This window comes from Marmota monax, unplaced genomic scaffold (genome assembly GCF_021218885.2).
Source record: "Marmota monax isolate L192 unplaced genomic scaffold, Marmota_monax_Labrador192_F-V1.1 WCK01_AAM20220418_F8-fsc01042, whole genome shotgun sequence".
Taxonomy (NCBI): Eukaryota; Metazoa; Chordata; class Mammalia; order Rodentia; family Sciuridae; genus Marmota; species Marmota monax.
Genome location: NW_026694754.1, coordinates 1 through 105,098, shown reverse-complemented (window position 1 = coordinate 105,098; position 105,098 = coordinate 1). Strand labels below are relative to the sequence as shown.

At 34.9% G+C, this 105,098-nt stretch overlaps 1 protein-coding gene across 3 annotated transcripts; it reads right to left on the bottom strand.

Annotated features, from left to right (window-relative positions):
• Positions 1 to 6,468: 6,468 nt before the first annotated feature.
• LOC124079394 (ankyrin repeat domain-containing protein 26) lies at positions 6,469 to 102,370 on the bottom strand. 3 transcript variants are annotated; one of them, XM_058572770.1, is made up of 23 exons: positions 102,110 to 102,367; positions 99,709 to 99,767; positions 97,168 to 97,201; positions 94,006 to 94,072; positions 90,578 to 90,635; positions 90,337 to 90,482; positions 51,532 to 51,613; positions 45,665 to 45,735; positions 42,235 to 42,337; positions 39,521 to 39,543; positions 39,354 to 39,426; positions 35,223 to 35,293; positions 32,511 to 32,680; positions 28,095 to 28,128; positions 27,657 to 27,795; positions 22,597 to 22,819; positions 20,285 to 20,468; positions 16,907 to 17,893; positions 15,214 to 15,366; positions 14,067 to 14,339; positions 13,218 to 13,342; positions 9,331 to 9,377; positions 6,469 to 8,245 (listed from the first exon to the last, which is right to left on the bottom strand). In XM_058572770.1, exons 1-22 carry the CDS (start codon positions 102,235 to 102,237, stop codon positions 9,374 to 9,376), a joined length of 3,207 nt encoding a protein of 1,068 aa, XP_058428753.1. In that variant the 5' UTR covers positions 102,238 to 102,367; the 3' UTR covers positions 6,469 to 8,245; positions 9,331 to 9,373. The 3 variants fall into 3 exon arrangements, with proteins under 3 accessions (XP_058428753.1, XP_058428755.1, XP_058428754.1); XM_058572772.1 differs by lacking the exons at positions 13,218 to 13,342; positions 14,067 to 14,339 and having other exon boundaries at positions 45,665 to 45,738; positions 102,110 to 102,370; XM_058572771.1 differs by lacking the exons at positions 97,168 to 97,201; positions 102,110 to 102,367 and having other exon boundaries at positions 45,665 to 45,738; positions 99,709 to 101,509.
• Positions 102,371 to 105,098: the final 2,728 nt, after the last annotated feature.

The window sequence follows — 105,098 nt, the reverse complement described above, 5'->3', positions numbered from 1 at the left end:
AATGCTTTGATTTATGGATGTGGATTTTATATCCTGTACCTTGCTGAATTCAATTACTAGTTCTAGAAGTTTTCTGGTGAAGTTTTTTGGGTCTTCTAGGTATAGAATCATATTGGCAACAGATAGTGCTAATTTAAGTTCTTCTTTTCCTACACATATTCCTTTGATTTCTTTCTTCTGTCTAATTGCTCTGGCCAGTGTTTCAAGAACTATGTTGAATAGAAGTGGTGAAAGAGGGCATCTCTGTCTTTTTCCAGTTTTTAGAGGGAATGCCTTCAATTTTCTCCATTTAGAATGATGTTGGTCTGAGGCTTAACATAGATAGCCTTTGCAATGTTGAGATATGTTCCTGTTATCCCTAGTTTTTCCAGTGTTTTGAACATAAAGGGGTGCTGTATTTTGTCAAATGCCTTTTCTGTGTCTATTGAATTTATCATATGATTCTTATCTTTAAGTCTATTGATGTGATGAGTTACATTTATTGATTTTGTTATGTTGAACCAACCTTGCATCCCTGGGATGAATCCCACTTGATCATGGGGCACAATCATTTTGATGTGTTTTTGTATTCGATTTTCCAGAAATTTATTGAGAAGTTTTGCATTACATTCATTAGAGATATTGGTCTGAAGTTTTCTTTCTTTGATGTGTTTTTGCCTGGTTTTGGTATCAGGGTGATGTTGGCCTCGTGGAATGAGTTTGGAATAACTGCCTCTTTTTCTATCTCCTGAAATAAATTGAAGAGTGTTGGTATTAGTTCTTCATTAAAGGTCTTGTAGAACTCAGCTGTGTATCCATCCAGGCTTGGCCTTTTCTTGGTTGGTGGTCTTTTCATGGCTCCTTGTATTTTCTCACTTGATGTTGGTCTGTTTAAATTGTGTATATCTTTCTGACTTAATCTGGGCAAACTGTATAATATAAGAAATTTGTCAATGCCTTCAATGTCTTCTATTGGAGTATAAGATTTCAAAATAATTTATAATTATCCTCTGTATTTCTGTAGTGTCTGTTGTGATATTACCTTTTTCATCACATATGCTAGTAATTTGAGTTCTCTCTCTCTCCTTATCTTCATTGGCGTGGCTAAGGGTCTGTCAATTTTATTTTTTCAAAAAAATAACTTTTTGATTTGTCAATTTTTTCAATTGTTTTTTGTTTTGTTTCAATTTCATTGATTTCAGCTCTAATTTTTATTATTACTTGCCTTCTACTGCTTTTGCTTCTGGTTTGTTCTTTTTCTAGGACTTGGAGATGTAGTGTGAGGTCATTTATTTGTTGACTTTTTCTTCTTTTAAGGAGTGAACTCCATACAATGAATTTTCCTCGTAGTACTGCTTTCATAGTGGCCCAGAGATTTTGATATGTTGTGTCTATGTTCTCATTTTCCTCTAAGTATTTTTTAATCTCCTCATTGATGTCTTCTGTGACCCATTGTTCATTCAGTAGCATATTTAGTCTCCAGGTGATGGAGAAATTTTTATTTTTTATTTTGTCATTGATTTCCAATTTCATTCCATTATGATCTGATAAAATGCGTGGTAGTGTCTTTACTTTTTTGTATTTACTAACAGTTGCTTTGTGGAATAGTATATGATCTATTTTAGAGAAGGATCCATGTGCTGCTGAGAAGAAAGTGTATCTGCTTCATGCAGGTTGAAATATTCTATATATGTCAGTTAAGTCTAAGTTATTGATTGTGTTATTGAGTTCTATAGTTTCTTTATTCATCTTTTCTTTGGAAGATGTATCCAGTGGTGATAGAGGTGTGTTAAAGTCACCCAAGATTATTGTGTCCTGGTCAATTTGACTCTTGAACTTGAGAAGAGTTTGTTTGATGAACGTAGTTGCACCATTGTTTGGGGCATATATATTAATGATTGGTATGTCTTGTTGGTGTATGGTTCCCTTGAGCAGTATATAATGTCCATCTTTATCCCTTTTGATAATCGTGGCTTGAAGTCTATTTTATTTGATATGAGTATGGAAATCCCTGCTTGCTTCCACAGTCCATGAGAGTGGTATGATTTTTCCCAACCTTTTACCTTCAGTCTGTATAAGTCTTTTCCTATCAGATGAGTCTCCTGAAGGGAGCATATTTTTGGATCTTTTTTAAAATCCAATCTGCTGTCTTATGTCTTTTGATTGGTGAGTTTAATCCATTAATATTTAGGGTTACTGTTGAGACAGGGTTTGTATTTCCAGCCATATTTGTTTATTTTTTTAAATTTTACTTGAATTGGTTTTCCTCTTTGATTAGTTTTTCCTTCAGTGTACTACCTCCCTCTACTGATTTTCATTGCTATTTTTCATTTCCTCTTAATGAAATATTTTGCCAAGGATGTTTTGTAGTGCCTGTTTTTTAGCTATAAATTCTTCCAAATTTGTTTGTCATGGAAGGTTTTTATTTCATCTTCAAATCTGAAGCTTAATTTTTCTGGATACAAGATTCTTGGTTGGTGCCCATTATCTTTCAGAGCTTGATATATGTTGTTTCAGGGTCTGTGTTGAAAAATTTGCTGTTATCCTAATTGGCTTTCCCTTATATGTAATCTGATTCCTTTCTCTTGTGGCTTTTAAAATTCTCTTCTTATTCTGTATGTTGGGCATTTTCATTATAATGTGCCTTGGTGTGGGTCTGTTATGATTTTGTACATTTGGCGTCCTGCAGGCTTCTTGAATTTGGATTTTTTTTTTAGTAGGTGTTTCTGTTAAGCAGCTTGTGAGCTGTGCATGACCTAGGACTGCAGCAGGCTTTGGGTCCAGAGTCTGGAGATTTACTCGAGCCCAGAAGCTCTCATTTCTTCACATTTTTTCTTCCTTCCTTCCTTCCTTCCTTTGTTTCTTCCTTCCTTCCTTCCTTCCTTCCTTCCTTCCTTCCTTCCTTGGTGCTGGGGATTGAACTCAGGGCCTTGTGGATGCAAAGTAAGCACTCTACCATCTGAGCTATATCCTCACCCTTTACACCACATTTTCTTTAACCGTTCATTTGTTTATGGACACCTAGGCTGGTCCATGTTTGCCTATTGTGAATCAAGCTTCTATAAACATGGGCATGCATGCATCACCATAGTATAATGATTGTTCTTTAGGATAAATACCAGGGAGTGATAAAGTTGGGTGATATGGTGGTTTCATGCCTAGTCTTTTAAGGGGCCTCCATACTGATTTCCATAGTGGTCATACTAATTTATAATCCCACAAGAGTGCAAAAGCCTTCCTTTTATTCACATTCTCTCTAGCATTTGTTATTGTTTATAGGTGACTTCCATTCTGACCAGTGTGAGATGGAATCTGAGTGTTTGCATTTCCTTACTTGCTAATGACGGTGAACATTTTTCATATATTTGTTGGCCATTTGTATTTCTACTTTTGAGAAATTTAATTCATTTTTCCATTTATAAATTGGGTTATTTGAGTTTTTAATTTGTTCTAATTAGTTATACATGGCAGCAGAATATAATATGGCTAGGAATATAATATACACATACAAATATATGTGTATGACCTGTCATCCATCATCAAAACATATGCTAATCTCTATTTGCCTATAGGTTTAAATTTAATGATTCAATATACAATGTGATCTAATTTAAATTATACAATTAGAAGATGAATAGGATTATCATCATTTAATATTTTAGTGAACACTTTTAAATAAAGCTGGATCATGAAAATAATAATATTCAATGTCAAAGAATCATTGTATTATTGTTTTACATTTTAAAATATTTTAGTTAAATATTATTTTTTCAACTAAAACATTAAAGAATACAATACTGCTTAAAAGAGGAAGTCTTTCCCCACTGCTTATATTTTCCATGTTATTTATTTTTTATAAATAAGATAATTATTACCAGGTTCCCATTTAACTCTCAAGGTGTCTGGAATGTGTCTTGTCTTGGGATTTTGTCTTATTGTTGTGGTGCTAAGTATTTTTTTAGAATAGGATTTGTATAATGAGGGTTAACATTCATGGAACAGCAGAGCTCTCTCATCATGTGCAATAACTTCTGGCCTTATAAAACAAAAAAAGCTTTCACTATTTAAAAAGAAAATATCATCTATGATAGAATGAATGATGTCCTTGTATGATTATGCTCTTAACCATCTTTCAGGTGATTTATTTATTCATTAATTCATTTATCATATAACACTTAGAGCATCTGAGTCTTTTAGTTACCAGGCACTGTTTAGATGCTAGGAGAGGCATCAAAACAACATATAAAATCCCTTACTTTTGTAGTCTCCAGATTTCTAAATCACAAATAAGATCCCTAACTCTAGATTCTGCAAGGATGCCTTGTATACTCAACTCAAGCTCTGATGCCCCACAACATGCTGCCCCCACCAGTGTCTGGCATCTCACACTGAGTTATGATGTCCTTTTCCATATGGATACTGTCAAGGAAAGGCAGTGCAAGTCAAATGAAAGTTAAAATCTTACTTAGGGGCTGGGGATGTGGCTCAAGCGGTAGTGCACTCGCCTGGCATGCGTGCGGCCCGGGTTCGATCCTCAGCACCACATACAAACAAAGATGTTGTGTCCGCCGAAAACTAAAAATAAATATTAAAAATTCTCTCTTTTTTTTTAAAAAAAAAATCTTATGTAGCTGGTGTATATCAGGAAAGACTTGAAGATCAAGTAACTCCTCTCACAAAGCAGGATAGGAGTTTTAGGGTGCAAGGGAAGGAGAGGTGTATTGTACTTGTGAGTCTAGCCCAGCTTGAGGTAATCTTCATCTTTAACTTCTGCCTAACTTCCAGGCAAGTTGATTGGAGATTGTCCTCACTTTTATGCTTCTTGCTTGGGATGGACCTTAAAAAAATTCTATCCCTCCTGACAACTGTCAGAACACTGCTTTCAAGAGCTTTTTTTTTTTTTTTTAATCTTTGCTGTTTTTCAAGGTTGGTTGGGCAGCAAGGAGATAGCTAAACAGTGGAGGAAGGAAAAAGGAAAAGAGGAAGAGAAAACAGCAGATGAGGTTGAAGCAAGCAAAGCAGGGGTCTGTTTTTATTCTCTTACCAGCTCTCTTCACCCTGGTGAAGATACAGTTTGGAATATTACTCAACAATAAAAGAGAATAAAACCATGTCATTTGCAGTTAAATGGATGGAGTTAGAGAAGTTAATGTAAGTGAAGTTAGCCAATCTCAAAAAATCAAATGCTGAATGAATGTTTTCCCTAATATAAGGAGGCTGATTCATAGTAGGGTATGGAGAAGTAGCATGGGAGGAATAGACGAACTCTAGATAGGGCAGAGGGGTAGGAGAGGAAGGAAGGAGGCATGGGGTTAGAAATGATGGTGGAATGTGATGGACATTATTACCCAAAGTACATGTATAAAGACACGAATTGGTGTGAATATACTATGTATATATCCAGAGATATGAAAAGTTGTGCTGTATATGTGTAATAAGAATTGTAATGCATTCCACTGTCATATATAAATAAAAAGTTTATTAAAAATGTGATTGTAACAAAACACATGTATGAAACCTTTTTATATATGAAACCCAATTTTTATATTTAAATAACAACTTCTTTCTTAAAAAAAAATCACAGAAAGAAGAATAGTTTTAAGGACAGCATTTGGTAAGTAGCTGTCCTGTAATTCTAGGACATTTTAGACTTTTCTCATATTGAAATGTTGAATGTAATAACTACCAAGTGGGGATAAATTTAGAAGATGATCTTAATTTATAAACAAATATTGTGAATTTCATAGGACATCCCTCTATAAAAATGGTGTAGTGCACAGTAAAATATATTTTCTATGAAAAGGTCAATGACATGCCAACAGTGTACCACTGAAGAGGAATTGTATCAGGGGCACCTTGGATCATTGAAGGATCATTGAATTAGTACCCAGAACAAAAATACAACTAATAGCCTGTTTTTGTCAATAGTGTGGCTGTTTTTGTTTTGCAGTGCTGGGGTTGAACCCCAGGCTTCATTAATGCTAAGTGAGCACTCTACCACTGAGCACTCTACCACTATCCCCTGGCAGATAGCGCTTAACAAGAGAATCAAAGTCAGTATCAGCCAAGCATGGAATCAAGTAATAATATACACTTCATATCTGTGTGCCTGAGGCCCCCAGTTTTGCTCACTCTTGGCTGGAGGTTAACTCTAGGTCTTAGGGAAAGAGCCTGCCTTCCTAGAGGCTGTTCACCCAGTTCTTAGTCTGTGGACTTCCTCCATGTCAAGCCAGGAGGGTCTGTCAGTGCAGCTGAAATCTACTGCATTGGAAGAACTCAGTATCATATACATGACTTTCCTGCCAATGGCATATCCTGCACCCAGTCATGAGGCAACATCACCTGATCCCAAACTGAAGACAAAGCTACAAAACTGACATGTACCATTCAACAACTTAAATGTCAGCAACAAGTTAGAAGCACAGCAAGACTCAGGAACTGTCCCAGACTAGAGGAGACTAAAGAAACAGGACCACTGGACACAATGAATTATGGATTTAAAAACAGCCCCAAGCTAGGTTTTATTTTGGTTATAAAGGGCATTGTTGAAATAATTAGCAAATTATGAATAAGTTTTGTAGATTACATATTAACATTTAACACAATTTGATGTTTTTGATTTTGGTCTTTATGCTATAGTTACATAAGGTAATTTTGTTTTTAGGAAATACAAGCATTTTGTCATAAAGAGGTATCATGTCTCCAACTCACAAATGGTTGAGAGAAAATTATCTTTGTTATATACTTATATTTATCTAGAAAGACAGGAGGACAAGGGTTAAAGCAAAGCTAGTAAAATGTTAACATTTTGGGAATGTTTTCTAGGAATTCTTTGTACTAACATTACAAAACATTTAAGAAGTTTGAAATTATCAAAATAGAATATTTCTAAGAGAAACATAAAATTTTAAAATCAACAAGTAACATTACACTCAATAAAATAAGCCATAGATCTATATAGATACTATTAATTGAATATAGGGAAAGTTGGATGAGGCATAGGGATATATGTAACTGTCTCAAATTATCTTCATATAAAATGCTAAATAACTACAAAGAGTGAAGGCAACATTACAGAACAGAAACCCTACCACCTTTAGGGATCAATGCTAACATCATCAGTAATGGGATTCAAGGGGAAAGTCATAGAAGCATTTCGGCAATACTCTTGCCAAATAACATGTAATCTGGTTCCAGTCATAAAAATACAGAAAAGTATATCTGAGGCACATTATATGAGCATTCTTCCTTATCAGATTCACGATCATGAAGGTCAAGGAAGAGACTGAGGAATGTTTGACCCTGAAGGAGTCAACAAAATGCGACAACTGGGTACATTTCATGAATCTGAATGGTACACTGTTGTTATGAAGCACATTATTAGGAAAGTAGCAAAACTGGAAAGAATCTGATGATGGTAGAATATATTATAATAGAATGTATTAGTATTAATGTATCATTTATGAAAGCTGTATTGCATTTTTGTAGCATATTCTGAATTGTAGGAAATACTAAAGTAATCATGAATGGTGGTGTATGTCAGCAATTTAATTCCAAATGGTTCAGGGTGGAAATGGTTCTTATACTAGAGCCTGGAACTTTTCTTGAATATTAAGAGTATTTACAAAACATCAAAATTGTATAAATGAACAAAGAGAAAAGGTGAAAAGCCCTAAGCGCATTTTGTTTCTCACCAGGAAAGGGATATAAGTTAATGCATAAACCATTAAAAGTATGTAAGTTTGATGACAGTATAATAATTGTAATACTTTAAAGTAGTACTGGCCCACCAAAATGCTGTCTGTCTAAATCTCTAGGTCCATATGTGGTGATACAATTTGTATCATATGAATAATTCATCATTAATATTATATTTAGATACATGGAGGTAATATTGATCCCTTGATTGTTTAGGTGCCTTTTAAATATCTGGCATTTAGACAGTTTGATGACATTAATATCTGAGATACTAGTTCACACTTGTACTTCAAATTTAGTGATAGGTGCAAAGAAATTTCAAATATTGTATGAATTCCCTCATATATCTGTGTGACAAACATATTTTCCTTCAATAAATTTTCCACATCACACATTTAGTGGGAAACAATTAAAATGCCAATGGTCTGACAGATATGATGCTATCATTAATATCAAATATTTTCCCCTTAAAACTTCTGTGTATTCCTGTGATGCTTCCCAAAGTAGATCTTTTCTTGGCTTATCAGTAGATCTTAAGGCAGAAGTTCTAGTGGGTCAAGAACAAATTCTGTAGCAAGTGGAAAGAAAAATAATTATATTCTTCATCTCAAACACTTCATAGTTAACTAAGCAAGAATTAGTAAACAAAAACTTAATAACTTTTCCATGTTAGTATAGTGAAAACCATGTGTGCATGACTACAAGGTAACTCTGAAATATAATTTGCCCAGAGTTGCCCACTGATTTATCAATGTGGCTGAGGATCAGAGCTTCAGGTTTTCCACCCTGCATTCAGGAATTCAACAGCCTTATATGTTAAAGCATTTGGCAAGCTCTGAGTGACAAGATGAAGATGATGAAAGCCATCATCATCTTCATCTTGTCACCAATCAGACCCCCTAAGTTTAAAAACACAAGGACAGGATACTTCCTTAGAGTGGTGGGTGCTATGAGAGGTATAAAACAAGGGTATACTATTGGAACACAGAAGTGACTTCTGTCCCCATTTTAGGTCAATAGTACAGGTTGTGGGTTGAGGTGACACCTGAAGGATAAAAAGGAAGTATGACAGAGAGAGAGAAGAGGTGCCTGCAAAGAGTGAGAGGTGAGGAATACAAGTATCACAGCGTGACTTGAAGCTAGAGCAGAGGGGCAGAGTAGGGTGTGTGCAAGAGATAAGCTGAATGACCTGATGGAATTCAATTGATTTGGATATCTGAATTCCTTGCTAGGAAAGCTGGAACTTTTCTTGAGAGCAAAACCAATGACAAAGTCAATGTCAGGGCATTTGAAATGCTTGACCAAGTGTTCCTAGATGAGTCTGGGCTTTTGGCCACAACCAGATAGAAGTGGGTGATGCCTTTGTTTTCATAGTGGTGGCAGAAGTGAAAAAAAAAGTCAATCCAGAAAAAGGTATGTACAGACAGTCTGAGCCTTTACAGGCCATGAATGTGAGTAAATGATAAATGAGTTTGTTCTTCATTGGTATTTTTTTTTCCAAAATTTTCATTTGATGTTTGTTTTTAAGAAAAACAATTGAATTCACGTAGAAATCTATTCACCAATCCAAGGAAAGCCATGCCATCTGCTGTGTATTGTGTTTTTCAGAAATCAACTAATAAATCCAAATTCAACCATAGTTTGGCAACATACCTGCTCTAGCTTTTCTAGATAAAGCCTCTGGCCAACTTCTCATTCATCTGAAATAAGGCAATTATTATTTACATTGCTTAGTTTAAACAGAGATTATCATGAATATGATACATTACTTAGAAAATGTAGCTTTTTCAAAAGAACTTTAAGGGACTAGAACTAACTTGAAGATGGATTAAAATAATCACACAAACAAAATAAAAGTCCACTTATTTTAAGTTTATATAGAGAATAAGTATGTACAATGCTGTTAAACTTCCGAATCCCCACTGGTCTATTAAATGTAAGTCATTTCAGATGGTGCTGCTTTAGCTAACTAACGGGCAACAATTGGACTCCTATTTTTAGATGGCAATAGAGTGTGATTCTTAGCAAAACTCTGCCCTTTAGAAACTTCTTATCAAATTTTTCACTTCAATGTCATTTTCCTTAAAATAAATTTTCCATTATCTACTTTCAGAAAATTAAACATTTAACATCTTCTCAATGCTATCAAATTTTCAGCCCATTAAATTAAATACATATGTGAAGAAAGAGGTATTATCATAGCCTCATGTGAAAATCTGGTCAAAGTTTCAAAATATTGTTATGTGGAATATGACAAACCATCTTTTATTAACATGGTACACAAAGATTCCAGAAAATTCTATTGAGAGACAGAATAATGCCATGTGCTATATGGCACATGCCTGTAATTCCCAGTGACCCAGGAGGCTGAAGCAGGAGGATGGCAAGTTTGAGGCCAGCCACAAAACAAAAATTATAAAGGAGTAGGGATGTTGCTGGGGGTGGGGTAGAGCATCCCTGAGTTCAGTCACTATAAACACATACACATACACGCACAAGCAGTATAAATATTACTTAGAGCCAGTTTAAACTTATGTTTCTTTGATTTGTGACTTTACAGATTTGTAAACAATATGTAGCTGTTTAACTGTAACTGATTTCTTCCCTGGATTTGGGACCAAAGTTTTTGAAACATTTTTGCTAATTACACTTATGTGTTTACAAACATGTGGAAAAGCTTCAAACTGTACCCCATCTAGACTGTTCTTCATAAAAACCGTATTCTCTTACTGATTCCTCAAACAAGGTCCAAAAAGTAAGAGAATACTGAACATACTAAGTACTTTGAGGTGATAAAAATACTGTGATGTCCAAAGCCTTTATACAGTTTAAATGTGAAGGTAAGTAATTGGACTGACAGGGTTCTCAGGCTTTTCTTCTCTTTTTCAAAATGAAATGACTTGAGTACTAACTTTGGGTGAATTATAGTCATAGATATTAGTGGAATGTATAATGACATAGTCAAACATGCAGATAAAATAATTTGATCAACCTTCTTCCTCAGTATCTTTCTTTTCCCTCTCCTCCCTTCCCCATTGAAGGCATTCTGCAGGGATGACAGAGACCTGACTTTGCAGCTTGATAGAACAGTGCTTTTTTACTCCTGTTAAAGTCGGCCTGCTTTGGCAAACTAATGCTCTGCAAGGATATCTAGAGGAAGTACTAGAGTAACTTTCAAGTATTCTTCAACCTATTTATAAGCACTAAAAAATAAACATGTCTTTCTCCCAGAAAAATTAATGGAAAATGTTCCCCTCCCCCAAAAATATTCCTTTGCATTGTGTCTCCATTTACACATTCATTCATCAATGTCTTATTAAATGATACACTGCCTGATATTTTCTGGTATGAATGAATGAGAACATCTTGTATTCATATCATCTTTAACAATTTACAGAAATATTTCACAATTTTTTTTGGTGCATAATATTCTAATTTCATGGTTGAGAGAGACTTCAATCCTGGGCCTTTCAGTTTTGTTTTTTTTTTTTTCAGAAAAATATGCATGTAAGCCAACAAGCTGATGGACAAAAAATATCAGCTAGCTAGGATCTTATAATTACATACTAAAAGTTATGTAATTTGTTCCCCATTTCAGCACCTTTTACTACATGGATTTTTATAAATCTTAGATTTGCTCTTCTCTTGATTTCACTAGAATGCAAAGGCAAAAGAAAACATCATATTGAGGCCTGACTTAACATAGACCTGCACTATTTTTCTGTGAGTTAAGAAGATCATGAAAACTCCTTCAGAGCCCTAAACCAAGGTTTATTAATTTCAAATATTCAATTCAATCAAAAAATCTACTTTAAGTTAAAGGACAGTTAAAAATATCATTTAACTTGAATAAAGTTAACAAGTGTCTTTTAAAAATAAGACCTCCAGATACTTTATAAAAATTGAAAATCTGTTTGTAATTCATTATAGTTACAGATTATCATGACCTTCAGTTAATATTCATAAGTCAACTAAACAACTCAGTATTTCAACAAAGTCAAAACAAGACAAATCAGAAATCTGAAACCCAAAAGATAAACAAAGCATAACTCACCTCAGCCAGATAGTCCTCAAGGGTTTGACATGAAGGCTGTGGGTTGGAAGTAGCACCTGCTATGTTTTCTCCCAGGTTAATAACCTCCTGAAGCCTCTTACTGATTCTGTGAGGATTTCAAAAGGCAAATTCTTGGTATTTCATTTTTTTTTCCTCCACTTGCATTAAAAAAAAAATGCCATAGGAATAAATAGAATTTCTCAGTGAAAAGAATCTTAACATTGAAAATCCATCAAAATAGAGTAGGGCATATAATTACAGGTTTTAAAGAGTTTTGAAGATATATCCATATTTCTTGGGGCCTCCTAACAAGAAATTCAAACAATACATGTGGAGAGTAATGGCAGGCAGAGATGTGTGACTTAAAGGGTAACACTTTTGCCTTCTTGAAAGGCTCTCCTTCAGGGTTTCTTGAGGACACCATTAGAAATACTGGTATTTAAACAGTAACCGTGTGAGATGATGGATACCTTAGTTTATTTGACTACAAAGACATTTCACTCTGCTAAATTGTATTAAAGCATCATGTACTCCTTAAACATATACAACTAGAAAATAAGAGTGAAGCTAAACTAGAAATACTTGTATTATTAGACCAATTGAAGAATTTAAAAACCATCCCTTAAAGAGATTTTCAAGCATTTGCTCTCACCATCTACATATTCTAACTATCACCTGGAGAAATCAAGCATTGGGCACTGAGAAATAATTCACAGCAACAACCACAGGGGCAGAACAAGATAGATGAGTTGATGATTAAGAATTCAAGACAATCAGCTCATAATTTTGTTACTGAGATATCAGAGGTGGGACCTGTCAATTCTCATTTTAATTGCCCCCAACACTGACCATGGAATTATTTTTAACCACATTGCAAAGTAAACTTCCTTTGAGCCCTGTGATATTCTTTCCCTGTATCAAAAGAAGACCTTACGTAGAGAGGAAACACTGCAAAGGTCATTTTGTCTCTAGGTAACATCTGGGGTAATATCAAGTATCACAATAAAAAATGGTTAATTTACCGAGTATCAGAATGTGCTAAGAGGGTAGAACTAGCAATCCAATACCCTTAGGGTTTAAGTTGAACACTTTCAACCAATAATTAAATTTTTACTATTCTATGTAAAGAAAGGCCTGTAAGTAACTTGGTCACAATATAACTGTCTGAATTATAAAGCTTCAAAAGTGCTGAGGTGAAAGTCTGGTAGAAATAGAAAATAGGAGAGAAAGCCATACAGACACAAAAAAGTGTGAGGGATATAAACTTCCTGGACCAATATTTCAAAAGTAAGTTCATTTAATAAAATTACTTCTGAAAATTGTATTGTCTGATTAGATTTTGCATCCTACTAATCTCATATTTTTTTCTCACTAAAAGTTATGCATTGGAGACAAATTAAGGAGATTAAGCTATTTTTTGTTGGTGTACATGTGGACATACTTCTGGATTTTGTGTTCTTCTACACAGAGTTCATTATATTCTTACCTTGGTGTTTTATCAGAAATTTCATTTTTAATTTCAGACACTTGAGATTCTAGCTTTTCAATTCTGAATTGCATCAACTTCATTAATGAAACCTTATTATTTTCATTTGAAGCTCTATCAAATGTCTAAAGGAAATTGAAAGAACATATTTAAAAAGATATTTTTATAGTAGATGAACACAATATCTTTATTTTAATTTTATGTTGTGCTGAGGATCGAACCCTGTGCCTCACATGTGCTAGGTACTCCAGCCATAAATGACATATTTTTAAAAATAATTATTACCCAAATAATTATTTGTATATTTTGTTACTTTAATTTAGAATCAGTAACTCAGAGAGCAATTTTAAACATGTGGACAAAAGATGGTGGAGTTTTATCATCAAAGTCAATTGCTTTTTTTTTTTTCTCTATTCTTTAGGGTTGGAACCCAGGGCCTTGCAAAGGCTACACAAACTACCACTGAAGTAGGACCTCAGCCATGAATCATTCTCATGTTAGCATCAGTAATGTGAAAAATAAAAAAGTATAAAATCATTTAATAATTGAAAAAAATCAAGAGAATGGTACACTCTGACTTCACGTTTTTTTTTGTTTCCTGCTAATTGTCTTATTAATACAACTACCCTTAAATATTGAATGATTCTCTGATAAAGTCATTTTTTCTGAAAGATGAAGTCAGTTTTTACAATGATGGGAAAATGAGATATTTAAAAATGACATCTTACTCTGAAAAATCTATAAAAGAAGTTTTCTCAAGGAATGTAGATGACCCACATAAAATGGAAATTTCCAAAATAAAATTTTCAGTGAAATTAATTAAAACACATTACAGATAAATAAAATAACCTCTGAAAATGGAGATGCTTGTTTTTGGTTTTCCTCTAAAATCTCTCTTGTTCTTTGTTCAATCTCCCATCTATGAGGCTCTCCTTGACCATTTTTTATTTTATTGTCCTGCACATAAATTTTGAGGTTTGCTACATCTTCTTCCAACTTCTTTTGATTGTTCTGTACTTTTTCACATGTATATTGTAGGCTTTCCAAAGCAAGTTCAAATTGTTCATCCAAATGTGAATATTTTGAAGCTGTAGCTTCTAGTTTTATATTGAGATTATCGACCTGCATGAATAAAACAACAGTGTTTCATAAAAAAAGAAGCATCTTGAGAATATTTGAGCACAAATTTGTCCAACAAATCCCAGTAAGTTTGCCTTTTCAAAGATCTACACTCTCTGCTTTGGATAGAGGTACCAGACATGATCGAAACATTTGCATGCTTTTATAATCTGTTTAAATTTTAAAAAAACACTGAGTTTTCCCATTATTTTAAAATTAACCTGAAATTTGAGAAAAGCATAATAGCCTTTCTGTGCAAGTTTTCTAGAAATTCATTTAACAATTACACATAGATTCTGTATCCAATCATAGAAATGAAGGTATGAAATAACTCAATTCCCTGGAACATTCCATGAAATGGTATTCTCTGATTTAATCTGCCTTGCTACACCATGGCAATGGAGGTAGCACTAAAAAAATCATAGTTAACGGAAAAAAAAAATCAACATATGTGAGGATTGATGTACAATTCTCAGCATTCCTGAGGGTAGTTAAGTAGTTTTTTTTTTTTTTTAAAACCACTGATTGAACCCAGGAGTGCTTAACCACTAAGCTATATCCCCACTTCTTTTTGAGACAGGGACTTGCTAAGTTGCTTAGGGCCTTACTAAGTTGCTGAGACTGGCCTTAAACTTGTGATCTTCCTGCCTTTATCTTCCAAGTCACTGGATTGCAAGTGAGAAAACATGCATGATATTACAAAAAATGTAAAAATAAAACTCAGAATTTATAAAAAAATGCACTATAAAGAAAGTGTAATAAAATTAATTATAATAAAAATACAAATAACACTGTCCACTGACGTTTTTATCCTTAAACATTTAACATAATTGAAACAGGTGCAGAGCAATGGTTGACAAATACAATTAATACGTACTTTACAATTGATTTGATCTAGTTTCTTCTTCAAACCCTGTGCCTCATATTCTACTTCAAGGTGATTACTGGATGAATGTTCTAGTGAAGCCTCTGACATAGGTTGCTCTGTCAGGTTATCAGCCAGTTCTTGTGGAAGTTGTCTCACAACTACCTGAGGAGATATGTCTGTTAAAGATTTTGTAAATAACTTCACTTTTTGTTAATAATGTTTAAAACTGAAATGTTATCATTAATTCATCTTCTTTTCCTCATGTGTAAATTCTGTTTATTTCTGAATTCTAACAAGGACACGGAAGGTGCTTTCTTGCCTAGTTACCATCATATCCCTTAGACAATAGATTCAGCCCTGTATCGACTTCACATTTGATGAAATGCATCACAACCTACCAAATTCTCAAACAGAAATGGTTATGCAGGTCTGCTAGGAGTAGTGAAAACTGTACAGAAAATCATCCCTTTTTTAACAGAGACTCAACTAAAAAACTGAGCTCTAACTATATTCAATCCTCTGTGTGAATCCAATAGATTCCCACCTCCTAAAAAAGTGAGGTCCCACTCAACCTGACCTTTACCTTCTTCACTCTCTTCAACTCCTTCAACTCTCTCCCCTCCTCACCCCATTCTCACTGTACAAAAATCTACTTGTTTAAATTGGAATTTAAATTACTTTGTTGAAAATGGGAATTTAATGCCAAATTAATGAATCAGGGAGCTGCAATTATCTTTGTACTAGAATAGTTCCTATCTGTTACATGATAGCAATTGAACCTTGAAATGAAAAGTATTAGCAAGTTATCTGTGAAGATAGGCAATAAATTCCAGAGTCAGCAGGAAAATTAAATCCACATCAGTTTTGCTGCAATGCATTGCATTTGTCCCAAATTATATTAATGATAGTAGATTTTTTTATAGTGTTGGTAGGAGATGAGAAAAAAAAATTGAGCCAGTTATTTTCAGAATTAAGTCAAACTTATGTGAATAAAATCAAATTATCAGTTAGAAATGTATAAAATGCTAGTGAAGGAAGTCTATTAAAAACTATATTATCTACATTTCACTTCAGCTTGGAAACTTGGAATGGATTATTAAAGTAATCCACTTAATTTAATCTACATATGAGCATTCCCATTTATCTGTTTCATCATGGTCTTAAAAAGTATGGCAACATGAAGACTTTCAAGTTAGTATTGAGGGCTGGAGTGTAGGCCTGGTGTTAGAACATGGGCATAGATTGCACAAGACCATGGATTCCATCCCCAACAGCAAAAACAGATATTGTTTCAGCAATGTTAATTCTGTATTATTAATATCAGCATATCTCTACTAAAAATCTATGACTTATTCTCTTGAAACTTCATTCCTATGTAAAGAAATAATTCCTGGTAAATACACAATGTCTTTACTCAAAATAAAGCATCTGCAGTTCTAAAGCTTTAAATGTTTCTTCCATTTTTAAATGTTAAAATCAGTTTCACATAAGGCGAAACTTTTTCCTTTTAATTGGCCCACATTTTACTATTCATCAGATAGGGTGTGTTACTCTAAAACATGTATACAATGTGTAACCATCATTGGCAGATTTATTACTTCAAACATGAATCATTTCATTGTGTTGGAAATCAGGTTTGCCATCATCAAATTTCACTGAATTCTCCTTCAAACACAATCCATATATTTTGCTTAATACTTACTTTTCTCTCAGAGTTCTTTTTATATTTATCTGATTTTTCTTTTAAGTGACAATTTCTATTCATTAACTCCATATGTCTGTTTTGTAGCTTGTGACTGGAGTTTTCATCCTCATCCTGACTTAGTTTTATGGTATCCCATTGCTCTTGGGTATAAACAGGCAAGCCTTCTGTATCATCAGCTTTGTTGTTAAAGTCATGGAACTGCTGTCTTAGAAATATAATTTCACTTTCCATTTGAGATAATCTCTCATCTATAGGTTCCAGTTCTTTGTAGTTTTGACTCTGTTCATTTTGATACATGTGCTTCATTTCATTCATTTTGTAGTTTTGACTCTGTTCATTTTGATACATGTGCTTCATTTCATTCATTTGGCACTGGTTTTGTTTTAGGTCTCTTTGTACCTGGTTCAATACCATAGTCACTTTTCTAAGATCATGCTTTGTTTGAATACAGAGGCCTTTTTCTTGGTCTCTGAATTTTATTCCAGGCTTGGAAAACTTTGGGGACTGAATCAGCCTCCTAACATTTTGTTTTGATATTTTGAAATTACTCTTGTCCTCTAAATCAGGGCACCCATCTCTTGCTGTCTGGGAAAGAAGTTCTTGTTCTCTTTGTGATGTCTGACTTTCATCACAAGGGTGTGGAGCAACAGCCTGACTGGCAGGGTATGATTTGGCTTCTGTTTCCTGTCTATCGGTGTTTTGTTCTTTATTTTTCAGCTTAATATTTAGCTTTGTAATCTCAGTTTTCAGAGAATTAATCTGTTTATTATATTGCAATGTTGTTTTCCTAAATGTTTCCTCCATTAATTTGATTCTCCTATGAAGGTCATGACACTCTGCTCTTGAAATATCAAGATATTTCTTTTTGTTTTCCTCATTCTGACATTTCATTTGGTTCATTTCCAGACTCAGCATATCACATTTATCCTTCAACATGTGGAATTCATGCAAGGGCACTTTCTCTGTTTCATTCCTGGTAGAAACCTAAGGAAAATCAAGGAGACCTTTAGCTAGCACTCAATGAAATTAGATGTCACTATACCTCTGAAACTAAAGTTTGAACATGTACATTTATGCAATGAAAGGGTTGCAATACATGGATATCCAAGTGGAGAAAAATTAGATGTGAATTTCAGAGGTTAGAGAAGCAAAACTTTCTAAGAGTTCACAAGGTGTATTGAAGAAAATTAATCTATGAGTGTAAAAAATGATTATAGAATTTCAAAACTGAAGAAGCCTTTTTCTAAATTACAACAGATTGAAGACATCAGGTAAGTGATTAGGAACTTTGACCATGTTAAAGCATGAAGTTTGTGGGCTGGGTTTGTGGATCAATAGTAGAGTGCTTGCCTTGCATGTGTGAGGCACTAGGCTCAATCCTAGGCACCACACATAAATAAATGAATAAAATAAAGGTCCTTCAACAACTAAAATAAATAAATTAATAAAGTTTGCACTCTGATACTGATACCTCATGTATACAGCCAGCCAATCCATAATAAGGGCCTTAGCTCTACACACATTTGGACAGATGAAATTTCCCAAAGTTCTTTAAGTTCCCTATTTCTGAAAATATTCTATATGTATTCTATTTTTTCAACATTTTTGCAATCAATTCTTATAATTGTAGCTATTGGTAAATGATAAATCCAGGCACTGTACTTAATTAAGCATTTTACATACACCAATTAACTTTTTATCACAATCTGAAACAAGGAATAATATAAATGTAAGCAAGCTGCTTCTAGTGCTCTTTCATCAAACTAGTCATTTCTCTGCTGTAAAAATAAAAACACAAAAGAAGGTTTGTGTTTTATAATATTAATCATAAATAAGATCCGATTTGGTGTGTTCTCAGAAAATCATGAGATTGCTGCTCATTAAGATTTGTTTCTTTTTTTGTAAAGTCTGGAACACGAGTAAATGTGAAATAAAGGAAATGAACTTATCTCATTTATCAGGGATGACATCCTTATCAATTACTAAGTAAAATATTATGAAATATCATAGTCTCCAAAAGTTTTTTTGTACTGAAATAGGAGATTACTTGGAGAAAACTGTTTCTCTTCTCCTACATGAGGAAATGCTATCTTAACTAGGGTCTCTGCTGGCTGTGCTTTGCCTGCTTACTGAATGGTGGGAATAATAAACTAACCTCCATATTAATATACCAAGAGGGTGAAATCACTGCCCCAAACTAGAACTTTATGTTAGTAACAAGGGTTTTGAGATTATGAAAGTCATCAATTCCTATGAAAATTATTATGGAAATTATTATTGGATGTGGCCAATGTGAAAGTCACTATTGGACTGCTGCTGACAAATGGAGTTGAATTAAGAGCATTAATTAGGCCAATGCGACCAAAATGCCACCCTCAACCCCAGAATAGATACATTAAAAATATACATATATGGCTTTAAAATTATCTATACTTTTCCACGATGGATCTAGATACTGTTCTATGTATGTTCACAGATGCATGCAACACATTCACACAAAGAGACAAGCACTTGAAAACAACACAAAATAGTTTAAGAAAAAAAATTTCTTTTTATTTTTTGCCATGCCTCTCTCCTTTTATTTGCAAAGATGATTTGACAGAATTCTATCTTATAAATTCTGACATTATATTCTTAAGAATATATTGCCTCTGGGAGTCCTTAAGTTTGGCTAACACCTAAAGATTCATTTCAGTAAGGTATTGGTCTCATATTAGCAGTGGGGAGAAAGTCTAAAATCTTAATCAAGAGCAGTATCTGCAAATTTAAAAAAAACTACTAAAAACAAATTAAACTATACAGACCTTTATCTCAAATAAATTACTCAAATTTTAACTGTAAAAATGACAGGTAAATTTGTCACATAGAAAAAATTGTCTTTAAAACATAAAACAGAATTATAAAAAACAATTTTTTAAAAACTCAGTTAACTTGTCCCATGATATTTTCAAAGCCTTTATCCTGTATCTGAACATAAAATTCCCTAAGTTAACATTTATGCTACTGATTGAACTCAACTCACCTTTTCAAAACATATGCTGAGCATCTATATGATGCCAAGATAAGCAATAAATGAATTTAGCTATAAATGTTATGATTTCATCTTAGGGAGAGACGACATTTTGGTTTAAACCCAAATAATAGAGAGTCACATACTGTGTAACAACAGCATATTTCAATAGTGGTCCCAGAAGTTTGTGGAAGATATAGGCATTTTGTATAAGCACATGCCTACAATGATTGCATAATGAATGCCAACAACACATTTCTCAGATCATGTCCCCATAATTAAGTGAAACATGACCACACATATTATGTTAAAGGGATATTATGAATAGAGTAAGAAATATGAAGCTATACTGAAGACTAATTTACCTGATTTGAGTTACTTCTTACAGTCTTTAATTCTGTTTTTAATGTCCCAGAAGACAGTTGAAATTCTTTGTTCAATTCAATTTTTTTATTATGTTCCTCATCTTTTTCTCTTAACTGGTTATTCATTTTTTCAAAAAGCTGGTCAAAATCTCTTAACTTCTTCTCTTTTCCTTTTAAATCATGCCTGCAGTTCAATATGGTTATCTTAAAATTCATTTTATCAGAAAACAAATGTGCATTTTGTGTTCTGGTTCTTCATAGGTTGATTCATTAGGCTAATAAAAATTCTATGTTCTAAGATTCTTTTCCTTTCTAGCTCACCTTTTTAAATTTCTCCTTCAAACTTTTAAAAAACATATAAGTTAATAATGAAAGATCTTTCTGTCAGTTGGGAAATGGCTGCTACTAGTAACTCCAGTAGATACTATGGAAAGGGACTTTTGATATGGATCCATAAATTGAGTGTTTGAAATGATTTGGGGTGGGGAATCTGGGATGTGGATCAATGGCAGAGTGCTTGCCTGCTGGGGGCCCTGTGTTTCATCCCCAGCATTGCCAAAACAAACAAACAAACAAACAAACAAAACAAAGATCATTTTTGCACTTCCTTAGGCAAAAGAGTTTTAAAGACTAATTCACTAGTACTTAGCCTTTATATTCTTGAAATAAAACAGCAAGCACTGCAATTGAATGCCATTGTAACATGCCACTTTCAGAAGTTGTTCACATAGCATATGTCTGCATATTAGCAAGACCAATTTAAAGAGTCCAGTTCCTGTTGTTACAACTTTTAATGTTTCTTTTAGATAACACTTTCAATTTAGCTTGTTTATCATTATGTATTTTATAAACAATTCAAAATCCCCTTTGGAATAAGGCACAACCTAATATTTAGTCCAATGATAACGAATATATGTCCTTTCAACATAGAAATTTGACCAAATTTTGTTTACATATGAGGGAGAAATTTTAAAAAAATAATAATTATTTTCCATTTCACATTTGGTTTAATGGATGTTAGGATTCAAACCATAACCCAGGGTGTAATTCCACAGGAGCATACTTACTTAGTTGCACTAACCCTTGGGTTTGATCCCAAGCACCAGAAAAAAGGAAAAAAAAAAACCCTGCATAAATATTTAAAAACACATTTTGGGGTGCACAAAAATGGCTATTTTATAGGACAAACCCCCAAGACAAAAGGCCAAATGTTTTCTCTGTTAAGTGGATGTTATTCCATAATGGGGGATGGATGTGTGGGGAAGAATGAAGGGACTTTAGATTGTATAGAAGTAAGTGAAAAAAGGAGAGGGTTTGTGGGGTTGGGAATAATGGTGGAATCAGATGGACTTTCTTACTCCATATACATGTATGATTACATTACTGGCATGACTCTATACCATGTTCAGCCATAGGAAGAACTTGTGCTCCATTTGTGTATAATGTGTCAAAATGCATTCTATTGTCATGTATAACTTAGAACAAATTTTTTAAAAATGGCCATTTTATCCTCTTTGGTGGAATTATAAATCAATATAAACTGTCTTGAGAACATTTAGAAATATTGATGAAATGTCTTTTCATGAAGTTACTCTTCTTTAAACAAATAATTCTATATTGACAAAATTATTCAAACTAAGCAGAAATATAAATTAATTTCCATGAAATTATGTCATTTGCAGGAAATGGATGGAAACTGAGCAATATTTTAATCAAAATAAGTCACATTTGTAAGGTTAAGTTTCATATGTTTTCTCTCATGTGGAAACTAGAAAGGCAAAGGAAAAGAAAGGTGTGGGGCAGTCTCAGGGAGATCAAAGGAACTCATTGGAGTAGAGGGAGAAGGGGAGGGAAAGAAAAAAAGGGAATAATACAGACCAAATTATATTATTATATAGTGTGTACACATGAATATGTAATAAAATCCCTCCATTTAAACAAGTATAATGCATCAATAAAAATGTGGAATAATTTTTGTAAATGAGGTTCTGTGAAGTATTGATTGTAATACCAAAAAAAATGAATGAAAAATAATCCCAAATTCCACTTGTTAAATCAATAGTGTGATCCTTCTGATAGTGAGATTTCTATATAGCCATTGAAATTATGATTGAAAATAACGTGAATTTAGTTATTAGAAAGAATCATAGTTTGCATATGTTTCCTTTTTGTAAGGATTTCAGATTCTACAAGTATAAGTAGTTTTCTCCCTTGCAAAATACCAGCAGGTAAGTCAGCAATTAAAAAATTCCCTATGTATCTTCAGTGTGAAGAAAAGAGTTCAAACCTTCTTTCAATCTAGGATATCATACCTCAAGTGGCAGAGTTCTTGTTTCCATTTTATTTCTCTCTGCTCTAACTTAGAGTTTGCATTTTCCATTTCTGATAACTTCTCTTTCATTCCACAAAGTTTATTTTCCAGTTTTGCTACTTCTTGTGTATGTAATAAACACTGTGAACAGTGACTTTTTTCAAGTTCTATTATTCTTTGACATGAATCAACTGCATTTTGGATTTTTGGTAGGCTATGAGAATCTGCATCATAGAGAAAACAAGATAGAAATAAAATATTTGAGTATTTTCATCCGTGAAGGATTCTACATTTTTCCATGTACTCCCTCACACACTGAACAAATGTGTAAAGAGTACCTATGACATGGAAGCCATTATACTAAGTTCTACAGATAAAACACATGAGAACTCTGCTCTCCTTTAGTTTAAAGTCTAGTAGAGATGACTTACAGTGGAAGATTCAGCCTAGACAGATGACCTAATAAAGCATTAAAACAAGATCAAGGGTCAAGCTGTTTATATGTAGCCTAACTGAATTACAAAACATAATGAAAAAGCAGAAGAGGCCTGAAAGATATTTTTCAAAACAAATTACACTTTTAGGAGGCAAACTGAAAGTAACCAAAGAGCATGGTGACCCTTTCATTCACAGGTTTGAACTCTGTGGGTTGTCACATAGAAGAGCAATCAACTACTGGAAGTCAAGACAAAATAAAACATAGCAAAGAAAAAGGCAGAAAGTAGCAAACCTTTAACCATAACTCCAGATGTAAATATTCTCAACTCCCCAGTTAAAAGACACTTATTGGTAGAATGGATTCAAAAACAAGATCCAACTGATGTTGTTTTTGAGAAACTCATCTCATATGCAAAGCTACTGTATTAGTTTGCTTTTCTGCTGCTCTGACTAAATGACCTGACCGGCACAACTGTAGAGGAGGAAGAGTTTATTGAAGGGCTTACAGATTTGGAAATTTTAGACCATAGAAGGCCAGATCCATTCCTTGGGGCTTGGGGCAAGGCTGAATATCATGGTGGGAGAATGTGTTGAAGAGAATCAGCTCAAGTTATGATCAGGAAGCAGAAAGAGTCCACTTGTTGATTGCCAATATATACCCAAAGCCACTCCCCAATTCTCATGTCCTCCACCCTACCAGTTTTCAGTTACCACACAGTTAATCCCAATCAGGGGATTAAATCATGGATTGTGTTAAGACTCTTAAACTCAATCTTGTCTTCTGAACCTTCTTGCCCTGTATCACACATGAGCTTGTGGGAGACACCTCATATTGAAACCATGACAGACACTCATAGACTGAATGTAAACTACTGGAAAATTTTTCCATTCTTAAATTCCTAAAAGAAGCAGGAGTAGCTATTCTCATCTGACAAAGCAGATTTGGAGCAAAATTCATAAAAGACAAGGAATGCTTTACATACTACTAAAATTTCAATTCAACAAGAAAATATAACAATAGAAAGTATGTATACCCCAAATGATAGTGAACCTAATTACATAAAACAATGCTTCTTTAAATCAGCAGAGTATAGTAAAGCAGCCACATCAATATTTATAGCAACTCAATTCACAATAGCTTAACTATGGCACCAACCTAGATAGATGAATGTATAAAGAAATTGTGGTATACATACACAATAGAATATTACTCCTCATTAAAAGAGAATAAAATTATGGCATTTGCAGGTAAATGGATGGAGTTGGAGAATACCATGCTAAGCAAAGTAAGCCAATCCTAAAAAACCAAAGGCTGAATGTTCTCTCTGATAAGTGAATGCTGATCCTTAATGGGGGGTGGGGAGGTGTATGGGAAAAATGGAGGAATTTTGGGCAAATGGGAGGGAGGGAAGGTGAGGGGGCATGGGATAATGAGATGGACATCGTCACCCTAGGTACATGTATGACTGCACCTATGTTGCGATGCTACATCATGTACAACCAGAGAAATGAAAAGTCATACTTCGATTGTGTACAATGAATTAAAATGCATTCTGTTGTCATATATACCTAAATAAATAAATAATGCTTCTTGACATTAAATATCAGATAGACCCCAATAACACTAGGGAATTTCAAAACATCTTTGTCACCAATAGATAGGACATACAAGGGTAAAAATAGACATTTTGACATAAATAATAGTATAATTGAAATGTACCTAATAACTACAGAATATTTCACCACAAAATAGCTGAATTTCACTATCTTCCCAGAAGTGCATGGAATCTTTCAATGAATCTTTGTAATTCATTGCAAATATATAAAATCCTCATATAATTCTATGCATTCTATGAGATCACAATGAAATGAAACAATAGCAAGAAAAATAAGAGAAATCACATAAATAGAACAAATACTCTTTTAAAAGAGGAGTAGATTATAAAAGAAAAGAAAGAATAAACAAAGAAATATTTGGAAACAAATCAGAATAGAAATACAACATATCAAAATCTCTGGGACATCATGAAGTTGGTTTTGAAAAAATTCATAGTACTGAGTGCCTTCACTAACAAAATAGAAAGTTTCCAAATAAATAATCTAATATTCCAACTTTCAAGGTCTTAGAAAAGGAAGAACAAACTAATTCCCAAGTAAGTAGCATATAGGAAATAATCAAGATTAGACTAAGATTAATTGAGAATAAAAAAGACATAGGACCAATGAAACAAAGTCAGCTTTTTCAAAAGATAAATAAGGCCAATAAACCATTAGCCAAACTGACAAAAAAAGGAGACAAATCAACAAAATTGTAGATGAAAAATGAGATACCATTAGCAATATTTCTGAAACCCAGAGGATCATTAGGAACTATTTTTAAAGTTTGTACTGTAATAAACTGGAAGATCTAGAAACCTTGACAAATTTCTAGACATATATGAGCTGCCAAAATTACACCAGGAAGACATCAGAACCCAAAACAGATCAATATAAAGTAATTAAATTGAAACAGCAATGAATAGCCTTCCAACAAAGAAAAACCCAGGACCAGATAGAATCCTGGCTGAGTTCTAACAGAACTTTAGTGAAGAACTAACACCAATCTTTGTCAGCCTCTTCTACAAAACTTAAAGGGGAAGGGAATACTCCCAAATATCTTTGGAGCCAGTATAATCCTGACATATTCAGGAAAGAAAATTACAGAACAATATCCCTGATGAAAATACATGTAAAAATTCTTAATGAAATATTAGCAAACAACATTCAAAAACACATCAAGAAGTTAACATACCATGAAAAATTTGCTTTTATCCCAGGAATGTAAGGTTGGTTCAACATAGGAAATCAATAAATGTAATTCGTCACATAAATAGAATGAAGGATAAGAATCATATGAATATCTCAACAGATGCAGAAAAGGCTTTGATAAAATTTAGCACCTATTCATATTAAAAATGTTAGAGAAACTAGGCATAGAGAAAACTTACTACAACATTATAAAGGTCATAAATCACAAAACCAAAGCCAACATTATACTGTAGAAAAAAATGGAAAGCATTTTCTCTAAAATCAGGATCAAAGAAACTATGTCTAATTTTATCAATCCTATTCTATATACTTTTTGAAACTAAGGCAGAAAATCAGGCAAGAGAAGGACATTACAGGGCTATTAATAGGAAAAGAAGAATTCAAATTATCTTTTTGCTATTGACATCATCCTATATCTAGAAAACCCCAAAAAACTCCACCAGAGGACTTCTAGAACTGGTAACAAGATCAACAATCATTAATCAACAGCTTTCCTGTACATGAAACGTAATTCTGCTAAGAAAGAAATCATGAAAACTATCCCATTAAAATTAAAAAAATTAAAATGCCTGGGAATTGTTTTACTTAGCTTTTCTCACTGTGACACAAAGTGACCTGAACAATGCAGAGAAGGGAAAATGCATTTGGAGCTCAGGGTTTCAGAAGTCACAGTCCATACCCAGCTGACTCCACAGCTCTGGGCCCAAGGTGAGGCAGAACATCATGGCAGAAAGACTTGGTAAAGGAAAGTAGTTCAGAACATGGCCACCCACCAGGAAGCGGTGAGAGCGCCACTCAACAGGGAGTCCCCAAGTGACCTACCTTCTCCAAGCACACCCTACTTGACTATGATTACCACCCCACTAATCCATGTTGATGAGCATGGAAATGGTACAAATATGTTGAAAAATAATTTGGCAGTATCTTATTAAGGGCATATAAAGGGACATGTGAAGACTTTTACAGGATTTCTTAACTATCTGGATTATGGTGATTCAACATGTGTTTAATATATAGGTCAAAACTTGTCAAGTTGCACATTTTTATATGTGCAGTTTACCTTATGTCAATAATGCCTCATTAAATCTTTTGAAAACAAAAATCTGTATTGTAAGAGGAAACACTTTAGTGATTGGGATCCAGACACAGGAGAAAGCTAGAGGCTTGAGGTCTTTAATCTTATAGCAAAGAGAAGTAGTACTTGGGTTTTAAGAAAGGGGTAAGCAATATCAGAACTGAATTTTTAAAAAGTATGATTTGGTTGCAGAGAAGAACACAGTTTTAGGAAGTGTGTAGCAGGGAAAGGAGATCTAAGGTTACTACAGAACTCAGGGAGAGATAATGGTAAGCTGATCTGATCATCCTCCAGGCACCAGGGAACAACGGAGCCAAAAAAGGAGTGGGGTGCCATTCACAAAGAAAAGTGCAGTGGGGATGATCCAGGGGTGTACTTGAGAGTGTATCACACTTCTCATTTTATATATATATATATATATATATATATATATATATATATATTTTTTTTTTTTTTACAGCAGGAGTGGGAGCCGTTTATTGTAGGAAAGGAGTGGTATATATACATTCCACACAGCTTATCTAATTAACATAAACTCGATACAGCAGTCAACCAATAAGGAATCGCCACACTTAATGGCTCTCTGGCATTACTTCACAAACCACTCCCTCTGGCAAAATGCCAGGCGCCATCCCCTTTCTGAAATGAACAATACTGGAACACATCAGTGTTCTATGGTTCAGTGCTAAGTAATGTGTGCATCTATTACTATAGTATACATCATTATGCAAAGGTTCTACCTTCATATGACCTGCTTGGTTTTTCAACATATGCCCAAATATCCTTATAATTAGGGCCCGTCACTTGAAAAGCTGTTGAGGCTATTACAGTTGGCTGTGGTTCATCAAGGTCTTCCATAGCATTTATTTCTTTTTTGACCTATAAAACAATAATCCAATATCAAAATTTACACCAAATACATATAACATATACTCAATACATACAGGTGACAATTATCTACCACATGTAGTTTTTCAAAGAACTGATTTCTGACAAAAGAAAACCTTTATCAAAGTTTATTTTGTCTCACTCATTTTCAAAGTCTGTACATAACAAAAAAATGTTCTATTCTTTCACTTTATCTTTTACAATATATTTTTAATTTATATTTTCATATTGTATCACTTAATAATGCACTTTATCAATAAAATATTATCTCGTGTTATTTGTAACAATACCTTGCTCTTTTCATTAGATGTTTTCTCTGTGTGCCTAAATGAGAAAAAGAAAGAATGAAACACATAATATTCTTTCAAACACCAAATATGTAAAATGCAATAAGACTATTATTTTTTTAATACACAAAATCTCTATATTTTTAATTTACTTCATGTACCCATAAATTTTATGATCAGTTTCCACAATGGGTATTCAAGTGTAAACAAAAAGAACAGCATTAGTAAATCAAGAACACTACTACTAATAGTCTCAAAACAAATAATTAAATTTAGATCACACCTTCTGACAGTAAAAGCAAAATGAATAATAGCACTTGCCTTATTTGATAGAAATGTGATAGTGTTTTGTTATTGTCATTTTCAAAAAAATAAAACTCATATAACTTACTAAACCCCATTTGTAAAAGATGATTTAAATCCTTGTAGGAGGGGAACCCTGTTGCAAAAATTATAGGTTCTTATTTCAGGACATACAGTGAAATGACTGTACATAATTCTAAGCAATGTACATAAGCCAAACTTGGTATAATTCTCATTCTCCCAACAATTCTCTGAGGTAGATAACATTAGGTATTTTATAAAAAAGAAACTAGTCAAAGAAAGGCCAAATAACTTCCCCAAATCCATGCATCTGGTTAGTGGAAAATTATGAAAGCAATATTCCTCATCAAGTGTTTGAAAGAAATAATAAAAGACAATCTATATTATCACATATATATCATATAGATAATCTATATTATCTATATAAATAAAATGACTATATACCTTGGCAATTTTGGAAATCTAGTTTCAATAAATTAAAGGTTTATTTTTTCTTCATCAAATTCATCATCATGCATCATGCATCATTCATCTATTCAATGATTTACTCAAGCATGCAACCAAGAGAGCACATAATGCACATTCAATTGTGTTGTTGGAACAGGGAAACAAGGTTCTGATACTTTAAAACTTCATAATCCAAAAGGAATAATCTGAACTCTTTGGTCAATATTTTACTTTTGTATTGTACACAAACACAGCACACAGATTCTAAGTACTTACTATTTTGATACCCATGATATTTTAGAGTACTATAAAAAATCATAGCAATGCCTGATGATACTGTCAAGGCAGAAGGCATGATTACACTTTCTTGAGTATGACCTATATTTCCTATATATCTATATTTGGATGTTTTCTACTACATAAGTTTTTAAAACTCTATGATAGTTGAAATTTTGGGTCATCATTTGCATGTTCAATTACATTAGGATATCCAATATTGAACCAAAACTCAATGAATAACCACCCTTATTATAGAAAATGTACAAGTAAATAGAAATTCTAAGGACCATTAGAATTTACAATTTTATAGTTGAATTGTATAGATAATTCATAGATATTTGTAAGACAATTTACTATAAATCTTCAATGGAACCCTATGAAGCTTTCTAATATTGGATATGCAAACTCAGTTAACTGAATAAGCCTGTCCTCTAATGAATCATTTCTAAGGGCATATGAAATACATTGAAATCTTGTAATTTTTTTTAACTCTCTAATTCGACTTCTTCTTTAGTCATTGTTCACTTTTCCATTTTTTTCTAGAAAAATTATCTAAGGAGTTTCCTACAATTATCATTTGAAGTCCGGGTTTCATGGTGACTATGTATTGAAACTATTCCATGTTAAAGTCACTTGTTTTCATCTTTGTCAAACTGTTAGCAGCACTGATATTCAGAGCATTCCCTTTCTTTGTCCTAAACTACATTATTCTCTCTTCTTTACACAAGAAGTATTGACTGACTGAGAGCATGATGAGAAGTGGAGCCCAGTAAGCTCCTGAGCCCTCTGGGCTCCTCAGGCACCAAGACAGAGGATGCTGGGGGCCCCATTGGGACAAGCCTCTGTCTCTACCTGGCAGACACCTGGAGCTCCCACAGCGACTTCCCACTGGCTCACCCAGGATGTGAGGGACCAAGCACCCGCCTCTCTCCATGCCTGGATGACCTGATGGTGGGCGGCACCCGTCCTGGCTCAATCCTATCTGTCCTAGTCAAAGATACTGCAGAAGATGGCAGTGGGCTTGTTGTGGTGATAAGAATGACATATCTGGTACATATTAGGAAGAGTTTTTACATGGATTCCAAGTGAAATGGGGGCCTCTAAAATGCTGTGAGCAGAGAAATCACAATCTAACTTGGTCTAACTAGTCCACTGTGATAAGAATCAATGGAAAGAGGATTTACAAAGAGACAAGGAGACCCATTAGCTGAGTATTTAGAGAAACAAATAAACAGACTAGGCTGGAGGGTCACAAAAGGTGGGAGAAAACCCAGGGGGATGAGTCACATCCTGAAAGGTGAAAAAAGTGTGCTAGAGGAGGTTTCCAAGGGGTCCAATATTGCTAATAGGGTAAATAAGATTGTATGGAAGAAATTGTTTCTAGATATATGCAAGTGAAAATTGGAGGGAAAATTGGGAAAAACAATTTTGGAGGAAAGGCTGGGTGAAAATATTGGAGTTCAAACACGAATGGAGGTCTGGGGATGTAGCACAACGGTAGAGGGCTTGCCTAGTATGCTCAAAGTCCTGGGCTCTATTCCTGGAATTACAGAGAACAAATAATATAGAAAAAAATAAACAAAGGGAAAAGGAAAGTAGCTCAGTGAGTTCAGATACTTCTTTCTATAACCTACTAGCTAGGTGGCATAGTTGGCTATGAACTATTTAATTTAAGTGCATTTTTCAATCCTCACATAATGATTTCATAGTATGTTTGTGACTCATTAATTTTTTTCATTTACGTATGTGCCATCAAAACACACTGTTATTAAATCATTAGTTCATAAAACTATAAACTAAACTAAAATAACCCTTAATATATTTTAGAAATATATTATATAAGCTGATTACCATTTGCTCATACAGATAGATAATCACCACAGAAAAAGACAAAATATTTCAAGGGCACTAATTCTTGCTTAAAGCAAATCTATTTCTAGGATATTTTGTAGTATGCAAATACAAAGTTATTATGTATATTATACATATTTAATATAAAGTAATAAAATATAAGTAATAAAAAGATAGCAAAATTTAATGTATAAACTCAAACATTTTAAGTTGTATGTTAAGTCTCTGTTGAAAAATGTGGTGGGATGCATGCTCCAATATATTATCTTTAAAAAAGATAATGGCATAGATGCAATTGACCTTTACAAGGAAGATTCACTTCATTAGCTAATCTTGAATTTAGCACAAAAGTCAACAAATTAGTGCCTGTGGGCCCAATCCATCATTTTGCATATTTTTCTAAAGAAAGTTCTGTTGTTTTGTTTTTGTTTTTGTGGTGCTGGGAATAAAACCCAGAGTCAAGGGCATGCTGAACAAATACTTCCCATAGACATATTTCCATTCTCTTATTAAAAAAAAATTAGTGAAATGCACTCCATACCCATCCAGATGTGACTATAATGTGTTTCAGACTATAGTCACAAAGATGCTCTTGTCCACGAAGACTAAAATATTTACTGTCTCTTTGCAGAAAAAGTTTGCCAACTCCTACTTCAGTATATTGAAGATTTGATAGAAGTTTTAATAGATTTTACCCAATATAATAAAGTATTGATGAAACATTGACCCCCATGTGCAATGCATTCACAATATTCAGATTAATCTGATGATTCATTATTTGAGCACTTGGGCATTGGGAACAGGTACCCCAAATCTACTGGTGAGTAGCACTACTGTAACAAGGCAGAGTGCCAGTGCAGCAGGCAGCTTCTTTTTGTAACTCAAAGTGAGTACAAAAACAAAATTAGGATTAAGAAGTGTCATTAAAATAACTGCCTTAAATATACTTTACTTGTGAAATAAACAGTACACTAGAGAGCTAGTCTCATTTTAAGTGCTTTATGGTTCATTATTTTATAGATATGACAATTTAACTGTTTCATTATTGAAGACAATTTAAACTAACCCCTATTTGATATGACAATGCCACACTGAATGCTCTTAATACACATTTAATATATACTGTTTCCATAAATGTTCTCAGCATATGCATTGCATGTCTTCAATGGACACGTTGCATATATCAGATACATTCACCTTTGTACATTTTGTATGATATAGAATTCATATCTTCAACAAATGTGTTCATGTACATTGGTAAATCATGTTTTCTTGTTCCAGAAAGATAAGTAACAGAAGTGAAGCTGGTAGATTTATGGAATAATATTTGAAATTTTGGTGCATGTAAATAAATCACCCTTGCAAAAGTACTGACAAATTTCATTTATCAACAGGACAGAAGAATGTATTTACCCTCATAATTGCCAAACTTGGTTATCATTTTAAAATAAATGTGTCAATATATATATGAAAAATGGCATCTAATGGCTTAATTACTACTGGGAGTATTTGCCTTACCCATCATGTTCTTCATTTTTCTTAAGAAAATACCTTTGGTGATCAGCATTTCTGTTCTTTCTTTGTTCAATGAATTCATCACCATTGTTATCAGTGTCCTCCTCACTATGATGCAGGATTTGTGACACTTCCATCTGATTAATTTTATACTTCTTCCTTGTTATTTCCACCTTTAATGAAAGACCAAGGATAATAGTTACTTTTTAGTAAGAAGAATTAAGATTTTGTTCTCATCACTGATTTCATTAATCAATTTAGTTTGGTCGTCATGACATTAGTTCTTAATAATCTTTTTGGTTTTTAATTTTATACAACATCATTGAATTTTTGTCATTTCTGTTTGAGTTGAACAAACAACTTTTTTCAAAACTACAAAAAGAACAATTCTTCATTCTGTCCACTCTTTGCTACCTAATATTTGCATACCCTACATGACTGGAAGAAATTAATAAAAGTTGACACAAGATGTGCTCTGTTCAATATTTACTCCTTGGATTTTATATTAAACAGCCAGGATTAGGGATGTGGCATTCTTGGCCTCAGTAACAGTAGGAAGATTTCCCCTTGTTGCATTGAGCACTTTCTCCCTCATTGTCATTGGATGTTCTTTTCTCATTTGGATCCTGGGATATCAAGAGTGAAGGAGCTCACTCAAATACAGATTTCACTTTCCATAACTATAGCAGGATATATTAGCAATTAGCCCCATTATCTACGTGGGAGTAAAACTAATGTATACATGGGAAATTGGAAAGTCTCTTCCACTTTGATTTTTCCCCCACACTTTTTATTGGTGTACTATAGTTGTATATAATGATGGGATTTGTTACACAATCATACATATGTCAAATATAACAATATAATTTGATCAGTATTGCTCCCCAGCACTTCTCCTCTCCCTCCTCACCTACCTTTTTCCTCTAAGGATCTTTCTTTAATTTCCATGAGATTTTCCCCTCACTTTTCTTTTCCTTTTTTCTCTCTAGCTTTCATACATGAGAGCAAAAATATACCCCTTGATTTTCTGAGAGTAACTTATTTCACTTAACATAATGGTCACTAGCTTGTTAATTTTCCTGCAAATGACATGATTTTATTTGTCTTTATGGCTGAATCAAATGCCATTGTGTATGTGCACCACATTCTCTTCACCCATTCATCCACTGATGGAAACCTAGGCTGGTTCCATACTTTGATTATTATGAATTGTGTTGCTATAAACATGGCATGTATGCATCACTGTAGTGTGGTGATTTTAATTCTTTAGAAAAAATACCGAGGAGTAGTATAGCAGTGTCACATGGTGGCTCCAGGCCTAGTCTTTTGAAGAGCCTCCATACATAATTAATTTTTGTAGTATGTGTGTGTGGCAGATAGCTATGCTGTTTCCAAAGTGTGAACCATTGCGACTTGTGCTCATCAGTACAGTATGATATTTTGGTTCCTTTAGGACATAAACCTAGGAATGGTATAGCTTTGTTATGTGGTGATTATATTCCTATTCTTTGGAGAAGCTTCCATACTGATTTTATAAAGATTGTAGTAATTTACAATCCCCCCCCCAAAAAAAAATAAAGTGTTCCTTTTCTCCACATCCTCTCCAGCACTTATTATTATTTATATTATTGACAGCTGCCATTCTGACTGGTATGAAATAAAATCTCAGTGTAGTTTTGATTTGCATTTCCCTTATTACTATGTTGGACATTTGTTCATATATTTGTCAGCCATTTTATTTCTTCTTTTGAGAAGTGTCTGTTTAATTCATTGGCCATTTATTAATTGGGCTCTTCTAATTTTGTGGAGTAAATTCTTTTTGAGTTTTTTTTTTCTATATTCTAGGTATTAATCCTCTGTCAGAAGAGTAGCTAGCAAAGATTTTCTCCCATTCTGTAGGTTTTCTTTCACATTCCTCATTGTTTTCTTTGCTGTGCAGAATCTTTTTAATTTGAGGCCATCCCCTTGATTAATTCTGGGCATTATTTTATGAGCTTTAGGGGTCCTAGTGAGAAAGCAGTTGCCTGTGCCTAAATCTTGGAGTGTTGACCTGATGTTTTCTTTCAGAAGTTACATAGGTTTTGTTCTAATTCCTAGGTCTTTGATCCACTATTGAGTTGATCTGGGGGAGAGGCTGTGAGACAAGTTTCTAGTCACATTCTTCTAAGCTTGGAAAAACAATTTTCCCAGCACCTTTTGTTTAAAAGGCTGTCTTTTCTCAGAGGTTGTAGTAATTTACAACCTCTGAGATGCAGGATCAGATGCCTGCATGGGTGTGGGTTTATCTGTGTCTTCTCTTCTGTACCATTCATCTATGTGTCTTTTTTATGCCAATATGATTATTTTTTGTTAACTATAGCTCTGTAGTGTAATTTGAAGTCAGGTATTGTGATGCCTCCAGCATTGCTTTTTTAACTTGGAATTGCTTTGGCCATTTTGAGTCCTTTTTTCTTCCAAATGAATTTTAGAACTGTTTTTTCTAATTCTGTGAAAAACATGATTGGTGTTTTGATTGGTATCACATTGAATTGTATTGAATTTTTGACAGTATGGCTAACTTAAGAATCAATTTCTTTTTTTAATATTCTAGAGTTTTCATTCACCTTAGGATACTAAAAGACTATTCTGAAAGACAATTTCATTTGGATTCATCTAAATTGTTGAAGCAAGGAAAATAGCATGAAAAATTGGTTTGAAGTTTACATGATTGCATACCTTTGGCTGCTTATTTTCAGGGTCATCAAGCACGCTTTTCTTTTCTTCTGTTTTCACTATTAAAGATGGTTCTGCCAACAAATGTATTAGTCTATTTACACTACTTTAAATAGTTAGAAGAACAATCATAGAGTAAAATGAAAATGCCTAGTACTAATAATAACAATAACATTTATTTTATCAATTAGAAATTGAATTTAAACATTACCTGCATAATTATTATTTATAATGTGGTGCTTTGTACTAAAATCAATGACTTGTGCATACTTTTTTTTGACAGGCAAATTGATTTTAGTATTATTATATAATCATATGGGCTATATCTTATTCTAATCAGGATGCCATTTTTGTGGATGTACACAATGGTGAGATTCACCATGGTGTTTTCACATATATGCACAGGAAAACTATGTCACATTTATTCCACTGCATTCTTAGCACACTCTCAACTGCTGAGAGTAATTTTGATTTTCTTTTGAGATGGGGTCTCATTAAGGTGCCCAGAATAGCCTGACACCAATTGTCCACCAAGCCTCAGCCACCTGAACACCTAGGCTATACAGGTATGTTCTGCTGACTTCTTTAGAAAATACTTCTACTGACCCAAACAAACCACTTGGGGAGAATTGGATGTTGTTAGCTTCAATGCAAACAAATACCCCAAAAATTCATCTACAAATTCACCCACTGAACATAAAATGACAAATCCTCAGAAAAAAGAAAACAACTTTTCAATACCATAGAAACATAAAAATCCACACACTACATTATTCTCTACTTCCTAATAGTAAGTTTCAATCAGGCCCTGTGCATCTTTAATGGTTTCCAAAGTTCCTGTTACTTTACTCCTTTACAATGAACACTCTGCCCCTTTTGTTTGTCCACACTTCTGACAAATTTCTTTTCTACTCTAAAGATGTGGTGTTCTCTGAATTGTTCCTTGATTTGGGCTGTTGGTGTCTTAATAAAAATAAATAAATAAAAGTTTCTTTCCTTAGGGCACACTTCAGCGTGTTTCTACACCTTTATGGCTTAAATTGTAAATTATTTCTCTACATGTAAATTTCTTTTACTTGTGAACAGGAGAAAATCTTTTTAGTCATCTTTGTGTACCCAGTCTTTATTTCTTTGACCCCATAATTATATTTTGAGTCCCTGGTAAGTGCTAATGTAGATAAATGGTGTGGGGGATGATTTTGCTTGAATTAGTCCTAAGCTGAGAGTTAAAGCATACTAGCCAGAGAGAAATAAAGGAAGAGAACATGAAAGCCGTTACAAGAGAGGGTGGCACCTCTTAAGTAGGGTCTGTGTTTGTCAAAAATATTGGGATTGTGAGGAGGAATGGCAGAGGACAGGGAAAAATGAAGAAAAGGATAAAAATAGTTGAACAGAACTCATTCTATCAATGTTTTCTAGGTGAGTTTAAGGTGATTGACATGAGTATTCTCAAGAGTGGTGGTTCATAGGTATACATGCATCAAAACAAAATCACTCTAATGTTGTGGGCAGGATGGAAATGAGGGGTATAAGCATAAATGGAGGGAGTATAAGACAATAGAGCAAAATAAAGATGACAGGGGCCTAAATGGAGGGAACATCCTCAGGATCACACAGGATCCTACATTTTCAGCCCCCAGGAAGATTATGTTTCACTAAATTATTAAAAGTACAAATCAAAGTCTGTGGAAAATGAGACTCTACTCATGACTATTAATAGAGCTGGGAATGAAATGCCCTTTGACCTGGCCCAGGGTTCCCTTATTATGGTGACATTGTGTTGTGTGCATACCCCACAAGCCCAGGGAGCAGGCTACATTTGTGTTGTGATCCCCTGGCTCTGAATGGCTTCTCAGGATGAACCCCATCAGTGGCCAGGCCTAGAAGTCCTTTTGTGGTGGTGACTCATGGAGTCAGCTCATCCCCAAAGAGGGAGGGACACATGCTCCACTCCAGCAGTCTTGGGGTCCTGGTGGATGAGGTTTTGTGAACACAGGAAGCCAGCCCAGTGCTCCCCAGTTGTGTATATATATCACATTTCCTTAACATTCATCTCTTGAAGGTTACCTTGGTTTATTCCCCATAGCTTGGCTATTACAAACTTGGCTATTATACTGTGAGCCTATTTCCCTATGGTGTGCTGAATTTAGATCTTTTGGATATATTCCAAAGTGTGGGAAGCTGGATCATATGCCATTCATAGTGTTTTTTGAGAAACCTTCATAGTTTCATGAGAGGCTGTGCTAATTTGCAATTCCAACAACAGTGTTTGAGTGTACCTCCCCCCCACATATTCTTCCCCAAACTTATTATTATTTGTATGCTTGATGATGTCAATTTTAACAGAAGTGAGATGAAATCTCAGTGTAATTTTGACTTGCATCTCCCTTATTGCTAGAGATGTTGAGCATGTGTTCATATATTTGTTGGCCACTTAAATGTCTTCATTTGAGAAGTATATGTTTAGATCTTTTGCCCATTAGCTGATTGGGTTATTCCTAAAGAAAATGTAGTAACTAAACATAACAGAGTATTAGTAAGCCATAAAGAACAACAAAATTATGGCATTTTCTGGTAAGTGGACGGAACTGGAGACTATCATGTTAGGTGAAATAAACTAGGTTTGAAAAGTCAAAGGTCAAAAGTTTTCTCTGACATGTGAAAGCTAGTCCAAAATAATAGGGAAAAAAAGGGAAAGTGAGAAAGAAAGGAAAAAGGTGTGTGTGTGGGGGGGGGGGAGGAGGATTCCATTAAAGTAGAAGAAAGACCCATGGATTAGATGAAGGGGGCTAGGGGTAAGGGAGAAGAGATAGGATAAGGGAAGAAAAGCAGAATGAATCTGACATAAGTTTCTCACATCCATATATGAATATACCACAGGGAATCTCTCCATTATGTATATTCGCAAGACTCTAATACAAACAAACAAACAAACAAACAAACATAATCAGGTGTGTTAGTGCATGCCTGTCATCCCAATGGCTCAGGAATAGGAAGTGGAAGGATGGCACTTTTGAAACCAGCCTGAGCAACTTAGTGAGAGTATAAGCAACCTAGTGAGATCCTGTCTCAAAATAAAAAATAAAAAATGCTGGGAATGTGGCAATCCCTAGTACCACAAATAAATAAATAGACAAGATAAACACAAATACACAAAATAATAGAATAGAGGGGAAAAAGAAGACCTAGTAACAGGGGAAGAAAGTCAAGAAGGAAAAGTCAAATACTGGGATCCGAACTAGAGCAACAAATATTCCATAATTTCATAATTATGTCCAAATGAATCCTAATTTATGAAAAAATAAAACCAGCCAATTAAAAAAAAGGATAGAAGACTGGTGGTGAATCTTAGTGGCAAAGAGCTGTTTAGTTTGAAAAATAAATGGGATTCAATCCCCACCATAGAAATAAAACAAAACAAAACAAAGGAATAGTGACAAAAATGAGAGGAAAAACATCAGTGGTACACATAAGTAACTTTGAATTTATCACTTGTGGTCACTATTCAATGACGTGAATGATTGTTCTCTATAAAATACAATACAATTCTAAAGGTCTGAGAAAATTAAATAGATAGAAAATCAAACAATATATTTGATTTTCTAAGTGCAGTCCTGATCACATGAGTGTTGTGGGCATCACATAAAGTGTGACACAATATACAACATTTTCAGTGCAATTTCTCAATAGGCTGGATGTCATAATGGAAATAAAATGAATTATTTGAAGAAATGAGTTTTCCTATTTCCCAGACTGGCATTGAAATCCTGCCTCAATCTCATAAGAAGCTGGAATTATACAAGGTCTCACTGCCTACCTCACTGCAGTAAAAATATTTCAATATTGGGGAAAAATTATGGCCCAATAATCCACCTCTGTGAAGCCCTAAAAAGTGTAGTGACTCCAATAGCAGAGCTTAAAACAGAAATATTTGAGATAAATGTTACAACTTAAAAATCTTTCTTATTAATATATACTTTTAATCATGGGTGCCAAGATTGACACTGGCCATGATTGTGCAAAATCATCATTTCAAATGAAGGGAAAAAAGAATTAGGAATAGGAAGAGCATACTAATTCACAAGTTTTAATATAATATAATTCATTTTAGAGAATTTGTACTGTGAAATTTACCAGGTTTGAGTGTCCTTATGGCCTTGATCCCTCCTGCTTCATTTGGAAAAGAATCTTTCATGGTAGTGGTAGGCTGGATGTATTTGGAAAAGAAAATAAATATTACATTTTTCATACCATGTGCAATCACTAATTCAAGATACAAATAAAAATCAAATGACTTTTACCTTAGGAAATTTCTCTTGAGACACTGAAAAGCAAAAGGGACATATATCATTAACCATTAAAATAGGACAAAAACCACTCATCCATTCCTGCTGAATTAGTATGGAGCTGAATCACTGTGCTTAGCTTTGATAATGATTATTATACTTTTGGGTGTGTCTCCTTTTTGTGGTTGGTAGAGTCACATGACCAAAATGTACTGAAGAACACCAGGAATATGTAGTTATGTTTCCAAAATGAGATTATGTTTCCAATGACCAAAATAAATTAGGAATGTGTGTTTACAATCCTAAACATGCAGACTGATGGAGAAAAATGTGACCTCTAATCAGAGGACAAAAGCAGGACCTTGACAGGCTAAATGTGAAAGTTGATTTCAGAATGTAACAGTGTGTATCTTTAATATAATTAAAAAATATTTAATCCATCACATTATATTTGTGTGTCATATCCCTCCATTTCTTCTACAAGTTTAATAGTACAAAGCTGTCATAAGGGCCCAGATAATTGTACAATTTGTTGCTCATTAAAAGAAGTTCTCTGCACTGGTCAGCTCAGACATACTTTTAGAATGACAGCTAATGAAAATATTCTTGTTTTTCCATACCTATGGGAGACATAGGTACACTGATAATTCTTATTTCCTCTGGTTTAGCCATGTTATCATTTCTTGATCCACTCATGAGAGAAGACATAGGAAGCTAAGGAGAGCAACTAAGAACAGAATAGGGAGGAAGAGCATGAGAAGAAGATCACCATTAAACAGGGACAAGAGGGGGGAGGGAAAGAGAGAGAGAAGGGGAATTGCATGGTAAAGGAAGGAGACCCTCATTGTTATACAAAATTACATATAAGAGGAAGTGAGGGGAAAGGGGAAAAAACAAGAGAGAGAAATGAACTACAGTAGATGGGGTAGAGAGAGAAGATGGGAGGAGAGGGGAGGGAAGGGGAGGGGGGATAGTAGAGGATAGGAAGGGCAGCAGAATACAACAGACACTAGTATGGCAGTATGTAAAAAAGTGGATGTGGAACCGATGTGAATCTGCAATATGTATACGGGGTAAAAATGGGAGTTCATAATCTGCTTGAATCAAATGTATAAAATATGATATGTCAATAGCTTTGTAATGTTTTGAACAACTAATAATAAAAAAATAAAAGTAAAAAAATTACTAAAATGTGGTAATCACAAAGAAGAAAGCATGTGTCAGAGTTATCACATATCAAGAACAATTATAATTCAAAATAATTATATTTAAAATAAAAATTATTGTGTTCAAGGAATTAACTCTACAAAGTCTTCTGCTTAAAAAACTAAACTCTTTTGATATATCATGTTAGTCTTTAAAGGATCTTATCAGAAAATTAGCTATCTAAGAATGAGACTGTCACTCACAAAAGAGTATAACCATAGCAGGCCCAAGACCATGGGGTCAATTCATAGTACCATCACTCCCCTAAATGAAAAAATTTTAGAAACTTTAATAAGATATCCAAAGTTTCTAAAATGATATATATCTCAGGTGAACAAATACATGATGCAACACCCATTCCCAATGCCTGGTTGTTGTTAAGGATAGGAGAAATGAGTAGCTGTAGATTACACAATATTAGCAGCCCTACATCTTCCAATAAACTCAGGACCAAGAAAATCTCATTTTTTACTAAGATAACCAAAGTTTCTAAAATGATATATATCTCATGTGAACAAATACATGATGCAACACCCATTCCCAATGCCTGGTTGTTGTTAAGGAGAGGAGAAATGAGTAGCTGTAGATTACACAATATTAGCAGCCCTACATCTTCCAATAAACTCAGGATCAAGAAAATATCATTTTTTACTGATGCAAATATACTGAAGCCAAATGAAATTCATCCTCTCAGTTTCTTAATTTCTGCTTCCTTCTTACCTGTCAAGAGACATACTCAAATTATAAACAAGAGTGATGTTTCCCTATGATCTAGTTATAGCCTGAACTATGATCCAATGGTCTTCACTGACATTTCTCTCAATACTTTTTCTATAGAGAGGTTTGTTCCCTTGCTACCCAGTATGTGGTCTAGGGAGCAGGAACATTGGAATCACCTTTGATTTTATTAGAAAGGTAGAATCAAAGAACTGCTGAATTTGAATGTGCATTCTGGACATTAGAATGACTGATGACTCATCAAATGTTGAGATTCTTGGGCTATACTGATTCATTTCTAAGTTCTCTACCTCAACTTCCTATTTGGAGTTAGCCCCAGACTCCTCCTGTTCACATCCCTGTTGTAAGCTGTATACAAATCACACTTTTCAGTAGACATCTGAACAAATGACGACTTTGCATTCACCCAAAAAGCAATCTGTTTTTTCTCTTTCGCATTTTGTTTCTCTCTGCTATTTTCTGTCCTAGGAAGTAGTAACATTTTAGATGATGATGTTAAATCATATACATACATAGCGGACTATATGGGTTTATATGTAGTTATGGTAAACAAAACAGTGCTCTGTGTGATCAGAATCAATTCAATGGGTTTGCAACAGTAAGAGACAGTGAAAGTATCGAAAACCCTCCTACCTGCCAGGCAAATTGATGCTATAAAACTTAACTTCTGTTTTTTTCCTCAATACAATTTCAATAGTACATTTATTCAACTATTAGAATATACTGGTGGTCAGGTTGAAAATAAACATCTCATATCATGAATTATTTTCATATATAATTCTTACCTTCTATATGTTCTTTTACTTTGTGTTTTTCTCTTTGATTTGCATCATCATCATTTTCAGATGAATGAATATGAAACATCTTCAGAAGCCTCCCAAAACAACCCTGGTAAAGTGAATATCAATAATGAGTGGCATAAAGATTTCTAATCACAATCTAATAAGACATCGAAATTTATAGTTTTGAGATCAATGAGTAAAAATTAGACAAGTGCCTAATGAAAATCGAAATATTTCAAACCAGAACCTCATATACACTCTCCAGATTAAGCTGCACTTTTATCTCCATATGGAAACTGACACTGTAAAACCAAAACGAAGCACAAAGAGACATATTTACTGACAAAACAATAGATGATGTGCATATTCCCACAAGGAACAAACTTCAGTGTACCTGATCCAACACTTCATTTCCCACCAAAAGAGGATATTTAATAAAAACTGATTTTAAAAAAATTCTTACAAATACACATGCTGTTATTCAGCATTGGATATTGAATTCATTCCAGTGACTGACTTATTTTAGTGTATGAATAAGAAACTGGTTTTGATAAAAGAGTCTGGATTATGTCATATTAAAAAGAAATAATATAGTATTGATGTTGCTTCTTTTAGATCAGCAAGAATTTACAAAGTCTAATTATCTTTTGTTAAAATTTTTCCTGATAAAAAATTATTTGAAAAAATGGCATAGTACTAAGAAATAGGTTTCTATCTATTCCCTTTAACCAACAGTGCATAACCATCAGGTTGAGCATGAAATGATTTCCAGTTAAGGAAGAACAACAAAACATTTACCAAGGAGGTCTGGGGTTGTGGCTCAGTGATAGAGCACTTGCCTGGCACATGTGAGGTACTGGGTTAGATTCTCAGTACCATGTAAAAATAAATAAATAAATAAAATAAAGGTATTGTGTCCATCTAAAACTAAAAAATATTTTTAAAAAAAGTTCCCCAAGGAAGGAAAGAGGTACACAGACAGACACAAAACTGACTGATACCTGAGTGGTGTGCAGCTATGCCAAGATATAGTGTGGCTATGGGATAACCAGAGTGCAATTAGAGGGAACCAGTGAATAACAAAGGCATTCCTAAGACAAATGGACTGCAGCAGTGCCAGGCAAAACCTGGCTGAGTTGAAGAGGAAAGCTGCACTCTGGTGATCTCAATGGGAGAATCCCAGCAATCCTAACCAAAGCGAAGTCCAGTACAGTCAACCAATCATTTTCAGCAAAGGAGAGACTTGGATTCTGCCTGATGTGTCAAGGGAAGATAAGTGTACTGGGATTCTTTCCTGCAGCTTCTCAGAGTGCCTGCCTGGGAGACTTCATTCACTAGGGCTCCTATTCTCAGATTTCTTCATGAGAGATCAGAAATCACAAACTTTTTATTTTGACTTCAAGGCTCAACTCTGACATTAATTCACTGTGTCATGAGGTATTCACAAGAGTCATGCTGGGTTATAGGAGAGAAACCTAAGGTGCACATGTGCTGGGAGCTCTGAGCAGCTGAAGAAATGCACCTATAGTCTACCCAAGGAAAATAAAGACGGACTTTCATTTCAATGTGATGTTTGTAGCTATGGATAGACCATCGTCTGGTAAGAATCACTGTTCACACAGGTGAGCAGATATCCCAATTATGGACATACTTAAATTTCAGAGGCACCTGGGGGGATTGCCCTCATTTCCACCACTGACATTGGTTCAGGGATGTCCTTGGGGTCTCTGATGGATCCCAGAGAGGGAAACCTAGTTAGAAATGCTCTTTAGCTGAGTCTGTCTGTGTCAGAGGTCAAGAACACTTGCATCTCCAACACAAAGCGGCCATCTCTATGACATTAGAAGAGAGAATGACTGGGGTGTAAGGACAGTAAGAGTTTTGGTAAGCTATTTGGCCAGTCTATGGAGTGCAGAGCAGTTGGGCCACGGCCCATTGCAAATTGGTGCTTTCAGTTTAGTGACAGGGAAAACAGCTTTCTGTGCTTTCAAGAGGGAGAAGATTCCAAGAGTGCTGAGACAGGGTCTGGTGGAAAGCTTCATTCCTGCAGTACGCTACCCAAGCACAGATGTGCAAGGAAGCCAACTTTGTCCTAATCAGAGAGAGAGAGGGAGGAAATCCTACAGGGACTTGAGAATTGCATACTCCTGAGCACATTTGCTAAAAGGATTCCAGAAGTGGCGATTGCAATACAGATCAGTCCCCAGGATCCGTGTTGTGGCAGGGTTTTTCAGGCAGTTCCAGTTTTTCCCAGACTCACATCCCTGGGTATAAAACAAGTATGACTATTCCTCTGTAAATGAAAACTTTCCCTCAGCACCCCTTGAGAGTGAGAGAGATCTGTCTTCATACTTCACCACCAGGATTGTTCTATCTGGACTTGAGCTCAGGAGAACAAGCAGAACTACATTTCCTTACAAGAATCCCCTAAAGTTATTGGATTCTAAAATTATAATTCCTAGGCAGAGACACATTTATGTGAATTGCATCAGCACATTGAAATCTAAAATAGTTTTTCTCTTCTGTTACTTGAGGCATGGAGATCATTTTGTAAAGTATTTCATTGGTAGTTGATTTTTTTTCTAAGTTGTAGTTGTTGCTGGTAATTATTCTCTACTTTGAACAGATGTTGATGGGTAAACCTAGCACTTTGGTCAATCTCAGTGGGGCTCTGACACTGAGATGATATAACCCCTGCCAAGGTCAATTTCTCCACAGAGAAATTGCTTCAGTAAAATGACCCAACATATATCTTGGAAGAGAAATCAATCCAAATTCATACACAAACCTCATCATAGCAATACAGCTTATGAGAGAAAACAGGGCAATAACATACCTAAAAAATTTCAGAGTTGCCCCCAAACTACATGGTATACTTCCATTCACTAAGAGGTTGAAGTAGACTCCTTCATAATTATTACTGATTTTCTACATGGAAAGGAAATGAGCTGGGAAGTTATTATAAGTTCCCTAACAGCAAAGTCCAATCTGGAATGTAATATCCATGATGGAAGTTGTGTTTCTATAAGGAGCCTCTGCCCTACCTTGACACTGACACTAAAGTCAAGGTTCAATGAAATCATTGAGTCACTGGGAATTAAAAGCCTTTCACATGGTAGTGCTCAGTGACCGTGGCTGTTATATTTGTTCAAAATTTCAACCGTTGTTAATAAGTTTTATATTTAATGTTATTTCATTGATAATATAAGGAGATTATCCAAAAGGAAGCACAGTAACCATCAGAAATAAAACTTTCTATTATAATGGTTTCTTATAGTATTTGTAAATTCATAACCAATTAAATGCTTAAGTTCAGACTTAAGTATCAGATTCTAAGGCTCTTCTGAAAACTAATTTCATTTAGCCAACTCTTCATTATCAAAGCAAGGAACACTATAGGAAACAAGGAATTTAAAGTCACAGGTTTACATACCTTTGCCTTTTTCTTCTCTTTACCATCAAGACTTTTTTGACCTTTCTCTGGTGGCACATCTAAGTGTGGTTCTGCTGACAAATGTATAGATTTATGTAAACTACTAGACCACTTTTTTTAAAGAGAGTATTCTATCAAAATTAAATAAATACCTCTAATAATAACTTAACTTATATTTTCCCAAATATGCATTTAAATTAAGCTTAAATTTTAGCTGCATGTTTAGATTGTAATTTATTTTATTTTATTTTATTTTTAAATTTTTTTTATTGGTTGTTCAAAACATTATAAAGCTCTTGACATATCATATTTCATACATTAGATTCAAGTTGGTTATGAACTCCCAATTTTACCCCAAATACAGATTGCAGAATCACATCGGTTACACATCCACATTTTTACATAATGCCCTATTAGTAACTGTTGTATTCTGCTACCTTTCCTATCCTCTACCATCCCCCCTCCCTCCCCTCCCATCTTCTCTCTCTACCCCATCCACTGTAATTCATATCTCTCCTTGTTTATTTTCCCATTCCACTCACAACCTCTTATATGTAATTTTGTATAACAATGAGGGTCTCCCTCCATTACCATGCAATTTCTCTTTTCTCTCCCTTTCCATCCCACCTCATGTATCTGTCTAATGTTAATCTTTTCTTCCTGCTCTTCCTCCCTGCTCTGTTCTTAGTTGCTCTCATTATATCAAAGAAGACATTTGGTATTTGTTTTTTAGGGATTGGCTAGCTTCACTAAGCATAATCTGCTCTAGTGCCATCCATTTCCCTGCAAATTCCATGATTTTGTCATTTTTTAGTGCTGTGTAATACTCCATGGTGTATAAATGCCACATTTTTTTTATCCATTCATCTATTGAAGGGCATCTGGGTTGGTTCCACAGTCTAGCAATTGTGAATTGTGCTGCTATGAACATCGATGTAGCAGTATCCCTGTAGTACGCTCTTTTAAGGTCTTCAGGGAAAAGTCCAAGAAGGGCAATAGCTGGGTCAAATGGTGGTTCCATTCCCAGCTTTCCCAGGAATCTCCATACTGCTTTCCAGATTGGCCGCACCAGTTTGCAGTCCCACCAGCAATGTACAAGAGTACCCTTTTCCCCACATCCTCTCCAGCACTTGTTGTTGTTTGACTTCATAATGGCTGCCAATCTTACTGGAGTGAGATGGTATCTTAGGGTGGTTTTGATTTGCATTTCTCTGACTGCTAGAGATGGTGAGCATTTTTTCATGTACTTGTTGATTGATTGTATGTCCTCCTCTGTGAAGTGTCTGTTCAGGTCTTTGGCCCATTTGTTGATCGGGTTATTTGTTTTCTTATTTTTTAATTTTTTGAGTTCTTTGTATACTCTGGATATTAGGGCTCTATCTGAAGTGTGAGGAGTAAAAATTTGTTCCCATGATGTAGGCTCCCTATTTACCTCTTTTATTGTTTCTCTTGCTGAGAGAAAACTTTTCAGTTTAAGTAAGTCCCATTTGTTGATTTTTGTTATCAACTTTTGTGCTATGGGTGTCCTATTAAGGAATTTGGAGACCGACCCTACAATATGTAGATCGGAGCCAACTTTTTCTTCTATCAGACGCAGAGTCTCTGATTTGATATCTAGCTCCTTGATCCACTTTGAGTTAACTTTTGTGCATGGCAAGAGGAGGGGATTCAGTTTCATTTTGTTGCATATGGATTTCCAGTTTTCCCAGCACCATTTGTTGAAGATGCTATCCTCCCTCCATTGCATGCTTTTAGCTCCTTTATCAAATATAAGATAGTTGTAGCTTTGTGGATTAGTCTCTGTGTCCTCTATTCTGTACCATTGGTCCACCCACCTGTTTTGGTACCAGTACCATGCTGTTTTTGTTACTATTGCTCTGTAATATAGTTTTAAGTCTGGTATCGCTATACCGCCTGATTCGCACTTCCTGCTTAGAATTGCTTTTGCTATTCTGGGTCTTTTATTTTTCCATATGAATTTCATGATTGCTTTATCCATTTCTACAAGAAATGCCGTTGGGATTTTGATTGGCATTGCATTAAACCTATAGAGAACTTTTGGTAATATCGCCATTTTGATGATGTTAGTTCTGCCTATCCATGAACAGGGTATATTTTTCCATCTTCTAAGATCTTCTTCTACTTCTCTTTTTAGGGTTTTGTAATTTTCATTATATAAATCTTTCACCTCTTTTGTTAGGTTGATTCCCAAGTATTTTATTTTTTTTGAGGATATTGTGAATGGAGTGTTTTTCCTCATTTCCGTTTCAGAAGTTTTGTCGCTGATATACAGAAATGCCTTTGATTTATGCGTGTTGATTTTATATCCTGCCACTTTGCTGAATTCATTTATTAGTTCTAGTAGTTTTTTTGTAGACCCTTTTGGGTCTTCTAGGTATAGAATCATGTCATCTGCAAATAGTGATAATTTAAGTTCTTCCTTTCCTATTTTTATGCCTTTAATTTCTTTCGTCTGTCTAATTGCTCTGGCCAGTGTTTCGAGAACTATATTGAATAGAAGTGGTGATAGAGGGCATCCTGTCTTGTTCCAGATTTTAGGGGGAATGCCTTCAATTTTTCTCCATTGAGAATGATGCTAGCCTGAGGCTTAGCATAGATAGCTTTTACAATGTCGAGGTAAGTTCCTGTTATCCCTAGTTTTTCTAATGTTTTGAACATAAAGGGATGCTGTACTTTGTCGAATGCTTTTTCTGCGTCTATTGAGATGATCATATGGTTCTTATTTTTAAGTCTATTGATGTGATGAATAACATTTATTGATTTCCGTATATTGAACCATCCTTGCATCCCAGGGATGAATCCTACTTGATCATGGTGCACAATTTTTTGATGTGCCTTTGTATCCGATTCACCAGAATTTTATTGAGGATTTTTGCATATAGGTTCATCAGAGATATTGGTCTGTAGTTTTCTTTCTTTGAGGTGTCTTTGTCTGGTTTCGGAATCAGGGTGATGTTGGCCTCATAGAATGAATTTGGCAGAGCTCCTTCTTTTTCTATTTCCTGAAATAACTTGAAAAGTATTGGTATTAATTCTTCCTTAAAGGTTTTGTAAAACTCCGCTGTATACCCATCCGGTCCTGGGCTTTTCTTGGTTGGAAGTCTTTTGATTGCTTCTTCTATTTCATCTATTGTTATTGGTCTGTTTAAGTTGTGAGTATCCTCCTGACTCAGTCTGGGCAAATCATATGACTTAAGGAATTTATCGATGTCTTCACTATCTTCTATTTTATTGGAATATAGGTTTTCAAAATAATTTCTAATTGTCTTCTGTATTTCTGTAGTGTCTGTTGTGATATTGCCTTTTTCATCCTGTATGTTAGTGATTTGAGTTCTCTCTCTTCTTCTCTTCGTTAGCATGGCTAAGGGTCTGTCGATCTTATTTATTTTTTCAAAGAACCAACTTTTAGTTTTGTTAATTTTTTCAATAGTTTCTTTTGTTTCAATTTTGTTGATTTCCACTCTGATTTTAATTATTTCTTGCCTTCTGCTACATTTGCTGTTGTTTTGCTCTTCCTTTTCTAGGGCTTTGAGATGAAGTGTGAGCTCATTTATTTGTTGGTTTTTCCTTTTTTTGAGGAATGACCTCCAAGCGATGAATTTCCCTCTTAAAACTGCTTTCATTGTGTCCCATAGATTCCGATATGTTGTGTCTGTATTTTCATTTATCTCTAAGAATTTTTTGATTTCTTCCTTTATGTCTTCTGTAACCCATTGATCATTCAGTAACATATTGTTCATTTTCCATGTGATGTAGGATTTTTCCTTCCGTCTTTTATCATTGATTTCCAGTTTCATTCCATTATGATCAGATAAAATGCATGGTATTATCTCCACCCCTGTATATTTACTGAGGGTTGCCCTATGGCATAATATATGGTCTACTTTTGAGGAGGATCCATGTGCTGCTGAGAAAAAAGTATATCCACTTGATGATGGTTGATATATTCTATATATGTCAGTTAAGTCTAGGTTGTTGATTGTGATATTGAGTTCTATAGTTTCTTTATTCAGCTTTTGTTTGGAGGATCTGTCCAATTGTGAGAGAGGTGTGTTGAAGTCACCCATAATTATTGTGTTGTGGTCTATTTGATTCTTGAACTTGAGGAGAATTTGTGGGAAGGTCCATGAAAAATAAGTCTTTGGATACTCAAAGTATGAGCTCTACAAAGTCTTCTGCTCCCACCGAGTCTGCTTTCCTATATCTTGGTCATCTTTCAAGGATTTCCATGAAATGACTCTCTCACAAAATGAGCTCTGAATAGGGTCAGGTGTCACTCAGCACTAGAGCACATTTGTAGCTTGCTAAAAGCTCTGGATTCCATCGCACTATGTCCCCCTCCCCAGAATAGGGAAGGAGATGAGAGCTGTCTTTTTGAAAAAATCCAGTGCTTCTACAATCATAGAGATCCCCTCTGAACCACTGACATCACTGCAAAATGCAGGCTCCAGGCCTGCAAGTGCGGCACACGGAAATGACTTGCTCAAGTTTGACTCCATGTACCATTCTCCTCTACTTTGAATAATCTACGGACAGACAGTACTCCCAGTTTTCATTTGAAGGCAGACATACTGAAGACAGCTGAGATGCATTCCCTGCTTCCTCATCACCGTCTCCAAATGTACCTAGCTAACTTCATGCTTGCCTTCCTCCTTTCCCTTACCCTTCTGCTTTTCAGAAAGAACCTCGACCACGGTGGTCTCCATCTTGATTGTCCACTTGATTGCCTTTGTATGGATTTCTCCCACTCACTCTTTTTCTCAAATAACCTTACAAGGACCTTCCCCCTTGTCAAGTGCCATGCTCAGAGATGAAAGCAAAACCTTGGCCTTCCATTCGTCTCCTTTGGTCCTCAGCTATCTCCCCATGGCTCTTCACTGAGGCTTCATTAAGGAGAAGCCCATTCCCTGACTCCTCAGAATGTGCTCTGAGGGCCAGGAGCATTGGAATCACCTTAGAACCCATTACAGATGCAGAATTCAAGACCTGCCGAATTGCAATGCGTATCTTGAACCTGGTCCCCAACAGATGACCCATGGGAGTGGAGAGATGCAGTCTGTGGGAGTCCAACCCTAAATTTTTCAACTTCAACTGCCTATTTGGAATCGAGCCACAGTCTCCTCTCTGCCAGGTCCCCCAAATCAAAGATGTATAAGGAGTCAATTTTTCCAGTGGACCTTCGGTCAGGCTGGCGCCTTGGTGATCAATCCATAACCAACCCTACACTTCCCAAGTCCAGAGGGTACTCCAAAAAATACCAGCGTTTCTTAGGATGTTCAATTCTGTTTGTGGCTGTGGGAACATGTCAGTTTACGGGTGGTCCATCAAGGTAGCTCTGCATGACCTGGGACTGAGTTCCTGAACGCCTTTCTCACCAGGAGGAAGACAGGAAGATTGGAACAACTGGCACTACATCTCATGCCAAGTTTGGTCCCTGAAGCTCACAAGGCTTTCTGGCATCTCTAATATGCTTCTCTCCCTCTCTCTCTCTTTCTCTCTCTGTAGCCAGTCATCTGAGTTTCCCCCCTTCACGGTGCACACCTGCTTGCTTCTTTTCTCTCCATTGACTCCCTGTACTCTGTTTTGCGCCTTCTTCAATCCACCTTCTACTGTCCCCTCCAGTGTTTCCCAACCTTAGTCTGCTCAGGTTTTGAATCATTGGTTCCAATCACCTCATGACACTCTGGATGTTACCTGTCCCTCAAAAGGCAGGAGATGTACCCATTGTTACCTTCCACTACTCAGTAGATTCCTGTCTTCCACTATTCAAATAGACTGCTGCTTAGGATTGAAATAAATATGCTGTCCACTGTAATTTTTTATATGAAAAATATAAAGGCTCTTACCTTCCAGAGTATGTGCTTCCTTTTCAATCGTATCCTCAGAGGAACCATCCAAGCTCTCTCCTGAGCAAATCTCAGAGACTCTCTGGTAAAATTAATATCAAAATTGATATCATTTAAAATTAATATCAATAACCGATTCTGAATCAACATTTTAAAGCAGACATGTCACTTGGGCTGTGCACGTCAGGAAGGATTAACAAACTAGACAAGTCTAATCTTCCAAAATTGAACGATTGAAAAGAGATCTCCATATATCCTCCCCCATGAAGACCAACATTAATCTTCACATGGCTACTGACTCTGAAAGGAGAACGCCACCACAGAAGAAACACATTCTCCCAAAACATAGGATCTGATGCGCGAAACTGCGCAGACATACTACTCCTGTAACACCTAACCCGACTCAACGTTTTCTACCATAAAGGAGAGAATGATATTTAAAATATACTGGAACACATTCTGACAAATTCGGATATCAGCCAGCATTACACACTGGCAACATCCTGATGACAGGACATTTGTGATAGAATCACATAGGTTTGTAAGACAATTGGAATTATGCCATGCTGAAGGGAAACAGAAGAGTGTTACCTGGGCCTCCTTAGCTGAACAAAAACTTTAGCAATCTAAATCACCTTTGGGGAAATTTTTACTGAGAGGAAGACCCATCCATCTCATATGATGATAGAATTAGGGAGAGAAAGGTTTCTCCATTTTGCATTTACCTAACTTGGGCTTAATGATGTGGTTGTGTAGGCAGCACTTTTTAGTCAAAAAGAAAACAGTGACAGAAAAGGGTACCAAGGCATAAAAGTGATTTTGAGTACACATTTTCAAGACCCCCTGGTACATGAAAATTGAATATGCCAGGAGACAGGCACAAAAAGAGTGTGGAAGAATGTAGCAGGGCAACTCAGAATATCATGGGAATGAAAATGGCTTTCCTGATTGCATAGTCCGAACATTCACTGTGGGTCTGTGGGAAAGCACAGGTTTCTTTCTTTTCTTACTTTCTTTCTCTTTTTTTCTTTCTTTCTTTTTAAATATTCATTTTCTATCCTGCTCCTTTTGTCATTTTTTTTTATTACTTCTGCAAGCGTTTTGGGGAGTTTCTTGGTTCTTCGAATTGCAAGATCCTATTCTTGTGCCAACAGTAATATTTTAACATCTTCCTTCCCTATTCTTGCCCCTTCCCCCATTTTCTCATGGTTCTCTTGCCTCAATGCTCAGGAAGCTGTGTTCCAGAACTGACCCATTTGTCTATTGGGGAATAGACACTGAAGACAAGGCCTATTGAAATCCATGGCCCTTGATTAGAGGCTAGTGGTATAATCCTAACCATTTGGGCCACAAGTAGGGACCATCCTTGAACATGAGTCCATTTGGTGGCCATTGGTGTTTTTCATTATTTCATCATAATAACCAGCTGTTAAATCAGTCTAATATTTGATCATAAGTCATTGATCATTTAAGGAGGTTATCCAAATGGAAGCAGAAAACACCAAGCAATTTTAGGCCTCAGACCTAAGGAGCAACTAGTTCAATAAGGTATCATGAATACTGAAATGGTTTGCACATTTTTAAACTTTCCAAGTGTTTTTAGACCTAAGGATTTAGTGATGATCTCAGCTTGATGAGAATAGTCACAGAGGTAATTTCATGGGGCCTACTGTCCATTAGTAGAGCAAGGCAAATGCTGGGAAGCAAGGAAGGGAAATGGACATGTTTACATACCTTTGGCTTCCGCTTCTTGGAACCACCAAGGGTTGTGCCCGCTTCCTCTGCCTTCACATTGAAATGTGGTTCTGCTGACAAATATGCAGATTTACATAAATGAATTAGAACATCCTGAACAGTGATGCTGTGTCCTAATGGAAATACATAGGTCTAACAGTAATTCACTTCTCTTTTCCCACACATGCATTTACGTGCAGCTTCACTTTCAGCTGAATGCTGATTTTATTACTTACATTGCTACTGTGTATGAGTGAGTGATCCTGGAATGGAACCCATGGACTTTGGCATGCTTGGCAAACATTCTGTCACCAGATTACCTCTCTTGGGATCTTATGCTAGGTATTAGGAAAACCATTGGATGAACCTGACAGAAATTTCCTAGGTACACAGACTGGTGTTTCTTGCATTGTTCCTTGGCTAGCTATTTACTTGTTTTTCCACTGGATGATTCCCTTAGTTCTGGATCATCATGATTTCTGGATTGCAGGGTACAAAATTATGGGTCCCATCCTCAGTCAATGGTATCAGTCACCATTGCCAAGAGTCTTGATTTACTTGACCTGATAGTTGACTGAGCTCCTGGTAAGTGCTAGTGTGGATAAAAGACTTCAGATGTGGTGGTGTTCCTGCAGGTAGGGCCAGAGCAGTGTCTCAATGAGTGAGCATGGGGGGCAGCCAGGGGTCGGAAATGGTGACAGCAAGGAAGGGATTTGCAAGGGAGAGAAAGAGACCATGATTCAATGGCATCTGCATGGCTCAAAACAAATACAGTTGGAGTCATGTCAAGTGACTGAAAGGACAGGGGACAGGGATGCATAAACTGAGAGAGGCCCAATTTACACTCTGAAAGGTTTCTAGTTTTCTTGACAATACTGGGACCATCACGTGCATAAAACATCAGTGCATAAAGGCAACGTGGGTACACTGAGGTTCATGCCTCATGTGTGCAGTATAGCGAGAACAACATGAAAAATCCCCTGGGTACATCAAATGCGAGGGGCCTGTGCAAAATTGGCAGCAAATGTGTAGAAGGCCTCCACCCAATATAATATCGATGCACACCTGGACTGGGGGAAGGTATGCCGAAAGGTAGAGGACGCGAAGTCGTCAGTGCGAGGGAACAATGAGCTTTTTAAGTGAATTCAACTAAAAAGCTGTGTCCCTAGAACTGGAGATCATTTCACAAGTCTATAAAACGTATCCAATGAAATGGGACATGAACTAGAGGACAGGATTCAGGTTTTTGTGTTCACCATCTGGTTTCTGTGCTGCTCAGCTGCCTACACTGAAGAAAGTGTTCTTCATGTTTGGTGTGCGATGTCCTGAGCCTTGGAATTGCCAAACTCCTCAATGAATCAGAAGAGCTGGCATTCAGGCTCAGTGGTAGAGAAACTGCTTCACATGTCAAGGTCCTGGGTTCAATTCCCTCCCTTGAAAATGATTATTACAGGCATGAATAGGAATAGGATCCATGGCATCAATGTCGTGAAGGAGGAACTTTAGATTGGCAGCCTCAAAGACCATGCGAGGAAGTTATTGCCTATGTCCTAATAATACAATACTTTTTCTATAGGAAAGAGGAGAGGGGAAATGTATTGTGACGTAACATATTAAGTGAGTGCAGAATAAAGCACACAGTTGGAAGAGGTCACTGACTGAATAAATCCGTGCATAGACCACACTATGGGTGTGAGCCATCAAAGAATACGCTGGGTGTCATGGTAGCACGCAATCTGATTGTTTTTACGAGGCTTCTTCATATGTCTCACTGGCTCACCATCTATTTTTGTGTCCAAGTCCAATATGGACCTCAGTCTCTCAGGAGCCTGACACTACCGCCTAGCTGTCCACTGCACATCTGGAAACTCTGCAGCACCTTAGCCTAAGCTTCCTCATTCATGATTATAAATCCCTAAATCCAGTGGTGGATCTTGGGTTTTACACACAACTGAGTTAACGGTTGCCTTGAATGGTATTTTTCTCACGTTGATAAAGGCAATTTTGTACCAACGTGACTGCCCAGGTTGACATTGTCCTTTTCTGTATCCAATATCCCCTTCCAATGGGGGATACAGAAGAATGAGGAATGGGAGCCTTTCAGAGGTTTTCACATAATGCCACCATTTCAGGTGTTTATTAAATAGACGCCTTTGCAAAGAACTCCTAGTAGAAAATGTACCTGATGTAATAGTCTTGACATCCTTCTTCCTGGCACCCTTCATCTCTATGTCTGTAGTTTCACGAGAATGTCTCAATCCAGTGGGAGGCTGGATGGGTTTGGGAAAATGATATCCAATAAATGCTGTGTATTTACTGCAATGTGTAGGTCATAGGAAGAGAAGCGCAAGGTGCAATTACCTTCAAGGAAAGAGCCGTCTGAGATACTGAAAAGGAAAAGGGACATAGAGTCAATTAGCCATGCATGTGACAAAACCAGCCATACCTTGGTCTCATATTAAGAAGGAGCTGGACACTCATGCTTCACTTTGGGAATAACTTTGGTAGCCTTTGGCCCTTTAGGGTTTGTGTGCATATTTCCTGGTTTTGGGTTGTCAAAACCACAAGGCTGCATGGTAGCACCTTAAACAGGGGCAGAAACGTAGGTTGAATCAACACAAGCAGTGAAGTTTCCAACCCTGAGACTCTTTGCAATAGCCATAAATCAAAGAGGAAAGCAAATGGATGCCAACGGAAAGAGGCACAGTGAGGAAGGATGTGATGGCAAATATCTTCGTTGACACATATGGGAGTTCTTCAGTGCGCTGCACTCCCAACACCTGTGCTTTTTCTGCAGTTGTTCTAGAAGTGAATGAGTACCAGTTGTGTAGAATTTAGTGAAAGGGGTCATTCATTTGTGATCCAAGAACTTTCCCTCAACTGACTGGCTGAGATATACACTTGTAGCAGAAAGGCTCATTAAACACATTCTTGATTTCCATACCCATGAGGGACACAGGTGTGCCTTTCTTTCTTGCATTCTCTGGTTTTGACAACTTGAGCTTGCTTGATGCAGCCACAGGAGAAGACAGAGGGCCCAATTCTGAGAAAGCAATGGATGGTAAGATTAATATCTCGGAGTATGGTAATGCAAAGGGAAAGTGTCAATTGTGTGATTGCAGAAGTATTTTCCACCGATAACTTTCCATACTTAAAACTTGTGGGAAGGCCCATGAAAAATAAGTCTTTTGACACTCAAAGTTCTATAAGGACTTCTTTTCCCAATGAATCTGCTTTCCTATATCTTGGTCATTTTTCAAGAATTTCCCTGAAATGACTCTCACAGTATGTGCTCTGAATGATGTCCTCTGTCACTGAGGACTAGAGCACCTTTGTAGCTTGCTAAAAGCCCTGGATTCCATTGTACTATTTCCCCCTTCCCAGAGTAGGGAACGAGATGAGTGCTGTCTTTTGAAAAAATCCAATGCTACTCCATTTATTGTTATCCCATGTGAACCATTAACTTCCCTGCAAAATGCAGGCTCCTCTCCTGCAAGTGTGTCAGAGTGAAATGACTTTCTCACATTTGACCCCATTCTTCCATTTTTATCTTTATTAAATCATCTATGAACAAATAGTAGTCATAGTTTTTTTGGAAGGAACTCAGATTAAATGCATTCTGTCTTTCCTCATCCTTATCTCCTTATGTACCTAAATATCTTTCTTCTTTCCTCCATCATTGCACCTACTCTTCAGCTTTTCAAAAAGAACCTCTTACACTGTGTTCTTGATCATCGTATTTGAGGTTCTGTTTATGAATCCTTCCTAATATGTAGTTCTTTCCCAATTCAGAACAGTATCAAATAATATTTCTTTGTTCTTATTCTTTATTCTTACACCTTGTCAAGAAGCATGTTCTGAAATGAAATCAAAATATTTGCCTTCCATTCATCTGGTTTTTGTCCTCAGCTATCATCACATTGCTCTTCACTGAGCGTTCTTGAAATAGAAGTCCATTACCTTAGTTCTCTTAATGTGGTTTAATGACCATGAACATTCTAATCACCTTAGAATGTATTGGAAATGCAGAATCAAAGACCTTCTGAATTGCAATGTGTATTTTGAACCTCATCTCCAACAAATAACTCATAGAACTGGAGAAATCTGGCCTATAGGAGTCCAACACTGAATCCTCTACCTTAATTTCATATTTTGAATCGAGCCTCAATCTCCTCTGTTCCCTGTCTCCCAAATCGAAGCTGTATAAAGATTCAATATGTCCACTGGACATTTCATGAGGTTGTGGTTTTGGTGATCACTCCATAACCAAGTCTGCTCTAATCCCCATTCTCACATCCTGTGGAGTATCTACTGTCATTGGAAATAGCAGCATTGTATATGTTGTCAAATAATGTATATGGCTGTGGGAACATATAGGTTTATGTTTATTTGTGGTAAACTCAAGGTAGCTCTGGATGACCTAGTATTTCATTCCTTAATGCCATTCTCACCAATAGGAAGAAAAGTGGGAAAAAATAGCACTGTATTTCAGACTAGGTTTGGTACTGGAAACTCATATATTCTCCTCACAATTTTCATATGCTGCTCTCCCTCTTTCTAATGTATGACCTGAGTTTGCCCCTTCAGAGTGCACATCTGGTTCTTTTTTATCCATTTACTCCCTGCACTCTGCTTTGCTCATTCTTCATTCCATTTTCTACTTTTCTCTTCAGTATTTCCCAACATTGCTCTTATCAGGTTTTGAAATAGAATTAATAGTCTGGATCATCTGATTACACTCTGAATTTTACCTGTCACTAAAACATGAGAAGATATATCCCTATTACCTTTCCCTTTTGGTCCAAGTATTTAGTACGTTCATATCCTCAATTACTCAAATATATTTACTGCTTAGAATTTTTAAAAAATATTTTGTCCAACAAACATTTTAAAAATATGTGGCTCTTACCTTCCACAATATGCTTTTCCATTTGAAGTGCATCCCAAGAAAAATGATCAAAGCACTTTGGTGAACAAATCTCACAGATGCGCTGTTAAAATTAATGTCAGTATTGAGTTGCAGAGTCTTAATTACTATTTAAATGCAGACAGCTAAATTTCCACTTTTAAAATCAATAAGAATAAATACTAGACAAGTACATGCTTAAAACTTAAACATTTGAAAAGAATTTTGTATATCCTCTCCAATTAAGCTTAACTTTCAATGTTATGGCTACTGACTCTAAAACAAGAATGCAAAGACAGAAGAAAACATTCACTGACAACATACTAAATGACGTGTATAACTTCACAAAAATATAACATCTCTACACCTAACCATACTCAATATTTTCTACCAAAAATAAGAGAATATTTAAAATATTCTTAGAAATACACCTGATGTTAGACAGCTTTAAACATTTGAAACATTTTAAAGACAAAGTATTTTGTGTTAACACTAATATTTGTTTGATAAGACAATTTGAATTATTGTATGGCGAGCAGAAATGGAGCATTCTCACGTTTGCTTCATTTTAGCTAATCAAAGACTTCAGAAATGTTAATATCTTTTGGGAAAATTTTTACTGAGAGGAAAAATCATTTAACAAAGTACCAAAATAGTAAGAAAAACGTTCCTTTATTTTACCTGTATATAACAGCGAACATTATGGGGGAGAGTATGCAGCAATCTCCAGTTAGGAAAGAGCTAAGGAAAAGTGTACCAAGGGAGAAAAATGGGAGTGCATAAGCACACTGTGCTTGTCAGCTGCTCCCTAGATTTGACACAGTTCAACTGGTGTGTGGCTGTATGTTGAGGTGATGCTATAAAACACTGCTGTATAACTATAGAGAGCCAGACACCAGATGAAACCCAGAAGTACTGGGTTCTATAAAAGAATTTACCAAAGAATCAGACTGCATGAGTGTCAGAACAAAACTGGTTAGGGTGAAGAGGGAAAGCTGCCCTCCAGGAGGCCCAGTGAGGGAATCCCAGCCATTTCAACAAAAGCTCATGCCACTCAAGTTAAATGAATGGTTTTCAGCAAGAAGGGACCTGGATTCTGCCTGACAAGTCAAGGGAGCACAGGTGCACTGAAGACTTTTCCCTGCAGTTTCAGAGTGCCTGGCCAGGACCCATCTTCATTAGGGCTCTTATTTTCTTGGTTTTAGTCATGAGACATCAGAAAAGCCAGGCATTTGATTTCAGAGTTCCAAAACCCACTGTGACCTGACTTCTCTAGGCTGGAAGACACCCACAAAAAGAGTGTGGCTGAGTCAACAGAAGACACAATGAAATATTTGAACCATGAGATGTGACCACACTTAAACATGAATACATTCAATGGCCACTGCTGTTACATTTGTTCATAATTTCAACCAGTTATTAATTATTCTCATATTTGATCATAACTCATTGATCATTTAAGGAGGATAGCCAAATGGAAGCACAAACAATAAAAAAAATTCTCCTTAATCCCAAGGATGAAATTGATCTATGATCTACCATGAATTCTGAAATTATTTGAAGATTCATAACCAGTTTGAATATTTTTAGAACTATGAAATAATTGATGATCTTCCCATTCTAACTTTGCTTTGAAAGGTAATTTCATTTGACCTGTTCTTCATTAAGAAAGCAATGATAAATATAGGAAGTCAGAAACTTGAATTTAAATGTCTACATACCTTTGACTGCTGGTGTTCAGTACCATCAAGAGTATCTTGCCCTTCCTTTGGTGTCACATCTAAATGTGGTTCAGCTGATGAAAGTATAGATTTGCTTACATGACATAGAACAATTATAAAGATGGGTCCTCTAGCATAATAAAGATAAGTATATCCAACAATAATTTATTTATATTTTCCCATATCTGTATTTACATTAAGCTTAACTGTTAGCTGAATATTTACTTTTAAATTTATATTGCCACTGTGTGTGAGTGGGTGTGCTCCTGGAAATGAACCCATGGACTTGTGCATGTATTGCAATATTCTGCCACTGAGTTTCATCCCTAGGTCTTTAATAGTATTTTGAGACACTGTCACTCAGCATTCCCAGGATGGCTTGAAAGCTGCAATCCTCCTGCCTCAGCCCCTCACATAGCTGGGATTACAGATGTGCTTCACTGCACCCAGTTATTATTGACTTCTCTAGGAAATACTGAGACTAACCCAAAACTTTAAAAACCTCTTGGGGAGCTACTACAAGTCACCAGGTTCAATGCACACAAGCATGTCCAAGATTTACCACTCAAACAAATGGAAAGTCCTCAGAAACAAAATTTTAAAATCCCATAGAAATATGACAATTCACACTGTTTACTAGGCTCTGCCTCAGAAGAGGAATTTTGAAACAGCCCCTCTTCAGTACTAGTAATTTCCAACATGACTGATAGCATTACACCTTTATCAATTATACCCATTTCCTCACATCTGAAATGTTTTTGTCTTCTATTCTGATAGATTTCTTTTCTTCTTTTATGACTCAGACCTTTTATGAAGTCTTGCTTAATTATGTCTTTCTCTGCTGACATAGGGTGGTGTTTGTTTTATTTTTGTTTTTATATCTATTACACTTTAATGAAGACTGAATAAACAATAAAGTATTTAAGATTTACATTTAAGATTAAAGAGTCCAACAGTTTCATTTCTCCTTAATCAAAAGAATCACTATTATCCTTTGTGCATATTTGATTACATGACCTCTGTAACTCTCTCTCTATCATGTACACAAAAAGAATGAGACACAAAACAACAACTGTACAGGCACCTGGTTTCTACCTCAGAGACTAGAGCAGGGAAGATACAGGTGGAAGCTCATTTCCTTTCATACTGGCTATACCCACCACCCTGAATACAGAGGCTCAAGCTAGGAATAGACAACACCACCTACTGGAAGCAAGGAAAACAGTGTTCTGAGAGACTTTTTTTTTTCTTTCTTTCTCTCTTTTCTTCTCTCTCTTCCACAACTTCAGCATATGTGAAACCAAGAACTGTGCATGAACAACCAAATTACCAAAGTAATATAATATAGAGGAATTGCATATATCCCACCTTCCCCCCATTTTTTTCTTTATTTCTATCTTACTTTCCTTTTCCTTCTCTTATTTCTCTTTTCTTCCTTGTTATTTTTTTTTCTTTTTTCTTTTTCATTCGTATTCTCTCTATCCCACTTTCAATCTCCTAACCTTTGCTATCTATACATAGGGTAACTATCTAAATTCAGATAGGAGGTTGAGTCTATACATTCTTCCATAAATTACCAGTGTATTGGTTAGAGTTCTCCAAAGGTGCTAAGTTAGTTTAACCTCATACCCTCACTCCTTTCCCTCTAAGTATAACATCCTTCGTCTGAAATTAAGTTTTCTATATGCCACCAGATATGGTATACCTTTTATGAAATTAATGAATATATTCTTAAGTAATAATTAAAACCAATATCTATAGTCTTAGAATCTAACTATAGAAACCTGAGTTGCTTTGCATTTTTTAAAATATTTTTTCAGTTGTCAATGGACCTTTCTTTCATTTATTGATACGCGATGCTGAGAATCAAACCCAGTGCCTCCCACATGCTAGGCAAATGCTCTGCCACTGAGCCACAACCCCAGCCCAGCTTTGTGAGTATTTTTAAAGTACATACAATTTTTATTTGTTCAATTGTGTTATACATGACATTAGATTGTATTTTGACATATTTACACAAATTCAGAGTACATCTTATACTAATTAGGATCCTAACTAGTATTTCTATATGATTTAAGTGAAATAACCCCATCCCCAAAAAACAAAACCCAAATGTTCCCTCTGATATGTAGATGCTAACACACAACAATGGATGGGGGTAAACTAGGAGTTAGATTAGAAAAGGGGAATGAAGACAATGGAGCAGGAACAGTGGAATGATTCTGACATCACTTTCCTATGTACATAGTCTGGTGTTTCTTTGCTTGGTCCTTTCTTAATACTTTAGTAATTTCTTCTACTGATTCTTCACAACTTCTTCTGTAAATTATTCATTTACAAATTTCACTCTTTACTCATGTGTTGGAGAAAATAAATTTATCAGTCAACTTTGTCACCAATCTTTACGTAACCTAACAATTGACTGAGCTCCTGGAATGTGCTAGTGTGGATAAAAGTTGTCAGAAATGTGGCCTGAGCTGTTTCTTATGGTGTGTAGTTAGTAGCCATGGGCAGGAAACGGTGAGAGCATGAAAGTTGCAAGAGAGAAAGACAACAATTCTGTGTCAAAAAATATGGAGATTAATGAGGAGTAATGACAGGGAACATTAAAGACAAGGGAAAGGGTTAAATATACAGAGTTAGGCATGATTTGTATAAAGAAGGATTTATAGTTAACCTTAAAATACTTGGACTAGGGCTGAGGTTGTAGCGCAGTTGTAGGGCAAGGTGGAGTGCTTGCCTAGCATGTGTGAGGCACTGGGTTCGATTCTCAGCACCACATATAAATTAATAAATAAAAGTTTTCCATCAACAACTAAAAAAAAATTAAAGTATTTGGACTATCATATTGTACACAGTGGTTCATACTCATATCTGCACTGTAGCTAGAACACTACAAATGCCATGGGCAGGAGCAATGTGAGGTACATAAGCATAAACAGTGGTGAAGGCAATGGTACAAAATAAACAAGATATCAACCTGAACTGGGGAAATGTTTCCAGATACAAGATACAAAGTTTTCAGTGCCAGTATAAAATGAAGTTTTAAAATGAATTAAAAGTATACAGACTGCAAACATTTCAAATGTTTTCATATACATCTTTCCAGAGAACTCATATTACAGATTTACCTGATTTAAGTATCTTTGCATCCTTCATCCATACTGATTGATTTGTTGGAGTATCATTTATTTCAAGGAATGCCTAAATGATTTTGAAAAAAATATATTAAATAAATGTTGTGTATTTCAAACAAAAGATAGGTAATATGGCAAGCTTAATTTTACAGTATAGAATGCTCCACAGTCTCAATTTGTGCATGTTTTTGGGCAGCTCCTACTGCAGCCCAACAAATATTTCCATGTACACAAAGCCAATGTTCAAGACAATTTACTTCTGCTTCTGAAAATGGTTCTGTAACACTTCCTGGTAGGCATACAGGAGGGTATGTCACAATAGAGACTCCAGTCTTCTTGGACTAGAATTGAGAACAAATAAGGAGATCATAGTTGCTAGCCAGAAAACCCAGAAGACTGATTAATTCTAAAAATAGATATTGTAGAAATAAGCATCCACTTTTTAATTACATCAGCAAGAAAAAATTGTCTAGGTCTTGAATTTTTGTAGTTTTTTTATATCTTTAATCATTATTTATGTTTTAATCTAATCATTGTCTTTTCCTTTTTTCAATGGGTTTTTTGTACTTGTGTTCTCATCTCTCATTTCTATTTGCATCATTTCCCTTTTTCATTTTCACCCTCATTTTCCTCCTGTAGATTTTACCTTCCACCACTTTTTCCTTCATTTTTTAAATTTTTTTTTACTTTTTCTCTCTTGGAATATTAATTTTGGAATCACTTATACCAATTTTTTGTGCTTTCTGCCTTATTAACACTCTCTTCACATTGGTTAGATAATTTAGAGTCATCATTTTAAACATATTTTCTTACATATTAACAAATGCTTTTCTTTGAAGTTGTTGCACTTCCTGGTGACATTCTCTTAGAAATTGTTTTGAATGAATGATCCTATCACTTTATCACATCGAGTCAGAGCTTTGAAAATATGACTTAACTATATCTCAGGACATATTCAACAGAGAAATCTCAATACAATGACTCACATCAAATATCAGATGAAAAATCAATCCAAATACATGCACAAAACAGTATATTAACACAAGTAACATGAGGGAACAATACAATAAGAAACCAACAAGGTTTCTATTTCCACAACAACTCAATTTACATATCAACATTGTCAAACAGCTGAACAAAGAATTCAAAAAATTGACTGTAAAAAAATCAAGGAACAAAGAACACTAAGAAATAAATTATTAATGATAATGTAGATTTTTAAGAAAAATTCCATCACATCAGAAGGTAGCTTTATTTATATGTATTTTTTAACAATTTTATCTTATTCCTTCCATGTGTGTGTGTGTGTGTGTGTGTGTGTGTGTGTGTGAGAGAGAGAGAGAGAGAGAGAGAGAGAGAGAGAGGGATATATATGCTGGCTGTTCTGATTATTTGTATAATAATCAAATTATTATATAATTTGATATATATATATATGATATGTTATATAATAATTTGATATATATTGTATCATATATAATATATATATATATACACACATATTTGTCTTATGTTCTCTCATATTTAGAACACACACACACACATACATTTGTCTGTGTTCTCTCATATTTAGCATTTTTAATGTAATTCTCTTTTGCTAGCATTGCCTTGTGAAGGTACAGATTCATTGGATTGTTTGATATTCTATTATTTTCATGTGTATATTTTACTTATTTCTCTCCCAATATTATCTTCTACCCTTGGCCAAATTCTAATATTCTCTCTCCCTCTCTCCAACACCATGATTTTTCTATTTTTCCCATTCCTCTGAATAAACATTGCCTGCTACTGCTCTTCTGCATTCTCTTTTTTCACTTTATAAAATTGTGGTCTATTCTAACTTCCCATCAAATTTACTTTTTCCCTAATTAATTGCATTTTTACCATTGTTCAAAACTAAATGGTTTATATAGCATCTGCTCATACTACTATTTGCTTTTTTAACCAACTGAAAACAAGAGTTTATCATCAATATATTTCTTTTTTTGTTTGTTCTTATTAGTTATACATGACAGTAGAATGTATTTTCACATATTATACATACATGGAGCATAACCTCTCATTCTTCTGGTTGTACATTATGTAGATTTACATTGGTCATGTAATCATATATGCACATAAGAATGTAATGAATGTCTGATTCATTCTACTATCTTTCTGTTCCCATCTCTCCTGCCTTTACTTCATTCCCATTTGTCTAATCCAAAGTACTTCAATTCTTCCCTACCCACCCACCCACCCTTATTGTGAATTAGCATCTGCATATCAGAGAGAACATTTGGCCTTTGGTTTTGGGGGATTAGCTTATTTCCCTTAGAATGATAGTCTCCTGTTCCATCCATTATCAGCAAATGCCACAATTTTACTTCTCTTATTGCTGATTAGTATTCCATTATATGTATGTGTGTGTGTGTGTGTGTGTATTTTTCATTCATCTGTTGAATGGCACCTAGGCTGCTTCCATAGATTAGCTATTGTGAATTGAGCTGCAATAAATATTAATGTGGCTACATCAGTGTAGTATGATGAGTTTAAATTTTGGGGTACGTACTGCAGAATGAGATCACTATAACAAATGATGATTCCATTTCAGGTTTGCTGAGGAATCTCCCTACTGCTTTCCAGAGGTTGTACCAATTTTCAGTCCCACCAGGAATGTATGTGAGTACTTTTCCCCTCACATTCTCTCCAATATTTATTGTTATTTGTATTTTTGACAATTGCCATTCTGATTGGAGTGAGATGAAATCTCAGTGAAGTTTTTTTAACTTCATTAACTGATAGAAATATTGAATACTTTTTATATATCTGTTGATCAATCATATTTCTTCTTATTTAAGTGCCTGTTCAGTTCCTTTGCCCATTTATTAATTAGATTCTTTGTTTATTTTGTGTTATTTTGTTTTGAGAACTTAGTATATCTTGGAGATTAATGCTCTGAGATTCAGGTGGCAAAGACTTTCTCCAATTCTGTAGGCTATCTCTTCAAATTCTTGTTTCCTTTGCTATGAAGAAGCATTTTAATTTGATTCTAATCGATTTGTTAATTCTTGATTTTAATTCTTGCATTTTAGGAGTCTTGTTAAGGAAGTCAGTTCCTAAGCCGACATGATGTATATTTGGGCCTACATTTTCTTCTATTAGGCTCAGAGTCTCTGGTCTAATGCTCAAGTTCTTGATCCACTTACAGGTGAGTTTTATGCAGAGTGAGAGATAGAAATTTAATTTCATTTTGTTACACATGGATTTCCAGTTTTCCTAGCACCATTTGTTGAACAGACTATTTTTTCTCCACTGCATGCCTTTCTCTAAAATAAGATAATTGTATTTATGTGGGATTGTCTATGTGTATTTTATTCTGTACCACAGGTCTGCATGTCTGTTTTGGTGCTAACACCATGCCATTTTTGTTACTATACACCTGTAGTATAATTCAAGGTCTGATATTGTGATGTCTCCTGTTTCACTTTTATTGCTAAAGATTGCTTTATCTATTCTGAGTTTATTATTTTTCTAAACAAATTTCATGACTTCTTTTTTTTCTATTTCTATGAAGAATGTCCTTAGGATTTAAATAAGAATTACATTAAATCCATATAGTCCTTTTGTTATTAGGACCATTTTACAATGTTAATTCTACCTATCCAAAAACAGCAGATCTTTCCATCATCTAAGGTCTTTTTAAAATTCTTCGAGACCCTCAGGGTTATACAAAATCACATACAAGAGGAAGTGAGGGGAAAGGGAAAAATAATACAAGGGGGAGAAATGAATGACAGTAGAGGGGGTAGAGAGAGAAGAGGGGAGGGGAGGGGAGGGGAGGGGAGGGGGGATAGTAGAGGATAGGAAAGGCAGCAGAATACAACAGACACTAGTATGGCAATATGTAAATCAATGGATGTGTAACTGATGTGATTCTGCAATCTGTATACGGGGTAAAAATGGGAGTTCATAACCCACTTGAATCAAAGTGTGAAATATGATATATCAAGAACTATGTAATGTTTTGAACAACCAACAATAAAAATTTAAAAAAAAATAAAATAAAATTCTTTATTTAGTGTTCTTTAGTTTTCATTGTAGAAACCTTTCACTTCATTAGATTGATTCATAACAAAACTTTACAGAGAAGACAAAACTTTACAGAGAAGAAATATCAGTCTCTCTCAAGAAATTGAAAGAAAGGGGACACTCCCCAATACTTTTTATGAAGCTAGTATAACCTTGATACCAAAACCAGACAAAGATGATCAAGAGAAGAAAACTACAGAATATTATCCCTGATGAACATACATGAAGAAGTTCTAAATAACATTGTCAAACTACATTCAGAAACACATCAAGAAGATACTACACCATGATCAACTGAGTTTCATTCCAGGGAAGCAAGGCTGGGTAAACATACATGAATCAATAAATGTGATGCATCACGTAAGCAAAATTGAGAACAAAAATCACGTGATTATCTCAATAGATGCAAACAAGACCTTCAATAAAATTCAACACCCATTCATATTACAAAAAGCAGGAGAAGCTACAGATCAAAGGAAGTTACCTCATCACCATAAAGGCCATTATGACAAACCCAAAGCCAACATCATACCAAAAGGTGAAAAACTAAAAGGACTTCCACTAAACTTAGGAACAAGAAAAAGCTATCCACTCCCACCACTCCTATTCATTATACTCAGGAACAAGAAAAAGCTATCCACTCCCACCATTACTATTCATTATACTCCTTTAAAAATGAGCCAAAGCAATCAGGCCAGAAAATGAAATCAAGGAATATGAATAGGAAAAGAAGTCAAATTATCTCTGTTTACTGACAATATGAATCTATTCTCTCATTATGATCCTATATCTAGAGAGTCCAAAATATTCCACCAGAAGACCTCTAGAACTTAAAAATGAATTTAGCAAAGTAGCAGGATACAAGTTAAACATCCATAAATGAATAGCTTTCCTATACCTCAAAAATAATTCATTTCAGAGAAAGAAATCAGGAAGACAATACCATTTGCAACAATATAAAATCAAATAAAAACATACTTGGAAATTAATCTAAATAAGGAGGATTATAGCTCTACTATAAAAATGATAGAACACTGAAAAAAATTGAAGACCTTAAAGATGAAAATTCAGCCCATGTTTGTGGATAGGCAGAATTAATATTGCCAAAATGGCCATAGTACCAAGAGCAATATACAGATTTAATGCAATCCCTATTAAAATAACAATGATATTCTTCAAAGAGTTAAAAAAACAATTATTAAATTTATTTGTAAGAATAGGAGACTCAGAATAACCAAAGCAATACTAAGCAAGGAAAGTGAAGCAAGAGGTATCATGATACCCAATATAAAATTATACTACAGAGTTGTAGTAATAAAAACAGCCTGGTATTGGCACCAAAAGAGGCATGAAGAACAATGCAATAAAAGGCTCACAGAAAACTCCAGAAACCTCCACCATGTGACATTTGACAAAGATGACAAAAATATATCTTGGAACAAAGACACCCTTTTAACAAATGATGCTAGAAAAATGGGACAGTTGTATATAGTAAAAGTAAAATTAGAACTCTGTATTTCACTCTGCACAAAACTCAAATTGAAATGTATCAAAGACCTAGTATTTAGACAAGAAACTATTGTAATGGCTAGATGAAAACAGGAGTATCACTCAATCACAGAGGAGCTGACACCAAAATCCTTTACATGAGCCATAGAGCACAAGAAATTAAACAAAAATCAATAAGTGGTATGGTATTAAACTAAAAAGCTTCTGCACTGCTTTGTAAACAATTAAGAGCATGAAGAGAGAACTACAAATGGGATTAAATCTTTGAAAACTACTTTTTCCAATAGGATATTAACATCTACAATATACAAATCTACAAATAATGCAAAAATCTTAACAGCATACACACATACACACAAAAAATCAAAATTAATAAATGGGTAAAAGAACTAAACAGTAACTTCTCAATAGAAAAAAACACAAAAGACCGATATATTATGAAGAAATATTTGACATCTCTAGCAAACAAGAAAATGCAAATCAAAATTATGCTAAGATTTCATCTGACTCCAAACAGTCAAGAATCCAAACATCTACAAATGCTGGTGAGGTTGTGCCAAGAAAGGGACATGTGGATATTTTTGGTATGGCTGCAGACTAGTACACTCTCAAAAGCAGTTTGAAGATTCCTCAACAAACTAGGGATGAACACACCATAAGACACAGCTATCCCACTCCTGGGTACTTTCCTAAAATATGTAAAATCTGCATATAACAGTGATATAGCCACATCAACGTTGATAGCAGCACAATTTACAATACCTGAATTATGCAATCAACCCAGATGCCCATCAATAGATAAATGGATTAAGAAACTGTGACACACGCACACACACACACACACACACACACACACTGGAGTTCTACTCAGCCATTTAAAAGGATGAAATTATGGTATTTATTGGCAAATACATAGAAATGGAGACTATTATAGGAAGTGAATTTAGCCAATCTCAGAAACTCAAAGGTCAAATGTTTTCATTCATATGGAAAGCTAGAGTAAATTAATGGAAAGAAATAGGTAAAGGAATGATCACACAAGAGACCAACCACATAAAAATTCATGGGCAAGTGCAAAAAAGTCTAGTAGAATAGAGGAAGGAGAATGGGAGAGAGAAGGGAGATTGGGAAGAAAAAAAGGGCATCATGAACTGAAATCAATTTCCAGAAAAGGGCGAGTATATTGGAATGAACTCAACTACTATGTATAGGTATAAACCTCTAATAAAAAAAAATGACCAAATTGAATGTTCGGGCCATGAGAATAGAGTGCAGATAGAGATGAATAACATAGAACACTTACTCAATGAACATTTATTATTATTATTCAATGAAATTTTAACAGAAAATCTCTTTTGCCATGAAAACATGGTGAACATCAAGACACAAGAGGCATTTAGAATCCCCAATGGACATAATCAAATAAGGAACTCTCCATTCTGTGTTTCAGATGAAATTCCAAAACTCAGAGCAAAGAGAGATTTTAAAATTCAAGGGAGAAGGACCAACTGGCTTATAAATGATAAGGCATCAGTGTAACTCTAAAGGCTTGGAGCACCTGCAATGATATATTTCAAGCCCTAAAAGTGAAATATTGCCAGCCTACATGGCTATATGCATTGAAGTTATCCTTCGGATTCAAAGATCGAATAAAGGCCTTCCAAGACAAAAATGAACTAAAACATTTTGACAATCAAGCCAGTTGTTCACAAGATGCTCAAAGGAAAATTCCACACATTAGGTTAAAATCCACGAGAAGAGCAAGGGAAAGCATACAGTAGATAAGCAAATTTAAATTAAAAGCAAATCCTATATTAGAAATTAAATGAAAGAATTCAGTAAATTCTTCAATTATAAGACATATGAAATACAAGAAATGTTGAAGTATGCCTGACTGGTAAAGACATTCATAGAATAAAAGTGAAAGGATAGAAAATGAAATTACATCCAAGTGGAAGCCAAAGGAAATAAGAGTAGCTATTCTCATATTTCAAATTTTATTCTTTAAGAAGTAATTGTCTGGAGGTCAAAAAAATAAATATTGGTAAAGGGAACAATCCAATAAGAAGATAAATGACAGTATATATTCATGCCTGAATGACAGTACACAAAATGTCATTTAAAAAATAAAACAAAAAACCTATTCTACCTAATGTAACAGGTCCTAAGTGGGCTTGACTTCAATACAGGACTTTCACCTATGTCTACATCATATGGACAAATGTCCCCAAAGTTCCTCAAATTCTGCCTTTTCCTCAAAATGAAGAAATTTAACAGATGTGTACAGAATATTTTATCTGACAATAGCAGATACACATTGACTCAGCAGCACATAGAACCATCACTTCAGTAGATCATATATCTAGGACACAAAACAAGTCATAGCAAATACAAAAAATTAAGATAATGCCCTCCATCTCCTAATATCATAATGAAATGAAAATAGATATCAAAAGAATAGAAAACTCCAGAAACATGTGGAGAATAAAAAATATACTTTTGCATGATGGCCAGAGATTTAAAAGCACAAAGAAACAATATGGAAACACAGCATCCCAGAATCATTGGAATAAAGGAAAAACAGCTCTTCTTATCTCATTTTTTTCCTTTTAATTTCTTGGTTTTTTCTCTCCATATCACTTTTTGTTCTCATTTTAATGCCATTATCTTATTTTTATTAATTTTCCCCTCATTTCTTCCTCTCTGCTCCATCTTACCACTTTTTTTCACCTATTTTTCTGAGTTTAGTTAATTTAACTGTCACTGTTGCCTTTTTTTTCATCCATGCATTCTGTGGTTTCCCATTTCTTCTCTTTGGTTATTGGAGTCTTAGAGATGCTTTTAAATGAGCATTCAATTATTAGTTGAAGTTAATTTTCCTTCTAGTTTGTTGCTCTTGCTGGTTATTATTCTTTCCTATGAAAGAGATGATGATGGGTAAACCTACCTCTTTGGTCATGCCCATTTGGGGTTTGACACTGAGATACAGCCTTTGCCCAGGGCCAGTGCACAGAGAAAGCAGTTCTCCAAAAAGACCCACATATAACAATGAAGAAGAAATACATCCAAATGCATGCACAAACCTCAGGATAGTAATACTGAGTATAAGAGAAAACAAGACAATAACACCCCTCCCAAATGTTATAATTCCCCAATAACTGCATCCACACTTTTACATTCTAATATCCACAAAAGAGGTTGGATAAAGCATGGTTCATAATTTTTAGTGATTTCTGACATAGTACAGAAATAAACTGGGAAGTTATCTTTAGTGCTCTAACAGCAAATGTCCCATCCTGGGAGGCAATCCCCTTAAAAGGGAGTTACTACTATTCTTTCTTTCTTTCTTCCACATTTTTCTGGTGCATTATAGTCACATATACTGATGGAATATGTTCTTACATATTCATACAATGCACACAATGTACTAATATAATTTGCCCAATATCACTCCCCAGGAATTTCCCTGTTCATCCCCACCCTCCATTCCTTTGTCCTTTTCCTCTAGTAATCTTCCTTTGGTTTTCATGACATCAGCTTCCACCTTTCTTTTCCTTTTTCTCTAGCTACTGCATGTAAATAAAACAATGCCCCTCAGCCTTCTGAGATTGACTTATTTTGCTAATATAATGGTCTCCATTGCATCCATTTTACTGTAAATGAAATAATTTCAGTTTTCTTGATGACTGAATAAAACTACATTGTGTGTATATCCATCACATTTACTTTAACAATTCATCCATTGGCAGTCACCTAGGCTGCTACTATGGTGTAACTATTGTGAACTGTGCTGATATAAATATGGGTATCCATGTATTATCATAATATGATAACTTTTTAAATTTAGAATAAAAACCAAGGAGTGGTACAGCTGTATATTGGTGATTCTAAGCCTAATCTTTGGAAGAGCCTCCATACTGATTTCCATAATTGTTGTAGTGATTTATAATTTATAATTTATAATCCCATCAAAAGTATGAAGTGTTCTATTTCCTCCACATCCTCTGCAGCATTGTTTATTATTTTTTATTCCTGATAGATGCCATTGTGACTGGTGTAAAATAAAATTTCAGTGCTTTGATTTGCATTTCCCTAATTGCTAATGATGTACATTTTTTTTCAAATATTTGTTGGCCATTTTTATTTCTTCTCTTGAGAAGTGCCTGTTCATTTGCCAATTTATGAATTGGGTTATTATCTTTTTTTGGTGTATCTATTCTAGATAATCCTCTGTCAGAAGTATACCTAGCCAAGATTTTCTCCCATTCTGTAGTTTCTCTCTTCACATTCCCTTGGTTTCCTTTTCTGTGCAGAAATTGGATGCCATCCCATTGATAAACTCTTGGATCATTTCCTGAGCTTTAGTGGTCTTAGTTGCCTGTGCCTTTATGTTGGAGTGTTGGCCCAATGTTTTCTTCTAGGAGTTTCATAGGTTCTGTTCTAATTCCTAAGTCTTTGATCAACTTTGAAATGATTTTTGTGCAGGGTAAGACAAAGATTTAATGTTACTCTTCTATATATGGATAACCAGTCGTCTTAGCACCATTTGTGAAAAAGGCTTTCTTTTCTCCAGTGTATGTTTTTGGCATCTTTGTCAAAGAACAGGTGACAAAGAATAGATGTCTTCTATTCTGTACCATAGATCTAGGTGTCTATTTCATGCCTGTATCATGCAGCTTTGTTACTATAGCTCTGTAGTATAATTTGAAATCAGGTTTTATAATACCTCCAGCATCACTGTTTTGTCTTAGAATTACTTTGGCTCTTCTGGGTTTATTATTCTTCCAAATCAATTTTAGAACTATTGTTTCCTATTTCTGTGAAAAAATATCACTGGCATTTTTGATGGAGATTGCATTGAATCTGTATATTTCTATTGGTAGTATGGGCCTTTTAATAATATTAATTCTACTTATCCATACATATGGAAGGTCTTTCCACCTTTTGAGGTCTTCTTCAATTACTTGATTCAATGTGTTCCACAGTTTTCATGTGGAAGTCATTCACTTCCTTGGTTAGAAATATCCCTAAGGGGCTGGGGCTGTGGGTCAGTGGTAGAGCGCTTGCCTAGCATGTGTGAGGCACTGGGTTCAATTCTCAGTACTACATATAAATAAATAAATTAAATTAAACCCATCAACAACTAAAATAAAAATACTTTAAAAAAAGAAACAACTCTAGGTATCTTTTAAAGATATTGTGAAAAAATGTTTTTCTAATTGCTTTCTCAGAAGATTCATTGTTGGTATATGGGAAATCGACTGATTTTTTTCATGTGCATTTTGGAACCTGCTACCTTTGCCAAATTTGTTCATTATCTCTAGAAGTTTTTCATGGAGTTTATCGGATCTTCTAGGTCAAGTACCATGTCTTCTACAAACAGTGATATTTTGATTTCTTCCTTTCCTATTTATTTGCTCTCTTACCTAACTGCTCAGGCAGCTATTTTCCTCTAATGAGTCAGTTTCCTACTTTGAAAAAAAATCACTGAAGACAAGGCACAATGAAATCTTTGACCACGATATTACAGGCTGGTAATACTAAAATTTTCAGCCAGAAAAAATGACCACCTTTTAACATGAATGCATTCAGTGGCCCTTGCTGTTAAATTTGTTCCTAATTTCAACCAGTTATTAGTTGATCATTTAAGGAGATTATCAAAATAGAAGCACAAACAATCAAAATATTTTTTGCCTCAATCCCAAGCATAAAATTGATCTATAGGCACCATGAATTCTAAAATTATTTGTAGATTCACAACCAGTTTGAATGCTTTTGGCTTATGAAATAATAAATGATCTTTCCATTCTAACATTCATTTGAAAGGTAATTTCATTTAGCCTATTCTTCATTATTAAAACAAGGAAAAATACAGGAAGTCAGGAACTTAAATGTTTACATACCTTTGGCTGCTGGATTTGGGTACCATCAAAAATTTTTCTCCCATCCTCCGGAGTCACATGTAAATATGGTTTTGCTGACAATTATATAGATATACTTAAATGACTTAGAGAGTTATAAAGAGGGATCCTCTAGCAAAATAAAAATAAATATCTCTAACAATAATCTATTTATATTCTCCCAAATATGCATTTAAATTAATCTTAACTTTTAGATGACTATGTATCTTATAATTTGTGTTCTGATTGTGAGGGGTTGGGTGAGGCCCTGGGATTGAACCCAAAGCTTGGCAAACATTCTGCAACTGACTTTCATCCCTAGGTCTTTTATATTATTTGGAGACACCATCTCTGGAAAATGCTCAGGCTGGCTTGAAATATGCCATCCTCCTGCCTCAGCCCTCCACATACCTGGGATTATAGATATGCTTCACTATGCCCAGCTAATATTGACACCTCTAGGAAATATCTATACTAATCCAAAATTTCAGAAACCTCTTGGGCTAGATGTCACCAGGTTCAATGCACACAAGTATCTCAAAGATTCACCACTCAAGATAAATGGAAAGTCCTCAGAAACAAAATTTATAGTTCCACAGAAACATGACAATTCATACTGTTCGCTATGTTCTACCTTAGAATAAGTAATTTTCAAACAACCCCTCTTTCACTACTGGTGATTTCCAAAATGACTGATATTATTACACCTTTGTTAATACTGCCCTGTCCCTTATCTATGAAATGTTTTTTCTTTTATTCTAACAAATTTCTTTTCTGCATTTGAGACTCACTGTCCTATATGAAGTCTTCCTTAACTCTCACTAATGACATAGGCTGGTGTTTTCTCTTTATTTTATATCTAGTTCATTTAATGAAGCTGTTCCAAAAAATAAAATATTTAAGATTTAAATATAAGATAAGATTTAATGGTTTCATTTCACTTTACTCAAAAGTACCATGACTAATATTATAGGATAGTGCTCTAATTTGGTGCCTATGAAGATACTTTGCCCAAGTCTGTAATCTTGAGTTGCTAGGAGATTCTTTTCTTATAAATAGATAAATATTTTTTACTTGTTCTTTTGAGTTATTCTTGTATTGACCTAAGCAGAAGAAGCCAATCCCAAAAACCCAAAAGTCAAATGTTCTCTCTGATATGTGGATGTTAACACACAACAAGATATTAAGGTAAACTAGAAGTTCAGTAGATTAGAAAAGAGGGAGCAGGAACAGTAGAATTAATCTACATTACTTTCCTATGTATGTAGGCTGGTGTTTCCTTCCTCGGTCTTTTTTAGTACTTGACCAATTTTTCTACTGATTCTTTGCAACTCATACTGTAAATTCTTCATTTACAGGTATTACCCCACTGCTCATAGATTGGAAGGAACAATTTTATCAGTCACCTATTTCTCCAATCTTATTTACTTGACCAGATATTTGATTGAGCTCCTGGTACATGCTAGTATGGACAAAAGGCTTCACATGTGATAGCTTTTCTGCAGGTAGGGCCTGACTCTGTATTAAGTAGTGAAGTAAGTAGCCAGGACAGGAAATGGAGAGGGCAGGAAAGGCAGTTGCAAGAGAGAAAGTAAAATATTCAATGGCATCTTTATTTGTCAAAAAATATGGGGTTTGGGGACAGGGGTTGTGGCTCAGTTGTAAAGCACTTGCCTGGCATGTGGGAAGCACTGGTTTTAATCCTCAGCACCACATAAAAATAAATAAATAAAGTATACAATTTGATGTTTTTTTAAAAAAAAATTTATGGGGATTGATGAGGAGTAATGACAGATAACTAAAAAGACAGAGGAAAGAGTTAAATATATGCAGGCAGAATTTATTTCATGAAAAATTTCTAGTTAACTTTAAAATACTTGGACCCCATGTTGTATGAAGTGGTTCTTGTTCATATTTGCACTATAACTAGATGACCTACAAATGTCACAGGCAGGATGTATGTGAGGTGCACACACATAAATGGTGATGAATAATTAGAAGGCAACAACACAAAATAAAGATGATGAAGACTTGAATTGAGGGAATATTTCCAGACATAGAAGATACAAAATATTCAGCCAGTATACAATGAAGTTTTTAAATGAATTAAAATATACAGACTGCTGGCATGTCAAATATTTTCATATACATCTTTACAGAGAAATTGTATTGCAAAATTTACCTGATTTGAGTGTCTTTGCTTCTTTCATTGGTACTGATTGATTTGGAGGAGTATTAATTACCTTGAAAGCCTAAATGAGTTTGGAAAAATATATTAAGTAAAATTTACTGTATTTCATGCATTATTTGGCAATATTTCAGGTTGAGTTTTAGTGTATAGAATATTCCACAGTCTCCATGCTTTGGGGGCAGCTCTTACACTATATCCAGGTTCACAAAGCCAATATTGAATGTGATTTACCTCTGCTTCTGAAAATGGTCCTGTAACACATCCTGGTAGGCATACAGGAGGGTACTTCACAGTAAAGACTCCAGTCTTTTCAGACTAGAATTGAGAAGAAATAAGTAGAACTGTAGTTGCTAGCCAGAAAACCCAAAAGACTGATCAATTCTAAAGACAGAAGTTGTGGAAACAAATTTCTACATTTTAATCACATCAGAATTCTACATTTAATTACATCAATATTTCCTGTGTAAGAAATGTTGTTGGTCTTGGATTTTTGTAGTTTTTTAAAATGTTTTTCCTCATTATTTATGCTTTAATATGTATAATTTATATAATCTTTCTATTGTTTTAATGGGGTTTTCTATGCACTTGTTTTTGTATCTCTCATTTTTATTTGCATCATTTCTCATTTTCACTTTTCACCCTCATTTTCCTTCTGTAGATTTTCCCTTCCACCACTTTTTGATGTATTTTTATATTTTTTTGCTTTTTTTGTCTATTTCTGTATTAATTTTGGAATCACTAATACATTCTTTGTGCATTTTACATTATTACTTCCCACTTCACATTGCTTAGATAATTTAGAGACATCATTTCAAACATATTTTTGTTATAAATTTACATGTTCTTTGCTTCCAAGTTGTGGCTCTTACTGGTGTCAAACATTCCTATGAAATTGTTTTGAATGAATGATCCTAGTACTTTTCTCTTATTGAGTTGGAGCTTTGAAAATGAGACATATCCTCTGCTCAGAACATATCAACAAAAGAAATCTCAATTAAATGACCCACATTGAATAGCAGAAGGGAAATCTAGCCAAATACATGCATGATCCTCAACATATTAATATAAGTAATATGAGAGAGCCACATAATAAGTAACCATCAAAAGTTCCAAATTTCCCAATAACTCAATTCACATACCAAGATTGACAAGCATGCTGAAGAAACAATTTATTGTAAAAAGATTTAAGTAAGAAAACTTAGAAATAAATTAATGAAGATGATAGAGATTTTGAAAGAACATTTTAGTAATGAGATGAAAGTTTCTTGGAAAAATATTTTTGGAAATGATAAGTTCATTAAATCAAAGAAAAATCTGTGTAGACAGTACTACCAATGTACTACATCAGGAAGAAAAAAAGAATGTTAAGGCTTGAAGACATGGTACATTAGTAAACTTTCAGATACTAATAAAAATAAGAAACTTGGCAATGTCAAAAGATCAACTTGAAATTACAAGATGTCAGAGTAGAGAAGTCTGCTTTCTAGGCTACTCTGTGGCATAAAACCAAAGCAGCTGATATACAGCTTCTCAGTGTGGTGGTGAAAAAGGGATTTCACTGGGATTTGATATCATGCAACAGAGAAGCTTGGAGAATTGGAAGTTTGGATACAGGAAAATAAAGAAGAAAGCTCACCACTGTTGATAGTAGCTTCTGATCACCTGAGCAGACCCACCACTTGTTTTGGTGTAGAGAAATCAGAGATCAAAAACATTGCCTGAACTTACTTAAACTAGGAGATTGCAAACCCTGCAGGTTTTTTACAATTACAATTGGGTGTGAAATAAGTGAGTGCTCTATCCTGACTGGCCATGCAGTGCTCAGGCAGGAATCCTTTAGGGGCCAGCATGCATGCCATGACATCTGCAGAACTCCAGAGATCAGAAACACACACAAACACGGCCACTGTATTCGCAGGTGCCTAGGCAAAGTCTGACCTATGTGAGTGAAATGGTCATGGAGTGACTGTGCCTTGAGTTGGAAGGGTGAAGGGAAGCCTTGCTGTCCCGTGGCTCACATGAACATCTGAAGTGGTTTGGAAGTGGCAGTTGGTGAGGGGAATACCCAAAGGAACTATACCTGGGATGGCTGAGTTCCTGGGCAAAAGTGAGTGCAGGAACAGCACCCTTTCCCCACAATTGGATGTCTTGGGAGGCACCTGAGAACCAAACCCACAGAAGCAATTGGATAAAGTCTAGTCCTAGGGGCAGGTCAACCTAGCCACTCCAAATAAGGTAACCCAATTAAAGCTGAGGACCAAACACATCACAGCACCATATCACACACCCCTTGCAGAATGTACTGAAGAAGCAGTGCCCAGGGGGTGCGTAGATCTTGTATGGAGGGTCAAAACAAACCCATCGTACATAGTAACCCACCCCACCTTTTAGTGCTGAAAATGCAAACTGAGTCTCATATCAAAAAGATTCAATCTTTGACCATGGCAACTCATAAATCAGAGAGCATCACAATAATGGGAAGGAATTAAAATCCCCCAATTCTTGTTCTCTTTATTAGTACTTTACTTAAGAATAATTGGTAATAAAAACTAATGAACACAGATATTGACTATCCATTCCAGGCAAGTATTTTAACTACTACTTCAGTGTCCCCTCCATCTAAAATAAGATATCAAGTTTTTTGAAATACCTATATATTTTCTAACATTTTTCTTATCCCTATTCTCTCTCTCTCTCTCTCTCTCTCTCTCTCTCTCTCTCTCTCTCTGTGAGTGTGTGTGTGTGTGTGTGTGTGAGAGAGAGAGAGAGAGAGAGAGAGAGAGAGAGAACAAGAGAGAGAGAAAGAAAGAAATGTGGCCATCTTGATTATTTCAAGGTCATATATACATACACTATTTGTCTTGTTCTCTCTCATATTCAGCCTTTTTCAATGTAATTATCTTTTTCAAACATTGTCTTGGGAAGGTTAAGGTTCATTGTACTTTATATTTTGGTTGGATTTTCCATTATTTTAATGTGCTTACTCTACTCATTTGTTTTTCAATATTACCTTCTCCTACCATTAGCTGAATTCAAACAATCTTTCTCCCCCTTTCTTAATACCATGCTTCTTCTATTTTTCCCCTCCCTCAATATAAGTATCACCTGCTCCTGTTCTACATTCTCTTTGTTCACTTTGTGGATATTGTAGTCTCTTCTAATTTCCCAACCACATTTCCTTCACTTCTAATTTACTGTATTTTTACCATTGCTCAGAACTACATGGTTTATATAACTCTGCCTCCACTATTTGCTTTAAATCAAGTACTAATTCATGGTTATTGTTTTTACTACTGCTTCCAATCGCTGAGCACACCATTCCTGTTTATTAGTGACAGTTAGTGTTGGAAACATCATAGTAGGATCTGTGTGTTTACTTCAATACTGTTTGTTGTTTCCAATAGTTGTTATTATAGTTTATTTTTCCCATTCTATGAGGTATTGCAAACCTAGAACAAGACGAAACCCCACAGGTTAGAGATTCTGCTGCATTTAGAAATAAACATTTTATCCATTACTCCAATTCAAAGAAGAGAGGAAACAAAAAGCTCCAAATCACCAATAATGACCCAAGGAGGAAAAACTGGAGAGAAAACTCAGGTCACACCCCTTGGCATTTATTTACTCATACATCAAAAAACAGAGACAGGTCCTAGAATGGATAGATAACTACACACAAATGGACATGCACAAAAAACGTGGTATAAGAATCCACTTCAAAGGTGTGCAAGACCAAGAGCCCTGAAAACATGAGAAAGCAGGCAATCAAAGCCCACCCTAAAATCCACAATCCCCTACTAAGGGAACCCACTTATAGTGAGGTTGACAAAAACCTAGAGAGACTGATTATCAAAATGTTCAATGAACTAAATATCTAAGTAAGGAAGTAAGAGAGTCATTATAGGAGATGAAAGACCATTGTAATAATGAAATAGAAGTACCAAAAAAAAAAAGGATAAATCCTAGAAATAAAATACAATCCACAAATTACAAATTCACTTGAAGGTATTATTAACAAAACAGATGGTGTAGAAACTAGAACCTTAATTTGAAGTCAGAACTTTAGGCATTAAATACGGGCTATATAATCTTGAATACATAGAAGGTAGTAAAGGGAAAATAATTATACAGCATGACCAGAATATACAAGAAACATTAGGAAAGAATATAAGAACATGGAGATAGAAACTAAGGGCATAAAGAATATTTTGAATGAGATATTTACAAAAAAATTTATCCCATACCAAGACTGAGATGGACAAACACATATAGGAGGTTTACAGGAACCCAAATAGGCTCAGCCACATGAGAAGCTCATTGAGACACATCATAATCAAAATGCCTAACCTAACATAAAGGAAAAAAAAAATACTAAAAGCCACAAGAGACAAACATTATGTCGCATTTAGAGGCAAACCAATAAGATTCACTTCTGTTTTCACTCTGAGACCCTAAATTATGGAGGGCCTGAAATGAGTCATTCCAAAGCCTAAAGGAAAACAATTGCCATACAAGGTTACTATACCCAGGAAAGCTCAGTTTCAAATTTAAGGTGGAAATAAAAACATTGCACAACAAAAATAAACTAAAAGAACTTATGTGTACCAAAACAACAATACAAAGAATACTCAAACATAAACTATATACACAGGAACTAAAGAAACACTTCCCGAAGCCTGCAAACCAAGGAAGTTCAACAGAAGAATAATTCACTAAGTGACAATCATGACAGCATAGAATAAAGAGGGAAAAAAAGGCAGGAAAACACAAACACATATTCATATTAACAATGAATGTTAAGGGTTTCAACTCCCCAATTAAAAGCACAGATTATTAGAATGGATCAAAAAACAAATCCAACTATATGTGTTTATAAGAGACTCATAAGCAAACAGGCTGAAGGTAAAAGGAAAGCAAAAAATATTTCACTCACAAATATAATCTATTTAACAAAGTAGATTCCAAGCAAAAATTAATATAAGAGACAAAGAAGGCCATTATAGCCTGGTGAAGGAAACAATATAACAGAAAAATATAACCACAGTAAACACTGATGCTCCAAATGTCAATTCACCCCATTATATGGAAAAAAATACACCACAATGTTAAATTCCACATAGATCCCAACACAAACATGTAGATTTCTATACATGTTTATAATAGACATGTCATCAAATAAAAAAAATCAACAAGGATATCTCCAACCTGACCAACACTATAAATCAAAAAGACTTACCAGACATCTAATAGTGCACCCCCAAACAGCTGAATTTAACACCTTCTCAGCTGTGCATGAAACTGTCTCTAAAATAGATCATATTCTATGCCACAAAGAAAATTTTAGCAAATATTATTTTAAAATGATATATGCCAATGAATCCTATCAATTCCTAATGGAATGAAGCTACAAATGAACACAAAAAAATATTAAGAACCATATAAACTCATCACAAATGAACAATGCTCACTTAAATGAAAAACGGATAAAAGAAGAAATGACAACATAAATCAAGAAATTTTTAGAAACTAACAAATACAGAGACACAACATATCAAAATCTCTGGAGAAGTATGGAAGCATTTCTAAGAGGCAAATTTATAGCACTGGAGCCTATATCAAAAATTGGAGGGGCTAGGGTTGTGGCTCAGTGGTAGAGTGCTTGCCTAGCGTGTGGGGCACTGGGTTTGATTCTCAGCACTGCATACAAAAATATAGGTTAATTGAAAACTAAATATAAATATGTATGTGTGTGTGTGTGTGTGTATATATATATATATATTTTAAGACTATTAAAAATAGATTCACAAATAAACAAAACAAAATCACCAAACCCATAGCCAAACTAATCAAAAGAAAGACTAAAAAGAAGCAAATTGACAAAAATCAGAGGTAAAGGGAGACATCACCACACAGAGTCTAAATCCAAAGGATATCAGAGACTATTTTGAAAATTTATACTCCAATCAAATAGAAAACCTGGAAAATATGCACAAGTTTCTAAACACATATAACCGCCCATATTGAACCAGATAAAGAAATCCTAAACAGGACAATATCAAGTAATGAAATTGAAACAGCAATTAAAAGCATTCCAAAAAAGAAAAGCCCTAGATGTGATGGATTCACAGCTGACCTCTATAAGAAGTTTACATATGAAATAATATCAGTTTTTCTTAAGATATTCCATGAAATTTTAAGAAAGGGGACAACCCTAATACTTTTTATGAGGCTAGTATAACTTTCAAGCAAAAACCAAAGATGATCAAGGGAAGAAAACTATAGACCAGTATCGCTGATGAACATAGATGGAAAAATTCTAAATAATAAATTAGCAAACCAAATTCAATAACACATCTAGAACATACTACCACATGATCAACTGAGTTTCATTCCAGGAATGCAAGCCTGGTAAAACTACAAGAACCAATAACTGATTCTTTACTTAAGCAGAACTAACAACAAAAAAAAAAATCACATGATCATCTCAATAGCCACATAAGAGATCTTCAATAAAATCCAACACCCATAATATAAATGAGGGAGAAGCTGTGGATCGAAGAAACTTACCTCAACATCATAAAGGCCATTATGACAAACCCAAAACCAACATCATACCAAATGAAAAACTAAAAGCACTTCCACTAAATTCAGGAACAAGACAAAGCTGTCCCCTCCCACCACTCCTATTCAATATACTCCTTGAAACATTATCAAAGCAATCAGGCAAGAAAAGGAACTCAAATGGTTATAAATAGGAAAAGAAGAAGTCAAACTATTTCTGTTACTGACAATATGATCCTATGCTCACATTATGATCCTATATCTATAAGGTCCAAAATATTCCACCAGAAGAATTCTAGAGCATATATATGAATTTAGCAAAGTAGCCTGATACAAGATCAACACCCACAAATGAATAGCTTTCCTATACTCCTATGGGGATTCAGTAAAGGAAGAAAACAGAAAAACTATCCCATTTGCAACAACCTCAAATAAAATTTAAAAAAACACACATACCTTTAAATTAATCTAACTAAGGAGTGTTATAGCTCTACAATGAAAATTATAGAACACTTAAGAAAAATTAAAAATTAAAAATTAGAAGATGAAAAGACATCACATGTTCTTGGATAGGCAGCATTAATATTGTCAACATGGTCATATTACCAAAAGCAATATATAGATTTAATACAATCTCCAACAAAACATCAATGACATTCTTCACAGAATTAGAAGAAAAACAATTCTTGAATTCATTTGTAAGAAGAGTCCCAGAATAGCCAAAGTAATAATAAGCAAGAATAGTGAAGCAGGAGGCATCACAATACCCAATATAAAATTATACTACAGAGTTGTAGTAGTAAAAGCAGCATGGTATTGGCACCAAAAGAGGTATGAAGACAAATGGAATAGAAGACACAGAGAAAAACTCACAAACCTATATGGTCTGATATATGGGAAAGATGACAAAAATATATCTTGATGCTGGGAAAATGGGATAGCTGTATGTAGAAAAAAATGAAATTAGAACTCTATTATTCACCCTGCACAAAACTCAAATTGAAATGGATCAAAAATGTAGGAATTAGACTAGAAACCTTACAATGGCTAGAATAAAACATAGGAACATCACTCCATCATAGAGGTACTGACACCATCTTCATTTACAAGAGCCACAGAGCACAAGAAATGAAACCAAAATCAATAAGTGGTATGCCATTCAAATAAAAAGCTTCTGCACTGCTAAGTAAACAAAAGCGTGAAGAGAGAACTACAAATGGAATTAAATCTTGGAAATCTGCTCCTCCAATAGGAGAATAACATCCAGAATATAGAAATAATTCAAAAATCTTAACTCCACAAAAACAAATAGCAAAAGCAATAAATAGGCAAAAGAACTAAACCGAAACTTCTCTATAGAAAAATATAAAAGGCCAATAAATTATGAATAAATGTTTAATATCTCTAGCAATCAAGGCAATGCAAACTACATTAAGATTTCATCTCACTCCACTCAGAATGGCAATAATCAAGAATCCAAAGAGCTATAAATTCTGGCAAGAATAGGGGGAGAAAGGAACACTTGTACTACAGACTAATAAACCACTCTCAAAAAAAGTTTGGAGATTCCTCAATAAAACTAGGGATGCACCCATGATATGGCCCAGCTATCTCACTCCTGGGTATTTTCCCAAAAGATCTATAATCAGTATACTACAGAAACATAGCCACATCAATATTAATAGCAATACAATTCACAATACCTGAAATATGTAATCAACACAGATGCCCATCAATACATGAACAGGTTAAGACATGGTAAGATACACACACACACACACACACACACACACACACACATATATATATATATATATATATATATATACACACACTCACACAAAATGAAGTTCTATTCAGCCATTTTAAAGAATGAAATTATAGTATTTACTGAAAAATGGATGGAAATGGAGAATATAGTACTAAGTAAAATTAGCCAAACTCAGAAACTCAAATGTCAGATGTTGTCTTGCAAAATCAAGAGTAAATTAAAGGAAAGAGGTGGGGAGGATAAGATTAAATAAAGGACCAATTAAATGCAAATTCATAGACCAGAACAAGGAAATCTAATAGAATAGAGGAAAGAGAATTGGAGAGAGAAGGGAGAATTAAAGGGAAAAGGGGACATCATGAATTGAAATTATTTTCCATGCATATATGAGTTTATTGGGATGAACTTCACTACTATGTATAACCATAAAAGTCTAATAAATAAAATTGACCAAGGGGCTGGGGTTGTGGCTCAGCAGTAGAGTGCTTGCCTAGCGGGTGCAAGGGCCTCTGTTTGATCCTCAACACTAAATAAAATTAAATACATAAAAAAACAAAGGTATGTGTACAACTAAAAGAAATATATTTTAAAAAATGACCAAAGTCAAGTCTCAGGTTGTGCTTAAGTACTGCAGACAGAGATGAATAACAGAGAACACTTATTCAATGAACTTGTATTATTATTCAGTGAACTTTTCAGAGAAAATTTCTTTCATCATGGAAACATGGTGAACATCAAAACACAGGAGACATTTAGAGTCCAAATAGATATAAACAAAAGAGGAATTCTGCATTTATATTTTATTTAAAATTCCAAAACTCAGAGCAAAAAGAGAAATAACAAGACACCTATAAATGATAAGGCACCGGTATAAATCTAAAGGCTAGGAGCACCTGCAATGACATATTTTAAGTCCTGAAAGTGAAATATTAGCAGCCTAGATGGTGATATGCCTCAAAGTTATCCTTCAAATTCAAAGATGAAATAAAGACCTTCCAAGACAAAAATAAACTAAAACATCATGTCAATCAAGCCAGTTTTTCACAAGATGCTCAAAGAAAAACTCCACACATGAGATTAAAATCCACAAAGACAGCATAGGAAAGCATACAATAGTTAAGCAAATTTAAGTTAGAAGCAAAATCTATATTAGAAATAAAAAAAGAAAGCAGCACTCATCTGTATATTAACACTAATTCTCCAATTATAAGACCTATCCAAAATATAAGAAATGTTGAATTAATAAAAAATGAATCGACTATTCTGCAGGAGTATGCTTGACTGGCAAATACATTCAGAGAATAAAAGTAAAAGGATAGAAAATGAAAACACATGCAAATGGAAGCCAAAAGCAAAGAAGAGTACCTATTCTCAGATTTGAAATAAATGACTTTCAGCAGCAATTATCTGGACGTCAAAAAGGATGAACAAAGTTAGCAGAGTAACAGGATACAAAGTCATTATACAAAAAAAATAAGGTTTTTCAATATCAATAGCAAACCTGATGGGAATGTAATCAGTATAACAACTCATTTAAATAGCTTAATAAATACCTAGGAATAAATCTAACCAAGGAGGTGAAAGACCTCGTCAACAAAAATTAAAAAATTTTGAAAAAAAATTGAAGAAACTAGAAGCTAACACGTTATCACATATACATAGGAAGACAGAATTCATATTGTGAAAGTGATCACATTACCAAGAATAATCTACAGATTCCTTGTAATTTATATCAAAATTTAAACAATAATCTTTGCACAACTGGAAAAAGTATTACTAATACATATGAAAGAAGAAAAGACCCATAATAGCTAAAGTGAGTGAGGAATAAAACCAGTGATGGAGACACCACAATGCCCAATTTCAAAACATAAGCCAGAGCCATAGTAAGGAAAACAGCATGGTACTGGCATAAAGACAGTCATATACAAAATGAAATAGAATAAAAGACACAGAGACAAATCCACACAGCTACAGTCATCTCATTTATGACAATAGTACCAAAAACACAAACTGAGGAATAGAAAGATTCTTTAGAAAATGGTTGTGGGTGAACTAGCAATAAGTATGAAACTAGATCCCTATCTCTAACATTGTACAAGAGACAATTTAAAAGGGATCAAAGACAGATATAAGACCAAGAGCTTTGCAACTAAAAAAAATACAGAAAAACAATAACAACATTTTAGGAAATAGGCATAGGCAATGACTTCTTGAATGGCTCAGGAAATAACAGCAACAACAGATGAGTGGGCCTGCATGAAATCAAAAAATCTTCTGCAAGGCTAGTCAAACAACTGCAGTGTAAAGAGATGGTCTTCAGATGGGAGAAAGTCTTTGCCAGTTACTCTTCTAACAGAGGACTAATATCCTGAATAAAGAACTCAAAATTCTTAACACCTGACGCACAAATTTCCCATTCAACAAGTGGGCAAATAAAAGGAAAAAATAGAAAAAGAGGTACAAATCTCCGACACTATATGAAAAAATGTTTAACATCTTTACCCATCAAAGAAAGGTAAATCAAAACAGCATTGAGATTTCATCTTACACCAGTCAGAAAGCAAATAATAAATACTGGGGAGGTTGTGGGGAGAAAAAACACTTATAAATTTTTGGTGGGAACGTAAAGTACTATATCCCCTAGGTAAATCATTATGGAGGTTATTCAAAAAACAAGTAAAACTAGAACTGCTGTATGATCCAACTACACCAGTCCTCAGTATTTGTTGAAACAATTAAAGTCATCATACTCTAGAGATTCTGTATACACACATATTTTTATGAGACTATTTATAATAGACAAGATATAGGATCAGTCTAGGTGCTTCTCAACAGATAAATAAAGAAAATGTGTGAGGAGTAAAATTTGCTCCCAAGATGTAGGATCTCTATTCACCTCATAGATTGTTTCTTTCGCTGAGAAGAAACTTTTTAGTTTGAATCCATCCCATGTATTGATTCTTGATTTTAATTCTTGCACTACAGGAGTTTTTATTAAGGAAGTTGGGGCCTAATCACACATGATAAAGATTAGGGTATGGAGATTCCTTGGAAAACTGGGAACGGAACCACCATTTAACCCAGCTATCCCTCTCCTTGGTGTATAATCAAATCACTTAAAAACAGCAGATTACAGGGGCACAGCAACATCAATGTTTATAGCAGCATAACTCACAATAGCTAAAATGTGAAACCAACCTAGATGCCCTTCAGTAGATGAATGGATAAAAAAAATGTGGCATATATACACAAGGGAATATTACCCAGCTAAAAGAGGATAAAATCATGGCATTTGCAGGTAAATGGATGGCGCTGGAGAGGATAAAGCTAAGTGAAGTTAGCCAATCCAAAAAACAAATGCCAAATGTTTTCTCTGATATATGGAGGCTGATTTATAGTGGGGTAGGGAGGGGGAGCATGGGAGGAACCAACGAACTCTAGATAGGGCAGAGGGTGGGAGGGGATGGGAGGAGGCAGGGGTTAGCAAGGATGGTGGAATGTGATGGACATTATTATCCAAAGCACATGTATGAAGACATGAATTGGTGTGAATATACTTTGTATACAACCAGAGATATGAAAAATTGTGCTGTATATGTGCAATAAAAATTGTAATGCATTCTGCTCTCATTTATTTTTTAAAAATCAATTAAATTTTTTTTAAAAAGTAAAAAAAAATAGAAAAAGGAAATGTGGTCAATATACACACAGGTGTATTTTTTATCCATAAAAAAGTGATATTGTGTCATTTTTAGGAAAATGATGGACCTAGAAAGCATCATGTGAAGATAATAATAATAAGTCAGACGCAAAAGAAAAAGCATCACATTTTCTCTCCTATGGCGAAACTAGAGAAGGAGATATTTTCACTGGGAAAGACAATCAGTATAGAGAGAAAGGAGTTGGGCATAGGAAGGAAGAAATGGTAAGTATTTTAGAGTGAAATTGGCCAAAATGTAATATGCATGTACAAATAAGCCATTTGTGTACTTCATGTGCATCAATTTAAAAAAAAATACCATCTTTATCATCTTGTCTATAATTCATTAGTGCTAAATTTTAAAATTCCAAGCTTCAATGAGAACACAATGAAAATAATTTTGTTTTATTAAGCATATAAAATATGCCAAGCATTTATTTTCATGGTTTTTTCTATGTTATAATCACAAAATGATTATGCTGATAGTGATCCCACACCACCTCTCTGGTCATTTCAGGATATTAGGAGTAAAATGACCCACTGCACTCCCTATCCAGAATGGCCTCCTCCTAAGCATTCATTGACTGGCTCCTTCCAATCCTTATGAGCTTATATTCACACTCAGAGAGACCTTCACTGACTCCACTCCCACTCCTATCCACATCTGAACTACAAACTCCTTAAGTTTAAAAGAAATGAGGATTATATTTTCTTCAAGATCTTCATTAAAATCAACTCCAAGTTTTTCAGAAGAATCTAGTTTCTATCATAATTAATAAGATAGAGCTCCTACTGTCCTTAAATTCACTATTTCTGTTGTATTTTTAATTTCTTTCATCTTGACTTTTATTCAATCTGGATATATCTTGCCCTTAAATAATTTCTTCCTATGCATCCCTCTTTCTCAGCTTCATATTCATTGAGCTGTTCTTTTGGCTTATTTTCTTTTTCTTCAATTTTTACATTTTTTTGCCTTTTTCTTTAATTTCAATAAAACTACACAATGTATACAACAAAATATCTTGGTCATTGTTTCTTTTGAAAGATTCCCAGCTTTCAGATACCTTAGAATCCCAAAGAGGTGTGTTGGGTCACTCTGTCCTCTAGCTGGTAAATAATTCAAATCGGTACAACTGCAGTGGGAACCCTCCCAAGCAATGGCAGTCCCAGCCTTTTTTTGTTGCCATGACATCTTTGATAAATGATTCTTCTATGTGTGGAATACTGTCAAGGACACATTCTTATTTTTTTTAACTATCAAATATATTTCCTTGAATTTTGGTTTAGCCTGGTAGCTCTGGGATACATTCTTTGGGCTTTCCTTAGATCTTAGATAAGGGGGCTCTCCCTCCAGGTACACCCATACATAAGTGGGGGATTATGCTTTTTTTTCTAATTCTTTCCATCCATAATGGCATTCCTAAGGATTGCTCACTCTCACCAAGTTCCATAAATGTTAATCCTGCATATATACTCTGCCTGTTGCTATCCTTATGACTTTGTAGCCTTATGTTTACCTCTGGGATGTATGTCATTATTATGTGCATATGGAAGATGACATGTAAGAAGACATGGGAAAAAGAGGTTTAAAAACACCTCACCTTTGAGTCAGTTGCTGAAAAGAAAGAGGTCTTTATACTGAAAAATTGTACAAGATTGTTTTCATCTTCGTCTTCCTTTTGACACTCAGTACAACTGTTGTCAAACAAGGTTTTATTTTCTTGTGTTCCTGTGTCAGATATTGCTCCTATGACAGTAAAAACAAAGTAAATAGTATATGAAAATGTCTGTCATTTCAAATTAATGAACAGCATAAGAAGAAGCAGTCTTCAAATAGCTTACCATCTTTACTGGATTGTTGAAAATCTTCACATAATTCTTCTTTTTCTCTTGCAATATTCTAGAAAGGAAAAAAAAAAAAAGCTTTGGGTGTAGCAAGCACCAAAATTGATAATGTAATTATAATATTGGCCATTGCTCCATGATACAATAGTAAGAGCACAGGTTTCTGAGTCATTGAATGTATACTCAAACCCTATTGCTGCCATTTACTAACCTACATCTTCTCATGGGATGAAGACTATGAGAGATGGTAGAGAGAGCTTCTAAATATTACTCCCATTACCTCCAATTGATTATTACAAAAATACTGACATCCATTTGACTATTTTCTTAACCCAAATAATCTAGGATAAAAATTGTAGCCATGTGTAACAGTTTAGAGTACTTTTAAAAAATAACAATTTAAGAAATATAAAGTAATTACATGTAATATCTGGAATGGGCTTTCATGATTTATATTGATATGAACTACCTCTTGGTGAAAAAACATGCTATCTGAATATCTTATGAATAAGAGGGGTTGGAATCACAAACAGCCTAAGTTGCTTCAATCCTGTGAGTCAAACAGCTGAAGACAAATGATAATATAAATGTTACTCCTTCTAAGAAAGAGAAGAATAATGACAAGAATAATATTTGGGGCAATGATTGATGGCTGAAAGTCACACAGTTTCTAAGCCAGGAGATTAAAATAAAACCAACCATGGAAACAAAATGGCTGAAAGAACAAACACTAAAGAAACGTTTTCTAGGACTAAAACATTTTTACTAGGAAAGAAAGGAGAAAGAAACAAAAATAGAAGACATGACTAGTCAATTGACTATGAGTTTAAGTCAATAAAGAAAAAGAAAGGAATTGAGTGGTTATGATTAGAAATATAATAAAGATTTTGATTCATACTAATGTTTAAGACTCAATAGTATTATATTATGCTTGTTTTGATAATAATTCTATAATAAAGCATTAAATTTTATTAGAATATAATAACTTCAACTTAAATGGTTATAAACCACTATCTGAAACCTGTAACATTACTACTGAAGAAAAAGAAAAATGTGGAACTTGAGAAGATGTATTTAATAACACATGGGTTGAGACTCTAAAGGAGATATTCTGGTTGCAACTTTCCTATTTATGTCATTTTTCTTAATTGTAAAGAATTACAATTCTTTTTTTTTATTGGTTGTTCAAAACATTACAAAGCTCATGATATATCATCTTTCATACATTTGACTCAATTGGGTTATGAACTCCCATTTTTACCCCAAATACAAATTGCAGAATCACATCAGTTACACATTCACATTTTTACATAATGGCATATTAGTGACTGTTGTATTCTGCTACTTTTCCTATCCCCTACTATCCACCCTCCCCTCCCCTCCCATCTTCGCTCTCTACCTCATCTGCTAGAGCTTGCTGAGCTTGAGCTGCTATCACCTTTGTAGCACCTGCAGTATTTTTTAAAACAAAACCAGTCTGCAATGAAAAGTTCTGTCCTCGGGGTCTATTAAATGGTATCTCTGTCTGAAAAGCACTACCCTTTGTGGGAGGATGAGAATTTCCAAAGTTTCTACCTTTCACATAGGTCCTTTCACATAGCTTCTTTCCTGGAAAACACAACTGCTTGGCTCTACCTTGAGTTTCTTCACACTACAAAAGGCACTTGACTGAGTTTGACAAACATATGGTGGGTAGACCAAGACTTGTGAGGCCATACCTTCCTAGAGGCCCGCGCTCTCCCCTCTTCGGGCGGCCGCAGCCCTGAGCATGTCCGGGATGGGTAGCGGGGCCGTGCCGGGAACACGGAGCCAGGCGCTTCAGCAAGCGGCACCACCCAGCCCGGGATCAGCTCCTCTCCGCGGCCGCTGCCATCTTGTCCTGGCGGCTGAGAGGAAACCGCGAAACACCCTTCCCCGACCGCGGCTGCTGCTGCTGCTCTGGCTGAACGCCGGGCCCGTCTCCCTCATCTTCCTTCCCGGGGATCTGGGGTGGGAACAGCTAGACTGGGGCCAGGGAGAGTGAGAAGCCGGCCGGCCGACCTCCGGCAACTGGGCCTACGAATGGCGCGGGATGCGGGGCCCACGGCGGTTGGGCCCCATTCCTGAAGCCCCGAGGGCTACGAGAGGAGGAAAAGGAAGACAGCCGGAGAGGCGGCGACGGCGAGGCCCGCAGCTCGGTCTCGGAGCCCCGCGCAGCCGGCAGTGGTCACCAAGGCAGCTGCTGCCGGCCGCCCCAATCTCGGGCCTCTCCTCCCTACAATTCTTAATTGTAAAGAATTGTTCCTTTTTTGACATTAATTCATGTTAACTCACCTGAACTTTTACAACCTAAGCACTAAAGAAGAACATAAATTTAAGCCATATTCGTAGAAATTCAATAGATTTGACTATTAGCTCTACCATGCATATTATATTACTTAGGATAATTCATTATCTATAAATCTATTTTTGGTCATTTTTATTCATGTCAAAAACATTAAAAATATTCCAAACCTTATTCTAGTTACTCCGGGAGATATGCAAATATGTTTCCTAACCTCCAATAGCTCATGATGATAGAAGAGATTTGAAATGAATATGTAAATAACTAAGTAAAGATATGTCTCAAATATGAAGTCTGAGAATATTATATAAGATCTTTGAGTGGATATTTTAATACACTACAAGGCAAAAAAGTTCTAAAGTTTTACCACATAGTCATTAAGATGCTCTGCTTCAAGAACTGGTTATTATCTTGCACAAAATATCTATTTTTATTTAGATCATGAGTTTAAAAGCACTCAGTGGAGAGATTCAGAAAACATGATGCAATCCCTTTGTAATGCAAGCATTAAGAAACAGATTCTAAATTTCTATATTGCCACATTTCTAATATTATTTTAGTATAAATAAAGAATCAAGAACATAAATAGGGAAAAAGTTCTCCTAAGAAGAATATGATACTAAAACATACAGTGTCCAAGAGAAATAAGTATATACAATGTACATACACAATATGCTTTATAGCTTCAAATTAATGGCTCCAGGGAAATTCCATGATTACTAGGAAAAGTAATTCAATGCTTAAATCTTTATTTAGGTATGAGTATCATAAAAGTCCTGTATGATTTAAAAGTCACAGTAAAGTATATTTATTCAAATGAATCTTACAAAATTTTATATTTCTTCTGCAGTTGGAAGGATTTTCCTAATGTAACTTTTCTGTTTGTGTGTTTTCCAGCCCCCAATGCCCTGAAGTATTTAAGTGAACGTTGGTATTTACAAAAGTGTATTAATAAAAAGAAATCAGCATAATTCTATGAAATAATTTCTTCTGAACAATTTTCAAATAAATGACAGGGAGGTCACTGCAGAACATTAAGAATAGACACCTCCAAAAACAAATTTTGGAACAAGAAAATTAACTTCACGAGAGAGCACTTTACCTTGGCATCAGATTGATTGCTGCCCTCATCCAGCATAGAATCACTAGGGCCAGGTTTATCAGAATATCTTTAGAGTAAAAATAAACAAAAAAATGGATAAGTCAAGTTTTTCAAAAAAATAAACTTTGGTGAATGTTTAATTATATCAAATGGTATTTCTTGATGATATAGTAATAACAGTATGACCTCTCTTAAACAAAATTTATTTATTTATTTCTGCCTCCAATTTTTCCTGTCTATGAAATATTCAATGAAGGAGTTTTTGTTCCATTTCAAAAAGTGACAGCCAATAGTTTGGCAGAACCTGAGAATAATTTATCTTTACAAACTGGCCTGTGTTGAAAGCTGAACTGAAAATCAAATTAATGGCCAAAATAATTTTTGTTTCTTGAACTGAAAAGGTCTCTAATAACCCAAGATAAAGTAGAAAAATACTTTCCTCTATCTTTTCTATCAAAGAGTAAGCTGGGTTCTTCAACATGGAAACTATCTACTAAAAAGAGCCCATTGCTTCCTCTATTCACAAACAGCACAGGGAGTTCCCTGAAACATTTGAATTGTTTGAAAGTTGAATGTGCACAAGTCAAAGAATGTACATATATTTGTTATTGGAAATACTTTTGCCATACAGAGTGAAATATAAAATATAATTCTTTTTCCTATATAGGTCTTGCCTCATTTAGATCTGTATAAACTATCAAGCACTTCAAAATCTTCATGGGCACTCAAATGATCAAGAGAAAAGATTGCCAGAAAAGTAGTGTACTCAAAGTCATACCTCTGTTCCCCTAAGTACAGCCTAAATATCTTCCTTCCTGTGGGTGTACACTCTCAGGACCCTCTTCTTTAGGACTTAGTGGTAGTATCCAACCTTTAAATCTACATCCTATGAAGATGTAGATACCTGAGAGATGGCTGGGCACAACTGACACAATATTGGAGCTCATTTTCCATGTTCCTAAATTGGGTCTCAGTTACTGGTGTCAGCACAAGCATGTTAACAAGTACCCAACTGAAGCTCTATGATGGCTTTGCCAACCAGTCATTCCTGAGCCCTAACCTTCATGTGCATAGGAAGTCATCACTGAGTTAGGAAAAAAGGTGAAAGGTGGACATCTGCTCTGGGCCATAGATCCATGTAGGTTAGCAACTTCAAGTCCCCCCGTGCTTGATTGTTTCTAAGCCACCCTCACATTCCAATGTGCTCTGGAGACTCTGCCCAGTGGCTCAAATTATTTTAACCTCTTTCATCAAACACTTTGAAGTTTGTCAGTTCCTCCAATTAAACAAACAAGAAATTGATGACTTATTCAGGATGCTCTTTGACCTCCTATTTTAATATGCCATTTTAGATAGCTCCCAATATCCTGTGTCATTAATTTTTGTTTTGTCTTTATCAAACTGGTCATAAATTCCAATATTCTGATCACTTTTCCAAAATTCTCATTCCTACCCATCACAGTGCCGTTGTTTTTCAAATTTGCCCTTCCTCTGTTAGTTCAATTCTGATTCTCTACTACTGAATTCACTTCTTAATTCCATTTTTAACTTCTTCACTTAGATTCCTAAACTTGCTCCCCCAATCTCTTAGCAAAACTTTCAACTAAAGAATGATAATAGGGGCTCAGGATGTGGCTCAAGTGGTAGCACGCTTGCCTGGCATGCGTGAGGCACTGGGTTCAATCCTCAGCATCAAATAAAAATACATTAAAGATTAAAAAAATAATGATAATAAGAAAGAGGATTGGTTTAAAATTAGGGAACCTGAGTTCAAAGCTCATTCCTTCCATGTTCTGTATCAGAAAAGTCTTCTTAATATCTTTCAAGTTTCAGGTTCATCATCATAACCACCACTTGGCCAGTATTTTAAAAGCATTTTGAAGGATTATAGAATACTTGGGTTAGTTGCTAGAATGTCTTAAACCTTTAACTTATTTCTGCTTTTTATTGGCTCTATAAGGGAAAAAATGAGTTTTTAGATGACAAATGTTTTTGAAAAATATCAAAAGAAACAACAAAAGAGTAGAAAAGAAAGGAAAAAAATTCAAGAAAAGATTACATAGGAAAAAAAGCTAAAAAAAAAAGTCTTTATAGAACAAACAAATTGAAGGACCACCAAATTAGGAGAAGTAACAAAATCAATTAAAATAACCTCTAAATTGATACTCAAATTAATTTATGTATACTATTCTACACAGTTATTCTTAACATCTAGTAAAATAATTTCTCTCTGCGCTTGCCTAATCTTTGTTATAAAAAACCCATTGTCTTATAACCACAACTATGTAAGATTTTCCCTAAAATTTTTGATGTAAAAAAAAGGTACTGGTTAGCAAAAAAACTGCCTATCAGAAGAAACACTTGGATAAGCAGGTTTCTCAGTTAAAATATAGTCAGAAATAACACATAACTACCTATGACTTTCTGAATTGATCTGATACTGCATGGGCTGGCTTTTGTCCAGCAAGGAGGTCCAAAGAACACGGTAGAGGAGAGTGTGGTTACGGAGTAACTAATCAAGACCTCCAGACCAAGCAGGAAGCAGGTCTGATTTTATTGTGCAGTTACCATGTATATATACTCAGGTAGTAGCTAGGCAGATTATAGGCAGCCACCAATACAATTTCTTGCTAACTGTCCTTACAGCGACCAATTGAGGAGCAGTCCATGGAGCAAACACAGGGACTGCAACACACAGCCTCACGCCCAGGGCTGTGCCTACAGGGTAAGTGGTTTGCCGCTGGCACACCTAGCACCAAGATTTCCACTCAGACATCCTTAACGTATACCATGCATGCAGTACTCCATGCACTTGTCCTCATACCATACATGTATCTTGAGTGTAGGCTGCATAGAAGCCTAGGCAGTGGGGCAAGAAATGGCATTGTCAGCCAGATAAACTGGCTGTCAATCTCAGACCAGCTATTGTTAATGAAAGGATCATGGACTATTTAGGCAACAACTCTGAATGACAGTTGCTTAATTAGTAAATAATGTGTTATAATAACACAAATACTTTCAAATCTATTGTTATGAATATATCAAGTGACAAATATCTAATATGGTGTCTAGTCCAGACAAAAACATTCAGAAATAGTAGGGTTTTTTTAAATTTTCATTCATGAATATAGTTAACATATAAATTTTTAATATCTATCTTACCCTGTTAGGGAGTCTTCTGTAGAACTTTCACTCCCTATTAAATAAAGATAAAATACATATTTAATCAATTGTATAAAATATGACATGTTAAAAGTATATGACTGATGCTTTGTGATGAAGTATTTCTTTGGGGCCACACATGGAGATGATTCTAAAATAAATATTCATGATACTGATGATAGATAATTAATGCATTAAGAACTCTTATATCCCCTTCTCTGTATTTATCTAATTCAAGGACAAAGAATGAGATTCATCATAATTTGATATTAAAATGTAAAATACTATGTCCCATGATCATAATTCTAATGGGAAAGATGTAAAACTGACAGAAATTATCATTAGTTGAATCAGTAGTATTAAGCTGACAATATTAAACAAATCTCATGAGTTTTCTGGACTAAAAGCAGTTAAGAACAATTATAAGAGAGTATGATTATTTTGTTATGACATGAAATTTATGATGAAATACCCTTTCCCAGGGAAGCTAGATGTGTGGGAAGCATCCTTTGGGGCATGGCAAAAATTGGGCAACAGACCAGGGACTGGTACACTTACAAAGATATTATAGCTTAAAGTTGAGAAGAGCTCAGTAGAAATCAATATACTTTCCCTCACTAATGATGTTCTAGTGAAGATACTAATCTCTTAGTTCCAGCTACTTTCTTGTGTGTAGTGCAAACAAGGCCTTACCACTAGAAAGATGATACCATTGAGAGCTCAAACATGATCTAGACTAGACACCATGTCTGGACTAGACACCATATTAGATATTTATCACTTGTTATAGTCATAACAACTATATCACTCTCATAGAGAAGTTTAAAAAGAAGCACTAGGGAGTTAGTAGCAAGTTGCCAAGGAGTAATAGCTGATATGAAAAAGTAAATACAATTATTAAGTCACTTGAGCTTACAGAATGTGCCAACTCCTAGTGGGAGAAAAAAATCATTTTCCACTTCATGTAAGATAAGAAACAAAACAAAAGGCAATATGATTGTCTTCGTATTTACCATGGCAGAAAATATACTGATAAAGAAGGTTGTGGATGGAGATCAGTGGTACTGTGCTTGCATAGCATGCATAAATCCTGGATTTAATTTTTTTTTAAATTACTCCTTCACATCTTCATGAGTCTCTGATAAATGATTTCAAAGATACTGCAGTAGATGAAATGCCAGAAAAAGAATTCAAAAAAATGCCAAAAATAATGATTGAATTCAAATAGAATACAAATAAATAATTGCATAAATTAAGAAATTTACTGTGGGATAAAAAAGAGCAATTTAATGAACAGAGATTCTGAAAAAATATCAAGCAAAATATTGAAAATAAAAGCTATATAGCTCAAATATAAAATTCAGCTAATATAACACCCATAGACTAGACCAAATACAGGTTGATGAAATTTCAAGTTCAGGTAGTAGCAAACCTCAAGAAATAAAAAGAAGATTGAACAGAACATCCAAACCCCTAGGATATTATTAAAGACTAAACTTTATGACTCATAAAGACCAAGCAATGGAGGTACAGGCTATAGGCATTACAAAACTGTTCAGTGAAATAACACCAGAAATTTTTCCAAATTTGGGGAAAGGTATGAAAACCCAGGTACAGGAAGCATGTAGAACCCCAAGCGTACTTAACCAGAAAAGAATGACTGTTTTTCTATAACATAAAATTGACAAATACAAATCAAGAATTAATATTGAAAGCTATGAGAGAGAAGAATCAAAGCACTTATAAAGTAAACCATCAAATGAGCAGCAGGTTTCTCAATAGAAACATTGAAGGAAATCTCTGAAGAAATAAACAAAGAAAAAAATTTGAAAGTCGATGGAAATGGCAGTCAGAATGTTAAGCAGGATATTAGGAATACAAAGCCAAGGATTGCATGTTCTCCCTCATATGTGGATGATGAAAAACAATAATATCCTGAAAAATAGAAAAGATGTTACCAGAGAAGGGAAAGGGGAGTTGAGGAGGGGGAGTGAGGGAAAATAAAGCAGGACTAGGGAGGATGGATAAGATTCAAGTAAGATGTGCATATATGGAAATGTCAGAGTGAAATCCAATAATTTGTGCAAATAAGCAGTCAATATCTGTAGCTAAAAAGAATATCTCTTTTAGAACAAATCTAAAATGCTATAATGTCACTAAATAAACACAACACACCAATTTAAAAATCTTTCTTTTATATATAAGAAAAAATAGAAATCCATAAAACATCTTATATAAATCATATTATATTTACAGTCAAAACTACAAATGTAAATCCATAAAACATCTTACATAAAATATATATTTATAGAGTTAAAACTATTAATGTAAATTTTTCAGATAACATTGTTTCAGGTTATAAAGTTCCAATAATTAATTTCTTAAATAAGGTATTCAAAAATATTTAAAACAAATTAAAAAAATATGAATGCAATTTACAATTTGACTTTTTCACTGCTCCTTTGTGACCAAAACATTTTTTATTCTTACTTATTTAGTAAGGTAGAAACAAGAAGAGAGATTCACTATCAGAATTCTTACCTTCTTTGGTATTTTTCCTCATCTTACGTTTTGCTTCTGTACAGTCAAACATTATTTTCCTGTTGCCATGTACAGAAAAGTAATGCAATTAGTATTTTAATAATGAATGAAAAATATTAAACAAATATATTAACTTGAGAGAATTTTAGACATCATAAGAGCTAACAACAGAATTTTATCCCATGTATTTCAAATTTGTGAGCTCTGTAAACATCCAATAACCATACAATTATTTTTATGGTTTTATGTTTTCATTTTGTTTTGTATTATTTTTGAGCTGAGGTTTCACCATGGTGGTGTGAAGGCTGGTCTTGAACTCCTGAGCTCAAGCGATCCTCCTGCCCCAGGCTCCCAAGTATCTGCAGTTAAGGTGCATGCCACTGCACTCATAGGCTTATAATGAAGAAGAAAAAAGAAAGGTGAAATAATTATGCATTAAGGACAATACTGCTCAATACATTAACTAGAGTAGCTTGACATAAAGAAAAATGTCCTGAATTCAGATCCTCTCTCTGTAAACAATAGCTCTTTGATCTTGCACAAATCATTTCTCTTGGACTCAAGTCTCCTTCTAAAAAATAAGACCATACTTCATTAGTTTACCAGGTTGTTATGAAGATTTAAGGAGATAATATTAAAACATGCTAAGAAAAATAGTAATGAAATAATTAGTTCTTTAATCCTGAATTATTTTGGAAAGCCAATTGAAACTCAAAGTATATGTTATCACAGGATTTAATATTCAAATGTTAAGGTTATTGGAAAATACAATTAGGTTTTTATTTTGGATATTGACTGTATTCTTCTTTAGGCCTTATAATTCAGGGCAAATCAGCATTGGGATAATTTAAAAATCCAATTTATTTATGAATATTTTATATCCTTAAATTACATAATATAATTTTCCCTGTTATGAAACTAAGCAATTGCACCCAGGGCAGACAATTAACAAATGCCAAAACTGACTTGGCCTGCTACTATTCCTTCTCTATCAAGTCAAATGGAACCAGCAGATCTCTGTGAGAATGATGCTTTGTCTCCATGTACATCTTCAGCTGCCTTGGATGACAAAATCCTATTTTATACACAGATATTGATGTGTCAGTATGGGGCTTAACTGTCAGATATCTTAACACTCTTAGATCTTAGAATGCTGCTTAATGACTTCCCAGTGAGGCAGAACTTGAAAATATTCTGAAGCCTTCAGGAAAATGGGCAAGTATTTTGAGAAATTTTCATCAAAATTGAAGAAAAATCACTAGAGATGCCAATTAAAGTCATCACACTTCCCCCTTGGAAACAGTAATATGAGACCTCCCCCTATGAAAAAAAAAAGTGCTTCACAGGACATAATGAGGCTTTTGGATACTGATCTGTTAGCAAACATGAAAGGAAACTGATCTCTTCCTATGACATTATTTAAAGTATCTGATAGTTTATAAATGATTCCAACTAATATTTGCAGAAAAGACAAACAATGACTCACCCTGAGGGTTTTGGCTAACACATGTGCTCTATGTAAGAATTTAAGTGGAGAACATGGTGTGCTTGCTCACTATGTGTGTGACTAAAGCTAGATGGCTCACATGCCAAAGCAGAATGCAGCTGCTTTGAGAATCATAAGTGAGCGTAGCCGCACATGCATATGTGAACTTCAAAAACAAGTGTAACTTTCAAACCTACATTGTTCCATGAGGACTTAGAGACAGTGATCAGTCAGGACAACTGGGTAGTAAAAGTTAACCATTGCCACACTGCAAGACCATTTCTAATAGCAACACTGCAGCAATACAATTGACAGAAATGAATAATGATTTTAAAGTTCCTTATTTTCCCTTTCAGCTGTGTGGTAAAAGGGAACTGTCTTCCTTGAACTTAAAGAATTCACAGACCCTGGGAGATTCAAGAAGGATAGTGAAAAAGCTAGCTCCCAGAGGAAAGTAAGGAGTTTTTTTGTTTGTTTGTTTGTTTGTTTGTTTGTTTTACTAAGCTGAGAATTTAAAAATGCAAATACCTAATAAGAAAAATCACAGTTGCCATAGTAGACATTATATTTGGAATGAAGTGGATAAGGCTGGGATCTATAAGGATAAACATTTTAAAGTTCTAAGATATGGGCTGGAGGTGTATCTCAGTGGGAGAGGTCATGATTGAGGACCTGGGTTCAATCCCCAACACCACAACACCCGCAGAAAAAGAAAAAGAAAGTCCTGTGAGATATCCTGCACTACTGCTAATTAGCCTAGACTTCTGCAGTGTTAATGGCTGATGAAGGGACTCAGTCACTGTCATTCCTAACATATTTGAACTATGAACACTCAAATGATATATAAGATGCAATAGTTGTGCTTATTTTTAACCTCCACTTAACGTTGATTAGTACTTTAATTAAAACACTTACATATTGCAGCCACTAGCAACAGAATAATATAATGCAGTCCCTCCATCCACATCTTCTGCAAAGACATCAATACCTCCTGCAATAAGAAGCTTGATTATATCTGGTGATTCATACCTCACTGCAAGCATGAGGGCTGTTCTAAAATAATGGAGAAATAATTTTGTTATTAGGTACTTTAAGAGCTAATTTTACGTATCTTATCAATTTAATATCTTGCTTTACATATCTTAACAGACATAAGCATCTTGGGGGATCATCTGTGCAAATCATCTCTCAGTCTAAATAGAAAAAAAAAAAACAAGAGGAAACTTCTTGTCCCAATAGGGAATTACATGGTAGAAGTTATAAACATAAAATCACTTAATGGACAATAACTGTGATGAGGCTATTTATCTGAAGTACATAAAAGATATGAAGAATGCCCCATTTCTTCCTCAGTCTGATGTGATATAACTCATAGTCAGCTTAAAAGTCAAGCAAACAAAGGTGTTGAGCAGGCTTAAAACAATTGCTATAATAATAATGGTGATAATCAGTCATTATTACTTCAGTTAATAACAATGAAAATAAGCATTTGGTAAGGACTAAAATCAATGTTTATGTTTCATCTTACAACCACCCTTCAAGAATGTTTTGAATGAAAAGAATTTTTTTTCATATCAGAAAATATATTTAGTGATAAGTAATGTTTCCAAAGTGTCACACTTTGTAACTAGGAAAGCTGGAAATACAACACAGTCATTTGTGAATTTAAAGCTTATCTCCTTTCTCATCACTACAAATCTATTTCTTCATTAAAGGAAATGTATATGCCATTAAAGCTGTTTTTCTTCCCTCAGCCCTAGCCAATTAGAATTAAAAGCATCAGGGCTGGGGTTGTAGCTCAATGGTAGAGAACTTGCCTAGCACATGTGAGGCACTGGGTTCAATCCTCAGCACCACAGAAAAATAAATACATAAAATAAAGGTATCATGTCCATCTACAACTAAACAATGTATTTTAAAAAGAAAGAAATCATGCAAATAAAAACTACTCTAAGATTTTATCTCACTCCAGTCAGAATGGCTGTTGTGAAGAAGACAAGCAACAGTAAGTGTTGGCAAAAATGTGGGGGAAAATGTACACTCATACATTGATGGTGGGACTGAAAATTGGTGCAGCCAATCTGGAAAGCAGTATGGACACTCCTTAGAAAACTTGAAATGTGACCACATTTGGACCCAGCTATCTCATTCCTCAGTCTATACCCTAAAGACTTAAAATAGCAAACTACAGTGACACAGCCACTATAATGTTTATAGCAGTGCAATTAATAATTGCTAAACTGTGGAAGCAACTTAGTTTCCCTTCAATAGATAAGTGGATGAAGAAACTGTGGTACATATATACAATGGAATATTACAATTGAAAGATAATAAAATTATGGCATTTACAGGTAAATGGATGGAGTTGGAGAATATCATGCTAAAGGAAATAAGCCAATCTCAAAAAAACAGGGACAAAATGTTTTCTCTGATAAGTGGATGCTAATCCATATGGAGGGAGCAGGGGGTGAGTAGAGGAACCTTGGATTGGGAAAAGGGGAGGAATGAGGGGATAAAGGCATAGGAAATACAGTGGAATGAGGTAGATATCATTACATGTACATTTGCACAAATGGTGTGACCCTACTTCATGAACAACCAGAGAAGTGAAAAATTCTGCTCCATTTGTATATAATGAATTGAAGAGCTTTCTACTGCTATGCATAACTGATTAGAACTAATAAAAAGTCCTGAAAAGGGGAAGAAAAACATTAAAATATATTAGAAAATGGACAACATCTAGCAACAGAAATTAATGCTCAATTAGGAATAAGTTAACATCAATATTCTTCAAAAAAAAGCAATTTAGAGTCATCCAAAAGGAAAAAAAAATCATCAAAGTCTATTTATTCTAAATATAACATTTTAAAGGAAACATATAAGAAATAGAAGTTAAAATTACAATAGAGAGGTTAAGAAATACATTATTCAATCAAAAAATGACAAAATCCATATTTATTTAAAACTTTTGTTGTTTTAGTCAGCTTTTTAACAACTGTGACTAAAGGACAAAACCAGCACAATTGTAGAAGAGAAAACATTTATTCAAGGGCTCATTGGAGCCAGAGGTCTTAGTTCATAGAATCCAGCTCCATTTCCAGGGGTTCAAGGTGAGGCTGAATATCATGGTCTGAGAGTATGGCAGAGGGAAGCAGCTCACATGCTGATCATGGTGATCAGGAAGCAGAGGGAGAGAGAGAGGTCTGCACTTGCCAGACACAAACATATATATTCTAAAGCCATGCCCCCAATTCCCACCTCCTCCAGCCACACCCTTTGACACCTCAGACATTTCAGTTACCAGTCAGTTAATCAGTTAATTCCTGTCACGGGATTAATTCATTGATTGGGTTAAGACTCTCACAACCCAATTATTTCTCCTCTGAACCTTCTTGCATTGTCTCACAGGTAAGCTTTTTGGGGATACCTTATATCCAAACCATAACACATGTGAACAAAAAAATCAACTATTTCTACCTAAAACATAGTTTGTATTCATTTTTTTCACTCTACCCCAATATGTATAAATTAATATTCTCCTTCCCATTAATTTAATATTTGGCCAGAATGATTGTTTTTAAAGAATAAACTACTATACCTCCCTCTCATGTCAACCGTATGTATATTTGCTTTCGCCTTAATTAAAAATTCTGCCACATGGTGTTTGTTTTCCTTTAGGGCAAGTAAAAGTGGGGTGCAGCCATCCTGGAAAACAACAAGAACAATTTATTAACAATTTTTCTTATTTTTCAATTGAACTGAAAATCTTATAACAGACCTCACAAACAAACATAAACACTGTAAAATAAATGAAGAGCAGCCTCTTCCTTTTAGCATCCTGCACTTCCACATGAACTGCTCTTTCACCTTACAATGGGTTATGTGATTGCCACTATCTCCCATC

Coding starts and splice junctions, on each gene's coding strand:
- LOC124079394 (XM_058572770.1), bottom strand. CDS start 102,237: ATGCTTGCAGTGAGGTATGAATCACCAGATATAATCAAGCTTCTTATT. Junction 20,469..22,596: donor CAAGAACTCTGCCACTTGAG/GTATGATATCCT, acceptor ATTGAACTGCAG/GCATGATTTAAAAGGAAAAG. Junction 14,340..15,213: donor TAGATCAAATCAATTGTAAA/GTACGTATTAAT, acceptor TTATTCATGCAG/GTCGATAATCTCAATATAAA.